This window comes from Athene noctua, chromosome Z, assembly GCF_965140245.1.
Source record: "Athene noctua chromosome Z, bAthNoc1.hap1.1, whole genome shotgun sequence".
NCBI classification, from domain to species: domain Eukaryota; kingdom Metazoa; phylum Chordata; class Aves; order Strigiformes; family Strigidae; genus Athene; species Athene noctua.
In genome coordinates, this window is record NC_134077.1 from 60,472,676 (window position 1) to 60,602,417 (window position 129,742).

Consider the following 129,742-nt stretch of genomic DNA (forward strand, 5'->3'; position numbering starts at 1 on the left):
TGTGTTGAGAGAATAAGGCAATACACAAAATGCTCTGGGAAAGGAGAGATATTTCCTGGGTGTTCCTGCAGGCAGTGAGGATAATACTGCTCACAGTGAGTTCAGTTACAGGATGTACTACATTTACATAATTTCATCATCCTCACAATTCAAACACAGAACATAGGGAGAGTGAAAGAAAACATCATTGGATATAGCAGCAATAAATAAATTATGTTTATTTGTAATTGCAGAAATTATTTGCTTTGCACGTGGTCTTCTGTACAATAACATAAAAAACATTCATCTAATGTAGATATCACAGTGGTTTGCATATTTGTTGGATTCGTTGGATGGAGCTGCTAATTTGTAATCAAAGATACTGCTGTTGAGAAAAATGTATGTGCTTCAAGAAAAGGCTGAGGCCCTTGTTTATGGCTGTACATTGGCAGCAGTAAAGTATGTTCAATATAAAACTGTCTGGACAGAATTTTAAAAAGTCTCTTAGTTTTCAATATTGTGATCACAGCGGTCCCTTATTTGGGCAACAAAAATACAACTGCATTGAAAAACAAACAGGGCCAGATGGTCAACCACAAAGAACAGGAAAGAACAGGCTTTACCTTGAAGACTGTTCCAGATAAAACCAGCTTACATAGATATATATATATATATATATATATATTAAAAAAAAAAAAAAAAAAAAGCACTTATACTTGTCTTGATTAGACACACAGCTTAATAAGTCAAAGTAACTACATTAGGCTGTTGACTTTGGGGATTCAGATTCAGATGCACTACATTTGTGTTTTTTTAATGTGTCACTTCAGTGTCAGAATCAGGCAAAAAAGGTGTTTTGTTGTTAGTAAGAAATGCTAATAGTCATTTAACCCTACAGAGTGTGGACCACACATTCTCATGCAGTAGATGGGGATTTATTCGTGCACTTATTCTTAAAAAGCCACTGAGTAGCATAGCAAGTGAACTAGCCGTGATAGTCTTTGCCTCTTGCGTGACTGCAATGTGACCTCTATTAGGCTACAGGGAGCGGCTCTGTGATTGTACTTGTGGCCACAAATAAAGCACAACCAAACTCTAAACTGTTATCAACACCCAACTAAATCAAATGCATGGGGTATTTTGAGATTTATGCTAATCGCTGTGAGATAATTCCCATGTTAAACTAATTACTCTGGTTGTAGTGAATGGACGGTATAAACAAAATAGTAAGCAGAATATCAACAAAATCCCTTATTTTACAGCTGCACTCTCTGCCTCATCTGATTAACACTAAAGAAAGTTACTTAAAAACTAAACAAACAAAACAAGAAGAAAGAAACCTGAGTATGTATTGTAGAAATGTAGAAGACAAATAAAATATTTTTTCAAATGTAATTACTTTTAATATATGCTTGTGGAAGGTCTGATACTATGTATGCTGTCTCTGTAATTTTTGCTGTAAATAACTTGGGACAGTGAATACACTGATTTTTTCTATGTCTGTTTAAGCATAAGACTTTGTAATGATTTTTTTTAAAGAGGAAAAACATCAAAGAGCAAATTATGTACTTGCTTCCTGTAAGTGTAATGTACTCTTCAGTTTTTATGGAAACTGATTGTAATAGATAAAGCCTTTTGACCAGCCGTTGATGTTTAGTGTATACTTCTGTTTGTAATGGGGAAAAAAAGATGGGACTGTCAATGAAACATGATCCCAGTGAGTCTGTACAGTGAGTATTGTATTAATACCTGCAGACTGCATTTGACTAATATAATTTGAAGAAAGGTTGCTCAAGCAAATAATGTTTCCTTACAGCATATGGCTTTTATGAATTCTTCTGGCATGAATTATATTAATAGAAACATTTCTTTCTTTCCAATGAGCAAAATATTTTTGTATGCCTTTAATTTCTTATTCAAATTTGAGGTCAGGTCACTCATTAGCTGTAATCTGAAGCCATAACTGACCTTCACCAAATACATGTTTTAAAGATCATAATAGAAAAAGAAATAATGTCCAGTTTATCAACAGCTACAATAACACAGGCAGGAGCATAAATAACATGCAAAGTATTTGGATGCTTTTCTGGCATCCCAATATGACTTTAATGGCTAGTATTTTATGAATACCAATTTATAAAAAAGAAAAACATAATTAAAATAGATATTTAGATTTAAATGAAACTTTCTAATATTTTTGAAATATCCCTGAAAATGCCTCCTTGCTTTTAGGATTATGAGAGAAACTGATTTTTCATATACTTCCCACTTTCAAATATCTAATGTTTTTATCCTATTTCCAGTTCATTTTGTTAGAGTGAAACGAGATGTTAAGACCCAGGTCTTCAAGCCCTGAGCTATTTGGTGCTTGGCTGTAGCTATATTGTTGTAAAACAATTTGATTTGAATTTTGGGGGTGTGTTGTTTGCTACTTGATAAGCATGCTTACCACTGTTGGTAACACACAAGAGTTGCATTGCCTGTCAAGAAGTGTGATAAAAAACAATCAAATAAAATATGAATAACACTTAAAATTAATCACTCTCAAAAGCTGAATAAAAATTCCTTTCTAAAATTAAATGCTTCATGGAGTCAACAGTGATTTTTTTTTTTTGTTTATAAGCTTAATTGTATAATAATTATGATGTATCTTAACTGGCTTGTAGATGCAAAATCAAAACCACAAATGAACCATGACATACTGGGTAAAAATCTGGCTCCATTGAAACCAACAGCAAAACCCCTCTCTGATTTCCATGGATCCAGGAGTTCATCCAGCATTTTTACATCTGCAGATTTCTTCTGATCTTTCTCCCTTGTTTAATATAACTGACCTACTTTATGTGTTCGTGAGTAAAAATACAGCCTGATTCATTTAGAAAGTGTCTGTTGAGGGTTTTACTTTTTATCATTAATTTCATAGGACCGGCATCTCTGTCAAATGAAAAGGTTCTATATTACTTTAGAATGTAATAGATTTTTGTCTTATTTTATGTCCTGTAAATTATTAGTTCAATAATGTTAGCATTACATAATAATGCACACATGATTTTTGAATGTTTTCTGTAAATGACAATCAATGTTGATGAAGTTCCTTTCTTTAATGCAAAATTAAAAAAAAAAAAACCTGCATAAGAAAATAAATTCTGTTGTGTGACTTTTTTGCCCCCCACCCTTTAAATTACCTGGATCTGTCAGGAAAATGTATGGTATGTTCATTTCCAAAAGAGAAGGGTAAAGCCAAAAACCCAAACATCAAGAGTCTGTACTTATTTTCACGTTTTCTCTTAACCTATTGAATTAAGCATGTTGCTCCATCAATGCACCAAAAGTGGCTCTGTTTTACAATTTAAATTAGAGCTGCAACTTTTGAATATGCAAATTGTTAGATTTATTCATTTATTTCTCTGTTTATTTTGGGGAAAGCCTCAGCTAGTAGAAAAGCAAAACAACACAAGAAGCACATGAAGGCAAGCTGTGCAGTAATATAACAAAAAGTTATCTTATATAAAGATACTCTATTTAAAATAAATTATAAATATATCAAATATGTTTTGAGTATGTCTAGTAATAATACTGAAGGATGGAACAGAAAATGCTACCTATCGAAGCTGAAGATAGCACCTCCTGAAGATACTATCTTTTCATTTTTAGGACCCTAAATTTAAAGCGGGAGTGAATTTGAAGAGAAATATATAAAGGCCTCCTTTTGCAAAATGTCAAGCACATGATTATAGTGTTGCTGACTTCAGCAGCATTAATCCATACCCTTAGAGCTGGCTAGGTGTTTAAACATTTCTTGCATCACAATGCAAGCAAGCAAGTTTGGATTCTGAGATGCAGAAGGTGCAGTTTAGCATGATTATATTTTCAAGTCCTAGATATTTAAGACTCATTTGGAGATTTCATATCCATCTAAAATAATTTCAGACTAATGTAATAGAGAGTTCATATATAAACATTTATATTTCAGATATCATGAAGCTGAACAGTTTGCTAGCCATATGAAATAAATGGACTGTTGTATTTACACTTTACAAAACAAGAAAACCTGTAAATATGCTGTTGCTATTTCAATATGTATTGTTAGAGTGTGAGAGGTGCTAATTTTACACTAATATGTACTTTTTCAGTTATAAAATCAGAAGCAGTGATTCTAAAAACAATATCAACAGATTTTGTGTAGTTCTTTTCCGTACTGTTTTGTTGTCTTTGTTATTTTAAGACTGCCTTATCTTTCTAGTCTGTCTGGCAAAAAAAGTTTTAGTAAAATATCCACTTCTCCTGAAAGACAGAAAAAAGCTTTCATTGGTTCTGATTGGCAAATAGCACAGTGATCAGCACTTTGTGAGAAGTAGAACATTATTTTGGCACAGTTATATGAAAGTCTTACATGGCATTACTTACTACGCAGTTGTACCAGCTAAATGTCACTGTTAATGTCAGTGTGCCCAGACCCACAATAGATTTACTCCTACATGTATGAACTATCATTTATATTTTGCACATTACAGTTCCTCAAAGACAGATGGATTAATATAAACTTTCAATAAAGACAATGTTGAAATACATTAGACAAAACAACAAGAAATAACAATAGCTGTCAATCCCAGAAGGATTATATTCTTACAGGTGTTCATTTAATTACAAACCCATGCAAATGGAGCCTTCTGGATCATGATGTATCATGGATGTATTCAGCCATAACTTAACGTGCACTTTGAGCAACATCTTCCTAACAGGAACTGTCTCTTGAAATGTGATCAACATCCTAAAAATCGTCCAGCATTTTTACTAGATAAATCAAAACCTGGCTAAGAACTTTTTGTGCCTCTATCCCTTCTTACTCCTCTACTGTTCACCCCACTTCCCATCCCCAAAAGAATTCTTAAAAAAAAAAAATCCTTTGAAAACTGGATTTCAGATTGCTTTGGGAGGACAAAGACAGATTTGTTCTGATTCAGGTGTGAAATGCCTGTCCATTATGGAAGACAGCTGTAATTTTGGTGTTACAGGCCATGCTTCTGTTCCTGGAAAATGTTTGCTTACCTTTTTATTTATGCAGGAGTTTTGTTATAGCTTTAATGGTCTGTGTATATGAAAGAAGTGAGATTTTAGAGAAGACTTAAGAGCTTCAATTAGTCCTGATGAAGGGACTCTGATCCCAGAAGGGTTTTATTCCAATTACATTGAACAGGCTAACAAAAATATTATCTCCCCCTACAGACATGCATTAAAACTCTGTGTGTAGCCATCTGTTAAAAAAACCCGAGCAAATCTATCATCTGGGTGTTCTCCCTGTAAGGGCACAATTCGGTTGGCCAGAGAGGTGTGTTGGGCCACTTTACATTGCTCTTGGGTACCTTGCTTGACCTCTTGCTGCTCCTCAAGGTGTCAGGTCTCTCATAGCTCTCCCCAGTATATGGACATTTTGGATAACCTAGGACAACGCCAATGTAACTATGTGCTGGTGTTCAGGTGTCCATAGAGAGTTTAAGCGTGTAACATGCATACTTCATATGAAAGCTTAGAATTTTGAATTTATGCAAGTAAAGAGATTAGGTTCCATCAGTGTTTTTGAAATAAATCTTATGATCTCCCTTCAAAATCCTCACAACAGTAACTCCAGTACGGAGCTTAAGAGACTACTTCCATGATCAGCAGATTCAGCCCAGTCCTGGTGTGTAAGATGCTTCCATTTCAACTAATTAACCAATAGCAATTATGAGCAAATGCTGAGCTTGCCTGGCATTTCTTCAGATTAATAAAGGCCTTTGTAAGAGGGCTTTAAAATTTGCATTCTCTATCCCTTAGGCTTTTTTTTGTGTTTTGGCATTCGAAAATGCATCCAGTTATAAAGACAGCACCACTAAAATTACAGTAGTGGCTGAAAAGCTTTGTAACACCCCTCTAAATGATTCAGTGACTGACATAGGCAAGGATTAGCATATCTATTGCTTTCTTTTGACAGCTGATGACCAAACACTGTAATGTTTCAATATATGTTGGCATTGCTCTTTTACCAATAAAAATTTTCAGTTGGGTTAGAAGTTAGATTACTCATTTACTAGGCTTACAATTGGCCTCCTAATTTTTTCTTGAGGCAGTGCACTCAGGAATCTCGTGATATCAAATGGGAGGTAAGAGAGCTGGCAGGGAGGTCATGATATTAGGGAACAGCTCATTCTACCTTCATCTTCTTTAAAAGGCCATACTGTCTTAATCAACATGCTCATCTTCTCCCTACAAAAGGAAGGGGAAATTTAATTTTCTTTTTCCAAGTTACAGAACAGTTTTGTCCACAGTGCTTTGTACTACATGTTTCTCCCAGCAGATGTGGAGGGAAATAGAAGATTTCTCCCTTTTGTTCCTCAGCCTGTGTATTTGCCTGCAATGAATGCTGAACTGCCATGACTTGCACTTCAGGGTAATTTAAAAAGGGAAGTATAATACAGGGGCATTTCCCTATTCCTGTCTCTTCTAAAGGTCCTTTGCCATCATTATAATTCATTTTCTTCCCTATTCTCCCTGCCTTATAACAGAGGGAGGTGGAAGGCCATACTTTTGAGGAGTCCCTGAAGAGGCAATGTCATTAGCTTGTGTGTGCATTTTAAGCTCATACCCGATCCAAATAAATCAATACCTCCTCCATGAGCTTAAAGCCAGACATGTGCTTAAATAAGTGTCTGAATATAGCTATCCATGAAGCTTCAGGAAGTGTAGAACATTTTACCAGAAAAGAGCTTTGCAGAAAAGGCTGGAGCCATGGGCTGAGGCCAACTGGAGGAGTTTCCATAAGGGCAAATGCCGGGGGCTGCCCTTGGGCCACAACAACCCCCAGCAGCGCTACAGGCTTGGGGAGGAGTGGCTGGAGAGCTGCCAGTCAGAGAGGGACCTGGGGGTGCTGATTGACAGCCGGCTGAACAGGAGCCAGCAGTGTGCTCAGGGGGCCAAGAAGGCCAATGGCATCCTGGCTTGTGTCAGCAATAGCGTGGCCAGCAGGGACAGGGAAGGGTTCTGACCCCTGTACTGGCACTGGTGAGGCCGCCCCTCGATTCCTGTGTTCAGTTTTGGGCCCCTCACTACAAAAAGGACATTGAATGACTCGAGCGTGTCCAGAGAAGGGCAACGAAGCTGGTGCAGGGTCTGGAGCACAGGTCATACGGGGAGCGGCTGAGGGAACTGGGGGTGTTTAGTCTGGAGAAGAGGAGGCTGAGGGGAGATCTCATCGCCCTCTACAGCTACCTGAAAGGAGGGTGCAGAGAGATGGGGATGAGCCTCCTGAACCAAGTTAGAAGTGATAGGACAAGAGGGAATGGCCTCAAGTTGCATCAGGGAAGGTTTAGATTGGATATTAGGAAGTATTTCTTTACAGAACAGGTTGTTAGATGTTGGAATGGGCTGCCCAGGGCAGTGGTGGAGTCCCCATCCCTGGAGGTGTGTGAGAGTTGCGTTGACATAGGGCTGAGAGATATGGTGTAGTTGGGAACTGTCAGTGTTAGGTTAATGGTTGGATTTCTCCAAGGTCTTTTCCAACCTTGATGATTCTGTGATAAAAATGATGCTTTAAGTAATTAGTATTTTCTGTCCACAAACTAATAAATTATAATACCATTATATAGCTAATTGAGAGGCTTGCCAGAAAATGAAAACAACACCAAGATTAAACACTATGATTTGAGGATGCTGCCTCTGATCATTGACTACTCCTGTCATTTTAAGAAGTGGATGATATGGCATCTGTATATCCATTTATCTATTTCTTGGTACTTATAAGCACTGTCTTCATCTTTACTGTAATGTTTCCAGATGTTATCAAATAAACCCATACTATCTTGGCAGTAACTACTTCATTCTCTTGCTGCCATCTAGGTTACTAATGAAATCCATTCTGCCTCTCTCCAAGGTAAGTTATCATTCCACTGTCTCAGAATTACTTGTTCTGTGCAAGTTAGTCTGAACTGTAACAACATTTTCATCCTTAAAGGAAAATCCTGCAATCCTGTTCTATCACTGAAATAGCATGCTGAGAAGCTGTGACTGTTCGCAAAACAGGATTTAAAGTTATCATTCCTAATCTTCAGTGCTGCACGCTAAAGGATATCCAGCTCTACTGAAATGTGCACTGTTTACAGCTTCTTCAAACACTAGCAAAGCATGGGTACCATGCCTTTTACACATCACTGAAACAAATCAATAGACTTTAAAATCATTATATGAAATAAGAAATCTAGATTTCTTGTTTTTCTTTTAACTTGAAAACATTCAATGAGTACAATCAATATGTGTTTTGCACTTTCAAAGGTGTTGAACCTTTAGCTCCCAGGCAGAGATGTTAACCACCAAAAACTGTTTGAGGGCATTTGTGAGTGATGCTAATAAAGGCATATACAGTCAAAAGAATTTTTTTTAAAAATGAAATTAGTATTAAATCTAGTGTTCTTTCAGTGAAAAACAAAATTCCTTTGTGGGCACAGTTTTCATGTGAGGAACATTGCATTGAAAGATAATAGAAAATTACATAAACCTGATGCATTTTTCATTCCATTTGAAAGAAAATACTATGTCTTTTCATGGTGTTTCATAGAAAGACTAGGAATCAGAACACACACACCACAGAAGACCAACAACAGAAGTTTGGTTTAAACTTTTTCAGTCATTTGATAGCTGTATACAACTCATTATTTATTACCAAATGCAACCAAAAATGTGTCCATTAAGTGTCTGCAACAAAAGCACAGAGAATAACTCTGATTCTTCTACTTTAATTGTACAGATTCTATCCACTTGAGCTAATGGCTGGTCTCCATTAGCTGGGTTTGGGTCATTAAAAGCCAGTGACTTTTTAGGCTGTTTCCCAAGAGCTTCTCTTCCTAATACTGTGTTGAACTTGGACCTCTGTTTGAGCTGCTGTAATGTTCTTTCCAATATGGAGCAGCACTGCAACAGAGTCACTGACATATAACGCTCTGTTGGAAAGATCAACGGATAGTAAAAATATTTCATCCTGTCCCCAGCAAAGAGGTGGCGGCAGGAATGCTTCACATTGGACTGATCTGTTATTTTCCATTAGAAATTGTAGTTTTCCAGCATAAAGTAGACAAAGTACCCATGCAATCATATGCTTCAGGTGCCACCATTGTGTTATTTTTAAATAGAGTTTTTAAAATACTACTAATTTACTACTGGGATACCCCTAGAAAACATTTGAAAGTAAACTGCAGAAAAATAGGAGCACATAAAACAAGGAAAGGTAGACGTATTTGACAGTCAAGAACACTCTTTTTATAGTAATATTAACCCATAGTTACTCTGAAATCAGCAACATTACTTGACAGTGATAGAACTGAGGGCAGAAAATCATCATATGAGTATAACATTTTCATGAATAAATGCATACAGAAAGTACATATTTTTAAGTGTAAAATAAAATAATGGTAGGCTGAAAATGTTTATAACAGTTACCAAACACTCAAGATTTTCTGCATACAATCAGTCTGTTTAATCTAAAAAAAACTCCCACTGAAGTCCAAACTCCAGACATTGGTTGCACAAATCTAGAGAGTGAACAAAAGAACACCTCTGTCTTATGAAGGTTGTTTGCCGAATTTTGTTTCTCATCTGCCTTTGGCTGAACATCTTGCAGATTGAGATGATGCCAAGGAAACATTCAGTGCAGATGGGAAAATTTTTATCTCATTATTTTTCATCATCACGTATGCTGGTCATTTGTTACTGATCTTAGTTATTGAGAACTTTATCTTAAGCAGGAATTTCCAGGCCGTAGGTCAAACACAGGGTGTTCAACATGTTTCTCTGTGTTATTGCCCCTGTGGCAGTGATTTTTGGCCTTGTAAGGGAGCTGTAAACAGAAGGCTCTGAAACAGCATTCACTGAAGCTGGGTTAAATTCTACTCCCTATGAAATTCAGATTACATCACTCAGTAATTTTCATAGTCACCTACCTCTAACTGCAGTTCTCATAGCCCATAAAGATAGGGTTGTATAACACCACTCACCTGAAACTAAAAGAAACGTTAGAACATTTTCTCCATCACATCTGGATGAATACCTCCATGCACATGCTGCAGCCCCAGCAGCTAGGTAGTATAGGTGAATCCCCGTGGAAACATCTGTCTAAGTTCCAAAATTAACACTTCACTCTGAGAAATCAGCAGTTTGAGTGTGACGTATAACTCAGTCAGCTCCAAGCTCAGTTCATCAAAGCCACTGGGAGACTGTGCAACATTCCTGAATAAATCACAACACTGTTCTTTCTTTCCTGTGTTACTCATGTCCTTTTTTGTGTAATCACAACGCTAACCAACTGAATATGGGTGAAACGACTCAGAGGCTGTGTTCCTGCAAAATCTTGTGTGTGACTAAGGTCGTTTCTGTATGCAGAGCTGTCTGGAGAGCTGCTCTGCTGAAATATGTTGAGAAATAGAGGATGCAGTGAAAGTACCAAGTTTCTGTAAAAAATGCTTGATATATGGGGATAGTAAAGTTTAGGGGAACATGGAAGAGGTGAAGCAGTGTGAAGGTGTCAATGACAAACAGGAAGATAATGAAGTTCAGTAAGAAGGTGGAGCCTACACTCTAGTTCAGGTGCTAACAGCAGTCCAATTACTCCAGAAGAGTCCCCCAGTTTCCTCTCTCAGTGAAATCTAGTTTAACTCTCAGTGGTTCTTCTCTTCAATTTGAATTTGAACCTCCCTGAAACAATGAATTCTACCCATTTAACTCCAACGAGAGCAAATAATCATCAAGCACACTGTTGCATCCTCATCGTATTCCCATCCCATCTTCAACTGCCCTGGGGCTCCTTCTGTGAGTGACTCTTATTCATCTGAATAGCTGTCAAGTGGGAGTAGATATAGATGAGTATTTGCAGAGTTGAAGTCCCAGTTGTATTATGAAATGACCTGAAACAAGAATTGCTGTTTAATAAGAGACAGTAGGCTTCTGAGAGACATTATTTGTGTATTCCTGCAACAAAGAGAGGTGTGAGAGGTGAAAATTTTCTGTAGAACTTCCTCCCCCTTTTTCAACATAAGCCACCTACTGCCCATTGACACACTACTCCATGCCACAGTAGATCTCATCATCAGGCAGGACTCCTAACCAGAGCACATGACTTCTCAGAGGGAACAACATCTCTCTCTCCCCCTGTTAAGACTTAGACCTCAGACATGCTTCCCAACATTGTCTTCTCAGTGGGCAAAGATGGACCACTCTTTATGGACCAACACGTCCCAAAGGGTCTTTCATTCATCTCTTTAACTGTAATGTCAGAATTATATCTCTGGTCTTCACCTTCTGGTGAAGACAGCTGCAGGCATTTAAGATCTCACAGGTCACCAGCATCCACTGCCCCTTTGCTGGCTGTTATTGATTGTGTGAATGCAGGTCCCTACACCTTATGGTTCACAGACTGATGCATTAAACAGAGTCCCTGTTGTCTCTCACACTGAGGTTTGCTAGGAAATATCAGTCAGAGCTTTTAGCTTGTAATATGACAAGAAAGGGTCCTCTTAAAGCATATAGAGTCCCTGCAGAAGCCCCAGTGTGCACAGTCGTTCCTGCTCAATAACGTGGGAAATGTTGAAAAGGACTCTCTAGTTCCTGTGGGTCAGAAGAGAGAGTACAACAGCCTCTTCTGACCACAACATCTGCGGAGGAGGCCGATGCCTCTATCAAAAAGCCTTCAGTCTGAGAAGGACCAACTTACCATAAAAACTGTTAAAATGTTGCTCAGTTTTGTCTTCAACCCATCTCCCAGTTCTTTCTGAGTCAGAGAGTCAGAAGCAGATACTACCATGAGAGGGCATGGGAAAATAACTAGGAAAGAAAGTAGGCAACATGGCAACTGGAAAGCTGAGGACTCTGCAGTATGTCCTCCCTGATGTGGAATGGAAAGTTTCACTGACCAGCTCTTAATTCTTTACCTTGCACTGCAAGGAAAAGAAAACTCTCCTCTCACAGCACCTTCATCAGAGAGGAACAATTGCCTCCATTTTTAATGCAGCCCATAATCAAACCAAGTCATCATTGCTCTGCCTGGAGACAGGAGGGTACAACATTTTTAGAGTGGTGTTATTGAGTCTTTAGTAGATATTAAAGAAATTCTCAGGGAAAAAAAAAAAAAATCTAAGGCCATCCTTGTTTAGTAATGAGCTTACAATTAAAAATTAAATAAATACATCCGGGCGCTTCACACCTTCAAAAGACTTGAAAAAAAATAAGCTGCATTCAAAGTGGTATTAATCATGCTCAATCTATTTTCCCTCTCACTGCAAATCAGTGCAGTTTTCAGCTAACAAGAATGGGTGCCCTAGTTGAGCCGGCAAACCCTATTCCCCCTGGTAGGAGAGGCACTTAGCATGGTATTACCATCATTACATCCCAAGGTTAAAGGCAATGAAACTCCAGGAGTGGCAAAGTCAAATCAGTTCAATTGTCTGATTGTTCATACTCATGAAGCAGTGAGGCTGGCAGGGGTCCAGCATAAAACTTAGGGCTTTCCAGAGGAGCTGCTTTAAGGTAATTCATTGCCCTCTGCAGTAGCTTAAATCAGAAGGGCTAGAATGGTCACAGTAAATGTGGCTCCTGACATTTCTTAAGAGCAATATTAGCAGATAGCCAGCTGCTAGGCCAGATGTCAAAGGTGCATTAAGAGCACTTCGTTTTGATCTAACCCCTTCCTGAGAAGTAGAATGCATTTGGCTTTGAGCAATGCAATAAAAAAAGATTGTGATTAATGAAGCAGTACAACTTAATAACGTAAGTTGACTCCTGCTTCCTTCTCTCTGGATTTTCACTGTCCACAAAGCAGTTCTTTTACTTATCAGCAGGGACATGTAAAATGTTAATCATCAATCTGTGGGCCATTAAAGAAGTTGCTTTTCCTTTCTCAACTTGAAAACCAAGGGGGAAGGATAATAGGTTTGGTTAACAGAGCTGTTCAGATAATGGAGAAATTCAAAGAAAAGCTTCATGGAGTCAGCATGGGAGCTCAGTGCCTTAATCCATCCCTCTTACTAACCTGAGTTCAACATCTAGGTAAGGGCTGGAATTCAGGATTGAGATGGAGGAGGAGTCTTTATCTTTACTGAGATGTTTCAGTTCAACATGGCCTAGAACAGCAAGAGAAGATGAGAGGATACTACTCCTTGTGCCTCATCATTTGAGCAGAGAACACACTGCCAGAAATAACCACTTAATGTCTGCATTTTTGGACTTTCTACCAGGTAATGAAGTAAAATGCATGCAATTGAAAATTCAAAAGAGAAAAAACTAAATAGAACACAGTGTCTAATAAACAGTGGATATTTATAATAAGAGTGAGCATACAGAGGTCTCTCTGTACTCATTAGACTGGTACAAAGAGCACCATGCACAAAAAACATTTTTGCGTAAGCTTGAGCTTGGAAAATTGAAGTGACTGACAATATTTAGAACAGGTTTCATGCAGCTCTATAACCCATTTTGCAGTCTGTGGATGAAGACATCAGTTCTGCTCTTCCAAGGAGAGGATGGGGATGTAATTATTCCAAATATCAAGAATTACTGTGAGACAGCTGCAAAACTATGACAGTCATGGGGCCCTGGATTTGCTACCAAAATCAAGAAACCTATCAAAACCTCAGTCCATCTGGGACCTCAGACTGGAATCAAGCCACAGGTCTGTCCTCACAGGGCATCTCAAATTCCTTTACCTACTATGCCTAAATCCTCAACTTCAGGTGTGTTATGAGATGTAGGTCTGAAAAAAGACTTTTCACATTACCAGCTGCTTTTTATAAGCCATTTATTTTTCCTGTGTATTATGTACCACATTTCAGAGCTCGTTAGCCAAGCAATAAGCTTCAACTGCTACAAAAAAACAGTAATCCCATCTTGAGAGTTGCTGCAGTAAATTAATCTGAAAATACAAGTACTCAATTCCTTACACCATTACAGTAATTACATCACCACTTTAGAAGACTTACAGTAGACTTACCATATAGACTTACCATACCCTGAACGAAACAGCAGTTTTACAGAACAAGAAGGGCTTGGGTTTAACTGGATGTAGCTAACTGCAGGGTTGTGCTTCTTAATGTTGTAAGGCTAGAAATAAAAGATCTGTTCCTTTCTTCTTTCCATTCACTTTGCATTCTTATTATTTAATTTATTTCCATATATTTTTGTCTTTTTCTGAATTGGACAGTAAAAAAACATAAGGACTTTTATTTTTGTAGGTTTTGAGGCTTGGGGGGGGCTGGTGGTGTTGGGCTTTTTGCTTGGGGGTATTTTTTAGTAACACAGATGCTTGGTAAAGGAAATGGTAATTTTACAAGTTCTGTCAAATTTTAAATGGAAAGCTGGAGCAGCACTGTCTATAATTTCTTCCACATTGTGGACCCTGCATGCTGCAATTAGATGTCATTGCTGTACCCTCGATTTCAGTTTTCTGAGGAGAAAAGAGGAGGGATCTCTTTAAAAGCCCATATTTCCCTTTTCACAGTTTTTCTACAAGTCCTTGGGGTACACACCCCTTTGCTGTGCTCAGGCAAGTAGATGGACTAATCTGTAAGGAAGGAATTGGCACCCAAAAGCGAATGCCATAAAATACAGGTGTAGATTTTAGTTTACAATCTTATTTCCTAACAGGCATTACAATCTCCAAAATCCCTTGTAACATGATTTTTCTGTTGTTGGTTGTTTGGGGTTTTTTGGTATGACATTGAGTCTGCTTCTTTATAAGAAAAGAATAAAAATCCAGACTCATGCTATTAGAGTAATTGGTTATGTAGTCAGTGCTGGGTGGTGACAAGAAGCTACTGGATATGAGCTTTGCAAAAAAGTGATGTACGTTTCTCATAGTTCAAGTCCAACCTCACGTAAGTAGCAATATTGGGAAGCCAAGTGCAACTGCTGTGCAAGTTATGTGCCTGACCCTAAAAAAAAGATAGAAAAGTTTTGGCACCCAAATAAATACAGAGCAAATCATAAGTTTAATCACTGCCAGATAATAGTACATCCTTCTGTTTGAAAATGTGCTTTTTCTGCCCTCTGTATTATTTCAGCAAACAGGTGGCTGTTTAGTTTCCCTACCCTTAAAGAACAGAGATACTAACAGAAGACCATTTATTAAGTTTATACCATTATAAATGTCTGAGTGTAGGAATTGCCTCCCTCAGCATTCAAATGCAATCTATGGTGAGGAGCACATCAGATTTTTACTAGTTTTAAGCAGGAAAGAAAGAACACTAAGTATTACTCCTGCTTTACATATATGAATAGCCCAGCTTGATTCTCAGTTCTTATTTACAGCAATTTTTGAGTAAGAAAAATGGCAAAGAAAGAAAAAAGCAATGAGATGTAGCAAACAAGCACATGGGAGGATCATAAAAAGACTGATGTATGGGTGCTCCACCGTGTATTATTAGCGTGATGGCTTAACAAATTAAAGCAGATTTTTCTGCAGAGTGAAGGCTACTATCATGCCCTGGAAGGAACTGTGTATGCTGTTCCTTTCAGGTTAAGGGCTTAGACAAACAGAAGGTAATGTAGGCAGATCACCTGTGTTAAGGACTCTGTTTGAGATATACCATTCCATGAAGGACACAGAGAAGATGCTTGGTATCTGCTAAACTGACCCATACATGTGTTGTTAATACATACATGTTAATATTTTGGTCATACCTGGAACACTGAATAGAGGGAATTTGTTTCTTATATTAAATTATTATGTTTCACAGGAGCCAGTGGGTCATTCTGTTACAACACCTGAGAGTTAAGTTTCAGCTTGCTCAAGAAAATAGTAATGAGCTTGTTGTAATGAGAAGATATTGACCAGAAGATAGCGATCCCAATGAAACGGCTGAGAAAAGAAATCTCAAGGGAGGGCCCAGAGAGACAAAGGAAGTCAGGCTGCCTGCTAAGGTTTACATTCCTTTTTCTCAGTCCTGTACAAAATGGTGGCCCATTTCTGGCTACAAAACATTTGGCTTTCTAGAGAAATAGACTGTTGAGAGAAGTTATTAGAGTAGTAAAAAGTTTGAGCTTGCTTCCCAAAAGCACCACAGACACTTTAGCTGATGGATAAAAGTGCACTAGCTTAGACCTCTGTGAAGGGAGAGCAAACAACTTTGTGTTTGCATTCAAACAAATACTATGGAGCAGCAAACACAGTAGCAGCTTGCTCATGTGTTTGTTGTTTTGAGTACGTGTTCCCAAGGTGAGGCAGAAGTTTCCTGCTGTTGCTCCCCTTTGTGGTCAGCCCAAAGCATCACCACTGAGGCCCAAACCTCAGACATTCAGATAGGATCCAGGACTGGATCCCATGGCAGGGAAGTAGCAAGATAAATAAGGGAATTAAAGCTTATGGGAAGAAGTTGAGTGAGGCCACAGTTGCTGAAGTATCTAAAAGGAGAGTGAGGTATGGAAAAGATCGTTAAAAGGAGGCCTTTGGTTAGATCATGCTCCAGAAGATTGAGATAAGAGTGCATGATAGAGAACAGAAGGTGAAGAATGGTAGTATATAAAATGAAGATCATGCGTAAGAGTAATAGTCTGAGACTGAGGTGAAGGAGACAGGTGTTCAATTTCTATGCTTGTTAAGGGATCCTACAGGATAGACACTAGAAGAGGCTTTTATAATATATCTCATTAATGACAAAGTAATGCAAAAATAAGCCTTTTGTTATGAAGGTGCCATGCCCTAAGAAAACTAAGGTCTGATGCCCACCCAATAGCAGCTCAGAGTAGTAAATAAAAATCTTAAGTGTTTCTCCAGTAATTAAAATTAAACTGGTTTACAGTTCTTCCTCCTAGCAATCAAGCACATTTGATGGAGAAAAGTACAAAACTTAAAACTACTCTTATGCTGGTGTCGTCGGTGGTTCCATGGATCTGGACCAACACTGTTACATTTAATGGCCACAAAAAGCACGATTTCATCCTTAGTCACATAAATAATGGTGTTATATTAATTAAATGGAAGCAAGAATGTAGGTAGGTGAAAGTAATTATCTGAAATTTGGTGGAACACAGAGGGTAAACAGCCAGCTGTCTGACTTCTCTCTTGGGATCCCTAAGGTTTCCAATTAGTGTGCACATTTGTGAAGAGGAAAAAGACAGCAAATCCATTCTGTGCTGATACTTAGCCTATCCAATTTGTTTCATAATGATCTATTATGTACTTAAAGGATAGTAATATAAATGTGTCTACAGAAATTTAATTTGAACATCAGAGATCTATGTAGCTCTCCAGAAAGTCTATTAATTTTAGATCAATATCTATTCCACGCTAGAATTTCACTAAATGAAGAAAGCAAGTTTGGCATACTTCCATTCAAACTCCGTCACTATCCACCAAGGGAATGCCAATCTTCTATCTCAGCCCTTACCAAACTCTCCCCTTCACACACTGCCATACATACTAGTGCACAGTAGTAGGCCTCTGTGCACAGGCACATTTATAGTGAGAGTAATTTGATCTATGCCCTATGATTGTAATATTCTTGTTGGAGTGAAGTGCTAAGGCTTGGACAACCGGCCCAAGCCAGAGCTGACCTATAGATTAATCCTGTATATTTTATAACTGAAAACCATTGTGCTAGTAGCTATTGTACTAAGTTATAACAAACCACCTATTCTGACATAAAAAGTGCTAAAGCATTGAAATACTGAAGCCTGAACAACAGGCCCAAAGCCGAAGCTGCTAACTTAGTCTTTAATCATTAACAAAGTATGTAAACTCACTAGTGAAAGATGCAGCTTAGACAAAATAAAATCAGTAATGAGGAGAGAATGTATCCAACTTCCCTTGTTCAAGGCTGAGAACCCAAGTATCTGGCCTTGTTAGAAACTCCCTTGGTTTCCCCCCCTGAGCCCTGGCCAGGCTTTGGGTGGAATCCAACAGGAGAATGAAAACAGAAATTTTCCGCTCAAAAAAAAGGTGCCAGCTATTCTGGCTTGCTGATTTTTGGGTATATAAGGCTGGACCCGCTCACAGCGACTTTGGCAGCCTCACCTACAGGTGGATGCACCGCGTAGGATTTCCCGCTTGCCGGGACAGGCTCTGCAAACCCTCGCTGTGACCAGGGCTGCCCAGCCACTGCGGGTCTGGGTGATGATAATATATGCAAGTGGTGATGGATCTTTCTTAATCTTCATTGTCTCTCTTGTGTAGTAATGATTTAATGCATTACCCTGTATTTTCCTGTTTGTTGCTTTAGGTGCACTATTCTGCTTTTTCTTACTGCATGTTTTCTGTATTACACTGTTACATTTGTTATCACTAGTAAAATACACCTACTCTTTTCACTCTGGTGTCTGAGTTAATCGGTATCCTTAATCAGCAAAACATGGAGTAAAGTAACTACAAGAGTTGATTATGTGGTTGAGGAGGGATAATTAACTTGAGGAGCATCATATTTTTTCCAGTTTTGACCTTAAGTCTTTTCCAGTGGCTACAAATTTATGTTTTATCAAAGTACACTTGAATCATCTAGGAAACACGATTGATGTTCAATAACCTCAAAGTTTATTAAAGCAAAAGGAACATTAAACATCCAAGGAGGAATTAGCCACTTTATACATATGACAGTTTGAGTTTCTAATAGAACTTGAAGTAGAAACTATTCTTCCTGTCTGGACAAAAGCATATCACAGAATGCAAGACATCTGGCAAAGTATTTGTACACTGTGGAATGCAGGAGAGAAAAGCATTTCCATTTCTGATACAAAGCAAGGCAAGAAATACAAGTTAGCATGAAGCTGGGGCTGGTGTTCTTTGAAATATGGAATAGTTTATCATTTTGTATATTGGGATTATATCATTAATGTCCTTTCTGATTGGTATCATGTGTCATTCTTATAGCTGGAACATGTACAGGTTCCTTAGACTAATTTATGAAGGAGTGGCAAAGGACACAATCTTTGCTTGATGCTATCTGAGATTTTCTATGGCTCAGGTCTATTAATGTAAGGCCATTTTTACTCATATAGAGTATGCAGTCAGAAAAGTTTTGTTAGATAAGTTAACCTTGAAATCAAAACAGTCCAGAGAATCAGGTAGGTCCGCACAAACCAAGAGGGTCAGTTTCAGCTGACAAAAGATCACCACTGGCACCCATGCAGGCTGAATCACAAAGACTAGACCAGCTGTGTAATTAAGGGACAAAGAGGTAGACAACTTCAGTGATCCTATCAGAAATACTCTTGTTGTATTTACCTCTGAGGAATCTACCTGACAGAAAGTAATTCAGTGTTCTAAGCAGAAGGCACAGAACTTCATGACAAATGTTTCCATCATTCAAACACTAAGTTAATTTCATGTCTGGCTTGGTACAAAACTAATATGGTATTAATACATTCAGTCTGTATTCTGAAGGGTGTATTAGACAAACTATTAGAGGGGTTTTAAACACCTAAACAACCTTTTATATTGTAGGATGGACAGAATAAGATATGCTGGCTTAAATATTATTGCATCTTCTCTGGGAATTCTTTCTTAACGATGAATGAATTTTGGAACTTCTGATATTACTCAAAAGCTATGGATCCAAGTGGGTCTTAGGGGAGACAAAAACAGCAGGAGAGATTCAGAGAGAGGGTTAGATGGCTAGGTAGACAGACATTTTGCTTGGACACTGAAGTCTGAGTTTAAATCCTGGCTCCACTGAAGTCAATGGCTTCCTTTTGGCCTGCTGTGGGCTTACTTTAGGCCTGCTTTTTACCAAGAATTGGGTAAAAGTGGTCTTTAATGGGCAATGTAAAACTGTGAATGACATTTTGAGAGTCCTCAGTTCAGAAGACTGAAATATTGAGTTTGCAGCTGCAGTGAGACACTAGAAAAGGACAGGGACTCCACCTGCCAATCACCAGACAGCCTGCCACAGAGACGGTAGTGGGTGACCTCAGGAATTGCATACACCCGGCTCAGCTTCCTATTCATGTTTGTTACAAAGTCATTTGCAGACTATATGTCCTAGTCAATAGAAATTTGAAGTTAAGCTCCAACATGCTTTGGTGCTCAAACTCTCCTGAGGTAGCTGCCAGCCTCTGTTTGCCATTTAGATGTCATTAACTTTCAACATGTTGGCCTAATTTAAATCTCAAAATTCAGATGTGAGAGAGGGAGCATTAATTGAGATCATATCCTGCCACCACCTCTTGTAATGAAGTCAAGTGAGGTTAGCTATGGATGCAAACTACAGTTGGGTCACTACTCTGTTTTGCTGCTTAGGATGCAACAGGGTCATTTACTTCTCCAATTCAAAGGACTCATATGAGGTCAATTACTCCCTCAGTTAATTATTCAGGGACAATGTGAAATTAAATACTATTCTATGTCCCACATTTGGGCTCAGGGGTCATGAGTCCAAAGCTCAATTATTGTCGCAATTTGCTACTCAGGAAACACTGGTAAAAATTAATAGTTACACTCAGTTTAGCTGAAATGAACTACAACTGACCATCTTTACAGCGATCACATAAAGTACCACAGACTTTTCTCACTGGACCTTCCAATGTCTTCTGTGTCCAGCACTGAGTAGCTAGAGGTCAATGCCTGACCTACTTTATGGCTCAAAGGTCAATGACTATCAATTGCTGACCCAATTCACTGAAGCAGGTCATGCAAATGTTAACGATACCCAAGAAATATGTGTAGAGCCCAAACAGGGACAATTGCTGCCCTATTTTCATATGTAGACATCCTGTTAAACCCATCTGCCCCAAACTTTCTAATTAGGTCAGCATAATTTAACTATTGTTCCAGACTGATGGTCAGACACAACAGATATCTATCTATATAGTACATATGCTGCTCAGGGATTATCTGAGATCAACTATTGAGCCACAGTTTGGTAGTGGAAGTAAATGAAGTTTAGCAAATGAAAATTTTCATGCTTAAAGATATATTCAGGTCAAATACTATCTCAGCCTAAGGAGATTGGTGGAGATCAAACACTGATGAATTCTGTGATCTGAGGTTCTCTCAAGTAACATACTGACACAGTTCTCCACACAGCTACCAGTAAAGGGCAGCTACTGTGAGATACAGTTTGCTATGTGGAATTAACAGAGATTAGTTCCTGACACATCTGTACACAGAGCAGTTAGCTGCAGTCAAGCACAACTGCGCTGTCTTGAACAAGGACCATGGAAATGAAAAGTCTTTTTTGTATGAAGTGCTTACCTGAGATTGAGTGCAGCCTGGGATTCATGCCCAACATGAGCTCTCTCCTTCTGCTCTCATCTTAAATACAATACACAGAGGAGATCAAATATTACACCAATTTATCTGTCAGAGATTCTTTCAGTTTAAGTGCTGCCCATGTTTTGTTGATCAGAGGTCACTTGAAATAAACTACTGTCCTCAGTTTGATGCACTGTGGTCCTTTGCAGAAAACAACTCTTTTTTTTTTTGTTTGATTGTTTGAAGTCAGCCATAGCTCCACGTTGCCTCGTGTCCACAGGTCCCAGGCCCAGCCACATGGTCTCAGCTCACATCACTGGGGAAACAGGTAAGTTGGAATCAAGAGCTGTTAGGAAGTCTGTCAAAAATTAAGTAAAATTACAGATAGTTAACTAGCATGATTGGACAGAGTATGCTCTTAACAAGTTAATATAGCATAACAAATTGAGATAAGTAGTTGATGCATCAGCTATTTGACAGAGACAGACAGGCTGGAAAACAAGTGGGCCAGCAGGAACATTATGAAGTGTGACAAAAGCAAATGCAAAGTCCTGCACATGGAATGGACTAACTCCATGCAGTTGTACAGGCTGGAGGCCAGCTGGATGAGAAGCAGCTTTACGGAAGAAGACCAGTTGTTTTTAATGAAAAAAAGGATTTGTGATCCTACATTATTAGTGAACAAAAAGTCTAACAGCAATTAATAGAGTGCCTTTCTGGTAAAAAGGGTGTCAGGACCCTCAGTGCACCAGCAGACTTTGTGATCTCTTCACCTCACTTGTAGTAGTTAAGCTGCATCCGCTCTGACACAGTGCAGCTGTAACCTGGGATCAGGTGGCTGTGAAAAAAGTTATGTGACAAAGGGCCTTTTGGGGGACCCTGTCTCTTCCCTTGGGAGATGAGGCCCTCAAGCTTGCCTTTTGCCTGCACCTGCTCTGTGCCTGTCTAGACACCGACCTGCAGCTTCTACTTCATGGCTTGTCTCAGACATGCCTCATTACTGCAGCATTGCCGGGCAATCAGAGCTATTGGCAGCAAGAAACACATTAACAGGCAGAGTGAAGCCAGCAGAAAATGTAGCCAGGGTCTTCTAGAAGTCCCACAGCAAGAGGCACCTTGGTGTGGGCACAAGTTGGAAGAAGGGAAATTACAATTAGATACATGGAAACCTTTATTAAAGAAAAAAAGCAAGAGTGATCAAATACTAGAATAGGTTGCTGAGAAAAGTTGTGAGATCTCCTTTATTGGAAAAAAAGATAAATTTACCTGTGAAAGGGCATGAGCAACATGATCTAATTGTAACTGCTTTGTGCAGAGAGTTGGACTACATAAACTTCAGAGGGCACTTACAAACTGAGCTAATCTACATTTATATGAATTGAGAGCAGTGCTGTCATTTGCTCTAGAGATCATCTGAGATCAATGTGAGATGCAATAATTGCACAGACATCATTCAAGGTCAGCCAGCTCTCATTGCCTAAGCAAGGTGAAAATAGCCCTTGTATTTTGTCCAGGGGCCATCTGAGGTTAACTAGGGATGCAACCAATGGACAAGGGGATCATTTGAGATCAGCAGCCTTGTATGCTGCCTAAGAGTCATGCTTGTAGTAAACCTGCAATCTACTTAGCTCCCTAGAGGACATTTCCAGCCAGATGCGTCTGTTTTTGCAACCTGAGGTCATCTGACATCAAGATGAGAGCCACTTACCTATTTGGGGGTCACTTAAGGCCAATCTTCAGCCCCTATTTCCTTCTTAGGGGTTGCTTGAAATCAACTTGAGATAAAGTTAGAGGCCCTAAATGTCATCTGAGGTGAACATGAGATACAAGTACCTGCTTGGGGTCATTTGAGGTTAAATGAGAGTCATTTAACCTGCCTGTGATCACTGGAGGTCACCACAGCTACTTAGGAAGGTCATCTGAGGTCAGCTTGAGGGCCAATTAATTTGTCAGGGTTGAGGAGTTGGGGAGGGGGGTGTAAGTAGGTGTATCTGACATTGTCATGAGACACAGGTATTTGAGGTCATCTAGGCTCTTCCCTGGAGCCCAGGATCATCTGAGGTCACCTTGACATCCAATTACCTTCACAGGGGTCCTTTAAGGTCAACACTGTTCTCATTTGGAGGAGGGTCAATGATTTAAGGTCAGCCTGAGATGCAACTGAGAAGCCGGGGTTCATCTGATGTCAACCAGAGAGCCTGTTAGGATTCATGTGAGGTCAGTGTAGCATTTGTTCAGAGCCCAGAGATCATTTAAGGTAAACTTGAGGTCCAATTACAGGTTTGGTTTGTCATTTGAGGTTAACCTGGCCCTCGTTTGGTGCCAATGGGTCATTAGAGGTCAAATACAGTCCTTGTTTCCTGTCTAAGGTCATCTGAGTTCAATCTGAGATGCAACTTTCACTGCAGGGTCATCTAAGGTTAACCCTCATGGTTGTGGCACAGGTTAGTTCAGGTAGAGTTCTAATGATTTATGGGCATCACTTGACGTCCAATTGGCCCTTGTGTGAGCTCTATGGGTCATCTGAGGTCAACATGCTAGCATATTAGTTAAACGGGTCACCTGAGGACAACATGATATCCAATGATCTGCTTAAAGGTCATTTAAGGTCAGCGCTGCTCTCATTTGATGCCTGATGTTATTGAAGGTCAGGTTTACACCCAATAAATTTCCCAGGGTCACCCTGGCCCTTGTTTTCATTCCACAAGTGATTTGAAATCAAATTCAGAACAAATTAACCTGCACAGGAGTCATCTGAGATCAACCTTAATTCCATTTAGTTACCACAAATCATCATTTGAGGTCGACCTAGCTTCCCTTGGTGCCAGGAGGTCACTTGAAGTTAATCTGGACCACATTTCCTCAGGATCAATTAAGACCAACCTTAAATACAGTTAGTAGCACAGGGGTAACTTTGTTTGCTGTTATGGATAACTGAAAACTTCCCTTGCTCTCCTTGGTAAATTGCTGTGCAATGAGGACCTCTAAATTCATATCTCTTCTCCCCAATCCCTTAATTTGATGCATAGAAATTATCTGAGTTCCATTTTAGGCCTCTTCTCTCTTCATTATTTTGTGGTCATATTCTGCCTCTATACTCTGCTAATGTTCCTCACAGTTCAACCCCTGCCCTTTTGGTTTTTTTTTTTAATGAAGGTGGTCACAGTCATCTCTTGTTCTGTGTGTTATGACTATTTAATTCAGCTACAGGCCTAATTTGAGGAGGTTGCCACAAGAGTTCAAATCCTTCCCTAGGCAGATGCAGGCTGGGATAATCCGTGGTCATTTTTTACTTTTAAGCTTGTCCAACAGTCAGTTGAGCTCAGTCAGATCCAACACTTCCACTCTGCTGCAGGTTCAGGTGAGATCACCTCCTGGTTTGATTTGGGGCAAACTACATAGCTTCAGTTTAATATCAGCATTTATATTCTGTTTACTGGTCATCTCAGCTGAAACCCATTCTCTGTATTGTGGAAGGTGGTTATGTACTAATCTGAGCTGCTCCGCAGAGTTTAGCTGAAATTGAATATTATTCTCATTTCCTGAGTAGGATCTTACAGTCTGACTGAATTCCACTCTCCTGTGTACTGTGAGGTTAAAGCTCAGTGTTGATTTAATGGACTAGTTTGTCCTAGTTCATGTGACATGACAGTTTGCTGCTCAGACATTTTCAGAGGTCAGATAATGCTTCAAATTTCATAGCAGGGGTCAACTGAGAAGCATCTCTTTTTTTCATCACCGGCTGACACACTTTCCTGTTGAAACCAGGCTGCCTGGGATGCAGGGTACACACAAATGCTCTATGTTTTAGTAGAACCTGCCTCATGCTACAGACCACAGAAAAAACAAGATGTTGGCAGTATCTCCATGGGATGAAAGTTCATTCAAGAAAAACAGCAGGAGGAAGTTCACAAGTCGGAGACTGCTCTCTGCATCTCAACCTCCCCTCCTCTTTCATCTCCTCTTTCACTCTGCCAGCCACGGGTATGCTGGACTGACTGCACAGTGTCAAAACACAAATCATATTTGTTCAATGACAACCTGAGAAATTGAAGGTTTTAACCATCTACCTAAATCCCTGACACAAAGAATGCAGACAGACTTTCTTTAGGCAACAAAGCCACTGCTTTTCTGCAGAACTTTTCTCAGATTTTTCTTCTTTAATCACCAGCACTTTATCACAACTGAACACCAACATCTAGATGGATCCAGGTTATTTTAAAACACTAGTTCATTTGCTCTGTCCCTACAAATAGAACTAATGCCAGGTAGGCAGATGGACAGAGCACTGCAGCTGTTTACACTCTCTTCAATATCAAAGAGGAAAATAACATTTGTTTGAATTTTTTTTTCCCCAGCAATAATTACCATAAATTAAGGGATGGCACTGTCCTCCAGATATAACAAATATGGTAAAGAAAGGCTGAAAAGCAGTAACAGATTTTGCAAAAGGTCTAGCAACAAGGAAAGGACTGACAATGCTGGTGTGATCACAGTTGATGTGAAGGCCCAGGTCACTCCAGACAGGTTTTTCTTTACTTCTGGGATCACTTTTTTCCAGTAAAAAAGTGACTGGCATCAACATTCTAAGAATGGAGAACAGATGTAAAAGGTAGCTGATATAAAATAACACATCTGACAATGAAGTCAATGGAACACCATTCATTTATATCAGCTCCTTGTTTACACTAGTGGCTGTAGAGGCTTCTTACATCACAGATCTAGAATTAGATTAAAAAATAAGACTGTCATATTAAAGTGATTATATTTATTTTTCTTACACCTGCAACAGTGATTTGGTTGACTAAAAATTTTCTGAGAATCGGGCATGCATCTCAACTCAAGAAAAATCCAGAGTGAACATCTATTAAATTATGATCCATAAAACAAAGTGTCTACTTTCTGCTTCTGTAAAAAGAATTTTTTACTTATGGAACAGGTGTAGAAAAAGTCTTGCAAGCATATTGACTACAAGAATAGAAACTAATGTTACTACACCACTGAAACAAAAGGAGAGCTCGAAACCACATGATAAATACAGAATTAATACCTGTTTATTACTTTGAGATGAAAAGTAAAAATAACTGCATTAATTTCTGTATGTTTCCCTAGTGCTTGGCAACATATTATTTCATCCCACACCCATCAACAACAGAAACATTTTGAAAATGTGTTTTATTCTTTTGTAACAGTATGAAATAGATTGACGAAACCACCATAAATACAAATCCATTTTGAGAAAATATAGATGTAATATCCCTTCTGTCTTGATTGCACTAACAATAAATTAATAACCCCAAATACACCACCACTATGAATAAATGAAAAAAAAGCCTTCCTGAGAATGAGGTTTGTAATTTCTGAATATTTTTCATATGTTTAAGCTGCATCTCCAGTGCAGCAGTTTCCAGAAACACATTTTGCTTTGAGTAATCTCAACAGAATTCCTAAGTAAGCTTCTTTTAATCTCATATTAAAATATAAGTACTTTCATTTCAACTTTTTTTCAGAACTTTATTGTCCAACTTATTTGAGCAAGTAAGCAAGACTTTTTTCCTGAGCCCACCAGAAATATAAAATAAATTCCTATATGTGCTTCTAAGCAAAAGCAAACATTGAAACTAATAATCAGAAAGCCCTACAGTTTGAAATGCAGAGGTTTTCTCTTCCACACTAGCTGTCAAGCAGCTAGAGAATAATGCTGTCCTGCATATTTTCATTTCACATGCAACAGAGTTTTAGTGTGGGGCTTATCAATGTTCCTGTTAAAGGCTGCTGGGGGTGGGGGTGGGGGGGGTGAGGTTGGAGTTCATGTTTTCAGTGGGCATGGGCTTCAATATGAGGTCAGTATTTAGACATTGAAAGACAATTTAAAGAATGTACAGAATTTGTAGTAAGAAAGACACCAAGGATTCAAAAGAAATAGAAATAAAATTTTCAAATTATTTTCATTATAATTTATTACTGAACTATGAGAAAGTTGGGGGGGGAAGGGGGGAAGTCTTTAATCAAATACCCAAATGTACACTTTAGAGAAGTTTGAATCAGCCCTCCCCAACAATGCAAAAAGAAAATGGAAGCAAAATTAATTAACTAGCAGAATCACTGGAATTTTTAAACTTAGCATCTCTATGCATGGAAAAAATCAGTGATAGGATACAAGTATATAATGGAACAATTTCAAATGCCTCCTTTTCTTGTTTCATCACCTTAATACTTCACACTGAGCAAAATTAAATATCACACATGTTTTTATGAACTATATTTTAACACAGATTTGTATCTTGCAATGATTCCCGATTTGAGGAGAAGATAGTATGCACCTTGATGGGTACTAACAAGGAGGAGTAAGACGAATCTACACTGAGCTATATACTGTAAGAATTCTCATGAGTATTCCTATGAACGTAAAAGCCACTCACTCTTTAAGGCAACACGAGGGTTGTAAAGAAAAGAGCATCTGAAGTGTGATTTGTGCATACATTCAAAAAGAAACAAAAAGTGTGTGGAGTTTATTTTTTGTGTCTAATATATATGTGTTCAGATTTTATGGCAATAATTGAGGAAAACACTATCAGGGCAGCATTTAAATTGTCCTTGGCTTTAAAGACATATTTATGTGTCATTTAGTTAAACTGAATTTAAAGGCATACTGACAGTTAAGAGATCCTCTAGAGAAAGTTCTTTCTTTAAAGTATGTATGTGTGCATGTAAGCGCATACCTCCATAAAGCCAAATTTTAATTCGATAATCACTGGAAGCAGTGAAGCAGTAGAACTACTACCTTACCAGCAAAGTGATCAAAATCCACCATCATTCTGTAGAGATGTAATTAAACAATCTCTTTCGCAGGCAAGCTAAGCCTTTCAATACATGGAATTCCTTCCAAAAAAGCCAAAGGGAACTACATTTTTTGCAAAATGAATAGTATAATCTAAGAGAAAAGAAGGTGGGACTTTTCCACAAAAATAATCTTATAAAACAATTTCTTTAAATACAAAAAGCAAGAAGAATCTCTTCAGGATGCTCTCAAGAACTGAAGGCATCTCAGCTGAACACAGTGTGGGTGATTACCTCAATGCCATCATCAATATCATAATCAACATAAAAACTGGGAACATATAACTTTCAATTCCTACGTGTACATAGATATATTCCAAATAAACCAAATGACCAATAATAACAACAAATAGCCACCGCGCACATTAAAATTTACTATCACCTACGATGGAAATATGATTTTGTTTCTTATTCAAGTATAGAGTTTTCTGTTGACTTACATTTCAACATCAGGTATTTCTACTTAATACAAAGGTACAAAGTTGCTTTAATGATAGATGTGATCTGTAACACGATACTAGTGGTATTCTAGATACTAGAGATATTTCTGCTGAGCACTTCATTTCAATCTTTATTCTACAAAAATCATATTGCACATAATTGATTTTTGTGTTTTGTGAACTTCTCCTGAGATCAGATGACATCGACAGAAACGGATGCTGATGCTGCAAATGCATACATGTAATTGCACCACTGTTAGTCCTATGTACAGTCTGACACTGACAACAAGAAGTTAAATACCAAATAGAACATATTATTCTTAGTGACTTTTAAAACCTTTGTTGCCAGTTACAACTTTAGAACATTCTGAAACTAAAATATTATAAAGAAAGGCAGGTCCTGGTTAAAAGTTGAATCATGTTCAAGGTGATTCTTTATGTTTATATTAAAGATCATAAATTCATCGATTTCATCAACTCAGAATGAGAAAGGTCAATGATGCTTGTGTGTCCAATAATCTAACCCTTCATTGTTCAACTTGTTCTTGATATGTTAAAAGAATTCAAGGTGGATCTCCCATTAAATTTTTCCACCTACGTGCTATATCAGTGACTATTGTTTAAACCACTAATTCATTACTCATACATTCTTGGTTTGTCTCTGCATCAAAATCAACAATAAAGAGAAAATAACATTTCTGAAATTTCCTGGAGAGCCTCCTATGCCCAGGGAAAAGTGAGCAGGGGCTCTGTCTCTGAAAATTAATGATTTGCATGCATGTAAACACTCAGGTATTTCTTAAAGAGCAGAGAGAAAAACATCAGATCACTACCCCTTGGAAATATGCTTGTCAGGGTAATTTTCCTAAAAAAGCAGAGTTTGGAATGATAATCCACATTAAAAAGTCACTGATGGGACAGTTCATCCAGCTAAGGGGTGACCTGCTCCTGGGAATTCACTGAACTGTATGAGAAAGACCAGCACAAAGAGCATGGAAGGGGAGTAAATAAAAGTATTTTTTTTTTTTTTCATTCCTTGCCTACAGGGTCTGTCAAGGGCAGACATATGCTGCACTCAGACACTTGAGTTTTGTTCTTTTGGCCTCACCCATGGCAGTGTCAAGGGACAGGTTCTTGAGCACATAAACACATGTGTTCTGCTCACAACCACTGCTTCACAGCCGTGTGTCATACTCCAAGGGCTCATCTGCATCATCAGCTCCTCTGATGCTTGTCTCTGTTTCTATTTCGAAGGCTGGACCAACCCTTTCCAGTCCGTAGTCACCTCTTCTCAAATCTATGGCAAGAAAATAAATTCAACAATGCAGCCAAGTAAATATTTGAAAAACACATACACCCCAGGCAGTGTCCAACCCAGTGACTGGTGGTGGTCTGCTAGCTGTTTCCAGGAGGAAGAAAATCTGCAGCAGGGCAAATGAGAGCCAGGGGAATGAAAGCCCTGGGGGGACCCAAAATAGTGTGAGCTGATATGAATGAACCTTCCTTGACTGCACTGATTCAGCTGATTTTCCCCTCCATTATCACTAGCTGCCACAGACACAAGTAATCAAAAACAGTAATACTGCAGTTTCTGTCTCAGACTCAAACAGCAATTATTACTCCATGTAGACATTGAAAGGAAGGAGGCTTCCCCTAGAAAGAAACAGGTGTGTGTAAAATCATCCAGAATAGCAATCTATTTTGGCTTCAAGTCTTTTAAATCTGCTCTGCATCAAACAGAAACATGTTCTATCAAATCTAATATGAACAACAGGCAATCCAACTAAGAAGAATTAAGGGCTGCAGTGTATGGGACCCTATGCCAGGGCCAGGAAAGCTTCAGTAAGTTTTACCCCAGCTAATGCATTGCCAATTTTTAGATTGTTCCTCCTCATTCTAAAAATTATTGCTGATGTTATCTGCAGTGATGACCCTGGAAAAGTGAGCTACCATTTTGAAAAGCGAAGGAAACAATTCAATGGGTTGAAGTTTTCATGCTGAATGCTAACACCAGGTTGACAGGTTCCAACACTTACATGGTTGCTGGGCAAAAGAGCAAGGTAAAAGAGCAATATTCTCATATCTGCCTTTGCACAGAGAATGTGCCTGATGTAATTCTTCAGCTCAAAATAATTTTGGTTCTTATCTTTATAGCATGCCTAGGCCTTTACTTCCTTGCACTTAAGAAGTTATACATAGATTAAAAATTAATCTTTCCTTTGCATACCAGGAAGTTTCAGCCTCCTGCAGCAAGAGTTACAACGATGCTTTGTGATGAAGTTTCTTATTGCACCTTCTCCAAGGTTTGCTGGTCCAAATACCATCTTTCCAGATCTAAAAAAAATGTTATTAAATAGTCAGTGAATTCAAAATAAAGCAATTGTAGGGGAGAGAGATGATGATGGTTTGGATTTTTACAAAATTCAGAGATAAGTTAGCCTTTGTGTAAAGACAATCAAATCTTAGGGTACATCGCAAGTTTCTTACCTCTGGGACAAAGAAACTGCCAGTTCTGGTAAAGTATAACCCCACACAACTTTTCTTTCCTGCTGTATCTCAGAAATGCTCTAAAGGGAGACAGGACAGACCCAAGCAGTTCCCAGCAAAATGCTCAACGGAAATTTGGACACAGTGACATTTAGACAACATACACCAGAATCTGAGTGATTCTGTTGCTGACACCACTCCTTCTCGTCAAGCAAATGGTTTGGTTCTGGTTTTAATAGTAGGCACCCAGGAAAAAAAAGGAGCTAGCAAGGACTTACTTCTATCTTATTTAAGAACAGAAAGCCAAAAGCAAGCAGAACCCTAGTCACATTAATATGCAGCACAGAAAAAAAAACACAGAACACTGCTGACAAGAGAGGCTTTAAAATTTATTGGCTTCTTTCTACGCTCATTTCCATGTGTCTGCACTCTGGCCAATTCAGCAACGTTACTAGGGGATCCATTTGTGGAAGTGTATTGCATATTCTGAATTAAGCTGACACAATTACAAACAGAAGCAAGCTATATCTACACATGTATTAGAAGTACCACATAATTATAACAGATTCTTAATGTAGTCTGAAAGATCAGTGTTCATTAATTTTAATATTGCTCTACCATTATTCTCAAGAATTTAATTGACATTATAGACATCACAGAACACAGCACACAAGAAGCACTTCCAGAGAAACTTTATGAATGCTAGTATTTTATTTTAATGATATGCAGAGTGGAAACAACACATTTTGAAATCTGAAATCAATTACAGCTCTGTGAAGCTATATAAAAAGATTTTAACTCTCTCAAATCTATCTGTAATCCACACTTGCAAAATATATTCTCTCTAAAGAAAGTAGTTTTCAAATATGACACTCTCCCCGTTCACACAGGAGAAAAGCTATGATTAGACAAAACTACTACAGAAAGCTTAGTATCTCTCTAATTTCTGGCAGACTCTAAAGACTACCTGTCTCCTGGATTATCTGAAGGACCCATCTAATCAGCTTTTACTGCAAATTAGTACATGAAACAAGGCAAGAAGTGAAATATAATTTAAGTGCCATATATACACTTCAATGACATGATGTTATATAGCCATTTCCATCCTTGGTATAATTTGGTAAAATGTCAGTAAGAATAGAACATACTTATGTATTTGCTTGAGCAGGCATAGGAAATTGAGAAGACTGCACGAGCCACAGGGGTACGGAACCACTCTGACACTTCCTCTGATTTGTTATTCCATGCAAAGTGCCACAAATAGCACAGGACAGACTGATAATTTTCTTACGCTGTTGTGAGATAAACAGGGATACTGTCTGGTACATATATGAAGTACCTTTCCTCTCTACCCAGCACTGACAATGGTTCAAGAGGAATACTGCATTTAAATTTGGAATAATATGGGATAAAATTTCCAGAAATATGGGAATAAATTGTGAAAATAACAAGAATGACAAGAAGTCTAGAAATCATGACACATATGAATAGATTAGGGGGTAGCCTAAAAAGAAAAAAAAAAAAAAAATTGAAGGAGAAGGTGCTGACTAACTTTGAACTTGTTGAAATTTTTTTGTCTATGTTAACAGTAGACAGGACCAGAAAGAAATGTTTCAAAAAACTTTCAGACAGTAATTATAGTAAACTATTGGAAACAGATGCTCTGGGATGTTCTTAAGGTCATGCTTGGAAGACCTTAAGATTTGTCTGTACAAGATCTGTAAAGCCAAGAATGACCTGGTGCAGAAGAAAGTCCCTTCTAACCCTACAAATGTTTTATAAACAAAGTCACTTTCCTGGTTATTCATGGTCTGATTTCATCTTTAAGGAGAGAAAAATATTGAGCTCAGCTTTCCTATTTCCCAAGCAGGTGCATTAATGTGAGCTAATGGGCTTAAAAAACCAAAACATGTTCCTCCTTTTGTGCAGAACCTTACCTAATAGATACACTCCATAAATACCTACCAGATTGTACCAGACTGGTCCTGGCTGGTAACACAGACTGTGCTGATGCAAACAGCGCTCCTTATAGTGCAGAGCTACAAATGCTCAAAGCAGGCAATAAGAAATGTACAAGGCTATACTGATGGAAGTTAAAGGACTGTTGGGGGCTTCATGGCAAGTAGCACCTTTCCAGGGAGATGCCCAAGTCATGTATTTGGTATGTTTTTGCAGATTTGGCTTCCAGTCCACCTGTTTCAGTTGTGCAGGTTTCTACAGTAGATGTTCAGTTCATACAGATGTTACATCTACTGGCAGCAATTCAGCTGTAAATTGTTTAGCTAGAAGTGCATAGCTTGGTGAAACGCAATAGATTTGTTCTTCAGAACACATGCTAATGAGTAGATACAGAGAACACAGTCTCCACTCCTTACTAAAACCTTCAGCCCATCACTATCTGCCTGAGAGCTTTCAAAAGGAAGAGTAAGAGACCTAGCACCTCTGACGACTCCTTTTCACATGCTTGCAATGAGATTTTTGACTGTCAGCACCCTTTTTCTCACCTCTCTCAGCAGGCCTAATGCATCAGTTCTTTCCAGTTTGAAACTCAGCCCACTACTTTCCTCATCTCTGAATCTGCTCTACAGACACTCTGCACCTAGTGTCTGTGAAAGCTTTACCCCTGTGGACTTTGTTGTGGATTTGACAAGTAGCACACGCATCCAGAGCAACACTGATGAGGCAATTCTTCCCAACATATGTGCGGTACAGGAGTCTGTAGGGACTGCACTGTGTCACAACCTTGCTGTTGTGCCTCAAATATTTCTGTTTTGAAGAGAAATCTTTTTGTGAACATTGAAGTGATAAAATGATGTGGGTGTAAACATCGTATGTGGTGTACTGTGAGAGACGAGAAACCAGGCCTGTGAGAAACTAAGACAAACAACCTGGGAAAGCAAATTTTGAGGCTGATTGAAGAACTGCCTCAAACACTCGCAAGACAAAACTCTGAGTCACAGGGTGCATTCTGTGGAGGCCGAAGCTGATAACGCTGCCTGATGTAGCTGGGGGAGAGAGCCCTGTGGAGACAGGACGGCTCTGCCCTGGGGCACCTGGGCAAATTTCAAGGGCCATGTGTCCGGTGAATGAACTTTGCTTCATTATCCACAAAATGCATACTAATGGTAACCCCCCTCAATATGCTAACGAGGGCTGTCATGATCATGCTAATGACATCATCCCATGGAACACCTTACCCCTCCCCGTACATGGGATACGTAGCTATGTGGGTCAACCTAGGGGACGGACCCAAGGAAAGCAGGTATAAATCACAGGGGGGAAGAAAGGGCTCCCTCTTTCTCTCTGCCTCTCTCCCTGCCTCCCTCTGCACCCCTGGCCATCTGGAGAGAGCAGTGAAGCGAAGAAGATGGATGCCAGTGAAAAAGAGGGCTGCCTCCTAGAATCCTCACCGGGGGGATCAGCGCAGGAACCCAGACCGGTGATCTGTATTCCCCCATTCCCTCTATCTCCCTCTTATCCTTTTTCCATTAACAAATGCAAGGCATATTATATTGCTCACCACAGCTTGCTATGCACTTAGCCAATTATCATGTGTTCAATTAGTATTGTAGGTAGTTAATAAATGCTTGAACTTGGAGACTTGTTGTCTGCTCCAACTGGGGATTTGTGAATCTGAGTCACTTGTCCCCCTCGTCTGAGCGGGACGTAACATGCACAAGACCAGATCTTCAATTGATGCTAAATATCCATGACCTTACACTGAATTACATCAGCTCAGTATTTGTCTGAGATGTCACAGTATCAGGCATACTTTCCAAACAAATCTGTTAATTTTATCATAAAACAAAACCAGAATGCACTATCACAGAGTTAGAGGTCACATTGTGTGATTACAAAGTCCATTTCAAGACAGCATGTAGGATGCATGAACGAAAAGACTCATTACAAGATAATGACATGATCCATTAAATCAGTGAAATTAAAGAAGCAAAACATAAATAATTTAACTATAAGTAGTACTAAAATTTGAATCGGCCCCGACAGTCAGATGCCATCTATCTTTTCCCAGGCTTCTAAGAGAACACGAGCTCAAAGCAACTTTTAGTGCACAGGTTTGGATTAAATATCTTACCTACAAATGAAAACTTAAAACAGATCTTGTTACGGCCAGAAATGTTTCTCTTGTGACCAAATGAATGTTAGAGCAAAGACATTGTTATTGTTATTACTGTTTTAGAAAGTGTTTCTTAGAATTGTGTATTGACTAGCTGCTTAAAGAATCCATCCACAGTTTCACTGACTTATTCCTTTAGATCCCTGAATCAAAACAATATAGTTTCACAACCTGCTGTTCTGAAGATTTCCCTGAACATAATAAAATCAAGCTGGTTTTGATCAATTAATCAACACTTCCTCTTTAACTTAGGACTTGACTGTTTTGCAGATGATAAAAAACAAAACAAGAATTTCTGAAAATAAGACCTGTGTGATCATATTTTAGTATGACAAAATTATTAAATAACAAAAACAATCCAGGACACTAATAAACATATGCTTCAGGATAATGTAGATAAATATTATTCCTATTCTAAAGAGGATAGGCTGAGTTGTCATGTTCAGTACTCTGGTCAATGACCGGCTACAGCCTTCAGTAATAACTATTACAGCTCATGCTACCACTGACAGAAAAAAATTCACTTGAACAGTAACAAATCAGATTTGTATACATCTGTAGCTGTAGCAATACCTTAAAAATGTTTACTAAAATCTTGTGAAAAACTACATGATTGATATCTCTGTCCTAAGCTATCCTTGTGCTTCTGTCACAGTCCTATGACCTACTTAGTGACTTCGGCACTGTGAGGTACTCAATATATTTTTGATGTTGCTTCCAAAATAAATATTATATGGCAAATACACTTATATTCATAATTAAACTTTCATACAACATTAATATAGTCATTTATTACTAAACGTATTAATGAAATATTAACAATGGTCCCATAACTGAGTGCCTGCTTCCAAAATTAACTTGTTCTGAGTTCTAGGCAAGTCATCTAATATTTCTGTAGTTAATTGCCCTTTGTATTAAATCAGACTATTCATACTTATATCTTTCTTCCTTCCAAACATGAGACATCCCTCCAGTCAGATGACATAAGCTGGGTAAGAGTGAGACAAGCTGAGCACAAGACAGTGGGACGGCAAGAATGCCAGGGCACAGCTGCAGAGAACCTCAGCTCCCCAGAGAAAAGGACCCTGCAGGACAGCAACCATCAACACCACTGCTTCTCCTCTTGCTACATTAAATACCAGTAAGAAGCAAGGTTGAATGTCCATGGCTTGATTCTGAAATTTGATGTGTGAAGGCAGACTGCTACTTCTGTGTAGTCTCCCTAGTTTTTTTAACTTTCCACACATGATTTACCATCTCCATATCACCACTAGGGCCTACTAGAAAGACCAGAGGTTCAGAGGCCCCCTCCTAGTCCTCTTAAGCCATTGTGGCCCCATATACTCCATGAAACAGTGCCCCACAAGGCTGGGGAAATTGGTCTGCCACATTTAAGTTGCTGATGATCTCCTTTGGTACAAATCTGTGAAGAGACTTACAGGGTCTTCCGTCTCCCATTCCTCCTCTCCTTGCATAGTCCCAGAAAGTTCCTGTGCATCCCTGTTCAAAGCAGCACAGACTCTCCTCACCTTTGATACACCACTCACCACATGCTGGGAGCTGGGACACTTACAGACCCCCAAGTCCACAGTCCTCCAAAGCACTGCAGAGGATGTAGCCTCTCCATTGACATCATAACTTCATTTAACCCAAACACCATGCATCATGCACCCAAACACCCAAACAAATAAATAAATCTCTCTCACACAAAACACAAGAAATGCTCTAAATATACAGAATGCTGGCAGGACATCTGAAGTGAATTATAATTTCATCAGAAAGAAACCTACTTTTTGTCTTCAGGTTTAATCACAGATGGATCTGTGAGGTTTTCCCCAACACCTACAACAAAATCGACAGTGTGTTACAAATTAGTCACAATTTCATAATCTGGCACTTAACAAAAATATAATTATCCTTTTCTTTGCAGATGATAACGTGTCATAGTTAAACTGGTCATGAGTGAAAAAGAAAATGTTATGAGTACAAAAATCTGTTAAGAACTGGCAAATAGACAGAGTTCTTAGTACAGTCCTGACTTCAGCTGCTTTGAGGTTTTACTTATATGTAGACAGAAGGCTTATGCAAATGCACTACATATTATGCTGAAGCTCAGCTAACTAAGCAAAATGTGACCAACCGTAAGACCGCTATTTAAGTCTGAGTAAAGGTATTAATCAGATGTGGATCTTACTGATATCAATATATCTACTGTCAGATACATGTTCTCTTCAAGGCAACAAACACAACAAGACACAACTTTTGATTTGGTGTTATCCCCTTTTTCTTCTGAGTGGCCATGGAAGTGTATTAAATAAATTCATTATAACACCTGACTGCTGATACCTATGTTGCAGTTTTACCCAAACTGATGACATAGTATCATTTTACCAAAAAGCTCTTTTCCTATATCTGAGAAAATCATTATGCTTTTACAATTTAAAAAAAAAAAAAAAAAAAAAAGTCTATGATCATATGATATGCAATTATTTCTATTTCAGCAGGCCACTGATGGAAAGTTTATATTCTGCAACAAAAACCAGTAAAGATCATGGAAAAAGCATGTTGTGACTGAAATACCCCCAAACTGCAACACTTCAGTGAAGATTATTTCAGCTGATGTAAATTAGACAAGATGTGGTCTATATGTATGTGGAGAGGGCCCTGGTATTATACAGTAAATTGTGATATAGATTAATCCTACTAGAACTCAAAAGGGAGCAGCCCTTGCACTTTTCCTAAACTCCAGATTAGAGAACCACAAGATAAACACGAGGCCAAAACTAGAGCAGATTTCAGTTTGTTAGAGTTGGAAACTGAAGCTCCAGTCTTGATGATTTACATAGATGTTTAAATTCTCCATGTTTGAGCCAATACAGTTGGTCTGGAACTGTTGAGAATTGAATAATAAACCCAAGAAAACTTCAGACAAATTCTAGTAGGCTATGGTGAAGACACACTTACTCTGTATTTTTTTCATGTGCAGCTAAAACCAAATGAAGGCAAGGATGGAATTATAGGTTTATTTTGCATAATAAGCATGTCTTTTTGTAATTCACAGCTTCTGGATGCTGTAAAATGTAAATATGTTAAGTCTCTGTCTACCCATACACATTTTCCTTGACAGAAATGACAAACAACAGTGTTTATACTGTTTGATGGGTGATGTTCATCTTCTGAACATTGTCAACTGTTTTATCTCTCTAAAATATGCCATGTTCCCACTTACACATGTACAGTAAAGCGATCACATGCTCTTTGAAAGAGTCACCAGACTTTGTAAATAGCATTCAGGCTTGCAGCTTATGTAAACTACTTACAGATTTATTAATACAAAAAACAAAAAAAAAATACATATAGCCCTTCTCACTCTTAATAGATATAGACATATATTAGGTGTGCACATATACACTTGAATCCCTGTATTATTTATCTTAATAATATCTTAATAAAAATACCTTAACTGTGGAATATTTTTTTGGAGATGGCTGAAATGTTTCTGCACACTATCTACCTGCTCTTTTGTGCATTCATCCTAGATGTATCTGAAGTCAAATTATTTTCCTATTACACCTACATTAATCTAGAGTGTTTCTGTGGATACTCATTTATCACTGCCACACAACAGAAATCTAGAGGTTTCTTGAGCTTTGCCAGTATGTAAATAAGAAGATAATTTGGCCCGTTTCTCAGTATTAAATTCTCTTTTGAGAGAACAGCTTTTCATTAGGTTTCCAACAGTGACCCCATGCTAGCACTTACCTTGCAAATCCAGGACAAGAAGCTCCCCATGGGTGTACACGTAGGTCCAGTGAGAGAAGGCCAGCATTAGTTCTTCCAGCAAACTGCTGGGAGTAATCTCGTCTCCATTGTTGTTGTTGTATTTCCGAAACTCACCAGTCATATACTTCTCAATGGTCAGCCACTGGTTTGCTGAATGGCAGTAGATGAGGAAAACTTCCAGGAACCTGTACATATAAATGGAGTCTATCAGGAACTGGCAGGGCAATGAACACCCTCGCAGTCAGAGCATGGCATGATGCAAAGAAAATATACCAAAAAGGATGTTACACCTTCCCTAGGTGGAGCATTTTGAACAGCAGGATGTATCAAAGGGTAGACAGTACAAAAGCTTTCTTGGTTTGGTAACTCTCAAAACAAAGCACTTGATCAGAAAGTCTAGTTTATGGACAAACAATCTATTTTACTCCGGTCCACCATAAATGAACTATACGAAATAATTTTATGATAATTGTATAAAAGGCAATTCTTGCTTAAGTCTAAGGAACAGCATTATGAAGAAGACTGCCATCACATATAGCTATAAAGACAAAGTTCAAAGCTGCCTACCTTTCCTCTTAAAAAGTTGATTAACTATCATTAGACTGTCTAAGCAGCAGCTATTTCAACCCACTGTGGAAAGGAGGCTGCACTAGACCTGAGACACAGCTGAGAAAAGAAACCTTTGGCAACCAGTACTTAAAAACAGTGATTTTACCTTGGAGTATAGGGAATAGTATGAGGCTTCACTTGATTGAAGGTATAGATTAATTTCTGGGCAGCCCTTTGCTGTTGTATCTCCTGAAGAAAATAATGTTGTAAACATCACTTTCATTTTCATGAAGAAAAGTGCCATGAATTTGTCAAAACACACACCCCCACTCTTGATTGTATACTGTTTACATATGAGAGATATATCTTATGCAAAACCTTTTTCCTTTCCAAAACGTAATATCAAACCATGTGTCAACCACGCCAAAGACATTCATGTGTCAGCAGCGTAACATTTAAGGCACATCAGGCTAGACCAGTCAGTGTGCATTCAGGTCTGAACTCACCCTCAGGCAGAGATGTAACACCGTGCCATCATGAAAGATCTTTTGCCAAGTCTGAACCACCTCTGGCAGAAAAGACTTCACAATAAATACTTGTCCCAGCTTTAATATATCATTCTCAGACCAAGTACAAATGACCTTCATGGCCCTCCGCAGACCCCCATCCATCTCCTCCTGTGACAAGACTTGGATCATTGCAGCCATACCACGCTGGGACCAGGAAGACATGCTTTTATCAAGGTTCATAGGTGAACTTTCTTCTAATCGATAGACCGTCACTTCCTCTCCAGCTTAAATGAAATGAAGTTTTATTAGCAGAAGTCATATATTGCAAAAACAGAAGAAAATTGCATTTTGATTTTGTGTCTTAAAATAACATACCACTTTACACATCTTCATAAGCCACACTTTAAAAGAGACCTTTTATATCATTAACTGCTCATTTGTATGAAAACTTCCCCAGCCTAAATTTACACTATTTACTACATACTTTCTGCTTAAGATCTACTGTGAAAACGTACATGGTCCAAAGAGCATGTATTAAGCCTCTAAACAGACATGAATTTAAGATATCCTGGACACTTCCACACAAACAAAGCTCATTGATATTCTGGTCTATATAAATCAATCTTATTTGCCACAGTTTTTTGAGTACTATAAGCTGGTTGAGTTTTAGACCTACATAATTTTAAAGGGTTACCGTTATATATCCCATGCATGAACTTTAAGTATCCTGAGTGTGGCTCCATCCATTTATGCACTTACGCGGAAGGGGAATTTTTAGAAAGACTTATGTTAATCAAGATCCATGAAACACATTATTTTCTTTGTAACTGTGTTTAACAACAACAAAAAACAAACAAAGACACACAGCTTATAACAGTTATCAACCATAAAACTGAAGGGCTGGAGAGTGCCACCTTTTGACACAAACAGACAGCCAAGTTGTTTCAAAAGTGGTGATGTGGCCTCAATGAGTCAGGGAAATTAGACTGAAAAAAACCATAACTTTTCTTGGAGAAGGGAATTGTAAAAGAACAAGAAGTTTACAGTTTTGGTGTTTTAAACTAAGATTTGTCTTTTTCCTAGAAATTCCAGTATTAGTTGAACTGTACAAAATTTCAGATGTCCTGCTCCTAGTAATAATGTTTTTCTGAAAGGCGAAAAAAGTGGTAAGTTTTGACACAGTTGCACTCTGCTTCTCTATATAGTTGTTACAGCATTCCTCTCTTGCAGCGTAAGCAAAACACTTTTCTGTTGCTATCATCTGTAAACTAACAGAAAAGTGGACTCATACTTCAAACCTGGCATTCCTTCTTGTAACTCACATTATTTGCAATGTTAATTTGTAAGAAACAGGCTTTCACTGGCAACTGTGTTGAGGTAACTACATCTGCAAAATGGCAAAGAATGACATCAGGAAGAACAAACTGGATTCAGACTACTAGATTTCCACCTCACTCCTGAGCCTACCTTCACCAGTTAGCACAAATGTAGATGCTGTCAAACACCACAATTTGTGCATATTTTGATTTAAAATAAACCAATGGAAAACCCAGTGTCTTACATAAAGGAGAGACACTTGAATAAAGATACCATAACAAGACACATTTTTTAATCTTCTATTAATTCTTCATTTTATTATCTTTTGACAATTTAATACCTAGAAAGGTGCCTCCTGGGAGCTTCAAAGATTAGAGTGTTCAATATGCTCATAGCTATATTAATTATCTGCAGCAATCTGGTCCCAAGAAATCCTATGATGCTACAAGTATCAGCAATTAGTTGCTGTGAGACAAAATATTCTACCCATTGAAAAGAAGGCACCTATAAAGTGTCTAGAGGCAGAGCTTCTACTCCTGTAAGCTAATAGTTCACACTAATTTCAGAACCATTCCAAACAATTTATGTATTATTTTCTACCACTCTTCAGTTACAGCAGTTCTTTTTCCCTTGGTACGCTACAAGTCTTCTGTACCAGACAGAGGAACAGTGCCGTTTCAACCAAAACCTGTTTTTCTTCTTGATGGGATATCATATACTTATATCTACATGTGTGTGTATGTGAGAGAGAGACAGAGACAGAGAGAGAGAGAGACAGAGACAGAGAGAGAGAGAGACAGAGACAGAGAGAGAGAGACAGAGACAGAGAGAGAGAGACAGAGACAGAGAGAGAGAGAGACAGAGACAGAGAGAGAGAGACAGAGACAGAGAGAGAGAGACAGAGACAGAGAGAGAGAGACAGAGACAGAGAGAGAGAGACAGAGACAGAGAGAGAGAGACAGAGACAGAGAGAGAGACAGAGACAGAGAGACAGAGACACAGAGACACAGAGACACAGAGACACAGAGACACAGAGAGACAGACACAGAGAGACAGAGACACAGAGAGACAGAGACACAGAGAGACAGAGACACAGAGAGACAGAGACACAGAGAGACAGAGACACAGAGACAGAGACACAGAGACAGAGAGACACAGAGACAGAGAGACACAGAGACAGAGAGACACAGACACAGAGAGACACAGACACAGAGAGACACAGAGAGACACAGAGAGACACAGAGAGACACAGAGAGACACAGAGAGACACAGAGAGACAGAGGCAGAGAGAGAGACAGAGGCAGAGAGAGAGACAGAGAGAGAGAAACAGAGAGAGAGAAACAGAGAGAGAGAAACGGAGAGAGAGAGAGAAACGGAGAGAGAGAGAGAAACGGAGAGAGAGAGAGAAAAACGGAGAGAGAGAAAAACGGAGAGAGAGAGAAAAACGGAGAGAGAGAGAAAAACGGAGAGAGAGAGAAAAACGGAGAGAGAGAGAAAAACGGAGAGAGAGAGAAAAACGGAGAGAGAGAGAAAAACGGAGAGAGAGAGAAAAACGGAGAGAGAGAGAAAAACGGAGAGAGAGAGAAAAACGGAGAGAGAGAGAAAAACGGAGAGAGAGAGAAAAACGGAGAGAGAGAGAAAAACGGAGAGAGAGAGAAAAACGGAGAGAGAGAGAAAAACGGAGAGAGAGAGAAAAACAGAGAGAGAGAGAAACGGAGAGAGAGAGAAACGGAGAGAGAGAGAGAAACGGAGAGAGAATGCAGGTATTATGGTTAAGGGGAATCTTGCTGTCTTCAGCTATCCTAATGATAGATATAGAGAAGATTAAATTAGACTCATTAGACTCATAGTCTCTGAGATTGACAGGAATGGCAACAGGTGCAAGTTATAGCAAGAGGAACCCCAACAAATACTGGGAAAAATACTAGGTTCACAATTAAGTCAGTCAAACACTAAAAGAGGTTGTACAGCAAAGCTAAGGAATCTCCACTTATATTCAAAATGCAATTGGACAAGCCCTCACCAACATGATGTGAATTGGCTGCAGAGGTAGTTAGACCAGATGACCTCCAAAAGTGCCTAAATTACTGCATGACTACAATTCTATTCTGGTTCATCTCTTTTAGAAAAGAAGAATTGCTGAAATTAATCCAAGGATATTTCTCAAACAAAAATCTTTTCTTTTAAAAGATAATGCACTGACTATAAAGCAAAAAATATAACCATAACTTAGTACTCACCAAAGAGCTGGACAGGTGTGAATGGTATGGTCTGAGCAAGTCTCATTAAGTTGTTTCTTTCAACAGCTGCAAACAACATAGATTTCACTACTATACTGAATAAACAACAAGCTGGCCGAGTTTCAAAAACATCTGGCAGCACTTTACTGTAGTGTATAAACATAAGGATGCTCCAGTGTGATCCTGTGTCAGACCTGATCACCATTCTACCCAGCTAACAACTCCTCTTTACACACCCATGGTACCTCACAAGCGTCAGCTGCCACTCTCCCATTCATTGATTTCCTCCTTCCAAGGAAACAGGCTCTCTGGGACAAACCCCTTGCACCTTGGCTAGAAGGACTGCTTCTGCTAATGCTTCATCCTCCTCCTTTCCTCAAGGGCTGCCACTGTATCCTGCTGTCAGCTCTAACACAGCAACATTCACACTGCGCCAATGAAACATACTGGCCCCAGCTGCCCTCACTGCCTGTCTCATCAGGCTCAGAAGCACCTGGGGAACTAACAAGGCATCACACAAAAATCCAAGCTTGCCCTGCACAGAGCACTGTTTCTTGATCTGGGCTCCTCGACAAACAACATCAGTAACACTACTATATCTCCCTAACTGGCATCTTATTTATCAGGCAAAAACCTTCAAAACTTCAGAGTGCCAACTAAATATTTATGGATTTGTCCGCACAATGACTTAGTTATCAGGAAGGGGGAGAAAAGTATGAAGTAAACCACAAAGAAGGTAAGACTACAACAAAGAGGCATAGGATGCTACAGTGCTGATTGCCTATTTTCTCTATTCAGTGGCTGAAGGCAAATCTAGTGTCCAAAGCAGAGAGCAAAGCACAGCAGAACTGTGTTTCTCTGCAGAGCAACCAAAAAACCCTGATGGCAGACTTCTAGAGGTTGAACATCATCTGTCCTTCTAAGAATACTTCTCTAAACAGATGAGAGATTATTTAGCCCAGAAGGAGAGAGCAAAGTGGACCCATAACTTGTCAACCCATGAATTGGGGTCCTCATTTGAGAAGATCTGCATTTCAGACTACACGTCAAGGCGTGTTTACATATTACAGATTCAACAGGCATTGATTAACATGCCTGAACAGTTTAGAGCATGGACTCAAAATCAAGGTCCTCCCTTGATGCCTCACTAGGAACATGCTCTAGTGATTAAATTAGGGCATAGCAGGGATAAGGATGTGAACACGGGAGCTGCCGGACCCTTGCCAGCTGTCAGACCCTGCCAGAACTCACTCCAGAGCCTCAACAAGGCAACATGAAGCAGGCTTGCATCAGCTGCGATCTTAGTTCAAAACTCAAGTTGTTCTGGGTGTGCAAAGAGGCAGACTATATTTGCCTGCACAACGTGATAGCAAAATTAATGCATGAACAGTGTTTGGTGCAGGATTTTAGTATCAAACTTTTGGGCTTAGTTGGCAAAATTCTATCCCGATCTTCATAAGGAAAGAAAAACTACACTAGAAACCTCTCAAGATGTTTGTTAACTCATAATGGAAATCACTCTCATCTGTGCTAAAAAGTCTTACCTAATCTCAAATAGCATGCCTGTCGAGAGTCAAATAAATCACTACAACAATGCCATGATGTCAGAGAAATTACTCCTGTACACTGATTACAAACCGGGTGGTGTTATTCCCAGTGAAAATCACGCAGTTTTTTGAACTTCAGGAGGCTGCTAATTCTCCTGATCTATCCAAGGCTTCCCTTAAAAGGAGGCCAAATCCTGTGGGCAACAGAGACATCTACTGACGAGCTCTATTCACTTCTCCTCCGGGAAAAAAACAAAATCCAAGCCTCACAGGAATAACGTGTTCATACTCTGTTCAAGAAAAAACAGGACTGCAGGCAATTAGCATTCAGATGATTTATTCCCTGCCAGATTTCCAGGAGTTCATAGGTATATAAACACAGATTAAGTAGTACAAGGCCAATTAACTGAAGAAACCAATTCCAGAAAGTACAAAGGGGGATGTGGGAGGTGTGAGGGGAAGTGACAGCTATAAACAAATGAGTGCCTCTTCTGCCCCCCCAGGAATCAGAGCTCTATTCATTGTTTTCACTCGTATTTTGAAAGTGATTATCTACATTCTGCTCTGGATTTGCCAGATATACCCGGAATGGAGCAATTAGCAGCAAGAAAATAATTCCTAATTTCCTCACTGCAATGTTAGGCTTAAATTAATATAGAACCTTCTTAGCAGTGGGCAATTGTGCAACTCTTGAAAATCACAGAGGATGACAAGGGAAGAACTAATGCTCTTTTTAATTTGTTTTGAGTAATTACTCAGCTATCATCCCAGTGACTCCTGCCTTACCTGAGTAGTGATGATGCAGATCTTGAGATGTTTTCAAGCAGGTGAAGATATCTGAAATAATGTTTAAAGGATCATTACATTAATTATTATAGCAGAAATAAATACATGATTTTTTAATTCCTTCCACCCAGAGTTTGTCATGAAACAGGTTAATCAGAATCACTACCTCAGCATTCTAAAAAGGGGAATTACTAATAGGCTTTAACTATACTATAATGTACAGTATATTGGCATATTTTTGTCACCGATGTAATATAGCCAGATAACTTATTCAGTGAAATGGTGGGAAACTTATTATATTAACCTCAAGGACATGTAGCTTCTCTAGGTCAACTACACCTCTGAGATATTAAAAGCACTTTGGTGTCCATCATGCCTCACAGCATCCCAAAGGCATGATTTTTCCAAATCCATCCTCAGCCATTAAGCATTCCGTTAACTATACTATTACCCAGAAGTTATAATAATACTGTCCCATTAACCCACAGCATCTAAAATGCTATTAAAATATAGATTGACAAACAGTTTCTGTGGCTACATATTTAACAGGCACGGGCAGATAAAATCGAGTTTATTTTACAAACCTTTCTATTATAAAAAAACTTCTTAATAAAACCAAGATTAGTAAACACATTTCCATTAGTTAGATGAAATCGCTTTGTTCTGTTAGAAAACAATCCTTCAAACTGCCAGATTTCAGAAAATACGTATATTGTACTACTATTAAATCTGAAAAGTGAGATAATCAAAACTGAATCTTCAGCAAAATATTTGAACATTACACTCTTCTTCTTGGTGTATTTTATTTGCTTATATTCCCTTTTCTAGCAAAAGAGATGTTAAATAAAAAACATAAATACGAGAAGGGCCAGCATTTCCAAAGTGCCCTTAGTGATTCAGGTCCCCTTTTGCTCTCTTTCTTGCTGGACCCAAATAGTTTTGTTGCATTTTGTATATTGTAAACCAACAAATATGAAAAGGGGAATGGGGACTAAGTCATTCATTTTGAGGATGGTAAAACTGGATTTCAATCAAAGTAATGCTGAGCTCTAGAGAGTAGCTTCATGCTTGCAGCAGTGTGCTTCAGCACTGCAGCATTTTGTGCACAGCCAGACCCAGAAAGAGCAATGCTTGAAGGGAAGGCAAGCCTAAGAACGACTCATTTCTGCATCACAGTTAGCCTCAAAAAGAGACAGATGCCCAGCTGCTCAGCCTCTTACAGCTACATGGCATGTCAGGAAAACTGGAAGACAGACTAAAAGGCAACAAATACAAGTGAAGTTAACTACCACTCTGCTTTTTGTGGAACAAAGTCATTCCTTGCTATAACCTTAAACTTCTTCACTGGCCATTTCATAATAAATTCAATCCACTGATTTCATCATTTCAGGGAAAACACACAAAGAGAGGAATTACACCAAACTGCAACTTGAAAAATCAATCATACTTTAAAAATTTTATATCCTCAGGCATAAATCTTCCTTTAACTCAAGAGATCTCTTAGATTGACAGGGATGAAAGCAGCACTGTCATTTTAAAGAGTTTCTTCCTGCTTGTGTTGGTTTAAGCCCTGCCAGGACAGAGACCACATTGCCATTGTCCCTCCCCCACCCTCGGACACAAGTAGGGCACAAACCCTGGGTTAAATAAGAAGAAATTTAATACAACAGTGTGATAAACAATCTGAACAACAACAGTAGCAATGATAATAAGAATAAACAGTAATAACAGTAAACAAGACAAAAGATATACAGAGAAATACCGCAATGGTTACGGACAGCCTGCCGTGTGCTCCCCATTACCAAAGCCACAAAAGAAAAAGTTCCCGCGCTCCTGCGCCGGACCTGACATCAGGAGATCCCTTCTCCCTCTCTGCTGGGGAAACTTAACCCTATCCTAGCTGAACCAGGACACTGCTGAAAAGGACAACAGTACTGGGCAGACTAGAGTATAAATAGATCTTTTTTCTTTTAAGATTTTGAGCTTATCATGAGAAAAACATGTCCTTACAAAAAAATCTTTCACTTTAAAGTACAAATTAGTAACTAACGTATGAAACAATAGCTGAACATTTTCCTATAACCTTCAACTATAGTAAATTAACTTCCTTTTGGATTTTGTACTTCAGAATTGTCAGATTTGTAGAGAGGAATTAAAATGAGTGACAAGCAACCAAAAACTTACTATCAGTTTCCTCTGAAGCTCTCAACCTGTTTAAAAGCAAACATTTAATATTTTAGTTCAAAATTTCTGTCATTAAGCTAACACTAGTACATATAAAGAGATGTGATCTATGTGAAGGCATACTCACAAAGGTTTGATTAGCAGTCATAAAACAAAATAACCCTCAGTGCAACTTTGTTCATTGCAACAATCAGCAAATAATCTTCAGTTAATGAATACCCACATTTTTCTGCATGTTTCTTTCTCTACTTTATGTTGAGCTGCTCTTACAATTCTGCATTGATGTTCATATCATTTACACTGCAATAACAGTATCAGCTAAAGACCACTTCAATCACATACGCGATTGTTCATTTTTCAATCAATGCTGAGATTAATTCAGAGCTACATACATCATTACCGTTGCTTGCACAAAGACAAAACTTTTTAAACTGATGGTCCTTTGGATTAGTAAGGCTGCAGAAAGACTATAGCATCAGCATTAACATTAAAGCAGTCTTTGTTACAGAAGACAGTAGATATGATTCACGTCACAGACCAGAGAGATCCCACTGAACACAACAAATTAAGTGACAGAATCAGGCCACTCAATGACCTGCAAGTCCTGCTGGTAAGTATGTAGTTTGCCCACTACCTATAAATGACTGGGTTTACAAAAAAAAAAAAAAAAAATCAAAAAAACAACCACAGGATGGGTAAAAACCACAACATATTCCTCCTCCTCACATGGTGTGATCACAGGGGTTGTGAAAGTGTTCTAGTGTCTTTTATTTATTACATCCACAGTGTTACTAATATGTGATATATAAAAGAAACTGATGAACATAAGAAAGAAAAGGAACATAGAGACAGCACTGCATGTGGAAAAAATAACCCCAATATTAAGATAATGATCAATCAAGCAGGAAAAAAATTTTTAAAAATGGAAAAAAAATTGAAACCACTTTTGAAATCAGCATACTCTCACTAAATACAATCAAAGCTTAGTAACTATTGAAAACTATTAAGAAAACCAAGCGAAATATTTTGTAAATGTGCAGACAGTACAAAAGAGATTAATCAGAGAATGAGAGAAGCTTTAAGAAGTTGCTAGTATTTTAATTATTCAAAAGGGAAGCATGCAATTTGTACAGAAAAAGCAAATGCAACTTTGCATGTTCACTAGATCGGAATAATGGCTAGTTAAAGATGCTATAGTGATCTCACTGATTGAATTAGAAAATTGGATTACTGTTAGAAGAGGTGTCTATTCCACCTAAAATTATATAATTGTTGAATCACAGAACAGTTTGGATTGGAAAGGACTTTGAATATGATCTCGTTCCACCCCCCTGCCACGGGCAGGGACACCTTCCACTAGCCCAGGTTGCCCAAAGCCCCGTCCAACCTGGCCTTGAACACTGCCAGGGAGGGGGCAGCCACAGCTTCTCTGGGCAACCTGTGCCAGTGTCTCACCACCCTCATAGGAAAGAATTTCTTTCTCATCTAGTCTAAATCTACTCTCTTTCAGTTTAAAACCATTACCCTTCATTCTATCACTACACTCCCTGATCAAGAGTCCCTCCCCATCTTTTTTGTGGACCCCTTTAAATACTAGAAGGCCACTACAAGGCCTCCCTGGAGCCTTCTCTTCTCTGGGCTGAACAACTCTCTCAGCCTGTCCTCATAAGGGAGGGGCTCCAGCCCCCTGATCATCTCCGTGGCCTTTCTTGGGACCTGCTTCAACAGGTCCGTGTCCTTCTTGTGATGGGGGCCCCAGAGCTGGACACAGTACTGCAGGTGGGGTCTCACCAGAGCAGAGTAGAAGGGGAGAATGCCATCCCTCAACCTGCTGGCCACACTTCTCTTGATGCAGCCCAGGATACAGTTGGCTTTCTGGGCTGCAAGCCACATTGCTGGCTCATACTCAATTTTCCATCCACCAGTACCCCCAAGTCCTTCTCCGCAGGGCTGCTCCCAATCCACTCCTCACCCAGCCTGTATTTGTGCTTGGGATTGCCTTGACCCATGTGCAAGACCTTGCACTTGGCCTTGTTCAACTTCATGAGGTTTGCACTTCAAATTATACACTTCGTTTAAATGAATCTCCATTAACAAGGCTTCATTTAAAGAAACTTAAATATACTGAATTGCCTTAACTCTCTATTTCACATAAATTTCTCATCCTAATTATACTGCAGAATTGAAGTGGAATGCTGCAGAAAGTATAGTAGAATAGATAGTATAGTAATAGAAAGTATAGTAGATAGTAGAATATCACATATTCTTTCTAAAATATGTGATTAATATCTTTATATAACAATAATACATACAAGGTGTTCCTGTTCAGATTACTTTTCTTGGTTCCAAATATGCTATTACTCAAATCCTGTGAAAAAAAAAGAGATACTTTTACGGGTAAAATCTGCATATCACTGTCGTATATACACTACACAAATCAAAAACATACAATCCTGAAAACACTTACTGATATATTTATTGTTAGCATGGATAGTGACACTAACAGGCATGTGAATCACAGCATTGCCACACTTACACTAAAATGGAACTAATTTGCTCATATTACAGTTTTCCATGCTGTTCCCATACATTCGAATAAAGCACTCACATACCTACATATATCTCCATACATTCACAAAAGCGTGTTAAAGGTCTTCTAGGATGGACAGTATTACTCTCTTTATATTGAAAAATTCCAATTTAGGGACAGGCTTTACAGTTGTTGAAAATAAAATGCACCCTAAACCTCTATAACAGAAGGTAATGCACTGAGCAGCTTTCCAGTGATCTTTAGATCACGTATTTTCCAGGTCTTATAGTTAAGTGAGTATTCAAATAGTCTTTTAAACTTTCAGCCATATTAAGGAAAATTGGGCCAGCTAGGTCCTCCTCATGTACTAGTCAGAAATGGGATTATTCTTCTGAATAGTATCCAGGCAAATTTCAATTCTCAAAAGAAACAGTCTCCCCTAAAAAAGTCAAAATTAACTAAAATTCAGCTTTGAATATTAAACTCAGCATTTTTTTATGTCACTCATATTTTCACCTCATGGCTTGCTTTGCAGATGAAAAAATCTTTAACAAAATTAAAACCATCCTACAGACACCCTTGCTTTGATCTCTGCTACCCACCAGGAGGGATTTCTGAACCACTGGTGTCCAATGGGTAAACCTGAGAAGCAGCACTTTAAGAAAAATACATTTTAAAAAAAATATATATCATATTCCAAGCAGAACAGTTGGATGCAGCAGCACTGTTACATCTCAGCAATATATATAAAATCTCATAACCCAGACAGGATTTAAGGAGAGGCATAGCAACTAAGTGGGTACTGGAGACTCTATCTTGAAAGAATAAATAATTTGAAGTTGGTGTTCCAGAAGCGACTAGTTTCAGCCTAACACCAATCCTACTGTAATCAGTGGAATTTTTATAAGAACTTAAAAAACCCCACCCTTGAGTTTTACCCATATTTAAGACATCTTAATATGAGTTTTGAAGCATCAGATTACTAGGTCCCTTCACAAAGTTTTTCCTGACTGTACCTTTATTTTTCTTGTCTGACCCTGTGTTTCACATTTCAAAGATTTATTCATTTAGACTCCAAGCTCAGGTTTTATGAAATACTAAATCAGTAAATTTATTTCTATTTCTCTCTCACTCTCCACTCTTTCATACAAAACCTGCCATTTTTAAAATTTAGATTCAAGCTCCCTTCCCAGTATTTGGGATTCAAATTCTACAGCACTCAGAAAAACGGATCTGAAAATTCCAAGTTTATTTTTATTCCTTAAAAAAAAAAAAAAAAAAAAAAAAGGCAACTGATAGCACTTACAGTGAAAAATAAGGTAGGCTGTTAAAGATCACCATTTTGATAATCAAGAGGGCTGTAAGTAAAACAGGCAAGGAATCGTGCTTTTGAAAAAGGAAGAGGAAGGGATTATTTCACAGTTCCTTAATTTATTCTTTGTTGATTTCCTTTCATACCTCTGAGATAGCCCTATGCAACGTGGTGAAACATTTTCTTCCATTAGCTACACCATTTTAAAACAGACAAAAGTTTCTACAATCCAGATTCCTGCCCTGTCTTCAGGAAATATAAATTGGTCTGGCTCCATCAAAGTCAATGAGCATATGTTGACTTATGTAGGCAGAGGACCTTTACATTATGGAACTGCAAATTAATTCTGATAAATAATAAGATACAGTGTTTATAAGTCAGTGATTAAGAAATCTAAGTTTGGCAATTATTATCAATATTTAACTCTCACTTTGCAAGAAATAACTACCTCTATGTAATTAAGAGCTATGTAGCTAACCTTCCAAAATTTACTTCACTCTGTTAACTAATTCTGTCCACAAGTTCAAGACCAAGCCGTGTGCTCACTCACTGCCTAATGAAATATCAACACACGTCATATCTGACCGACTTCTTCATACTCAGAACAACTCCGTGGTTCAATAATTTAACAACCTACTTCAATAATCTTAATAGAGTGTTAACAGTTGTTAAATTATTCACTTACTCAAGACATGCACTCTGCCAGCAGACAACAGAGTTCCTCACCTCTCAAGAGGTATTTCATGACAAAGAACCTATAGTGGCAAGTCCAGGGACCTCAGTAGATTTACTCTGGGCTCACCCCAGCCAAAACTATGGACTAGGATGTGTAATCTTAGGTCTTACCTCTCGAGAATGCCTCAGGTAATCACAGAATGGTATCGTATGCCTACCGATGTCTTGGTTTTTCATTTTCTGGTGCATGTAACTGAGATGTTCCAAACCTAGCCAAAAGAGCAGGTGTCAGCTATTTCCAGAGTGTAAGTGAACAGCTCTACTGCTACAAACTGAACACCAAAGCAGTGCTATAAAATAAACACCTATATAACATATTGCCCCAGCAAACACATAATGGGCTATAAAAGCAGTAACAGAATTTCACAAGATTAAAACAGACTGTTTCCATTCTCTGTCAGCAGATTTTAGAGAAGCACAGCCCTTCTCAGACCATGCTGTGCTGAGTCACAGCATTCCCTGGTGCTTCTCCCAGCATCTTGGAGGATAAAGCCAGTAAGCAGCTTCATAGCAAAGCTGAAAGATAAGATGAACTATGCAAAGGATTTCTGAAAATGAAAGAGCTCGAGAATTACTAAGAGTAAGAATACCATTCTCTTTTCACTCCAATAGAGACGATACAGAATTCATTTCTTCCCTTTGGAGGATGTGTTTCTGAGCAATGAATAACGCATGCAGAGAATCTGCCAGCAGATACAGTATTGCAGCACTGCCTGTGAGTGTAAATGCCCTGAGAAATTCACAAGGGAGTTTATTTTTGCAATTAGCCATGATGCCACTTTAGAAGACACCTCAGGAGAGGAGACACGGATATCATCCTCCTTGTTTCCCATTTATTCATGAGGATTAGTACTTTGCTATTTTCCAGGAGACAGGAAGCACTCTCAGAAAGATTTAACTGACTTTCCATCCAACCTATGTCCCTTTTGCCTCTGCAGTGATGCAGCAAATAATCAAGTTGTGTGTGCCTGCAACCTAAGTCTAATTCTGTAAAAATTATATCATGAGGCGAAAGTGATGGATGACACTCTGAATCTGTGAATTTTTATTTACTGCTTATTTTTAAAAGCTGTTCTGAATTTCACCATCTGCAAAATATCACATACTTAGCTGACTGAAATTAGACACAGTGAGCCAGTTCTTGCTGTGTTTGTCTTGCTCATCCCAGACATTGATCTCTGCAGGCTCTGAGCTCACTTGGGTGTTCTGAGGACAATCATCCACTCTAATCACCTGGAGAGACACAGACAAAATGACACTCGATTTATAGGATGACTAGCACCTCTGCAGTTCCCCTGACATCCTATGATGTTACCTTTCAGAGAATCACTGAAATACCAATGACTGAACTCACTCTCAACTGAGAAACAGATTTTCCAGTTTTTGTTAGATGTTACAGAAGACACATTCCTTGTGACTAGTAAATACTACTGATGAAAGATCTAGCACTGCAGCTTTTTAAAAGAAAGTTTGAAATACCTTCAGAGATATTAGGTTTCTAAGTTCAAGTCTAGGATGTGTTGCTGACCTGAGTATCTTATGTAAGCAAATCAGTCTACAGCTTTCATCCCACTAAACAGAAACAACCCTTTCCAGCTGACAAAGATCCTAGGAATCTCTTTATAACTTCATAAATAGATTTTTATATATGTACCCACACATATAGTTACAAAAGTTGCCCCATATATATGAGACAATCAATATATTGTCTGCAATGTGCTAAACGTTTGATGGATGCAGATAAAAGACTGTGAGACTCTTGTAGGCAGAAGACTTGCTTGTTCACGGTTGCACACCACCTGGATATGGCTCACCACTCCTTCAGTCTATCCTAGATCATACGAAGCCTCCCCAGGTCTTCCTGCCAGCTAAACTGCAAGAACTGATTCTTTTCTGTGTAAAATCAGTAACACCCCTGGTATACTATCTAGCAAAGTCCATAGACTTCAACACATTAAAAACTGAAATCCCACACATCAGAACAAAACGTAAATTAGACCAAAGCCACACACACAAAAAAGATGCCCAATTTGTGTGCAGCATTTTAAATGTATACATTCTCACTAAGCCACATTGCAGAACTGCTCTTAATGAATGAGAAAGACAACTATGGGACACGTGATACTCTTGCATCTGCACATACCGGCACCTGAAGGGGTTTTTGATTCCTCTTTCCTCTCCCAGACTTTCTGTCTCTGTTTTGCTGGTTTGCTTTTGTTGCCTCACTGCCGTGTAGCTCAGTGGATGGTAAAGACTCTGTGGGAAAGAGTCAAAAAACATCATTATGCTACAGAGTTTTTGTTTACTAAGAGAAGATCTGGTAAGACTGAGAGTTGGCAGATCTCCAATGTAAGCTGAGAAAGACTTGTGACACCCAAAGCTAATACTCATGCAGTTTAGTGCAAAGATGTGCACCATCACAAGATATAAACCAACAAACATTATTCATCATCTCATACTCTTTGTACTTAGAACTGGATATGTTATATTTTAGCTGTTGGTAAGCAAACTTGGTGGTGGACAGGGAGGGTTTTAAACTGGCTATAAAAATGTATACCTCTTCATTCTCCATGCACCCATCTGACCTATGATACTGCTAATGTATCTCTTAGGGATTGTGCAATTTATTTGGGCTCCTGCAACTCTTGCATTGCATCCCCAGTGCAGGAGACTTCCACAGAGCAATCACAGTCCCTCTGTTACCCCAGCTGTGTAATCACATCCATAGGGATCTGGTGAGATGAGAAGAATCAGGGTGGCTGACACACAGGTGTGGTACAGCTTGAATAGCAGGCACACTTCAGAAATTCCCTACAGCAGACAGCACAAAGAAAGTGAAGGAGTAACTCTGGACTCTCTGCTGCTACCTTCAACTGGAGCTAATACATCCTGGGTGCAAAAGAAACATTTTTATAACGTCTTGGGCTCACCAGTAAAAGATACTCTACAGGTGTAACGTTTTATAATTACCCCCTATGGCCTTGAAGCTTTTCCCTCTTCTCTCTTTCTCAGGGGACTGTAAGCTGTTGTTCCTGCAGAAACCCCAGTCCCTCCAGACTGGGCTGACCCAGAAGGAGGTGCTGCGTTTCAGTTTGCTCCGAGAGATGATGCTGCTGTGACGTGACCTGTCAGAGCTGTAGGAGGACTTTGATTCTTCTATATGCACATGCTCAGGAGGACTAACTGTGCAATTGCAGTCACTGTTACTGGTGGAATGTATGCACAGGGACACCTTCCTTGATTCTGAGCCAAAAAGACCTTTTTCATCACCTTCAGAGAATCCCCAGTTGACATAACCACCTTCAGTTTCTTCTCTCTCATTGCAGGAGGATGTTGCACTCTCTTCAATACCTAGCGATGACTGGAGACCAAGAGCAGCCTCTACGGGATTAGTCTTTTGTGATGGCAAATTAATAACAAAGTCTCTCTTCCTCCACTGATAATCTTCTGGCTCATTTCCAACGAGACTGTCATTCCCCAAGTTTTGCTTCACCGCAATGCTACTTTGCAGTTCATCTCTGAACACATTGTCCCTCTTCCTGGCAGGAGTGCTCAAAAAGGACAAATTTAAAGTGACATCCTCAGAGAAAGACCCTCCCTGATGGTCAGGAGGCACCAGCAAAAATTGTCCATATCTAGGTGTTGACTTAGTCTCAGAGGATACTCCCGAAGTGAGTGTGTCACTTTCTATTTCTATTTTTCGAGAGCTGTCTTCTACCACCTTGCTACTCTCGGTCCTCAATACATGGTCTTTGCACTCTGATGGCCACTGACTCCTTACCAAGCTCCGTAAGAGGGAGGGTGGCATGCTGTAATAGTGGTATTTCTTGTCATACAAACACTCCAGGCTGCTCAAGGTCTTGGAATAGAGCACATTGCTCCAGCTATGGGGCAGCTTCTTATCAGTTCGATGTTTTGTGTCAGCCAGTAAGGCTTCTTTCACCTGCAAGGTGTCTACAGCTGAAAGCACTTTCAGGATGTCCACTGTCAAGGCAGACAGGTCTTGCAAATGTCCTAGCTGGCTGTCCAGGGAGAGTAAAGACTCCTTGATACAAAAGACCTTCTCATGTACTTCTTTAAGCTGTAGAAACATTTCCTCCACCCTAGATGGAAAAAGAAAATATAATTAAAATACCAAAACACAGATCTTTACTTCTATTTGCCAGATGATGAAGGAAGCCATTAACACATTTCAAACACTCAGTGTCTCAGACAGCCATTTTGGTTTTTTAATGGTGACTTTCATTCCCATGAATATCTATATTTTACAAAACCCACCCATACTTACAACATGTCATTCAGATTACTGGGCCAACAGCCAGCAACTTCTACAGAAACAGGCTTTTTGCTCAAGGAGTATCTGTTTTAAAAACTGCTGTTTTCCTACTAATGTCTATTCCTTGCCATAGAACTATTAAACCAGGGACAGCAGGACACAGCTTTGGAAATGTTGTATTGGCTATTGCTATAAATGTAAAATACTGTAAAGTATACTTCTTGTCAGCCAGTTATCCTCCATTTCAACATTTCTCTTGCAATCATGAGAAGGACAAGGCTTACACAAACCTAGAGATACTCTTACATTTCTTAAATATTGGAGACTGATGGGAGAAGGGTCTTCTCCAAGGACCTATCTGATCTCTGGGAACAGGTTCTTTATGTCTGATGCCATCAGTTATCTTCAGGTAAAATTCAAACTGTCCAAAAAGCAAAGCCTTTTTTTACAGTCTTCAAATCCCCAGTGAACAGTGCGAGAACTTATCGGCCTGGAATGATATCTTTTTAACAAAATCATTACCTTCATATTTCCTGAGGATACTCTCTCTGATGTCTATCACTAAGACAATGCTAAACTGGCTTCAGGCAATATGGAAGTTGTTCGTTTCTTCTGTCACTGAGTAACTAAAAGATGTAGTATTTAACAAATACCTGAATAAAATCAAAGAGCAGTGTTCCAAAATATTTTATTAATCTAATTTATTGTATTAATGTTATGCAATGCTGTCAAGTGTGTTTCACCTTAGCACTCAGAAAAAAATTCCTTTCCAGATCTGTATTTACCCACTAAAGGAAATCTTGCTGTAATCAATTCTATAGCTTTTGAACAAAGCTACTTATTTTATTTCTTTTACAGGGGACATTCATTTTGCTTGTGTGGGTTTTTTTTTTAGTATGTAGAAAATAAGATTATGAAGAGGCAAAGATTAAGAAGCTATCTTTCTCTAGCCAGAACAAATTTATTAGATGAGATCAGTACTGGCATTCAGTAACACTTCCTATTAAACTTAATGGCACCTTTGCCACTGATTTCAATAGAAAGCTAAATTAGGCCAATACTGAGAGTTTTGAAATCCCTCTGAGAGTTATGTATAGACATTTTTCAAACCAAGACACTACATTTCAGATAATGCTACAATGGTTATATTGTTATTTCTGTAAACAGCAGTTTTACTCAATCACAAGTAACACTCTTACAGCATTCCTACACCACTAAGCCTCTAAAAACGTATGTATTTTATGCTATACTCTGGCATGTTTTTGTGGTGCTACCTGGTCTGCAAAAGCAAAACTGAGCAACACCTTACTGTACCCCTCTAACAACCTGCACATCTCTAGGGATGCAATTCTGCCAGCAAGGCTTCCCAGCCAGGCCTGCCATGCAGTTCAGATATATTACATTTCCATCAAATTATCAAGGCATTGCATGTTATTGTTCCTCATGTTCACAGTGGCCATAATCTGTTGAAAAGCATTAGTTTATCAAAGTCTTTTTATATGACAAACGTATACAAAGAGCACAAATGTGTTGCAAAACAACCTTTCTGTTGTCAGACGGATCCTTTCACTGTCACTGGAACTCAGGCTTTCATTCTTCTCATGAAAATATTTTTCCACACACTGTTCCTCGAAGTCATGGAGCTTCTTTAACTCCTCATCACTCAGGTACAGCTCTGAACAAAGGAGTATAAAGCATGCTGACAAATGCAATTGTTTATACACATCCACGAGAAAAAAGAAAACAGGTCTTCTCCCCCTTCCTTGACAAGAATGAATCACACCTAACTGCATGAATTTGGGCTCCTGTATAAAGACTCAACGTGCCAAATACATCTAAACATGTTTTTTATCTTTCCTTAGACAAGGAGTAAAAACACACTGACAAAGATTCCGGTGCACTCTCTTTTAAAGCCTTAAAATTACATACCCAAGTGGCTGCTCACAAAGACATCTTCTTCCAAATTTCTTCCTGCATTTTGTTATATATCTATGACTCACAAGACTTAGATATAGATATGTTAGATTTACAAAGATTTCATTGTAATTTGGTCCAGGCATTCATTTAGGGCTAGTCACCTGTAACAATTACAGCCCACTCAGGTAGTCAAAGCTATTTTTTTCACTTAATTGCTTCACATGTTCACATGTAAACAACATTAAGCAAGATTACTGGGCAAAAAAGAACACATTCAAAAGTTTAAAGCTCTACATCTTGGGCCAATCATGATGATATTCTTCTAGCACACCAAGACTTCTGAGAGAACAGATCAGTTATAAGTCAGTATGAGGAAATGCATTCAGTGGAAAGCTGCTTCTCTGATCCAAACTCCATATCTTCCAAGCTTCTTTCTCCTTTCTTTTTTACATACCAGAGTCCTCACTGTACTTGCTAGGGGTGTATCTGTGCCAAGTGGCCCAGCAGTACTGCAACACACAGTTCAGCAGGGAAGCCGTCCGCAGTGTTCTGGGGTCCCCCTTTCCAAATGAGACTTGATCACCTCCTAGGCTCTTCCCTCCCCCCAACCCCTAACTCATTTGTTTTCTTGCCTCCCAAGATTTTACTCTGTATCTTGGTATTTTCACTTATTTTCCACAGGGTGGCACTGTACCCTCATTGCTAAAACAAATTAATTATAAGCACATCAAAAGTACAAGATACTTACCAAGCAATGCATAGGCATATAGAAAAGGGACACAAAGGTACATGAACAGAAAAAAGTCTCTTTCTAAGGGAAGTTTAGGCAAGGCATAAGCCTTCTTCTTTCCAAGCCTTTTAGATGTGGTAAGCAGTGTTTCAGTTCTCCTTGTGCCTAATGCACCTTATAAGACTCCATCTATTCTGTGCCAGTGATTTACACTATGCATGCATGTAAAACAAGCAGTGGTATTTCAAAGGCAGGCAGATGTATCCAGTCATGATGGAGAAGCTGAGCCTTGGAGCAGCAGTAAAACAGTCAGAATTGATTAGTTAAGCCCATGTTTAGTAAAAAAAACTCTGTAACCACCTGTAAGCATGCCAGGTATCTTCAAGGATTCATGTTCAGCAGCAAAAATCCTAAGTGAAGCATAACCCAGGCAGGGTTTGTTCACCTCTGTTATTAGGCATCAAGAGGTATGTTGCATCAAAAACGATGAGGCTGTATAATACTATGTGCCAATGTTCCCCAATGTTTTTTTAGATAAAATTACAGCCACCAGTCTCTTCTCCTCCCCATTTCCCTGCCTCACCCCACCAACGACCATCATCCCCATCCCAACATCTTGTGGTGCTCTCCCCACAATGGCTAGGGCTGCTCCTGGCAGAGCTGCAGGAGGTGGCAACAGTGGGACAGGCATCACCTTAAAGAGGCATTAGGATGGACCCTGGGATGGAGAAGCCCAGGTTGGGAGGGATGAAGGAGATGGGACTGAGGGGCAGTGATGAGCCAGTTCACAAAGGAAAGGATGCACCGAGGAGGTGGGAGGCTCCTACGCTCTCTCTCTGCATCTGCCATCACTGGATCTCCTCCGTCCTTGGGCTTTGTGGCTACCTCCTCTGGACAATTAAAAAGGAATTGTTGGCCTTTTCAGGACAAATGTATAGAAATGTATACCTCCAGTATCATTTACTTTCTTTCAAAATAAGGATATACATTCCTACAGAGTAAGTTGCTGTCACTGTATTTCAGCTCAGTGTTGTGGTGTATCTTGACTGATACACAGCAAAAGTCAAACACAAAGCAAAGCATTTCCCTAGTCACTTTTTCCTACACTAGTTCTCAGACAGGCAGGTTAAATTCAGTTTTGCAAATAAAAGCAGCCTCCTACCCAGAGAACCTCTTTTTTTTTTTTTTTTTTTTTTTTTTTGGGGTGGGGGGGGAGGGACAGGGGGACGGGCAAAAGAACTGAGCTACAAAGTGATAGGAGGTTGGCAAAACTTTTCTCATCAGCTTTTTCTTCTGGTCCCCAGCTTAGCTCTGCTTACTTAGTCCAACGTCGCCTTCCTCTTGATCCAGCTCATTTGGAGGCTGATGGTGGAAGATGCGGTTTATCAGAAGTCCAATGTGGCTCAGGAGGATGAAAGGTGGAGGCAGCCATGGCTTCTCATGATAGGTCATAATGTAGCGGTACCGGTTGTACTTCCAGAGCTTGTTCGATATGGCTTTCAAATCATAATAAACATTACTGAGAAGAGAGTAGAGAGAGGAGGATGGTAAAACACTCCTGTGAGGAATACACCAAATACAGCACAATATGCTTGTCTACAGATCTAATTTGACACTGAGAAAAGTCCCATCCCTCCATTGAGGTAAATCAGCTTAGCAACTTTCATTTAACAAAGCAGCAGCATGTGCCTGCACCTAATGCACTGAAAATGAGATCTCCAAAGCTGCCTAACAGATTTGGAGATCCAATTCCCATCCACATTAATGGGAACTGGGCAAAAATTATCCCTGAAGTGGCTTTGAAATCTCAGCCAGGTTATTTAAACTTTAATATATAGTCTAACTGAGAATTCAATATTGTCTGCCTCTTTGGACTGGATTAAATGTAGGAATCAGACTAAAGGAAGAGTGTTGACAAAACAGTTCTGTATACATCCCCTAAACAAAATACTTGCTGCAAGAGGCAGCTATATGAGTGATTCTTCTACAGGGTACTCTTTGCAGCCATGCATTATTAAATGTGACTGTTGTTGCACTGAATAATTTCCCATGTCTACTATCACAGACCCAAGTACAGGAAAGCAACTTTGTGGTTTCTGGCACTGTAATTTCAGTTGCACCATCATACTACACACCCAGCATATAATCACAAAAACATCAGCTTTGCTTCTGGGAGCAAAATTAAATATATTGCTCATACCCATTTTTGGTCCCACTTCTGGAACAATCAAATCACTAGGCAGAAGATTTAACATATCATTATTGCTGAAGGTTTAAATCTAGAAATAATTCAAATTACAATTTCACAGCTGTGCATTAAAAAAAATAAATTGATGCCTTGCCACATTTCAGGGAAGGGATTTCTAATTGGAAGTGGGAATAGAATGAGTTTTGATCATTCCATCTTCTTGAATATTAATCACTACATTTCTTCATTTGAATGTCTTTTAACCTACAGCTGACTTTTTCCTCCTCAGAAATACTAGAACTCTAGGAAAAAATAATTACCTACTTGGATTAGACTGCTCTTTACTAGTATTTTACAGAACTCGATCCACTACAAGGGTTTCTCTTTTAAAACTTGAAAGGTTAGAATTACTATAGACACTGATTAATTACTACAGTATTATTATGAGTTACTATGAAGGCCCTTCATACTCTGGTAGCAGACATTAAAAACATCACAGTTAGATCTCAGTCTAGAACATACCAAATTGCACAAGGAATTTTCAAATTATTACCTAAAAGAAGACCATGCTCCTAAAGTCATTATTCTCTTCCCTTGAATACCTTCTCCACTTACTTGCCAATTTAGATCATGGGCTACCCTGTGATGAATATTATATAGGCTCTCAGCACAACAAATACAACTTTTAGGAACAAAGGACAAATTACTTCAGAGCTGAATTAACGTTGCTTGTTTGCCAACTGGAATTGTCCACTTGCACTGAGTCAGATTCTGTTTAAATGGCAAACAGCTTAGGTGTCTGCTCACCATGCCCTTCCTCCCACCTTCTTACTTCCATCATTCTTTTTTTATTCAGTGGACCTCCATGGAAGATGGGGTAACAGCCACCATCAGCATGCCCCTGATGGGGCATTTTTGGTGAAAAGCTTTTGCGGAAGTGTTGGCAGAACACCAACTAGTTGCTTTTTGCAGCAATATACAATGGTACCTACTTAAAGAAAGCAATAAGCAAATTGACCATGATGATGTACTGCACAAAGAGGTAGACAGCTTGGAGGAATGGCGTGAGGAAGGAGCCAGGAGGACAGTCTTCATTGGTTTCACAGACTGAAAGTGAAAGACATACAGAGCATGGTTAGCATGGAAATCAAGAGAACAGCACAACAATAGCATGTGGTCCTCATTCACCCCTGCATGAAACAGAACAGTTCTCATTACTTTCACAGAGATGCATTACTAAATGTCCAAATAAAAAGTCTACCTCCCTATAAAGAAGATCTGAGGCCTCTTCATGATACTACTGTCCCATAGTTTCAGTTGCAATTCAGAAGCTGTAAACACCATTTCATACACATCAGTTTGTACACCAGCCACCCCAACTTTTTGTTAAGGGGAAAAATGATGCAGCTGAAAAGTATCTGGGAGACGGAACACACTCAAGTACATTGAAATCCAAATCTCTGATCCTTAAAGCAAGTGACAACATTTTCACTGACTCCACTGTGGAAAGAATATAGCACAAAGGCTGCTTTATCACCACTGGAGTGTTATTCCTTTTAGAGTTTCAGTAAGATCACATTAACTCATGTGCAAAAAGATATATGGCTACAAATATTTGTGAGATGAACCAACAAATCATAAAAATTAAGGGATCCCTCTTAATGCTTTTACATTGTCAAAATAAATATTTTTTCAGTCTTTATAATTTTTAATCAAACTTTACACCTTTGAGAAAATTTTAGAATAGATTTATAAGGCAGCAGCCCTAAATTCAGGACATATTCTGCAGCATAAAGAGTCATTAGAGAAATCATAGCTTTATTTAGGAAGTGTCTAATTTCTAAAGGTTTAGCATTAACAATGGATTAAACTGTGAAACATAACAGTTGTTTTCATTAGAAGAATTTTGACTTGTTTAACCAAAATACATTGCTATCACATGACTGTTTCAGCAATAATAACAGATGCAACGTTTTATTTTAATGAATCAGGTCTATGCTGAACTATGTATCTTAAATATCTATATCTATTTGCATACCTACTTTTCTATTTTAGGGACTCTTCTACTTGTACCCATCCCTTAGGAGCATTAGAGTGCCTTCCATCTGTAATGTTGAAATAATTCCTGAAATGCCTGGTTCTCTCTTACAAGAGATATAAGGTCAAACTCATAATCAAGAAATAACATTTTTCCTATTTACATTGATATGTTCTATTTTTCCTACGTTCAACTGTTTTTTCTGTTTAAAAATGACACCAAGTAACACTATAGTGAAAAAATATTTTTCTTTTTTTTTTCCTTGTTTAACTTCCTTTTTTCTTTCTTCTTTAAGACAACTTTATAGTGTTTTCTCCAAGAGATCAGCAGTTTTGGATTCACCTAAATGGAAATTCATTTCACTGCCAGATTCCCTGACCAGAACTAGGTTACTGTTAGTTCCTATGTGATTTGCTCTGAGCTTTGCAATATACTCAACCTGAAATGCTAAATTTGAAGGTTTTAACGCTTAATCTTTATTTTTAACAAAGAAATGAATACTCTCACCTTTATTCATGCAGTATTACTCATTAAGGACATATATATACTGGAATCAAAATTGTTTGAGGTAGAATAGACTCAATATGTAGACAAAACATAGTTTCAGTTACCTGAAGTGAACATGTTTCTGCATGTATTATATTTAAGCTGTGAAAATTACCTACCATCTATTTCTCCAGCATAGACCTCACCAAACATCATCCAGTAAGGCTGAAATACAATATCTCGTGCCAGAGTCCAAGAAGGAGGCTCTTCTGGTGAAAGGATTGCCTTTCGTGACACTCCAAAACTCAACAGGACTATGGCCATCATGACCACAATATAGAACATGTTTGCTGTCTGGGAAGATATGTTTGCATGGAAGAATTAGCTGTTAATCATATGTAAAAGAGACATACATTTTAGGGAAAAGTATCAATCATTGCTTTTACAAATCAGAATATAAAAACAGGTCTAATAATCTAATATGCTGTATGATATAAAAATATTTTATTTCTATGACCTGGACTACCCAAGTATTTTATAGAGGTTAAAGTCATCCAGGATCAAAAAGGCCACAATTCCTACTTGCCTCTCAAGTCCCTCTTAAGACCTTAAGCAAGATTTGAAAAATGCAGAGACCTCATGATGGTTCTTTTCCTCGGTGGTATTTCTTCCAAACTGAGAGCAAGGAATAGCAGTGAAAATGATTTTGCCTTTTAACACTCAATTGAAATTACTATGCAAGACAGAATATAAAGGTATTAATAAGATAGTTCCCAATAACCAAGGGAAATTACAGTGGGAATCTGCAGATGCCCCTCAAGACCAGGCAGCAGTTCAGCAGCAGTTCTTATACCAAAGAGAAAAAAAATTAACTTTGATCTCAGAGAAATTTTGCCTGCTAAAATGGGATATAATTATTTGAATCAAAATGTAAAATAATAATGAGACAGTTTCCAAGAGCTAGGGGAATTATCTATAGTAGTGAGCCCATCTGCAAGAGACAGTGATTTTTCTTTCTCCTGTTATCAAGCTGGATCAGAAACAACTCAGATGCAACCCTCCTCTAAGGAATGAAGCAAAAATGGCTTTTGTGAATAAATTCCAATAATGAATAAATTACAGAGAACTGAAATCTAATTATGGTCAACTCACAAACAAAAAAAATCGCATGGTATTTTCAGGTAATACATTCACCATGAATCATTACATTATATCTCTTTTGACCATCATTCTTTTCTCTCACCTCTGACCTTTACATGTTCCTCAGCACATGCCTTAAAAACAAAGATATTGGTCCAAAGCAAAATACTTACCATTTTCCCAATCATTGTCAGGTATGGGCCAGCATGCTGATTCACAGCAAAAAGATCAAGGAGCCGAGCATACCAAAATATTATATCCAAACAGTAAAGTAGCCTCCCTGCAGTTTGAACAGGGGGATCAGACCAGCGCAAGCCAAAACCAATCATAAACAGGATGATAGCTATAGAATCAGTAAAATTCCAGTATTCATAAATCCACACTTTCACTTTTTGGCAGAATTTTCCAGGTTCTGAGATAAACACCTGAGTAGAATGTGGAAGAAAAAATAACAACAAAACTCCATTAAAATCACAGATACATTCTTTAAACTCTTCTGTTTGAACCATTTCATGATATGTGGGAATGTATCATATTTTTCCTTTTTTATTTTTGCAGGCCCATGTACTGCATATTGCCATTCACCATTAATCGAGGTTTGTACTTAATGTATAAGTGTCATATTGTTCAAGTATGCCACACCAAAGAGGATAGCTCTTCCTAAGGAAAAACAGATTCTGAGCCTAGACCCATTCACTAAAGAGTATGTTCCTCGGCAGAAAAGAGCAACCAGTACAGAACTGTTATACATACATATCCTTAGAAATTAACAAGCATTTTCTAGAGGAATGGCCACAACCTACAACAGCCCTCTGAAAAGCCCCTAAGTCATGGAAAGTACCAGCTTAACCTTGGTGATGGGAAAATAACTAATGCCTTTTACTTCAGACAGAAAATATAAAGAAAGATCCTTGTATTCCACCAAGGACATGCTAAAAAAAGGAGTGCTGGCAACTAGCAAGGTAAAGAATGAAATGTTCACTCCTTGAACTGTGAGGTGCCCCAAAGGGATTTTAAGCTTCACTGAGCAAATGTGTGAAGTGGAATCTTTGGGAGGCCATAAATAAAACCTCTGCACATTGCACTAGTGAGGCCAATTATGCAGTGCTATGTAAGATCACACTGATAAGTACCAAATAAAGGAAAGATTTTGAAATGTTATGCCCTGATCCTGCAAGAATTTACGCATATGAACACATTAATGTAAACAAGTGATCCTAGTCAATTCAGACGGACTAACTCACATGAGGAACTAGTTGCAGGATCAGGGCCTAAGGCTTTAACAATTAGTTGATACAATCTAGAGAAATAGAGGTTTGCAGTTATATATAACAAGGTCCTCAGCAGTTAATTTAGCTGCATGTCTAAGACACAGTGTCCTACAAAGTCTTTGCCAGCAGACCAGAACTAGTACATGGACAAAGAAAATCAAGTAGAAGACATGAATTTCAAAGTCTCCAATGAATGTTTAATGCTAGAAAAAGAGTTCATGTTTCCACTGCCCCACCATCAACATGATGCAACAGCACAACAGTGATTTGAAAAGTGCTGGCTATTTCACACTTTTTTTTTTTTTCTCAATTAGACAGTCCTTGTGTAGATTTTTTCAATTTTATCTCATGCAGCCACAGAACTTGTATGTTTACCCAAGCTTCAATATATTCCCAGCATTTCTGCTGCCCCTTGAAATCATTCACCTCTCTCATACTGATGTTGAAGTCTTCTGAGTGACCTGTTTGTAAAAGCATCCTTCACTCAGAACTATGACTGGTTTTATTCCTCTAAAAGTACAGCATTTCAAATGTTGCATAAAAGACAATTCACACTACTATCATGTACTATGTGCCAATTCTACAGTGAAGATACGTCCAATCAGATACCATAATTTGGGAAATACATAGCTGCATTTATTCCCAACCTCGGGTTTGGAGTGCAAGTTGTGTTCAGAAGCTTGGATCTGATCTACTGCAAATAATTGCAATTAATTTTGATTGGAATATAATTTTTCCATGCTCAACGAATCCAGCATTTAAAGTGGATTGTGGTTTTTTCCCATTTTGTTTATAGAGAGTTAGTTAGACTTGATGGAGAGCCACAGATTATCTGAAAATGTTAATTGAAAAATTAACTGAAAACAATGTCCATCCTTAAAGTAAGTATCTGAAGACAAATTCCATATGTTATAAGAAATCTGATTGTCCGCTCAAAATTTAAGAAACAGATACCTATATTGCAGCTCCAGATTTCAACTCAGCATAATCACTCTCAAGAGACCTGCACATTACCACTGGCTTTATAGAGAAAAATAGAGATTTAAGGACAAACTTTAAGATGCATTTTCAAAGCCCAGTTACTGGTCTTCAAATAAAACACTTCTCAGAAATAAACACCCTGTGTAATTCTTTTCTCTGCTAAATTCTCTACAAAAAGAATTAATGCAGGATTTGGCATTCTTCAGTTTATGGTGTTCTCTGGTTTATAATATATCCCTGTAGATGAGAAGTGTGAATGGAAAAGCCTACCTCCCTGACTTTTTCAACAGCAGTGCTGAAAATATAAATGATAACAAGCCACTCTTGCACACTCGGTCTTGGTTCCATCTTCACCAACACAGTGTAAGTGAAGAGCATGAGAAATGCCATGTATGCCATCTGCAAAACATACAGTATATTATCCATATGCACAAAAATTTGCACCAAATTTCTGCAAATGTAATAACAGATGATTAGCCTGACTATATATATTCAAACTAGTGGGGCATTGTCATATTTTTGAGCCTAAAACCTTTCCTCCAGTTCTTCAGAGTACTTTTTATGGGAATATCCTTAAACATCATTTGCAAATTGGTGTTTTAGTGCTGAAAAAATGAGAGCAGAAGACAAACTATTGCAGCCCACACTCACTTAAGTCTCAAAGCCATATATGAGAGACTATTTTATCTGCACACCATTGCCTGAATGTAAAGGCAGTGATGTGCTTTTATCCTAACATTCTTAGAATCAAGTAACGATTCTCGAAGCTACGTGAATCACTGCTCATTGATCAGTGCCTTCCAAAACACTGAAAAGCACATATTACCACAACGTGTTATAAATATAGCTGAGATAATAGATTAAGAACCTATAAAGCACTTAACAACACCCTGGTAAAGAAGTATCAGTTTATGTACATAGTTGTCTGACCCAACAGGCAGCCTGATCTTAAACAGCCTAAGCTCTGCTGAAACATGATTAGCTACTAATAAATGCATATTTCTCTACAGCAAATTATCTCCTATAGATTAATATTCACTTCTTCAGAAATAGTTCCTAAAGAAAGGGACATGAATATCTGTGAGGTATTTAAGGCATTTAAGGTCAGCTTAAAATCTATCTTTACATGTGCAATTAACCACTGCAGAAAGATGTGCTAGGATTTTTCTTTAATTCCTTATAATTGTTTTTTTGTTCTCTGTTTGTTTGTTTGTTTTTTAATGCAGCTGCATGATTTTAGCAGAAAAACTTTTCACTTAATTGTGAGAGAAATATTCAAATGTCTTCCTATCCATCCAACCACTAAGTGGCTGCAAATCCATGCTACACAAAGTAAAAGCAGCATCAAGTTTGAAGGATCAAAGGAGGGTTTTGGCAATCTGAGTTCTAGAATGATGACCAACCGTGTGAAACCAGAACTTGACAATTGGTGCGTTGTAGAACTCATAGATTTTTCTAGTGCCAGGCAGGTTTCCTTGTCCACCGTCTACTCGGCTTTCATCAGACTTCTGAGCAACCTTCTCCACATCATAATCCTTCTTTAAAAGGAAACAGCATTTTAGAAGTAAGAAAATCATGGTCTATGATTGCAAAGATTGTGTTATGTTAGAGGGAAGAGAGGAACAGATGTTTAAGCTCTGTTCTGAATATACAAACCATTACTGCAGCTTGATTTTGTCTGGTTAAAACCATCTCATTTGCAATAATTAACATGTGCACTTTACCACTATAAATACTCATTTAGAGTTTGCTTTTATGACTACAGGCAGTGGACTGAGAATCAGCACACCTGAATCAACTCCTGTTTCTGCCATATGTTTCTTTAAGTCTTTAAGGAAAGTCACTTAATCACTCTCACTTTCCCCATCTGTGAAATACAGGTAAACAACAACTCCCACTACAACCTAACTGTGTTAGCTAGAACTCCACTGACAACTGTGGCGCATTCTGAAATAAGGGAATGAGCATCACATTTCCACTCGTGTATACAGTTGCACAGAAAATGTCAAGTCAGTGAAATTATAACTATAGAATCTAATTGCTATTTTTGATGTATGCCTGCTTAGAAGATGAGGATGAAATAAGTACTCTCTTACAAAGATCTTCCTACAAAAAATACAGGTAATTTCTTTGTTATCTTAAGAAAAGTAAGAACAAAAAAAACAAAAACAAAAACAAAAACAAAAAAAAAAAAAACCCAAAAAAAAACCAAGCACACTTGATTCTGTATCTAGAGTTTCACACTTGTCTGAGTATCCCTCTGAAAGAACAAATATCTGCTGCTGAATCCCAAGAAGAGCTGCATACCCACAGCAGGGGGCAACTGACAAACCAAAAGGTGCTGAAAGGAGTCTTCAGAGATGAGGGAGAAAGGCCTGGGGGAAATATAAATAGCTAATATCTGGACAAAGCTGAGGGTACCAGCCTTGTTCAGGTTTGTTTCAATGCTGGCCAATTGCCTTGTCTAATATCAATGCTAAAACTTACTGATACTAGACATCTGCAGTATAGCACTTTTTATGTGACATATTTATCCCTACTACACAACATTTCCTTGGGTTATCACGTGAAAACTGATTTTCTTTTATCACATTAGACTCACAAAAGTACTAAACCAGAGAATTTAATACACAGAATCATCCCAATGTGTTAACATCAGATCCTTCAAAGTGAAGGAGAGAACCTGTCCCGTGAAAGAGTGCAATTTCCAGCTGCAGCAGGTCACTGGAATTTATGAATGTGCGTGAAAGATGCTCTGTAGGGCACATGTACACTGTTGAAATTTTCTATGTATTCTTCTATAACATTTCATATCACAGTATTTAAGAAAAAAGAGTCGCTCATCCTTTTGTTTTAAACAACACTCTATATTGGATAAAATCAGAAGTTAAGCTTAATGCTCACGCAGGAAGGAAGTAACTCTGTCTGAGGCAGGTCAGAAAAGTCCTGTTGTCCAACAGTCCAACATTGCTGTGTTGCCTTCTACCAGACTGCAGGGGTGGTCCTGCTGCAAATAATCACAATTGGCCTGTCCTCTGTATCATAGCTGTTACCTAACTCCATAAAAAGCATTTTTGAACTGTGTTAGACTAGCACTGCAGGAGATAATGGCTTAGAGCATTTTTCTACATCAGAGAGAGAAAACGCAAGTGTAGCATTGACAGGTCTATGCTGCTGTGAAAGCCCTCAACGACAATCCACTCTCTTTTATTTTACACAAACTCAAAGTTACCTGAGAAGGTCCCAAGTGATCTACAATGCTTATCTGTTGTATGATAAGCAGAGCAGAGCAAAAAAGATTGCCTGACAACTCTCACTTGACAATCATGTTTTCACTGCTTAGCACCTCACCAACATTTACCCTTTTGGATGAAAATTCTCCATCTTTGCTGTCTACTTCAGACTGAAAACTTTTGGAAATTTTCAGTTCAAGGTATACTTTGTGGGGAGAATGAGAAATAGAAAGGTCAGGCACTTCTGTCTAGCAAAAGTCTGTGGCAATTCAGATCTTAAAAGACAAAGACTTCACCTATGCTGGAGACTCCCCACAGAATGGCCTAAGAAGGACTTTTGCACAACCACAGGTCTCTGTAGAGTGTTTCAGGACTCAATTCAGGTGACTAAACCAAAAGCACAGTGCTTCTCTTGTGCTTTGAATGGCATCTCTGTGAGGCTCAAGCGATGTCGAAGTAGAGATACCCTGTTTTTCAACAAGGAGGCAGGAGTTAGACCTCTGGAAGGACTATGATGTAATTCAGGAAACAAAATCTCAAGGATAGACTAAGAGTGAAGGATGGCCATGGAGAGGGGGAGAGGCTGCAGCTGACATGAGGGGCAGAAACTGCTGGCCAGGCAGAGTAGGAGGAAAGAGTGAGCTGGAGAGGATGGGACCTGGACTGCCTCAATTCTGCTGTTTCCCTGCTTTGGACACCTCAACTGGGCAACCAGAATTGAGTTTTATGGACATGATTTTGTGTATGATATGAAAACATTCTTAGATTATTTCGCATACAAGATTATACAGATCTGCAGCTTGAACAGAATTTGTGCCCTAAAATACCTGTGTAACTGACAGATTATTATAATCTCATTCTACTTCTCTGAGGCTGGGAAGGATTTTCTCATTATAACAAGTACAAAAGTGACACCCAGGACAGATGAAGTGCCTTGTCCAAGGTCATTCCAGTCTGCATTCAAATCAGGGATCAAACCCCTACTTGTTGAGAACTCACTCCTCAGGATTATAGTGTGGTAAACAGACAGACCCTGACATACAAATGACCGATCATTGCAGACTAACCAGAGACAAGGCATCTTTAGAGCTGGTTGGGCTCTCATCACCATGGTACCATGTGAACTGGTGGAAATCTTGAGACTGAGGCACATGAGACATTTCTGCCTTGCTTTTAAACTCCAGCATCAAAATGGTGGGAGGCAGGAGAATACTCACAATGACCTAAAAGAGACACAGAAGATTCAGGAAATTAATTCAACAGTGATAGCCTAGACATGAGGCCATAGTCTGCTATGCATGGTGCAGCACAAACCCAGTGCAATCCCACTGGCACGGAAAAGAATCACTGGTTTGATCTCTGTATCACGCTCCTACAGCCTCCAAAGGAAGCTTGTTGCTCTTGACTGTTTTGTGGCTTTAGAGTGTCATGGTATCTGGGAGTACTTTAGATACTGCTCCCTATGTCCAGGGGGCATTCCACCCATCAGCAGCTCTGCTGCACAACCAGAAATGCCCAGCAGCAAGAGCAGGTGGGGAGGGACTGAAGCGTGCTGAGAGAATGGGAACAGGCAAAAACCTCACGAAATGAATTCTCCTAATGTCATCCCACAGCTGCTTTTGAAAAGAAGTAAAACAGAAGTACTGTCTTCTCTCCTCAAATATCTCTCCCAGATGTGCATATTCCAATCCATGCTTAAGCACATCTGTCTGAAGCTGCATTAGACTTGTTCATAACCACAAAGACATATATAAAGCACCTAAATAGCATGTAAATGCTTGGAAAAAGCTAGAGTGATGTTACCTTAAACCAGGAGTTCTTCCGCATCTTTAGGCGTCCCATCCACATATCAGTCAGCAGCATCTGCGTGCAAGTATGGGATACAAAAGGCCGTAGCCCCACAGACACTGCTAGTTTTAAGCAAGTTGAGTTGCTCCAGTTTTTCAGTTCATAAGTCAGCAACTTCATGGCCATCTGCTCATTTTGTTTGAATGCTTTCTCTAGCACATCTAAGGCAAGCTGCCCAAATTCCCTACAGCAGAAAGGAATTAATATAACAGGGATCAGTCAAAACTCAGAATCACTGCTGCGAAGAGGTTGGTTTGAAAACTCAATTAACTAAATTTCAGCTAACAATCTCAATAAGTATGCCTCCTCCTATTTCTCCCATCGCTTTATCAATGTATCTAGTGAAAAATAATTTGAGGAGTAGATCTAACTATTAAGTCCTAATCACAAGGTTTAAGGTCATCCTGCTTTCTGTTTTTTGATGTGCTGTGTTCTTAACCTGATCAAAATGGACACTGAGAAGTTCTGTGTACTTCCTTCAACAACAGACTCATCGCCACTGTGGGTAAGCATTGCAAGCAGTTGCAAAAGCCTCTTCTTTTAAACTGGCTCTTAAACATCTCTGTAGGGAAGACTCCTCAAGGAAGATACACCTTCCTTTAAATTCAGCTTTGGAACTGCATTCAAAACAAGTCAGCACATCTTACTGTACTCTGAATCTGTGATATGATGTCTACAAAGCAGACAATATGTCATTAATAAGAAAAACTACCAGAAAACACTAAGATGAAACTACAAACTTGAAGATGATTCTTGGTCTACCTCACTTTTTATTCACTCAGTTATTACAACACACATTTTTCTATAGGTCTTACACAGAGCAGGATTAAAGCACTGATTTTAGTTTGCTCATTACCAAACATTACACATTTGAAAAGCACACATACGTGCCATATGGCTTTTTAGAAAGTTGAACTGGAAGGGAGGATGTAAGGGAAGTTTCAGTCTTCCACTTGACCATTTAGCAGACAGTGAGCCTTGCATTACTCACCTATATATTTTAATTTTCAAATATGCAAATAGATAACATGCTAATAGTTTTCCTTTAACTCTCAACCTGACTGCACACCAATACACAGGTCCATTACATAATATAAATAGTGAGCAGCTGAAAGTATTTCTTTTACACTCAGTAGTCCATGGCACCAATAACCTTACAAACTCTTCATGGATTAGGTAAAGATCTAACCATTCTAAGCACTGAAGAACTTTATCAACTGAAGTGAAGGGAGAACTCATACTTTGAGTACTTCTTGAGTTCTTCTGAAGTGTCATCCACCATGTTGCTCTGTTTAGCTTCATGTGCCATCGCCCTGTAGAGTTTACAGGCCACAACAGCTTTGACCATGGCTTCCTCTCCATGCTGCCAGAAGAACATTGCCATCTTCTGCCTTTTCATTAATACTGCCCAAACCAGGAGGTCATTATAGGGGTAGATAAAGCCAGATGACTCATAGTTCTCTGTAAAGTTTATATCCTCTTTTGATTTCTTCTTACACTTATGGAAAGCAGTAGATCTTTCCTATATTTAAAAAAAAAAAAAAAAAAAAAAAAAATCTTAGTAAATGATTGAGGTTCAGATTCATGTAAATAAATCTGAACTGCAAGTAGCAAACTATTTGATTGTTATATACATTTAAGTCATAAAACACAGCTAGGATCACATTCAAATTACCAATGCAAGGCAGCTGGTAACAGTTGTTAAGGTAAGTTGGTAAGTGGAGGAAATACACTCTATGCTCTGTACACATGCCATTTATAGCCTCCCCTTCCACAGTGTTGGGCAATCTCCAAACCCCATGACACTGAGACCTTACTTTCATTCTTTTCTTGTACTTGTGTCATGACAGGAGAAAAAGCAATAAGTAGACTGAAACATACACCATGGACTTGTGATACTTAAAGATTATTTTTACTGTCTGCCACACTTGTAATGTAAACTTGATATACATTCATGTCTGGATATCTCTCCATTAAAGGCAAAGAAAAAAGTCTTACTGGTACAAGTGATGTTGTCGCAATGATATAATGGGTTCATTTTGGCTCAGACTAATTCCAATAAAGCCATTTAAATTCATTCTATTTTATGTTTTGTTTGTCAGATGCAGGTATGTGGCAACCTTTGTTCTTTTATCATTCTTTCTTTGAAAGAAAATACTCTGTCATCATTTTCCAGATATCAGAACTGCACCTCTTCTTTGCAGGCTTACTGTAGCTACTTTAATAAGCAATCATGAGAAAACACCAGGAAAGTCAGAGAATTCCTACTGTTGTTTCCAAATAAGAACAGTTTTTCACTCTGCTTGATGTTCAGAAATTTGGTGATGCTACATTTCAGTGAACAAAAACCCTTAGCAACAAATGGATGGAAGTTAAAAAGTATCAAAGGAGAAGTCTAAGTCTGATTTCAACATTAAAATTGCAAGACTTTTACTTCATGAACAGTGATCAGGAAAACATTCCACTGGAATTTAATTAGAATTATGGTAACTAACAACCTGACCAATGTATGTCTAAAATATCTCAATAAAATGATTAGCAGCCTAGTATGTCTTAAGCAAAGTCTAGAATAAACAATTGTATTACCTTGTACTTGTAAGGCTGTGCTGTTCTGAAGAACTGAGAATGCAAAGTACTTTCAGCAGATCCCATTTTGCTACCTGTCTGATTACTCTGATGAAGGGAATGAGACAAGCTCTGAGAAAAGCTGGAGAGCACTCTCTAGATCCAAAAGGATACCATAAAACACAAGGAGAGAAATACAAATTAGATGAAGTTTGCCTGTACTTATGTCTGATTGCAATGGTGTCTGTAGAAACTGTTAGTATCCAGAGACTACTGAGTCAGCAATCACTGTAAATATCACTGGAGCTTATATCATCACGGAAAAAAATAGCCTGTTTACATCTAATTTTAAAAATACATATTTTTCTGAATCTCTGAATTCAGAATACTGATTTCCCCAATAGTATCCACCAATTACAACAACAGGGCTTGAATCAGATTGGAATCACCCAACCCAGAAGCTGTTCAGAGTGCCTACCTTTATAAAAATACCATAAGCCCTTTAAAAGACAGAAATTCTCTAAACTTTTTGCTGATAGTTTCCTCTGAAGGATGGAATTTCTAGCACCCCTGGGCATTTTGTTCGGTGTTGCCTGAGAGGAAAAAATGTTGCCAGTCGAATCACTAAAGCTCTTCCCTGCAGTTTCTAGTTACATAACCATGTGGTTTCACCCATCCCTTAAGGTTGTATTTCATGAGGATACAGTGAAGAGTGTTATAACTGCTCAGTTGCTTCTTGTACTAAGCCAGTGACACACAAGAAGCTCTGTCTCTGTGTTTCTATTCAATCCAAGTAACAGTTTCAACTATTTCTTCTCATTTTTCTCTGATCACCCTAAGGTTCCTCTATTAGTCATGAAAGCAGTACCTGGGCATGAGAGGTTTTGTTGTTTGCTTTTTAACATACGGAAATCCTTCTACTCGGAAAACCAGAGAGAACTCATGTGGTAAATCTGCTCCTTCCATGATGTAGTGAATGATATTCAGCTAATTTATTGAGAAGTTTAGGCTTTTTTCAAGTTACTAGTTTTGGAAAGTCAATGGAAAAAAGGAAAGTGCTAGTATGTTTGAACACTGTTGTACTGAGGCAGTTTGTTTGTTTGTTTCCAGAGGTGATGCTACTGATATGCAGACATGGCATAATGTTATGCCATACAGTGAAACCATACAGTGAAGCATCTAAAAGGTGAAGAACAGTCCAGGCACAACCTCTGCCTGCACAAAGCCATTGCACCATGGGTGCAGCCTGCCACATCCAGCATAAGACTTCCCCTGAGATGACCACTGCATCATGGAAAAAGCTCTGCCAGGCAAACACAGCTCATTGGCCTGGGCAGCAAGGTGCACAATTAGTACTGATGTGCTTCTGAAAGGTAAGACATTTGGTCAGAACTTGGGTCAGGGATCTCCATGTTACTTTTCACTATGCCATGCTGACATGTTCTAAGTTTAGTTCAGTGCCTGTTGAATGCAGTATTTCTGTGATGTGGTTCAACTTGCAAGAGCAGAAACATGCAACTGCTTCACAGAGGGCAAATGGTGGTTGGTACAGCCTTGGCCATCTCTATCAATGGATGAAAGACAAAGAACACAACCCAGCTACTGGACACTAAGGTAGATTTACTGAAATAATAGTTAATTTAACAGCTGTTGGTGGTGTTGGGTGGGATTAGTTCATGGAGGGATTTTACTATTTTATGTGCAACCTCTCCACAGTTGACAAAGAGATTCATAAACCAGGTAAGTATAGCATAGATTTATCTGATGCTCTACAGACAAACCACAATGACTCTATTCAGGTGTCACATTTTGGCTTTTCTTGGTGACTAGTGGTAGCCATATCACAGAAGTTACCTTGTGTTTTCTGTAGAGATCATTGTAGAGAATTCGGAAGTGCTTCCTTGTGTAGCTGCTTCGATAAGCTCCACCAAGGAGGTACTCTATCACCAGCCCAATATCAATCAGTGATATCTTGTAATCCAAGGAAAGGGTGTTCTGAAACACAGAATGTCACAAGCATTTCATGATGCTATTATATGCAACACTCGACCATGTCAGAGCCCTACTACTATGAGAGGAGTCTGGAAGAAGGTGCATCTGAGAGCTCCTGCATCTGTCAGGGAAGTATACACCTTCATTAGGTGTATGAAATTTCCCTAGGAGGGAGAACACAGGCACATGTACATTTTCAGCCTGAGAAGTGTCACGTCCTGCAGCCCACTGCACCCACATCACATAGGGACATATATTGCAATGTTCACAAGACCAGATGCATTAATGACGAGGGTAATGGTTCTTCATGCTGATCACCAACAGCCAGAGAGACTGATAAAAATGTTTTTCTTATAACAAGAGAAAACTAGCATGGTATGATTTGCTCACTAAACTAGTTCATTAATTAAAAATGAAGAAGTGGATGAAGCATGTATTTAAATTTTAGAGTAATTACTGGAGACTGGTGATCTCTTGTAGATGCTCAAGACTGTCATGACAACTAGGACAGCAGCTGCACATGCATTAGCTGTACCTTCTGAGTCTCTCACCACTTCTGTTTAAAGCATCACTGCTTCCTGGTTTACCTCCACTGTCCTTCCAAGGCACAATGTCTTTGACAAATTATATGAAGAACAGATTATCTTCCATGCAGATTTTAAAGATGATTGGTAAAACCTTAAACCACAACTCCTGAAAGTGAGAAGTGGGCCTGTACATAGATGGGATCAGAAGCATTAGGTATTCCTAGCGGTGTACACCTTTCAGACTGTGAAAAGTCATTTCTTCATTAAACTGAGGGATTTTTTAATAGACTTCAGTGGCAAGACTCAGTACAGCCAGCTAAGGCTACCCAGCCCTGGGGAACAGAATGCACCAACATGCTGGGCACTCCGCATGTTTTGCATGGGCAAAAGCACATCTCATAGAATAGAGTTTGTCAGCTCTGTCACTGAGGTAGACAAGTATCTCTGATCACCTGTAGATACTCTTTGCCACTAAAAAGCATATTTTATGCTACCTGGGCAGTCTGCAATGTATCTCCATTCGAATGTAGCAGCAGCAAAGCTGGTCACACTAATGGAAAAAATATTCTGAAATCCATGGTCACATCACTCTGGTGACTGTCCTAGCTACCATGTTACCATATTTAATAAGACTGCAACTGCACAACCCATTCACAGAGCACTTACGCATACTTATAGAACCTTGGGTGAAAAAGGCTTTTCAGCGTTTAGACTAGTTTGCAGGTGCCAAATGAGTTTAGTTTACCAAACAGCATAGAAAGTTTTGAAATTGTACTGCCATTTACTACCTAAATTCCACAATTCCACCTCAAATACCAAAAGCTTCCCTTTAGATCACACCGTGAGTTTTCCCAGAGTGTCCTGAGATGTAACCAGGACATGGGTTTTAGAAGAGGGATCACAATCACTTCAAAATCAGTGAGAAAGACAGATTTCTCAACCTGGAAAAGTCCAATGTATTCTCATCACTGAGATCTTCCAGATCTAGAACATAAATTAGTCCTCAAATATGTCCACCAATATGGGAAAACAGAGAAAATAGCTTGCTATGGCGGCCAGAATACACTACAGAACCACCACTGGGACTGACATGAAAGTCACCCACAATAAGAAAACCATACCAGAAATCCCACTGCTTGAGACCACAGAACTGTGCAAAGTCAGACTTGACATTTTATTTTATTTTAGCATTCATACCCTGTAAAGAATTAGCCAATTAATCTAGTTTTGGATCTATACATCTCCAGCAGTGGTGACCAGATGCAGGAGGAACAGCTCAACCCTTCCTGGTTAAGCAGTGCTGTGAGGTACAATATATAACAGAAACAAGAAATAAATTAACTGTGTAGCTAAATAACAAGGCGGCCACTAAACTACAGACAGAGCCAATGCTTGATGCAGTAATCATCCACTGCCACCTTCTGTTCTCCTAGGTGATGCAGCACATTAAAATAATATCTTGTCACAGTATCTTTTTGTTACTGTTCAACAAGTAAAGACTTTTTTAGCTTTGGGGAAAAAAAAAAAAAAAAGCCAACAAACAACTTAAAGCAATGAGAATGATTACTGTACTAAGTCACTAAGTCTTTTTAACAGTCACCTCATAATGTCACTTTAGTAACTTTACAAAGAGAGTCTGATTTACACAAACTGCTCGACTTTAAAATTAAGGTACAGGACCCTTAGGAGCATTTAGTAGTAGTATGCTAGTTAATTGCTCAGGGGAATCAGTGGGATGAAGATAAAACCATCTGGTAGATAGAGGAATGCAATAATGAACACCCATCACTGACTACTCCTAAAATTCTCCCGATAGCATTACCTGACAGCGGTGTGTCAGTGGACACTGAAGTTCTAAGCTACCGTTTTTGGTCCCCAGACTTTCCCATGTCTATTACCTGTTTCACATCTCGAACTAGGTGATGCAAAAGTAGATTTGATGGTCCTTGTTTCTGTGGTGGGAAAAGACAGTAAAAAAACATGTCACTTGACATTAGAAAATCAATACAGTAAAAGAAAGCAGCTAAAAGATCTTCAGGATAAACTCCTGGGATTCAAAATCTCCCCACAAACCACTTAAAAAACATTCCAACAGCAATCTGCAACATCTCTATCTTAAATCTTGACATATTCTAGAACAAAACCGGTATCACTTTGGTTAAACAACATATCATTTTCAGCAAGATAAGCATGTATCATATACCAGATTAAAATCAGAACATATTTCTCATGAGCTTCAGGTGACTATTCAGTCTGGTTCATGTCAATGACTCAAAAATAAAAAGCTGGGACACCAATCCAAAAATCCAACATTACAATCAAAAATTATCAAAACCTGTTAAATTTCAATTACTTTTTCAAAAATCTTTCATAAAAATGTGGCCTAATTATCAAATCTCTTATGCAAAACAGTATTCTTTCTAGGTGTTCTTATACAAAGTTGTAAACTGGAATTTCAAATACTCACTGTATTGTAGAGTTCTTCTAAACGAGATATGGTAAGAAAACGGTGCATGTTCACTCCATGCTCTATTAACAGCTTCACAAAATCTACACGGTCCATCACTAAAGCATCCAGCATTGCCTCTTCCAAGGCACCAACCTCCAGAAGGACAGAGATGAAGGAAAAGCTTAGAAAATTGTTATCATATTTTGGGAATAAATAAAACATTCCTGAGCAGCTAGGGATCTCTTTATCACAATGATGTGCCTTTAAAAATTTAACATGCACAGTACAAAAGAAAAATATGCTGGAGGAAACATCTGTGTAAAAAATCCAACAGAAAGGGAGGAAAACCAAGTATTTTTAAACCCAATGTCTATAGAGACTTCCACAAATCTAACTTTATAACCAGACTCTGATAATACATTTCCTACTCTTTAATTGCCTTCAGAAGCTAATGTATGATAATGCAGGGGGCGGAAGGAAGCCTTTCTTTTTTGACATATGTGAAAAGCCATTTCAAGGTACTACATTTCAAGATGTCTCTATAGAACCTGAAGTTCTTTAAAGCAGACTTCTTTTCAAATATGAGAGAGAATCTGTGTTAAGATAAACTCTCTCAAAGACACGACAAAGCAGAGCTCTACCTACAACAGTGTCTGAACAGCAAAAGCACTCTACTCATGGCACATGCACAGAGCTCAGCAGGATTTCTACATGCAAAGTAGCGAAGGACATACAAGGTTCATATAAATCCATATAAAGAATTTCTACGTATGCACAGAAAACTCAGTGGGGTGAGCAGAATGATGATGCTGGCACACAAATGGAGCAGGTTCTAATGCTAACTTGGCACATGAAGTTAGTCCTTTCCTTGTTATCTATTTACATTTGGCAGAAGTGATATTAAAAGATAACCATTAAATGTTACAGAATTGTCACATGTGAGAAGAAAACTTGTGCACTATTCCTGAATTATTGGTGTTTCTTCCAGAAATATCTCAAAATTACCTTTAAATTTCCTCAAGCAATCATTTCTTGTGCTGGCAGTGAATCTAAAGAAGTTTAGACAGCTATCCAGTAGCTACTAGAATGACATTGTTCATTGTAAAGTCCACTGGAGGCTGAGGTGACTTTTAAGCAGAAACATAGTTACCACTGGTTACATTCTTTACCTTCTGAACTTTTAGGACCAGAGATCTAAAAAGAAATGGCCACAATCTGTGCATAATTGTGCATGTTTCCTTAAAACACTTAAATAGACAGAAAAATACTAAGACTGCATGGACAATCACCTAAAAACTGCAGCTTAAATATCTAATCTAAATTTGAACACATAACCACAATAACCATGCACAAAGTGCAGACCCTGACATTTGCAGGTATGGTAGACCCTGACAGTTCAAGGGGTACTCCTTTTTAATTAAGAAAGGAACTAAGGCAAAAGCAAACTTTAAAACTGTGCTTGTACATTTTATTTATTTTTTACTTCTTCTTTATAATGAATGAAGAAAATATTGTTATTTAAGATTTTTTTCCTGTTTAGTTGAAAGAGAAACTTGCAGGAATATACATCATTCTAATTTTCACTTGGAGAAGCCGCAAGAGATGCAAGACTTGTTTATTACAAAGTCTTTAGTCTTACTTGAAGGGGAGAACATACTCATTATTTGACAATGACTTTTCATTCAAATGTTGCTGAACAATTGCACTGAAATAGATATGAACAGGTACATGGATCTTTTTCAAACATATCAGAAGCAGAGGAGTGGGAGTAGGGAGACTTACAGTGGATCTGTAAGACCAGAGGATGATCAAGATATAAAAGAAACATTCAAGGAGTTAAGGCTATTTCAGAAATGGTAAATTAATTCATTGCCTTACTTCCCACTACAGAACATGTTAGGAAAGGTCCTACATCAAAGCTGTTCTTTATGGCTGACAAATCTGAGGAACTGTGTCAAAATGAAGTGTCAGTAAAAAAGATTATAGAAGTCATTCGCAAAGTTGTAGCAAATTGTGTGACCAGGTGATATTCACCTGAGTTCCAAGGGAACTGAAGTATAGTTGAAATCAGCCTCTCTAACAGCAGAATGGAAGACAGTAGAGAATATGCCAATTGCTAAAAAAGACAAAGGAGTGTACAAGTTGTCAAAATATGTCATATAAATGACAAATACAGTTAGAACTTTGTAAGGACAAATATAATGAAACTACAATAAGGAATAGCAATAATAGCAACATGAGTAAATACAGTAGAGTAAGAGGAAGCAAGACATTTATTTTGTAGAATGAAATCAGAACTCTACCATAATTTTGTCAGGGACAACGAGGATAAGGCTGTCAGATTAATACGATAAATTCATATCCCCACAAAAGGTTTTGATGATGGCTTTCTTTAAGGACTTCTGAAAAAATTACGCTGTCACAATGCAAAAGGTCATCCAGTAGCTTAATAACTGATCAGATGTCAGGGAAAAAGATTCTTAATAGTGGTGGGAAATCGAGAAAATACTACATATCTATTTGACAATACTTGCTGATGATACAAAAATATTCATCATAATAAAACTGACTGGGAAGAGGTGCAGAAAAATTTCACAATAAGGGCTAACCAGCTGAAAAAGCAGATGAAATTCAATATTGGTAAATGTGAAATAATGTGCATTTGGGAAACAACCCTACCTGCACATCAGTCTTGAAATAACTCAGAAAAAATGTTAGTAGATCTATCTTCCAAAAGCATGAATATAAGTTGGAAACAAGTCAAAAAGGCATATGGACTATTAGGATTTATACTTATATGAATACAGAATAATCTACAAAATACTGGTATTTCACTAAATATCTCAGTGAAGAATCCTGTCTCTTGAATACTGGGTACAATGCTGGTCTGGCTGTCCCAAAAGATGATTTTAAGACCTGAAAAAATGTGTAGAAGAGCAGAGAAGATTCTCAGAAATATGGAAAAACTGAACAGATAAACACCTTGGGAAAGACAGGAGTGAATGTGGAGGGTGGGCTATGCAATAGTTCTCTAGAATCTGTCAAAGAGGTGGGGACTAGGAAAATGTTATTCATTATTTCCAATACACATAGAATCATTTATGTTGGAAAAGACCTCTAAGATCATCAAGTCCAACCATAAGCCTAACACTGCCAAATCCCACTAAAACATGTCCCTAAGTGCCACATCCAACATCCAGCACATTGGTGCTGGACTACATCCAGAGGGCAAGGAAGTTGGTGAAGGGTCTAGAGTACAAGTTTTACAAGAAGCAGCTGAGGGAACCTAGGGGTGTTTAACCTGAAGAAAGGGAGGCTGAGGGTAGACCTTATTGCTCTCTACAACTACCAGAAATGAGGTTGTAGTGCAGTGGGTGTCAGTCTCTTCTCCCAATTAACAAGCGATAGAATGAAAAGGCCTCAAATTGCACCAGGGGAGATTTAGATGGGATATTAGGGAAAATTTCTTCACTGAAAAGGTTATCAAGCATTGGAACTGGCTGCCCAGGGAAGTGGTTGACTGACCATCCCTGGAGGTATTTTTAAAAAGTGTAGATGTGGCATTTAGGGACATGGTTTAGTGGAGGACTTGGCAGTGTTAGGTTTACATTGGACTCAATGACACTAGAGGTCTTTTCCAACCTAAACGATTTTATTTTATGATTCTATCAGTAATTCATTCATACTAATTCACCAGTCAAAGCATGTTTCACCTGCCACACTTTTTATGTAAATACAAAGAAATGATGCAGACTGACAGGCGTTGCTAACATATATCTTCAATGACAAAAATGGCAAAAGTGTAATGCTTCTCTCTTACACCAACGGTATAGAATTTAAAGCAGTAAAATAGATGGTGGCCCCCTTTCTTTAGTATCTTACACAGAAGTCCTTCAATAAAACTTATGAACAGTTGACAACAGAGTTGCTGGCAGCAGAAAACTAAATAAACACAAATTTCAAACAAGCTATAAAGCAATGAAAGAAGACATTGGGGAAAAAATACATTTTCTTTGTAAGAGTAAAAATGTAACAGGGTATCATAAAAAAAAACCTCATAAAGACAAAAATACGTATATACTGTGTATACACAAATCTTTTCCATATTCCATAAAAACAAAAGTCTGTTGGACTGAAATACTGTTAAGGCTATGTAGTCAAATACTCAAAAGTCAGCAGATAATTCATCACCATGAATAATGGTACAGCTATTCATTGGTCAATCATATACTATGTCTCCCTATAGGCTTAGTCTCATTCAGTTCACGGAGTGAATGATGCTCCCTTAGCAGGTAGCTATTCAACATTTTGTTCTAAATGTATTGTTCCAGGCTTAGAACATCACCTTATTATTCACATACTGTCCAAATCCTAAAAATTAAACCAGCAATTTCCTTCTTTGCATTTCAGTGGACACTTGACACCATTTTACCAGGTTTTGTGCAAGAACATGATGAGATCATCTTCATTTCACATGTAGCAAACTGACCCCAAAGAGGTAACAACAACAAAATTTTTTAATTCATGGATACCCAACTGTAGATATTTCAGGCATAGGCCTCCATGTATTCAGCCTTATATACCACAGGAAACCACAAACTGGTGATAAATAAATGCAGCGCTCTTGTGTCAAACAATGAACTACAGTCACTCAGAAAAAATATACCCACTGCCATTTTCCAAATTTATACTGTAACAAAGAAAAGGCTCTCAGGACGAGAAAAAATCAACCTTGTAAATCTTAGAAGGGAAAACTTAGGAAGTACTTCCAGGAGTATCAGAGATAACTTCTTTAAGAAAATATTTACTCTTAAAACAAATGGAAAAAGCATCGATTGAGGCACATACAGTTTTATACTTATCACCTATAAAAATCACATTATGTACATAAAAACTCAGGAAGGGTTATATTTAAATACTGGATTACATCTGAAAACTTGAAAACCACAATTTATAGGACTGATTCAATTGCTACTGTATGTTCTTTCACATATATATAGTTAATATAGGTCTAATAATCACTTGCCTTGATTGCAGCTACTCCTAACAGTATCTGAAACATTGTCATGATACCCTGTTACTACAGTTAATTCTAATATTTTTTTATACCAGTAACACCATAAAGGACCATGATTTCTGTATTTCTGTCTATAGCTAGTAAAATAGAGGCAACAGTCCTTTGGAGTATACTGCTTTGGAGAAGAGAGTACTCTGGGATACAATGAAATATCCTTACCATCAATGATTGTCAACACAGGCTTGAGGAATACATATCCAGAAGGACCACTTGAAACTATCTGGAAAAGCTAGAGGCGAAAACCTTAGGAATTTTAGATACCATCTCTTCTCTGGTGAAACAAATGTGTTTGATTTTTGATCTGATGCATTCTGCTGTCCAATACTTTTCAATTTAAAAAACAATGCCTCTTCAAAATAAAAGATGATTACTCCAGAAGACTTACTCCAAGTATCAACATATTCCTTAATTAAAGCTTGATAAATGCAAATCATGGAAAATTAGTCACCATAATGAAGTGTAAAACCACTGTGATAATTAAAAGGTAACAGTACCTTCCAGTGCTGTCCATAAACTAGTATGTGTTTCTTGGCAATATCTAGCTGGTTCCAGGCCAATGCCAAATCTAGCTGATCTGAAGCAGGCATACTTGTACCTAGGAAACACGTTTTCATACATTTATGTTACTCCTTTGCTTTAAAAAGGTAAGCCAATATGACTGTATGTCATATGAAAGCAGATCATATTTTCAGATAGGTACCTTTCAAGAGTGCGGTCAGAATTGTCAAATCAATGTCCTGCTGATCTTCTGACTCCGCATCAAATATGGTTATCTGTTAGAATTGCAGAAGTATACTATTTGAGGTGAGGCAGAGAATTCTGTTGTTAGTTCTTCTTGGTAGGGGTTGTGGCAGTCTAAATCTTACACATTTAAACACAAACAATGGCAAAGGCCCAGTCATGGTTTTCCTTTGTTTCAGACCAAAAAAGTACTATTTTGCTTTCTAATGCAATGGCATCCCAGGCAAACTGGAATCAACATACTGCATAACAACATGAGTCTATTTCTTTTTGATTAGCCTTTAAATCTGAGAAATGTAGAAATGACAAGTGGTTGATATCTACTGAGTTTCCAACTAGAAAACAGACACTCAAATAAAGTAAACCAAAAAATAATAAAAACATACAGAGCAGTTTCCATTTTAGTGATCAGTGCTACAATTGTCATTACTCCTGTAACAAATGGGACTCTGTCATATTTGAAAAGTCATGGCAGACTGGTGAAGTTCCCAGTGACTGAAAAAGGGGAAATACAACGCCCACTTTTACAAAGGCTAAAAAGGAAGACCCAGGGAACAGGCCAGTCAGTTTCACCCCTCTGCCCAGCAAGATCATGTAGCAGATCCTCCAGGAAACTATGCCAGGGCACATGGAAAACAGAGAGGTGACTGGCGACAGCCAATGTGGTTTCACTAAGGGCAAATCATGCCTTACAAATTCAGTGGCCTTCTACAAAAAGGCTACAGCATTAGTGTAGGAAACAGCAACTGACATCATCTACCTGGACTTATTCAAAGCATTTGACACTGTCCTGCACAACATCCTTGTCTTTAAAATGGAGAGACATGGATTTGATGGGTGGACCACTTGGTGGATAAGGAATTGGCTGGACAGTCACACAGAAAGAGTTACGGTCAACACGTTGATGTCCAGGTGGAGATCAGTGATGAGTGGTGCCCCTCAGGGGTCCAAATTGGGACCAGGATTATTTAACACGTGATTACTAACTCACTAACAGAGACATGGACAGTGGGATGGAGTGCACCCTCATAAAGTCTGTGGACAACACCAAGCTGTGTGGTGCAGCTGATACTCTAGAGGGAAGGGATGTGCCATCCAGAGGGACCTTGAGAAGCTCGAGAGGTGGGCCTGTGCAAACCTCATGAAGTTGAACAAGGCCAAGTGCAAGGTCCTGCACATGGGTCAAGGCAATCCCAAGCACAAATACAGGCTGGGTGAGGAGTGGATTGAAAGCAGCCCTGAGGAGAAGGACTTGTGGGTATTGGTGGATGGAAAACTGACTGTGTGCCAGCAATGTGAGCTCACAGACCAGAAAGCCAACTGTATCCTGGGCTGCATCAAGAGAAGTGTGGCCAGCAGGTTGAGGGATGGCATTCTCCCCTTCTACTCTGCTCTGGTGAGACCCCACCTGCAGTACTGTGTCCAGCTCTGGTGCCCCCCACATAAGAAGGACACCAACCTGCTCGAGCAAGTCCAGGGGAGGGTCACAAAGATGATCAGGGGTCTGGAGCCCCTCCCTTATGAGGACAAGCTAAGAAGGTTGGATCTGTTCAGCCTAGAGAAGATATGGCTCCAGAGAGATCATATAGCAGGCTTCTAGTACTTAAAGAGGGCCCACAGGAAAGATGGGGAGGGACTCTATCAGGGAGTGTAGTGATGGGACAAGGGGTAATGGTTTTAAACTGAAAGAGGGTAGACTTAGACTACATATTTCCTCATATCTTTCCTGTGAGGTTGGTGAGACACTGGCACAGGTTGCCCAGAGAAGCTGTGGCTGCCCCCTCCCTCCCTGGCAGTGTTCAAGGCCAGGCTGGACTGGGCTTTGAGCAACCGGATCTAGTGGAAGGTGTCCCTGCCCATGGCAGGGGAATTGGAACTAGATGATCTTTAAGGTCATTTCCAACCTTAAACTTTCTATGGTTCAATGATTCTACTCTCAAAGGAGCATCTGAGCCATTAAACATGCCAGCACATTTCAAAAGTACATTTCAAAAGTCAGAGACAAGTTTTAGCATGATTATGACTAGAAAAACATTTCTAAATTACAAATAAGACACTACTAGAGAAGAAAATACTTGATCTCTTGTGTGAAAGGAAAGATATCTGTCCTTTCACTAAAATCAGAAAGGCTGTCATTTCACAAGCAGCCACTGAGACTTAGGAAGTTAACTGAACAGGCTCTGTGGAGCCACTCAATATATAAATTAGCACAGGCACCTCTGTGTTATCTTTATATTAGAAATAACACCATTACTTCTACAACTGCTATGCTCATGCCAACCCACCACAGAAAGAGCAAAAAGGGTAACGGCATATAAAGACATCCTAAAGTCAGAGTGTGAACCCCACTCACAGACTCTCTGTGCTCCATGCATTCCATCAAAACATGAAATAGATGACTGGACTGTTTCTGTCCCAAGCTAAATGTGTTTTGAATCATCACTAAGACTTCCTCCTTCACTTGAGGTTGCAGCACCCTGAAAAACAGATACATAAGCAAGAATATTTTTTGGAACTTCTTACCAGCCCAAATGACACTTCAGCAAAAGACAAAACTTGTGCTAAGCAGAGACATAGGAGCGATCTCTTTTATTTCTACTTCTCTGTTGACTTATTTCTGCCTTCTTTCAACAAAACTAGGCAAAGGCATCACATAACATAAATTATTATTCACACAGGCATTAGTTCTGACCATACATACATACTATTGGAAACAGAACAAATGAAAAAGTTAATCTTCAAAGGATTTTCTGTGAATATAGAGCTAAAAATCACTAAAGTTTAGCAAACTTTTTCTTTCTTTCAATCATCATATAGGGATAAAATTAAATTTCTCATTATGTGTTCACTAGGCTTCATACCTCTCCCATCCTTTTTACCATCATTTATCTTTGTTAACCTTTCTATCCATATTTCATTTTCTTTAGAAATGGCAGGATTTTTTTTTTTTTTAAATATCAAAAATATGGAACAGAAAACAAATGAAGAAAAAGTTTTCAATACAACACACTAGGGAAAAATATCACCCCCCAAAAAGAATATTTAGAAAGACAATAAATAAAAATTTAGGATATAAAATTTATAGTAATTTTCATTTTTTTAATTGGAACCAACCCACTTCACCTTTTAAAAGATTTATTTTCCATTAAAAAGCCTTCTTGATTTTGAAAAACTTTCACAAAATTATTAATTGGCTATACACATATATATTTATTTCCAGTTTGGGCATATAATTTTCATCAAGGTGGGTTTAATAGAGTCTGCACCTGAGGCTGCACTGGAGGTAACTTATTTCCAGTTTGGGCATATAATTTTCATCAAGGTGGGTTTAATAGAGTCTGCACCTGAGGCTGCACTGGAGGTAACATGAAGAGTTACAGCTAGATGAGGATGACAGATCTGGGTTACCACTGGGTAAACCAAAGCCAAAGCCAAAGAATCTGAGTCCTCCTCCTACTCCAGACTGAGGCTCCTACATCAGCTAATCCCAGCCCTAGTCTCAAAAGCTTTGTGCAGCCCAAGTCCAAGGCCACTTACAGAATACTGATAGCAGGAGAAAGGTTTGAGTCAAAACCCAAACAGGCACTCTGGCTTCACTCAGAAGTGTTCCTTGCCAAAGTTGAGAAACATAGTAACTCAAAATAGCTAGATGCCATTTCTTTTTCTTCTTCAAAAAAGCCATACTAAATTTGGTAGAATAATTCTTTCCGCACTAGTTTGAGGCAAGGAAGGAAGAAACTCTGTTCTCACTTCACATAAATAAAAGCCAGCAAAATACCATGGCGGGGTCATTACTAAAAGCATTAGAAATTATCTCAGCAGTTTTGAGACAGGTTTTTTCGGGCCCCTTGCAAGACCAAGGAGGAGGAACATTATGCCACTACTCACCCTGTATCACCCGTGTGTTTGTGGGTAAAAGCCAGAATATCTGCAGCTCTGCCAGTGCCGTCATAGACCACCACAGGGACAGCTGGGCTGGCCCTCACGTACTCCCACACCATTAGGATCACATTGGGGCCTCCTTCCACCACCAACCCAACTACAGGTACACCTTGGCCCATTCCTGTTTCAAAACACACCTAACCCGTTACAAACAGGTCTCAGCCACACAGAAAGATCAGAGCATCTGGTAAATAAAACTCATGAAGAAGTCTCATACATGGTTCAGTGGTGGAAAACATGTCTTCACCATCTCTAATTTGACTTACACTTTTTAAGACTTTCACAGAACTTCTGCAACCAGATCAATAAGGCCATGAAAACCTCCTGATAAAATTGTGCATTGCAAAGAAAAAACATCCTTCAGAATATCCCTCTGCTCTTTACAACAGATCTTACATGCACGGACACTGACGGTGTTTGAAGTGTGGTCAGTAACCATTTGTTTACCTACATACATAGAAAAGTAATCAGGCACTTACTCAAGTTTTACATCAGCAGGGCAGGGTTTTTTTAATAAACAAAAATAAATTTCAAATAAGATACAATAGAAATTAAAAACAACAGAAAGCCTGACTTGCAAAAACTCATAGTGAAGAAAGATCTAAGAGGCAGAGTAAGAAGCTCTATATATGAACACATTGAAAATTGGGTAAATTTCTATATTTGAAAATACTATAATGTAAGCAGATAAATGAAACAAGGATTCAACACCATAACTCTGCATTATGATTCAACATCATAGCTCAAGATTTAAATCACTAGGTAAGAGTGAACTTCCACAGATAATTTATACAATCTAGTGCATAAAAAGAAATATTTGTCTAAGCAATAAATATTTCATTCATGATTTCTATGCCATAACTTGGTTACTGTATAGGCAAACAATGAAAGTTACACAATTTAAAAAACATTAGCTGACAGCACTCTGTTCCCAACTAGTCTTTGTTTCTGTACCAAAGGAGGTCCCAGGCTTGCAATATAGAAGAGTGATGAGGATAAAATAATGAAGAGGGGAAAAATAATTTGAATTACATTTAATGTGACATTTTTTTCACCTAGAAAAATGCTAGAAAACTATCTAGTGCTGATACAAAGACCATGCAAAACTGCAAAGTGAGCAAATGCTCTATACTTAGTAAATAATCTGAGTCATTTAGGTGTGGCTACAACTGAAAAAACAAAATGTGAGTTAGCCCAAAGGCATAATGCTTTATAAAAATGCTGTCCTTTTCATTTTCCTCATATTCAGTGTTCAAGACACATGCAATTAATAACTTTTAACCTAAGGAAATCTATGGCAAATGAAGATGTACAACATGTAACAGGAAATTTCAAGTAGTTCCACAACTTTTAGGATAGGTTTTTCTGTCATAAAGCTGACCACAGCAGTACTCACTTGTGTGTATTTTCTGAAGTGATATGTACTTCTCCAAATTCCTCCTGAGCATCATTTCATTCCCATACTTGCCTACTGTCCCATCATCTGCCATTAGAAAATGAGAATGCATGCTGTTGAGGGTACTTAGCTTGCTGAGTGGATTACCAAGAGTCTGGTACAGGCAAACTACCTAAGAAAACCAAAATAAAAACATCTTCAAAGAAACCAACAAATTATCACCATTTATGTTGCCTGTCTTGTATGTATTTATTATATTGTGATCTTCTGAGAGCCTCATCATGCTTTTTGAGTTTCGGTCTTCATTTGATTCTTAACAGCAACAAAACCACAATTAATACCACCGAAAACATTAGTGATTAGGCTTGCAGTCTTTAGTCAGAGTCACCGCCTGCCTTTGTTTGCAACAGTTGAAACACATTGCCCTATTTTTCCTCAGTGTATTCCCATTAAAAACATGTGAGCTACTTTATCAGGAATGATTTCACCTTACTTGTCAAGTGTTTCTAGACAGTCATGTAGATTGTACCCTCACACTAGCACCCACATGAATTTCTAGTTTATAAATAAAATTTATGCATATTAATATCCTTTTTGAATATACCGTTAACCTGATTGCTCATCCTGAATCACATGATAATAGAAATATATCATTTGCAGCCACAAGAGAATTGCCTAATCAGTTACAAAATTTCAAAAAGTAATGGCAATTTCCTGTAAGAAAACAAATATTTCAGAACTATTCTTTTGCATACAAAAAGCAAAATACAGTGCCTGAACATGCCAAAAAATTCTACTGCTGGGCAAAATCCAAGCCTTCATTACTGAGAAAAAATACCAGACCAGTGAAATGAAGCAGGCAGACAATAAAGTATGCAAGAAAGCTATAACATCCCCTGAATATGAAGGTTTCTATTATTTAAATGTGTCCAACTCACATCTTTTCCAATGAGATCCCTCTGGTTTTCAATGATACCCCATGGAGGAATCCCAACAGCACAGATCTTTCTCAGGTGTGGTGAGGCACGGCCTTTCAGTGCATCGCCCACATGCCTGGACACTCCTAAACAGATAATTAAATCATAATTTTTCTTCTACTTTTGGAGACCTGCTACAGGACACCAGCGAAAGGGTTTTCCATCATTTAGTTTATTCTACAGTTATGTTTTAACCAGAAACAAACCATCCCGCCCAACTTGTATATTTGATGTGCACCACAGGAATTGTAAGGCTTAAACGTAATGCATCAATGCTTCAAACTCAACATATATTTCTAATTAATTTCTAATTAATAATACTCATATACGTTGCTAATTTGTACTTCATAAAACTTTATTATTTACATAAATGCACAGAACAGTTCTCCTGTAAGGGCACCAGACTGATAAAAGCTAAACTTTCAGTTCTGTGGCTTACTGACCCCCTCAGTTTTTGAGAGTAGTCTAAAGGGAGTTTCAGATACTAACACACTAATTAATGGATTCTCCAGATTCAAAACTTTCTTAATTATAAAACCCGTTAAACTGAGATTTGAAAACTATTTCAAAACCACAAATCACAGTGCTCAGAACCTAAATATTTTAATGAAACAGATAAAACTGACTGCAAATAAGTTCTGGTTATCTCCTATCAGTGTCTCTTATTAGATGCATAATACTCTGCTCTTTGAATTAAAAAAAAAATACCCACAAAACAAAAAAAAAAACAAAAAAAACAAAAAAAAAAAACCAGAATGCCTGTAAACAGCAGAACATATGTTACTCTTCAAATTATGCATTGTTCCTTTAAAAAGCTTCATTTTGTAATAAAATACCACAATTTATCAAACAATCTCATTATATTTGCCCTAAATGTATATGCTTGTATGGCAGAGAAAGAAAACCAGAGGAAAACTGAAACAAAGAAAAATAATTACACTACCGCTGTTGATGCCTTCTGTAATTATCCATGCTCCTGTAGTCTCAGCAGCCTTTACCAATCCCTTGCTGAAAACCTGCTTGACCTTTGAGGGAAGCTTGAAATTTTGAATGCCTCCATGAACAGAGATCACTAGCTTTGGCAACTCCATCTGCCATTCTTTAACCATGAGGTGCAACAGCTGATCCAAATTACTATCATATGAAAGTCTAATATACTGGAAGAAATAATAATGGATAAAATAAACATCCTTGAATTACTCCCAGAGAAAAAGAGTTCTCATCATTAATGTCTTAAAGATTTTGTGAAAGATTAGAACTTCCACACTACTGCTAACATGACAGCACAAAAATACATCAGTGAGCAATACAGACAGCAACACAGACTATGCTTAATCACAGTGAAGTTCAACATAAAAATATCATACACACACTCTAACCTGACTTACTTTTAGATTCCCCTGCCTTTCTTATGCTGAAGTTATAAAAATAAGTTGGACATATAAACCCAGCACCTCTTACCTTGGCATGGTAAGTGTGATCTCCATCTTGAAAATTGATTGTACCAAATGCATCTGTTGGACTCGTCTTTGTGTGTTTTTGCACAGACCATTCTCCAGAATCTTTCTGTGGGGCAGACTGATAAACAGGCCAGCTGCAGTCTACTCCTGGGTGATCTCCAATCAGCCGTCCACAGCAACATCTCACACGAAAAAATAAATAAATTATTTTATATCAGACACACTTGCAATGCAACTCCAGGATCTTCCTCAGAATAGCACCAATAACTTTTCTGCAAAGAAGGATATAGTAGCTTTCTTAATAAAAATTAACTCAGCTGAAAAAAATCTCAACAATGACAAAATGACATTGAATTAAATCATAAATATATTTTGTTGGATACAGAATTTGTTCTCTACCTGAGGAAGCAGTTGGGAGATTGGACTAAACAATCTTCAAAGGTACCTACCAACCCAAACCATGCTGTGATTCTGTGTGATTCTGTAACAGTTTGAGAGTCCTGTATAGCAATTCTGACCAGAGCAATGCAGCTCAGATTTATTGGTATCAAATGTGACATTTCAGAGGAATATCTTACGACACCAAGGTTTTCCATGTTTCTTAGGTTATTCTAGGTACTGATGAAAGATCTAAGAGCTACCATCATTAATTAGGGGGAGAGGAGCTACAGGGAGCTCCTCTCCCTGTAGAGAGAAGTAAGAGAGAACTTCAGGGTGATCTTTATACTAACCCTTGGATGCCAGCAAAGTGAATATACCAAATGCAATGTTAAGTGAAATTTAGCAGAAGCTCAGTTAGCATTAAAGATTTGCAACTGCATGAATAATCCAGATTCCAAATTCAATCAGTATTACTGTCATACAGGCCTCAACAGGCTCCAGTCTCCTCTCCAGGATTAACTTCAATGTAATTTATAGTGACATCTGACAGTCCAGTTTTCCTTTAGAGATTTCAGAGGTCAATATACCCTGGGAAATGGAGACAAATTCTTCCCTTTTACTCTTTTAAGATAAAAAACATCCTTCAACAACCCAAACTCAATGACTGCCTCAGGACTCAGATGTATTATTTGTGGATCGCAGGGTAGGTTAGTTGTAAACATCTGCAAAACCCTAAAAAGGTACATTCAGAAAGAGAGTTTTCTGTGGATATGAGCGTGAACTAACTGATGAAAGATAAATAGATTTAAAATAACAAACAAACAAAAACAAATCCCAAAACAACCCTAAGCAAACTAAACAAGTAAATTTCTTTAGAAAGGCACTTTTTGAAACCATGAAACTATGTTTGCACTCCAGTTTTTCAACACAGGCAAATTGCATTTGATTGATTCAATGCTCTGAAAAGCGGACTGGAGAAGGAAGCCTACCACACTCTTAATAACTCAATTAAACATTCTTATTCACTGGAGAATTAAAGAGATGCAGAAGCCTAGCACTGCAGAAAAGACCTGAGCTCTACTGTCACACGTATGATGTATGATGATGGCTAGCTAGAAGTCAGAAGACAACAGGGACTACCAAAAATGCTCAAATTTTTGTCAAGCTACTTCAAAATGGCTTAGCTAACCTGGACCACCTACACCTTCTCCCTAGATGAGATAAATAGTAGGATATCACAGAAATCTAGGGACTTGCCAAAAAGAAGTCAGGCATGTGCTTACAACTGAATCCTGAAAAAATAAGAGGAAATAATCTAGCAGGGGAGGGGAAAACACACAGAGGGGTTTTTACTGCAAAGTTACGCTAACCAGAAGTATTGTCCAGTCTGGCTCACTGCATGACTCCACAACCATCTGCACTGTGGTAGTGGCAGAAAGAAACCCAGGGATTAGCAGGGGGAGCACAGGATCTGCTGAAACAAACTATTGATCTAGGGACCTCATTTTGATGACCTGAAAAGCAAAACCCATTGTAATTTTGCCTCCTCACAGGCAACCTAAGACAAACAAGGTCAAGGCTGATGAACTAAACAAAAAGTATCCAAGCTGGAACTTGGAGAATCAAACGGTCACACCAAGTCACATATATACAATGACATTATTATTTCAGAAGACTGTGTACGATAACACAGATGGAAGATCATTATTGACATCATGATGTTAAATAACACGTAGACTCAAAATCCACACTCAGAGTCACTGATAGAGAGATATCTAAACAGAAAGTGTTTCAGAGCAATGTAGCAGCAAAGCAGATAGCACCAGGGACACAGATTTGGATAAAATCAGCCCGCAAAGAGCACAAGGCCAATGACTGTATTTGTTTATGACTCTCCCTACATACCTCAAAGGAAGGACCAGAAGAAAGAGGTAGTTTTGATTTTATCATTAGTCTTTAGAGGACAAATTTCTCCACAGCTGAGCTATTATCCTCCTTGCTCCATTTTTTTCTGCTTACTTTTTGGGGAGAAATAAGAGGGTAAGAGACAGCAAATGTCAGGAAAAAAATTATCTTTAGGTGAAAGATTATAAAAAACGTAGATAACCTATTGTCCTTTAGTCCTGAAAATACCTTGTGGTCACTGTATGCTCATAGAGTGGTCTCACATCAGCAAGACCTTTTATCCAGGAGTCATTCCAAAAGACAGAGAACCAACAGCAATCCCAACTAAATACTACATTACCTTACATGGCTCACTTAGATACCACATTATACATTCTGAGTCAGCAAATACCAGCACTTGGAATGACAGCACTGAAAAGCAATCAAGCTCATCATCAGTGGATTACATTTTCTAAAATATTAAATAAATTCAGCCCATCATCAAAGTATGAGAACAGAATGACTTATCTGTCTCATACAATACTGTTCCATACAGGGTTACATTAGCAGTCCCTTCTAGAGCAGCAAGAGTCAGAGCAACCTGCCTTTTCAAAGCAGAGATTCTGTGGAAAGGAACTAACCATCTCACAATACAAATCAGTGCGGGAACCTTGAAGCTGAGAGGTCCAGTGAACACTGAACTTTTTAGTAATTAAAATCACTTGCACTACATACTTAATGTTTACTTGTAAGTGCACCCAGAGGTGAGTTGCACCCAGAACAGCTGTTATACTGAGTAGGCAGTGGAAGAACTGTACATAAACCTAACACACAGATGTTGCAGGGTACATGCAGCTGCTTTTACCTTAGAGATTACCACAGCAAGAGGTATGAATGTAAAAGGACCAGTATATCCCAAACAGCTCATGCTCTGCTCCAAGCTGGCACTCTTGCTCTCTCTAGTCATCTAGCAGGAAGGGACAAGGTGCTATGGACTCCTGAGCTACCCGAGACGTCAAATGCCAAGACAAAGAGGCTCTCAGGAAGGCTGAGGAAACCAAAGCAGAACATCACCTACATCTGTTTGGGTTTTTTTCTGTAAAGTTCTGTGCTGTGTTCATAGTGACAGGGCTCAAGAAGGAGAGGAAGTACCAGACAGGGATAATGGTTGAGTCATGATTGCTCGAGAGCATTTGACACACACATGTCCCTTGGACCTTTCAGGTTGCACCCCAAAGTGCTGAGGAAACTCAGCGCTCAAAGATCACAGAGATCAGGAAGGTCTCCAACAACTGGAGAAAGACAAATGTCACACCTGCCTTCAAAAAAGGTCAAAAGCCAACCTGAGAAACCGCAGGCCAGCCACTCTTCTGCCAGTCCCAAGTAAAATCAAGAAGCAAGACATCCTGACGCCCATGTCTGAGCACAGCAGGGAGAAGACAGACAGGGACAAGTTCACAAGCATTTACCATAGGTAGATCATGCCTGACCCACTAAACTGCCTTCTGTGTCAAAATCATGGTACAAGAGGAGAGCAGAAAATGCAACCTACCCTTGCTCTAGCCAGGCTTTTGGCACTGTCTCCCCAGTATTCTTGTACCTGGGCTGGGACATTACAACCTGGGAGGGAGGACAGATTGATGGGTGAGAACCTGGTTGGATGGTGGGCTCACAGGGTTGTTCAGTCAGATGCTGCCTAGAGGCCAGTGTCAGGCGGGGTCCCGCAGAGTCTGTGCGGGGCCTGTTTGGTTCAGCATCTCCACTGGTGATCTGGAGGAGGGGATGGAGGGCAGATGCTGCCCCAGAGCAGGGGCAGCTCTGGGGCATGGCTCTGGGTGCCGGTGGGCAGCAAGCTGCCCTGGGGCCACCTGTGTGCCCACGCAGCAATGAGGGCCAGTGGTGCCTGGGGTGGGGTGAGCAGGACATGGCCCCGAGAGACAGAGGAAGGCAGGGACTGTGGCCTCTACTTGGTGCTTGTCAGTTTGGGTCCCCAGCACAGAAGAGACACCAGCAAACCAGAGGGACTTCAGGGGAGAGTGACCATCCTGGTGACAGACAGTGGGGCTGCAGCCCTTCACTTCCAAGAAGAGGCTGCAGGATTAGGAATGGTTCAGCTGGGAGGAGAGATGGTTTCTGGGCCATCCAACAGCATCCCCAGCACTGATAGGAGGGGATGAAGGACTTGCATTCAGGCTTTTCACAGTGGTGTGTGGCAGGAGGGTGAGAGGCAGCAGCACAAGGTGACACAGGGGAGGCTCAGGCTGAAGATAAGGAGAAGCCTCTTCCCCAGGAGGACAACCCAGCAGTGGAGCTGAGACCTGACAAGGGTGGACTCTCTCTGGCCTTGGGGATTTCATGCCCTGACTGGGTGAAGTCCTGAGCAGCCCAGCCTGACTCTGCTCTGGGCAGGGGCTGGGACTGGAGACCTTCCCAGGTCCCTGCCAGCCTGATACATCTCGTGAGCCTATGGATATATCATATGCATTGATGCAAAGCATCTTTGCAATGACTTTACCTTCTTTGCCTCAAAGGATCACTAAGCTACTAGTAAAGGAGGAGCAACATCAGTAACACAAAAGCAGACTTCTGGAAAAATCACAATTTGAGTGGTAAGGGGCCTGGAGGGTCAACACTAAGGCAAAAGTAACTGCAGTAGCCAGATTACAAAATCCAGTGGCCTAGCAGGCAGCACTTTAGAGACTGTGTCCAAAATATATGCCTAAAAGGTCAGATATAGATGTTGGATGTAAAAAGTTGCAGAAGGTCAGCACCACATTCCTGAGTATTCATGCAGTGAGATCAGTCTAGGTGCTGTCTGGGATGTGTTTGTGAGCACTGTACTGAAGAGTAGATAGAAGCCATTTCAACACACCAAGGAAGCATGGACAAAGGTGCCAGTAAGTTACTCAGATTTGATTGGCAGCTACTAAATGGAGTTATTCTACTTAGTATTAGCAAATAGTTGTATAACCCACTCATAAACTGTTTGCAAACCTTGGAAGGTCTCTGCAAGTAAGAAATCATTAACAGATTTCATTTGCCCACAATATATTATAGTAGACATCAAGTATATTCCCATGATTTTTTGACTGTTGTGGAAAATCACAGATCTCAGGAGGCCCAAAATCTGTTTCATTGCTAATAAACACATTTCATTGCTAATAAATACAATATAACCAGTTATAACACTCATGGAAAATTATTTCCCATTGTTAGGATCAGAAAAATATTCCTAGAACAAAGCTCTGTGTACATATTAAGATATACAAGAAGACAAGAACAGTTAACATTTGGGAAAATGTACTTGCAAGGTAGTGGCTGACTGAAACTAATATCAGACATGCGCACACATTCTGCATATACAGCAGACTGACAAATAGGATTCACATGAATTTAAACAGCATGAAAATGCTCAACAAAAAGTGAAAGAAAAAACTACAGGATAAAAAACCCACAAAATTATGGGATATCTTTACAGAGAAAGGTGAAAGAAAAAAAAACAAACCCAACCCTGTGGGGTGCACATTTCCAGTTTCTCTTCCTCCCTCTTCCACTGCACATTCATGAAATTAAACCATGTTTTGTTAGAAGGCTGATTTGCTGGAAAGCTAATCTTGGTTTGGTTTCCACCCTCACAGGTTAATTTTCATAACAATGAGCTGCCCAGATCAAGTAAGAACACAGTCATTCTGCAGTGGGAAGTTGGAGGACTGCAGAACTGTAGTCTCTATTCAGACAGGATTAAACCACTATATTTTGAATCACAAATTAACTTCATCTTGGATACCCACCTGAGTATCTGAAGGTTATCAAGAAGCATTAAAATGCTCCTTGCATTTCTAATTGCAGAACACTTGCAAATATCTTTGAATCTCTATTCTTCCACTCTAAAGCAAAATATACACATGACCACTCCCTGAGAGGGAGTTGACCCTTTCTGAACAGATGCAATGCAGATCATTTGCCTTACTTACAATGCCAACACCATTACATATACTTTCTTTTACAGCAATGTGATTTCAAGAAGTAATTTATTTGCTTTTTGGAAAATGTGACTCTTGTTTCACTTAAATCTTAGAAGCAAAATAAAATGTGAAATATGATTAAGAGCAAATGATCATGCTCATGCAAGTGACAGGACTAGATAGCACCAGGTTGCTAGTCATCAGTTAATCAGAAACTCATTATTTTCTGTTGCTTCAGCCTTCAGAGGTCTTTAACACAAAACAAATATCAAGGAAAATTACAATTTTTGTTCCAACAACTCATCATTTATTACAGTATCAAAACCTGTTTGGAAAACAAGCTGAATGACAAATGCTGGAATGAAAACAACTAATTAATACAAGCCACAAAATATTAGGTGTCTGAAAAACCCACAGATGAGTTAAATTTTTGTTGCTTGCCTTTCCGAAAGGAGGGACTCAGAATGATCACTGCAGAGAAGATAATAAAACTTCAGAAAACCTATCATACGGGAAGTTTCTATTACCCTCTTTTATAGAATGACACAATCACAGAATCATTTAGGTTGGAAAAGATTTTTAAGATCATCAAGCCCAAACCTAAATCTAAGATGGCCAAGTCCACCACTAAACTATATCCCTAAGTGCAACATCTACACATCTTTTAAATACCTCCAAGGATGGTCACTCAACCACTTCTTTGGGCAGTACGTTCCAATGCCTGACAACCCTTTCGGTGAAGAAATTTTTCCTAATAACCAGTCTAAACCTTCCCTGGTGCAACCTGAAGCCATTTCCTCTCGTCCTATTGCTTGGTACATGGGAGAAGAGACTGACATCCACCTCACTATAACCTCCTTCCAGGTAGTTTTAGAGAGTGATAAAGTCTCCCCTGAGTCTCCTTCTCTCCAGACTGAATAACCCCAGTTCCCTCAGCTGCTCCATGTAAGACTTGTGCTCCAGACCCTTCACCGGCCTCGTCACCCTTCTTTGGATGCACCCCAGCACCTCAGTATCTTTCTTCTAGTGAGGGGACCAAAACTGAAAACCGTAATCAAGATGCAGCCTCACCAGTGCCAAGTACAGGGGAACAATCACTTCGCTAGTCCTGATGGCCACTCTATTTCCGATACAGACCAGGATGCCATTGGCCTTCTTGGCCACCTGGCCACGCTGCTGGCTCATATTCAGCCGGCTGTCAACCAACACCCTCTGGTTCTTTTCCCACCAGGCAGCTTTCCAGCCACTCTTCCCCAAGCCTGTAGTATTGCATGGGGTTGTTGTAACTCAAGTGCGGGACCGGGCACGCAGCCTTGTTGAACCTCATATAGTTGGCCTCGGTCTATCAATCCAGCCTGTCCAGATCCCTCTGTAGAGCCTTCTTTCTCTCAATCAGATCAACACTCCCAGCCAACTTGGTGTCATCTGCAAACTTACTGAGGGTGCACTCGATCCCCTCATCCAGATCATTGATAAAGAGATTAAACAGAACTGGCCTCAATAGCGATCCCATGAGAACACACCTGTGACCAGCCACCAACTGGATTTAACTCTGTTCACCACAACCCTTTGGGCCCGGCCATCCAGTTTTTTATCCAGCAAAGCGTGTGCCCATCCAAGCCATGAGCAGCCAGTTTTGTCAGGAGAATGCTGTGGAAATTATGTCAACGGCCTTACTAAAGTCTAGGTAGGCAGTATCCACAGCCTGTCCCTTATTTACTAGGTGTGTCATCTTGTCCTAGGAGATCAGGTTTGTCAAGTAGGACCTGCCTTTCATAAACCCATGCTGACTGGGCGTCATCACCTGGTTGTCCTGTACATGCCGCATGACACACACAAGATGATCTGCTCCATAACTTTCCCCTGCATCAAGGTCAGACTGAGAGTCCTTTAGTTCCCCAGATACTCCTTCCAGCCCTTCTTGTAGATGGGTGTCACATTTTCTCACCTCCAGTCAACTGGGACATCACCAGTTAACCAGGAATGCTGAGAAATTATTGTCTTGGTGAGCACTTCCACCAGCTCCCTCAGTACTGGATCCCATCTGGTCCCACAAACTTGTGTATGTCTAAGTGGTGTAGCAAGTCAACTAACCATTTCCCTTGGATTATAGGGGCTTCATTCTGCTCCTCTTCCCTGTCTTCCAACTCAGGGGCCTGGGTATCCTGAGAACAACTGGTCTTACTGTTAAAAACTGAGGCAAAAAAGGCATTAAGTACCTCAAGCCTTTTCCTCATCCTTTGCCACTATGTTTCCCCCCACATCCAATAAAGGATGAAGATATTCCTTAGCCCTCCTTTTGTTGTTAATGTATTTATAGAAAAAAAAATTATTGTCTTTTACAGCAGTACCCAGATTAAGTTCTAGCTGGGTTTTGGCCCTTCTAATTTTCTCCCAGTGTAACCTCACAACATCCTTGCACTCCTCTTGAGTGGCCTGCTCCTTCTTCCAAAGGTCATAAACTCTGGGTTTTTTCCTGAGTTCCAGCCAAAGCTCTCTGTTAAGCCAGGAAGGTCTTCCCCACCAGCTCATCTTTCAGCACATGAGGACAGTCTGCTCTTGAGCCTTTAAGATTTCCTTTTTGAAGAATGTCCAATCTTCCTGTTCCCCTTTGCCCTTCAGGACTGCCTCCCATGGGACTCTGTCAACTAGTCTCCTAAACAGGCCAAAATCTGCCCTCTGGAAGTCCAAGGTAACAGTTCTCCTGACCATCTTACTTCTCTGAGAATCAAAACCTCTATCATTTCCTGACTGCTATGCCCAAGATGGCCTCCATCCATCACATCACTCACAAGTGCTTCTCTGTTCACAAACAGCAGGTCCAGTGGGGTACCTTATCTAGTTGGATCACTCACCAGCTGTGTCAGGAAATTGTCTTCCACACACTTCAGGAACCTCCCAGACTGTTTCCTCTCTGCTGCACTGTATTTCCAGCAGACATCTGGTAAGTTGAAGTTCCCCACAAGAACAAGGGCTAAAGATCTGGATAGACTGGAGCAATGGGCTGAGGCCAACTGCATGAGCTCCAATAAGGCCAAATGCCGGGGGCTGCCCTTGGGCCACAACAACCCCCAGCAGCGCTACAGGCTTGGGGAGGAGTGGCTGGAGAGCTGCCAGTCAGAGAGGGACCTGGGGGGGTTGATTGATAGCCGGCTGAACAGGAGCCAGCAGTGTGCCCAGGGGGCCAAGAAGGCCAATGGCATCCTGGCTTGTGTCAGCAATAGCGTGGCCAGCAGGGACAGGGAAGGGATCTTACCCCTGTACTCAGCACTGGTGAGGCCGCTCCTCGATTCCTGTGTTCAGTTTTGGGCCCCTCACTCCAAAAAGGACATTGAATGACTCGAGTGTGTCCAGAGAAGGGCAACGAAGCTGGTGCAGGGTCTGGAACACAGGTCCTACAAGGAGCGGCTGAGGGAACTGGGGGTGTTTAGTCTGGAGAAGAGGAGGCTGAGGGGAGACCTCATCGCCCTCTACAGCTACCTGAAAGGAAGCTTCAGAGAGCTGGGGATGAGCCTCTTTAGCCTAGTAGAAAGCGACAGGACAAGAAGGAATGTCCTCAAGTTGCACCAGGGAAAGTTCAGACTAGATATTAGGAAGCATTTCTCTACAGAAGGGGTTGTTGGGCGTTGGAATGGGCTGCCCAGGGAGGTGGTGGAGTCCCCATCCCTGGAGGTGTTCAAGAGTAGGGTCGATTTAGAGCTTAAGGATATGCTGTAGGTGGAAACTGTGCTAGGTGAACGGTTGGACTAGATGATCTCCAGGGTCCTTTCCAACCTAGATGATTCTGTGATATTCTGTGATCATGAGACTTCTCCCACCTCCTTACAGAGTATTTCCTCTGCCTCTTCATCCTGGTTGGGTGGCCTATAACAGACTCCTACCATGATCTCTGCCTTGTTGGCCTTTCTCTTGATTCTTACCCATAAACACTCAACCCTATTGCCCTATTGCTTATTGTCAATAAGCTCTAGACAATCAAAATACTCCACAACATAAAGGGCTACCCCACCGCCTCTCTCTTCTTCCCTACACCTTCTGAAGAGCTTCTAGCCATCCACTGCAGCACTCTAGTTTTGTGAGTAATCCCACCATGTTTCTGTGACAGTAACCATATCAGTTTTCCAGCTGCGCAATGGCTTCCAACTTCTGTTTGTTGCCCATGCTGTGTGCATTTGTGTAGATGCACTTCAAGTGGGCTACTGATCCCACCACCTTTTTTGGGGCAGAAGTCCTAATTCCTATGTAACCATTCTCAGGTGCTTCCATGGTTTCTAACACATCAATAACCCTTGCATCTTTTGCTGTTGCATGAATCTCCATCCCCTACCTCCACTGAGATAATAGACTGAAGGACCTCACTAGCACACTATTGGCATGCTGTCCCTAGGCTTACCTCTCGCAAGCCTGGTTTTATACCTTTCCCCCTTCAAATCTAGTTTAAAGTTCTTTCAATGAGCCTGCTAACTCCTGTGCAAAGATCCTTTTCCCCCTTTAAGATGTGTCCCATCTGTTGCCAGCAGGCCCGATGTCACATAAACTGACCCATGATCAAAAAATCCCAAATCCTGCCAGTGACACCAGGTTCAGAGCCAAGTATTGATCTGCTGGCTCTTCTTGTTTCTTTCCTCATCATTCCCTGCCACCAGAAGGATATGGGAGAACACTGCTAGTGCTCCTGATCCCTTAATCAGTTGTCCCAAGGTCCTGAAGTCTCTCTCGATTGCCCTTGGACTTCTTGTAGCAATGCCATTGCTGCCTACCTGAAAAATCACTAATGGATAATAATTCAAGGGCCATACCAGGGTAGCTTTCTCTTCACATCTTTAACCCAGGCCCCAGGGATCCAGCAGAATTCCCTAAGAAGTGGGTCCAGTCTGCATATTGGGCCTTCTGTTCCCTTCAGAAGGGAACATCTTTTTTTCTTTATGGAAGCAGTTTTGACACAGGACATAGCTCAATTTAACCTTGGTGACACCTCCAAGCTAGATGAACCACCATCCTTGTTATTGTTCAGTTCCACTTGCAGAGCCTCATACCTATTATGGCACCTGGGAAGGTGGGAGGCACGCCTGCTGCGCCGGACAGGAACTTGTCACCATTTCCCCCACCCCTTAAGTCACTGGGGCCAACCAGGTGGAGAGAGGACACGGAATACTCCTTATCATGTGTCTTGTCTTCCTGTCAGGCCTGTCCCAGGGAAGGTGAGGTATGATTGTAGCAGTGTCTCTCACACTCCCTGGCACTCCTCACCCTATCCACCCCCGTCTCCTGGAGCTCCGTCCCTACGTCCCTACAAAGAGGAGCTCCTCTCCCCAGGCACACCCCCCACAGCGGTGCTCACTGCTGACATCAGCACAGGCCCTACCCTGCAGCCTGGCAACAGGGTGCCAGCATCTTCCCATTGCTGCTCTGTCATGGCAGGTGCAGAGCTCAAAGCAGCCATTGCCTTCTGCCCAGTGGAAACCATCACTCCATGATCAAGCTGGCAGAGCTTCAGTGCCCTTCCCGCTCACACTCTCTGAGGGCTTCTCTTACACATGTGGGGGGCTTGGCCACCATTGCTCCTGCCCCAGCCAGGTCCCACCAGCCACTGTGGAGGCTCTCCCAGCTCCCTAGAGCTTCCCCTGATTCAGGAAACCCCCTGTGCACCACGCTGGAGTGCTCCGCCATGAGTCCTGCTGGTGCCAGCCACCAAGTGCAACTTCGATTACACCACATTCTTCTCCCTTCATTTTTGTTCTTCCTCTTTCCATAATTCTTATTGTTCTCCACTGCTTTCATCTCACTCTTCTTCACCCATGATACAGCTGGAATTGTCTCCCATTTAAGGCACACTTCCTCTTTTCATTCCTCAGCAGAAGATTAAGACAAACTCATCCACACAAGAAGATATTTGGATAAAATTTTCTACTGCAAGTAAATTAAATGCTATCATACAATTTCTTTTATCCAGATTTATGCTAAACATTCTCCAGCACACCACCAGAAATGCAGGTCTGACAATATATGAGGAAGGATATTTTGATGTCTTTACTTCTTTGACTAGGAATGACTATCACTAACTTTAGTTCATTATAAAAATCATAGATACATATTTATGCACTCTTACCTGATTAAATTCTGGCACACCTGGCATCCTGCAGGACACCTGTGATACAAGATGGATAATTAATATGTGTTTGTATAAAAGAAAACATCCATAATAGTATTCATACAGTGTTGATTCACCTGTGAAAAAAAATCTCATCAACAGCATTAAAGGCTTTGTTCTTCTGCACTCACCTCTGGAAGATGTACTGGGTAACTTCAGTGATTTGTCTGGCATTTTACATCTTAGACCGTAAGTCAAATCTGCATTTCACAGATGAGTTATCTATCTTATTTACTCTACACTATCCATGTGTTCAAATCAATATGTTCAAAATTACAAGTTTACATCCTCCGAATCTGATCTCACTAAGTTTATTTAGGCAACACCATCCACTAGATACACAATCTGCAATGCCTAATTGTTTGCTTTCTCAGGTCCTAAAACACAAGTTGAGGATATGATCTTTTCACACTCCACACAGTCTGAGTAGAAACCTCTATCTCAGAAGACTCAGCAACAGGCATTATTCTGAGGAAAGGAAAAAACGGTGGTACAGTATTAAGAATCCCTGTGCTACAATAACTCCATGTAACTCAAACTCTCACCTGGATGGCATCCGACACTTTTGGTTACTGGACTGAGAGCAACACATCTAAAAAGCCTAGGAAGGCCAATTATTGCCAATTTCTAATTCAAAAGAATAGTATCATTTAAAATGTACTGGTGACATCCATGAAAACATCTATGAAAGCATCTATGAAAACCCATAAACACCAGCAATCACCAACTGGGACACTGCAGAACTGCAAAGAATTTCAAGCTACAGACAAGACCCATAAAAAAGTATTCCGATTCCTTCTAAATTTAACAGAAAGAAAGTAAAATTCATTGTTTTACCTGTGAGGATCTTTGGAACTAGGAATGATGTGTGCACATTCTCTTTTACTGAAGACCTCTTCAATCCAAGATTTGGGGGACTGAAAAGACATTTCAAACATCATTGTATTCCTGAACTTATAAGAACATTATGCCAAAAATTGCACTATAATGTCTACATGGCTGTTTACACATAACACGTAACTCAGAATGAATCCCATCATGATGTTAGACAAAACCAAACACTGTAAGCTGAAGCTACAGCTCTGAACAGTCCTAGCTCTTCATGCCCAAGCTTCACACAGCTCCACAGAAAGATCAATATTAAAATTTATTCCCACCCCTCACTAATAAACATGAAAATTATTTAGAAGATCTGTCAAACACATGGAATAGAGGGAATGGTAAGGCGGAATCAGAACTTCTTAAAGGACTGCACTTCCCTTCTGCCAGAAGACTAGCAAACTGCAATCTTACTAAAGCTGTAAATGTCAAAAAGGGGAATATTTTATTTTTATGTCAAAGAGACAGTTGATTCCTTCATTTATTATTCTTAACAGAGTTAAGGATAGATTCATCCTGGTTGTGTGTTTGCTGAACTAGGAATACAGTGAAATGCAAAAGCAGGGAGCAAAGACTTAGACCTAGTATTACAAGTGCATGTCAGGTGGGTTTTATCCACTAGCCTCCTGGGGCACTGTGAAAACTGTGTCAGTGAAGCCTGTTGCAGCCAAGAAAACTGAACAGTCACTGTGGTACACAGATTTTTTTTCAAAGAATCTTACTGGGAGTCTTTGAACCTTTTCTCTTCAGTTTTATCAGGATGAAACTCCCTGAAAAGAATGATAGGTTTTGGATGCTGAAGTTCTAAATGTCTGGGACTGAGATTAGTAAACACTGGAAGCAAAGGATTTTTTTTGTCATCAAAGGGAACTACGCCATAATGAAACATATGCAGTGGACAGATATTTTATTACAAACAGTAAATACAATTATACCAATACTGATCATTATTATCTCACTGTTTCTCATGTTCATCTCACTCTCTATCTACTGTTGTCTACATTACACATAGACAGCAAGCTCCCTAGGACAGGGCACAGTAGGGTCCTGGTTTAAGATTAGGCATACAAAGCAAAGAGTAATCAAATAATATACATTGACTCCTTATCCGTTCCTTATGGTTGTCTGCAAAGTATCTACTTTGTAGAAGAATACTCATGGTAAGTACTTGTTATACTTGTTTGCAAAACATGTCTTTCATACAATGACTTAGAAAATAATTCAATTCTTAAGAATGACGGTAATTCAACTTATTAAGAGTACTGCTGGAAGCATTTTATGGATGGAGTTCAGCAATAATGCTTACGAAAGAGAATACCTCTCTTTTATCTCCTGAATGGAATTATGATCCTTAATAAAGGAGGCCCATTTGAGGTATTTTTACTTCAGCTTCACATCCCTAAACACCCCTGCATAATCTCCCAGCTAGTCATAGAGTTATGGAGGGCCGTGAGCTCCCTGAGTGAACTACCCAGCTTCCACCAAGACTAATGGGAGGCTTACCTTTGGTTTTAATGTACTCTGAAACAGCACCTACCCACCCACCCCTTCCCCCTGACAAAGATGAAAGAGATCACTAAAAAGCAATTTGCTGGTATTGGGGTGTGTGTGTGTTCTTCTGGGAGCAACTAATTGAACTGTGTCTGGTTGAGCTTTGAATGAAGGAGTAACAGCGTGGAGGATCCTCAGGGCTGGACAGAGCACAGGCATGCAAGAAAATTAATTATCGTAGAAAGAGACCTACAGAAGACAAAGCGCAAACATTAAATCCAGACAAAAGCCTTGGAAACAGTGAAGCTAATTTCATTACCTGAAGGCAGGCACACACTGCTCTCAAAAACCTTTTGGCTGTATTCTCGTTAGTAATCATTACTGTTTCATACTTCCTAAACCATTTTATTCCACTTGTTTGAGCTACCAAGCAAAACAGTGAAATGTTTGTAATATAAAAATACCCTGGGACTTTGATTTTTCTGAAACCCAGTAATATTTCTGGTAATTGGTTTTCAATCAGAACTAGGGAACAAAGAATCTTCTTATGTTATGGGGTGCCCTGGATAAAAACGAACTTTACTGAAGTTTTCCTTAACAGGAAAGGGTGTGACAGAATCACCAAGTGGTTGACAAGCCTTACAGCATTTGCTAAGGCGACATGCTCAGCCTTGTGAGAGAAGAACACCAACTACTGTCACTTTAATTTAGTAAGAGCACTAGTAGTTCAAAGTAATTTTCAAAGAATCACAGAATCATCTAGGTTGGAAAAGACCTTGAAGATCATCTAGTCCAACCATTAACCTAACACTGGCCATTCTCAACTACACCATATTGCTCAGCTCAGCACTAAGTTGCCCCAGCTCTTAAACACCTCCAGGGATGGGGACTCCACCACCTCCCTGGGCAGCCCATCCTAATGCCTAACAACCCATTCCGTAAAGAAATGCTTCCTAATATCCAGTCTAAACAGAATCACAGAATCATTTAGGTTGGAAAAGACCTTGAAGATCAAATTTTGAGCAAGCTGTTGGCATCACACAGTCTCAGGTAGCTTGCCTTAAGCTATTTCACCTCAAGCATGGCATATTCTGGAAATCAAGCGTTACCCAGGTATCTATCCAGATATACAGCCCAGTGTAACAGAGAAGCCTTGCATCAGTCTAGGCACCAGCAGCAAAACATGCTTGCCAACCGAGCAAGGCACTGGCACTCAGCCAATCCCTATGTGAATACACTTGAAAAGGGGCATTGAAGCTTTTAGCTGCAAAGCTCAGTGTTCCTCATCATAAAACAACACAATACAAGATAAAACACAGAACAATAATTTTGAAGGGAGGAGAGATCATCTGGTACACAACAGCTCTTGGGTGTGCTTATTTAAAACCAAAATATAACTTACAGTCCACATTGATGGAATATACTGTGTAAATTGAAGTAACAACATTTAATACAGAAGATGAAAAGACATTCTCTACTATCACCTTTTTGAACATCTAAGCTGTCTCCTAAAAAACATACCTTGTTTTAGAAAATTATCTTTTTTTAGATTTTGAAGGGTGGTTGGGAGTTAAGACAAAAATATCAGGACTTATAATTCTTGATGGTTTGTACATCCTTTTCCAACCCAGTCAAAAGCAACTGTGTTTTTCTGCAACTGAGGCAGTAAGGGCAGTGACTGACACATGACAGCTGATCAGGCTGCTCAAGTCATAACAGGTCAGGCTCAAAGTCCAGCAAAGACAATGGAAAAAAAATGCTATAGCTTCGGGTCACGTGCCATGAATCTAACCTTGCTACTGTAGAGGTCATTGACAAAATTCCTTTTTTTTTTTTTTCAGATGAACAAGATCACTATGAAAATTATTTGACCTTTGAATCTCAGAGCACCAGGGATGCACCCCACCCACTGACACAGACTCCCGCAGCACAACACTCCTATCAGTTAACTCCACTTCAGCATTCTCAGTAAACAGGGCTGAAAACAACATTTCAAAGTGCAATTGATACAATAATGAGAGTTTTTACCCTGGCCAGTATAGTATCTTCCCATACAGATATTTCAACATTAATCTTTACTTATTTACATAAAGAGTTTGACAGTGTTGCCTATGCTGCACTTTCACCGCCTTGCTTTCTGTAACTTTTACACTTCAAAAAGCATAGCACAGATAGCACATCATCTGTGTAAGATCCTGATGAAGCCTGTAACTTTATTTTCATCTCAAATGATAAACACATGAGTATAGCAAAAAAAGTGTTTGCAAAGTCCACTCTTTTTTTCTTTAATTAAGTTCCTGAAACAGATGGTACTACTTAAAAATATATGGATTGAAATTCCAATCAGCCATAGAAAAAAATGAAACACATGACTATATCACTATATTTCATCTTGTAAAGCATAAATTTCAAAACTGAAACGTTGTGAGACACAACAAATTTAGCATTATTAATTTCACATAAGGTGAAATCTTCAATTAATATGTAAAATTTATACCATAATGATAACAATAATTTCATAATTCAAACCTTTACTTAAGGTTTCTAAGCTAACTGTATAATTAGGAAAATGGTTTTTGATTACAGTCATTCACGACATCAGGGCTGGGCAAGTGAAAATAGAAAGAGGAGACCTCTGGAGGGCTGTTTGTTTGTCCTTGGTCCTAGCTTTGTAAAAGAGCTCTGTAACATATATATCTCCTTTCATAAAACTCTGGCTAACATTTTGAAACTGTCATCATTTAATTAAACTTCAACAACAAATAAAAATTGCTCTCATCAACACAATGAGGTGCATACACCTCAGACACATCAACCCATATCCTTTCTACCCCCAAACCCTAAAGGAGCCAAAAATACACCAACAGGTTTGCTCTGACCGACAAACTTCTGTTCTGATATACAGAGGACCTGAAGCCAAGTTTAGATGGCAATTTTCCTTCCAGAAAGTCCTGAGACCTTTGTTTGTGAGTTTTGCCTTCTCATTTCTCACCAGTCTGAGGATTAGGATCGCTGCTTAAACTTCCCTGCCAAAGAAGAGGTTTTGGAGATTTCTAGACTGATTTAGTCAATGGAGTGGCAAGAGTTTTGCTCTGAAATTTAAGGCACATGAGTAGTTTTTAGAAAATTGATTTTAATCACTTCTGCAGTATCTTTAATGTCTAAGATTCTTGCATAGTATGGTATTACAGGGTCACTGTCAGGTCAAATTTGGTTAAACAGGAGTAATGTTCAAAATTAAGGTTTCCAGGAGGAAAGAAAGAGATGACAGCATAAAATTTAGAGAAACACCTGCACCACTCATTTCTTTCAAATCATTGCTGACAGGGAGTGAGAGAAGACAAAACCTAAAACCTAGCCTCGCCCAGAAGTAATCTGTACTCCAAAATCCAGGGGTGTCATCAGCAAGGCGAGTGACCATGCCACCATCCTGAGGGGGTCACCGAGCAGGTATGCAAGCGCTTGGCTCACCAGTCTCAGAGGATGGGGCAATGCAACCCTGTGATCGCCTGCTGTACTGGTGCCTGCACTGATTTCACCACCCATCCATCCTGTGCAAATGGGTGAATGCTTCCATTTTTGCTGCTGCTTTCTTCTGCCCCAACCCACCCCACCATCTCATAAAGGATTTCACAGAGTCAAAGTCTTTAGGTGCACTGCACTAACTAAGCACTGATGGAAGCAGGGGCTAACATGCATTTGTCTTGCTCTGGAATTAGCTTTATTAAACCAAGATCCACAAGAAACATTTAGCCCCCTCAAGACCAGACAATAAGCACTGTTCATTGGTTGAGTACCGAACTCAGGAAAACTAGGTTACACTGCCAATACCAACCAAAATTTTAGTACCATTAGTTGTACTTATGTCTCCTTTGGGGTGAAAGGCACAGATACACATATTTTCTAACAAAACAGCATGCAGCTCTGGACACTGTTCAATTCGCTGCAAAAGGAAGTTAAAAGGCACACATCTCTCAAAATGGTGAAAGCAAATACTCATTAAATAGCAACAGATAATTCTGAGACTAATAGATTTGTCTCAGAACTCCAGTATACTTATGCAGTACCTATAGAGACCCTTTACTGCTGATGGCAAGGATTAGAAATATCCGCAAGATCCAAAACTGCAAAGGAGGGAGACACAATTTTCAGGTGAAAGCATACCTGTGAAAAGACTGTGTAGTGCAGCACATGACCAACCCTTATTCAAATACACAATGAGAGAGGGAAAGAACTTCACCTTACTACAAACACTGCAAGCATCCAGCCTCCCTATTCAGTAGTGTCCTAAAATATCTTAAACCTTTTTAAAAATTAACTACGCATAGAGCAAGTCACTTGCAGGAACACTAGATACGTGAAATGAAGCTGGAGTTCTTTTAAGCTAACACTCCTGACTATTTCACAAGAGTCCAGCCTACAAGCAGATTTGTACTTCTTGAACCCTTGCCCCTGGAAACTCTTTCTGAGCTATAAAAGCTAAGGTAAACTTTCAGGTATCATCATGTTATGCATAATATTTCTTAAGTGAAAAACAGGACTTCAGCAGTATTTCTGCATCCCATGGCAACTGGTAAATTACTGCCAGCATTAAAGAGATTTCCAGCTTAACAGGTTGTCTTGCATAAGCTTTCCAGGACAGGAACTTTCTGGTTCGGCATCCATTATATGCATGCTTATGATATGAAGAAATGTAACAATTGCAACAAAGAACACCACTTTGGATCACATAGGGTAGAGGTACATTGTAAAACTCCAGGGTCATGCGCAATAAAATATGAACCCAATGTGAGGTTTTCAAGAAACTGTCAGGTGTCCTAGAACTTCCGTGTGTTCAGGCCACTCTGTCAGAGGACAAGAGCCTGGCTTTGTAACACAGACATGCTGTGGTTCCCCTCACCTCCATCACTACAGTAGATCAGTCCATCTGTTACTAACTAGCATCTTTTGCTTTTCCAATCTTTCTTAACTACTCCTTCGCCCAAGCGTTCAGGGCTCTGCACATCTATGGGAATACTGCATTATATGTAATTTAATTTGCAAGAAAATTTTCATCACTACATTTCAAAAAGACCTACAAAAATATTGTGTGAATAATTTGATTTGAATGCTTCCACTGTTGTTCATCAGTTCGCCATGTCCAATTATAAAACAACTATCAGTTAATCCCAAACTGCCTTTGCAGGCAGACTGCAGTTTCAGTAGCACTGAAAAGTTTCTGTATTTTCCTCTTTTAAAGATAACATATCATTTTAGGTCACAGCAGAATTTCTGTGATTATTTCCTAGTAATTAATTCAAACACATCCACTGTAAACATATTCTCAGACCTTCACAGACACACTTACCTGCTCTAACAGAAAAGAAGTCACCTATACTAGCAGGGTAAATGCAGACACAATAAGAGAGAAATAATAAAACTTGTTAAAAATTCTCAGTCATACTGAAGAAGGATTTTAGATTATTTTCCTTAGCACAAATGGAGCATCTCAGTTTCTCAGAAATCTATAAATTCAGTCTTCAATCAACAGCATGCTATGGCATTTTCTTTCACATTTAATCAACTGCACTTAAAAGCTAACGTATGCCTAAGTGCTTTTCTGGACTGGGGCCTTACATCAAAGGCTTATGAAAATGTTTCTGATATTTTGATCCCAAACTCAGCCAATAAAAGAAGAACTCTTTGACTTTAGTGGGCTTTCCAACATGTTGCTTCTGACTTCGGAGTAGACCAGTTGAAAGAATACTTCTGAATGCAAGTAGTAGTGGGGTGATGACAACAAAATGCAGGAAACAGTAAATGCAAAACTCACTCATCAAAAAAACTCCAGCTTGACCACTGGAGCACAGAGCTAGCCAATCAATGGAAAGCTTAGACCAGACTGAAAGACTAGGCCTTTAATTAATTTATCACTTTTTACTTTTTGAGTTTATTAATGAGTCAAGCCTTTCTGCTATCTCTGAACACACAATGTTTTGGAAAACCACAACAATTTTGTTGCAGGTCCTTTTAAATAAGTGAAAATCGAGGCAGCCATATAAAAACGATGCTTCAGGTGTGTTATTCAGAGGGCCAGTGCTTCAAGTCTTGCTCAGATTTCCACTTGGGGATCAGTGGAAGCCAGTGCTTCCTCTTTGTTCAGCACTTGATGTTAGCAAAGAGCTAATCAACTTGCTATTTTTGAAACTGGGTTTCACCTAGTTGGCACTGAGAGATCATAAAGGTCAACCACCCACTGCTGTTACAAACACATTCCACCATGAAAGGATTCAAAACTGTACAGCAGAAAGCTCTTCCAGGTTTAAACCAGAAGGAGGAAAAGAAGAAAATTATCTGTTGGTAAATTTCAGAGCTTTCTTTTCTTGTTTTATATTTTCACAACAGGGATTAATATTGACTGGATACATGGCTCTCTGAAGACAGGATATATCTAAAGCATCTGAAGTGGAAAACAAATGCAGTTTGCAAAATTCAGCTGGAGGATGCTTGAAGGGCCCCAGTAAGACACAGTTTGATAGCAATCTGTATTAACCTGTAATCTATGAAGTTTAAAGGATGTGAACAACCCACACAGCTCACCTCTGAAGCCACACAACTGATCACTGTCACTCCTGTCAACAATGCTCTTTTGCTCCATTGCTTGTTGCACACAGTAATAAAATCATGGGCTCGACAACTGTGCATAGAGCAGCCCTCGCACATGCTGCAAGACAGGCAGACTGTCACAGGACTCAAATTCCGTTTTCCAAAGAGAGAGGAAGCACAGCTTGGATGATTTCTGAGGAGGCTGAAGGTGTGGTCCCACCTCTGAGTTTCCCACCAGCCACCACTCACCACTCTTCCCAGCTCTGCCCACACCACCAACATGCAAAAAAAAAAACCCAAAAACAACCCCCCAAAAAAACCCAGCTTCCCTTTTCGGTGTTGTCTGTCTTTTAAATGTTAAGTCACACAGCGAACACACCAAACACCACAGACCCACAGCCACCTCAACCTTGCTGGAAGAAGAACCAGTCACAGCCTGGGAGCAGCTGCCAGGGAATGCAGGAACTGAAACATCCTCCTGTGCCTTTGCCACAGAGGCCATCCAAACACACCCTTGGGCTCTCCAATTGGTCTTTCCACACCTTCGGCCTCATATGCCAAGACACATTCTGCGATGCCTGCTTTACCACCTGGTTTGTTCCACTGGAGGTTGCAACAGCAGCCAAAGGGACCCCCAAAGGCTTAGGTTTCCCTGGGGCCAGGCAGTGAGGAGCAGCTGCGGTTGCTGTTCCTGCCAGGATGCACAGGATGACCTGGAGGCCACTGCTATTGCCCTACTGCTGTGGCTCCTGGTCCCCATCACACCAGGCCACACTCCCAGGCACTCCTTCTCCTCCATCCTGCTGTCAACTCCCCTCCCTTGGGTGGCAGCCCCAAGGCCAAACCACCCTCGTAGGAGCACTCCTTGCTCACCAGACTGCCTGGCTGCATTTGCATTTGAACAGTCTTGTAAGCTGCACTGGCATGAGGGTTGAGGGAAGGGCCAGAGCAGAGGCTAGGAGGACGCTGCAAGGAGCAGGGACAGAGTGAACTTGCTGAGAGGGCTGATGCACAACAACTCCAGCACCCAGCCTTTCCAAAATGCTGGTGAGGCAGGGGGTAGAGGAACAGATGTATTTCATAAGCACTTGGGATGTAGAAGCTCCTCTACCCCTCTTTGGGGGTTAAATTGCACCAATATAACGTAAACAAGTGCAGTAGTTTATAGCAGTAGGACTGTGATCAAACTTGGGACTGTCCCACCCCAGTCAGGCTGTTAAAAACTTTATAACCTCAGTCTAACCTCAGCAATGTAGCCTAACCCAACTGACACTTCAGCCACAATAGGCGACCAACCCTTTATGGATGTGACCAAGTCCCTCATCACTTCTGTGTAAACCCTAGCCACTACATGGCAGTAGGAAACCACTTTTACAATGAAAACCTGGTATTTTTTGACACCATGGGGCTGGCACCAAGGCACAGCCATGGCTGTTTACCAAGTTCCAGACCATTACACCTAAAACCATGGAAGGCTGGGAAGCATGCATCTGCCCCATCACAGCTTCTGTGCAGTTTCATCAGTACTGACAACACTGAAGAGGGCTGAACTCAATTCTCATCACTGAGACCTAATAATTAGGAAAAAACAGAAGCACCCATTTCATCAGCAATCCAAGGACATTCAATCTGGAAACTGTGACAAGAAGATGTCACACTACCAATGGTTTTTAAAAACTGCCTTTTCTGACTTGCATTTATTAGTGTGCAGCACAACAGTGCCCAGCTTCTGTCCCAGTGAAAAGAATAGCAAGAAAAACACAGAAACTGTTTTTAGACACCTCCTTCTGTTCCCAAGGAGGGAACAGAGGGAACTGGAGAACTCAGAACAGCATGTACCAGCAACTGTACTACAGCAGAGATGCAAAGCAAGGAAAGGATGAAGACAAGGCAGAATGTAAGAGATGAGAACGTAAAGCAAAAGAACGGTAATTCAAAGCATACAGAGTGGATCACAAGGGTTCACCTAGTATGCATGTCACACAGGAACGTTTACGTATTACAAGAAACAGGGAAGCTTTACACAACTGATAGAGCCAGTCTGAAAACAGCACCAATGGAAGATCAAAACTTGCTAAATCATGGTCACCTCAGGTTCCTTTTGTGCTGCAAACTGCCTGAAGAATATCAAACTCATTAGCACAAATCTCAAAAAATTGGATTACCCAGCTTGGACCTAGCACCTCCCCAGATAGCCTATAGAACAGCTTACTGGGGGACACATGTGGGCGGATGTACCTCTTCAGCTGACATGGTGCTACTGAGTGAAAAATAAATTTAAGACTAACTGAACCATGAAAAGGCAGGATGACTTATTTAGGAAAAGAAGTAGAAAAGAGCATCACACTTAGTTCACACAGATTTTCCTCCTGAGAAGGTTTTGTTCAACTTCAAGCAGATGTAATCACATTAGATTCACCCTGAAGGACACTGTACATGGGATACAACTATCCAGCACGGTCCATGCTATCCTATCTGTAACACCTAACACTAGTCATGTTCAAAGTTGTGCTGATAGCAACATAAAGGGATTGACCTTTTCTCCTTACTGCTCTAGCCTTCCCTGGACATACTATCCTTTACCGCAACCCCACTTTAAAGACAATACTATAAATCGAGAACAGTTCTGGCCCTGTGACCATTAAAACTTGTTTTCTATTATGTCTGGGCACCTCCCGCTGTGGTTCAGCAGAGGTGAACAAGAACTCCTTGAAATGACAGAGAACTGACATGCTGCAGCAGCCTGGCCCCTGAGGCTCTCCAGAAGCAAAGAGGCCACAACATACACAAAGTTTCACGGGTTCCAGAGGGACCTACGCTCTTATGTGCCAACAACATTTTTCTAAAACTGTGACCTAGGTACATACATCACTGAGATGTCTTTGAAAAGCTACCTGCGGAGTACTATGCATACTGCACAACTGCATGTGTGCATGCATGGACAGGCAGACATTTACTAATACCTCATTTTCCATTACGAGCTGTAGAAATTTTAAACTTGCCTACCTTCTGCTCTTTTAAAACTACTACATGACTTTCTGTCTTCCAATTATGTGGTCACAAATGGGGGAAAAACAAAACAAAATAAAAAAGGTAGAATTATCTTATCTGCTCCCTGTCCCTATAATATTTATTAAAAAAAAAAAAAAAAAAGAAAAAGAAGGCGTTGCTCAGAAACAAACTTCATTCTCTGGTACGGTTCTGTACAATTCTTCTGTTTGTTTCCTGATACTGCTTACTTCCAGGGACAACGCACTTCAGCACATTCACTATTGGGTAATTTCTGTGCCCCTGACCTTGCAACAGCCAAGAAAGCTTCAGCATTTGACCCTTATCAAGCCATAAAGCAATTAAGAAAACTTAGGTTCAAACATAACCTAACCTATTTGCTGCTTATCATGTTTTTTTAATACTCCTATATAAACCTGTTACTACTTTAAATAAGGTTGCTGTGGTATAATATAAACTCATCAAAGAAAAGTCTGTAAACTGATTTCACAACTTCAGAGCAACATCACAACAATGATGATGCTTCCTTAAACTCATTTTAGCCTCATACCAGTATGAGTTTATTCTTCTAGGTAACACTGCAATTCCCCTGGGAGGTCTAAAATATGCTAAATTTCAAAAACTGGCCACTCAGTTTTGGTATCAAGAAAAGGAGTTCGTAGTTTAACTTCAGGTGTTCACAACTTAAAACGCTAGTTGATTTCTTCTGTGTACAAGCAGATAGTGCAACAGAAATACACAGAATATTCCACTGTAAACATACTTCTGATATCAGTAAGTATATCAGAAGTGGATACATTAGATATGTTGCTACGGCATGATCTGTGTGAAATACCATCCAGTCTCACAATTTTATCTGTAGTAGCAGAACTCTGTTGCTAAAACACCAACATCTGAACCACCATACGCTTCATCTTTAAGAAAAAAAGGCTTCAGTCAGCATAACGGTAAAAAGAAGTGAAAATTTACTAGAGCCAGAGGCACTTTCCTTACACATAACTGTTATAAACCTTAGGGCATTCAAGAGGCACTACCACAAAATCACTGTGTGACATCCTGCTTGTAGCACGGGCAATCCTTTTTGCTGGAAGCCTTTCAAGGCTACTAGAAGAGAAGCAGATGTGTGTGTATAAATAAAATCACTCAAGTCCACATCCGCAGAAGCGCAGGGGGGTAATCAGCACCGACACCAGAACATTGAGTCACTGGCAAAACGGCCCCCTACAGCCTGAGGCTTCCTCTTGGCCATCAGTCCAACAGATCTGTTCTCTCCGCCAGCGGCCGGGACTTTGGGATGAAGTCTGACGCCGTTTACCGACGTGCTCAAATGCCACTCGTGACACGGCGAGAGCAACGTATGTCCCTGGAAGACGAAGAGCGGCAGCTCGATGCCGTGCCCCGCCGAGCTGGCCGCCCCTCCGCGGGGAGATGCCCCGCTCTCTCAGGCCGAGGGGACTCCGGCCCGGACGCGGACGAAGAGGATCAGGTCTGAGAACTTCTGCTCCCGCGGCAGCCGCCCCCCGCGGGGGCTCGCAGCCCCTCCCTGGGCGGAGAGCAGCGAGACCCCCGGCCACGCCACCGCCCGCGCCCCCTCACCTGCGGGGCCGCCGGTTCGCGGCCGCCCCGGCGGGGCTGGCGCGGGGGGTGCCGCGGTCGCCGCTCTTCGGCCTCCGCGCAGCGCTCGCGGGGCGGGTGCCGCCAGCCGCCCCCCCGCCAGTCCCGGCCGCCGCGGCAGACTGAGCCCAGCTGCGAGAAGAGCAGGTCCCGCCACTCCGCCATGCCCGCCGACGCCGGCGATCCTTGTCCCGCGGCGGCGGGGCGGGCGGGCGGCGCCTCCGCGGGGCGCGGCAGCTCCCGGGGCGCTGTCCTTCACCCCCGGCTTTGTAGTTGAGGTACGCGCTTGGTGGGTTGTTTTGTTTTTTTCTTCCCCAGTATCGGAAGGCGAGGCAGCAAGCGAGGTTTTCCTGTGTGGGGCAGCCTGGTACGGGCTCTGCCTTCTCTGCCGCGGTCCCGCGGAGCCCCACAAGCCAGGCGGAGCGCCCGCTCCGCAGCCCCCCGCGGGCCCGCTCCACCCCGGGCCCAGCGGCCCTTTGCTTCGGCCCTGCCAAGTCCTTCACGACGTCGATCACTAGTATCCCAGACTTCAGCATATAGGGTTTGGCTCCAGTTTGTCTGCATCTCAGCTCCCCCTCCAAAGCCTGAGATTTTTCCCTGGTCATTTTCTAGGGTGTTGTGAAAATAAATTCATGGTGTAAGTTAAGGTTAAACAGCACTCACAATAAACCTAATGGGAAGGTCCAAAAGGAAACCAACAATTCTTTTTTGAATTATGAAGACTTGAATCATCCGAAATCCCATTATTGAAAAGCAAAAGGTGAAAAAGAAACAATGACTGTATTGCAGGTCATAATAATGAAAACTCAACCAGTGTAGAAGAAAAACAGTATGTGACCACTGGATCAATTAAAATCCTCATAAAGTAGTGAAACTTGGATATAAACCCAAACTTTTGAAGATTCAGGTTCTTGGTCTTCCCAGTCTTCCTCAGATACCTTTTGTATCACTTTTTCCCCACTGACAAAGAAAACTCAAAAGAGGAACATCAAACACCCCATCAGCAGTTACCACCTGTCTCCTGCAGGGTTGGAGTCTTCCAAAGTGCTGAGGACCACAGCCATCAGAAATTACAGCCAGTTGTACCTAATGCAGACTAACACAGCAGGCATATGCCATTCTCTATTTATTCTGCGTTACATTTTGTTTCCAGCCTTCTGTTTTTCCTCCAACTTGTCTCCCAAACATTTTCTTTCCATCTCCATTTTCTTTTGTCCCGAACTTACCCTCTTCCTATAATCAATCCCAGCCTCCAGTTCTTTGGTTTCTCTGCCCTGCCCTCTCATCTGCTTTTTGCCTACTGTTCCTTTTATTTTGTGGGTTTCAGTTGTGCTACCATGTTGGCTGTGAGCTGCAGTGTCCACCTCCCTGTGGATTTTATCAGTATTTTCCATCCACTTACTCTTTCTAGATGTTTTTCCCATTTTACGGTCTCTCCGTTTCTAATTTTCCTGCACAGCCAAGCCTCATCTTCCACCTTGGTGCCCAGCTCTCCCTCATCCTCCTCCTACTTCTCCCCTACAGCAGAACCCTGCCTCCAGACCACACTGTCTCAGTGCAGGAGCCCAGTTAGCAGAGCCTCGGAGAGCACCACGGACAAGGCACACCCACTGTCAGGTCAAGCACACAGGCTCAGCAAAACCCTGAAAAACAGAACCAAAAAGCCTGCTCAGGCCTGGGGCATTTTGAAATGGGGCTTTTTGGTCATTAGCTCAGGGCTTTTTGAAACATTAGCTGTTAAATTTAGCAGTGGTTTCACATAAACTATTCTTTCAAAGACAAGGAGTATAAGAAAACTGCTTCCAGCCCCTGCCAGACAAGTTTCTGCTTCTTACACTGCTTCTATTTTGTCTTTAGACTTCACTTCGTACTTCTTACACAGTGGCCCTTAAAAAAGCATTACAGCTTTCAATAACAGAGTGCCCTGCTAAAAATCTTAGCAGGTGATGAACAGCATGTTTATTCTTTTCCCAGATATGCATTCTAAGATATGATTTTCAATTAAATTTTCTCAAGCAAGTTGTCCTGAGACAGCATAGAAACTTTCAGCTCAATTTGCTAGTTTTGCCAATGTTTATAAATGAATAAATGGTTTTTAATAGACATATCAGTCACTGTTACCAGACCCACTCTTCATATCAATCTAAACCCTGTAAGAAACCTGAAACACATGTATCCCAGCACACGCAGATGCTCTGGATTTTGTCTGGGACACAGCTAGGTGTACATATTCCTCTAACTGCAAGCATTTTCTTAATTCAAAATTTCTGCCGTTTCCTTCTAAGTTGTGCATCTCCTTTCAGACATGAGAAATTCTCAGCCTTCCTTGACATCAAGGCTTGCCATTTGTAATCTAATATGAAGACCTAAAAATCTGTTCTGCAAAGCCATACAAACCAATTCTTAGGCTGCAAATTGTCACACTGAATTCCCAGCACTTCACTGATAGGAAAACACATGTGGTATGTTTTATAACAGACATTTTAATAGTTCAAAGTCCACATAACTGTCATGGACTTTTCATCCCGTTATCTCTAGAAATCAGAACAGCTGAGATGTTTTCTCCTGCAGTCCTACTGCAGAATATCAATCCTATTTCTACAGGCTTACCTTATGATCAGCGCTATCTTGCTTGTCCATCCTTCATGCTTTTTTCATAAGTTCTGTATTCCCACCGTCTATGCTGTCACATCAACAGCAGTGCGGCCAGGTCGGTTCTTGAATGCCTGTTAGGAACAATTCATCACACCTCCTCCTTTTTATGTCCTAAGTAAGTGAAATGCAGACCCGTCAAAGTATGACTGCATCAATCCACATATTTCATTGCTTCAAAGTCCAAAAATCTCCTACCAAAAAGAGATCTTAAAGGAAGATAACATGCTTAACATTTTACCAAAACATTAATAGCTTTGTTTCTGTTGTTTCCGTAGGGTGCCTGTAAGGGCACAAACATCCAGATACCCACTCTGTTCACTATGTTCTGTTAGGTCATGCCTCCTATCCAGCAAGTATATTAAAATGTTTTTTCTATCAACTGTGTTTAATCAGGCAGGATCTACTAAAGGTGTGTCCAGATTTTGGAATGAAAAAGCCAAAACTAATCTACATCTTATGCACAAACCTGCTTCAGGGGGAACTCCCAGTTTCATTATTTCATCATCTCCAAACACAGTGAAGACACCAAGTTTCGTAAGACTATCCACAAAATTTTTACCTTTGCCTTAGTGCCCTAGCAGACCTTCAAGAATTGATGAAGCAGCAAAGAGAAGAGCAAGGAAAGAAACTAGTAAAGGCTGCTTCTAGATTTCTCCCTATCCCATATTGTCACCAACAAATCAGACTGCCACTAGGCTTATTTACCTTTATCTTCCAACATAAGTAAAGAATTCTTGTAAGTTAGTCCAACACCAAAGACTGGCAGCAGATACACTGAACACACATTAGATGATGACTGTTCCAGCTACTGCTTTAGCATGCTATGGAAAGGCACTGTGACTGATTGTTTTTCTCTACAGTGCAAAAATTAAATCTTGTTTTACCAGGCAGATTCTGGACAACAATAGAATCTTATATTCTCCTTTAACTTACAGTGTGCAGAGGCACCTTCTTGCGTGAGTTTAAGCCATGCTTTGGCGCTTATTTCATAGTACACAAATATGTATTGCATATTCCAGGTCTGACTGTAGTAAATCTTCCCTCCTGCTGAACATTGCTATTAGCCACTGATCTCCCAACAAATGCTTGTCCAAGAAGGAGAACATGACTTCCCTCATCATAAATAAACTGATTTTTTGATTGAAGGATGACAGAACCCAGGCAGGCATATAAATGTCCATCAGCTACTGGTTCACATGATAGATGTGCTTCAACAGGAGGCAAGAGCCAGGACAGTCTTGAATTATATGCAGCCAGGATGCCACCTGTTCTTTTGGTGTTTTTTTAATCAGATCATTCAGCTGTTGCAACAAGTAGTTACTGGTATGTGAACATGGCTCAAAATCCTTCAAGATAGTTCAGGTGTTGTATTTGCATGAAGAACTATTTGAAGTCAACAGGACTGTCTGCAGAATTTCTTCTAGGAGAAAAATTGGCTTTTTAAAAGTTTTTATTAGTTTGTAAGTTGCCAGGAATGTAGTGGGGTAGGTCTTGTCAGCTTGAGAGTCACAGTCACAAATATCCAGCCATCAATTCTCCCAAAATACCTTTGAAGTCTGTACAGACCCCAAAACCAAAATGTGACAGTATAGTTCAGTCTCGTTATAATCATGAATAGTTTCTGTGCTTCTAGTGATTGTCCCATGGAAACAACCATACTGCTTCCTAAAGAAGGATAACACAGCCCAGAGTTGAGAAATAACCTTTCAGATAGTGTCATTGGTCTCTGTTACTCAATTTTCTTAACAGACTTAGGAAAATGATTGAAAAAAGTTTAAGGACTCGGCACAGGAGTGTGTTCAGCAGCTTTACGATGTAGCGGTCTCTACCTCTTGAGAATAAATCCTCCACAGTGATGGAGAAGCACAATGTACTTTTGTAGGGTAACAATCACGGAGACAGACAAGAGGAAGATGCAGGATCAAAGGATAACCACTTCAGTTGCTATTCTTACCTCAGTATTAGATGACTCCTCAGGTAGTATGTGGAGCTAAACAGTAATACCTTAAAAATTTTCTAAGTTTCTTAAGAGCTTTCTTGAGTGTTGACACAGTCCCTGCTTCTAAGAGTAAGAAGTCTTAAAGGTTTTGTAGAATAGTCTCAGGGAACACTGCCTGTCTTCAGTTTTCTCTGTGAAGAGACAGTTTTCTCTGTCATTCCTTGTATTCCTCAGATTGGTTAACAGATTTTTCAAACATGTCATCTTTCAGAGTACTCCCAAAAGATGTGAACTCTGACTTGTCAGCTCCCTGGCCTCGGTCAAATGACGCTTACGTGTTCTTCAGTGAGACTTTCTCCAGATGTGACCCCAGAGGTTTCAAATCCTCATTTTAAAACAATTTTCAGAATCTGTTTTCTTTCCCACTTTTTCTCTTACCAGATACAACACATCCTTCTCACTGGGACTATACAGAAAGTAGAATTGGGATGATGGAGGTTTCTGTTACTATTCTCACTCAAAGACAATGCCAAAGCAAATGTTTCAAGCTTTAGAGAAAAGGAAACAAACAAAAACTTCCTGCTTGAGACTGATGAAAACCGAACCTTATCCACATGACCTCTTTATTTGAAACTAACCTAAAATGGGTTAAACAGCAATGAATGTACAGGGAGCGCAATGCTTCACAAAAGAAGAAGGAAGTCTGTCCTTTAGTGACCCATGGCTTGAGGAAAGAGAAAAACCTGAAGACACTTACTAGGGTGTCAGTCAAGCACATGAGCAAATATGCTCTCAGAGTGAAATACATCTGTGCAGAAGACTTAAAGCAACACCAGACTATCCAGTGTAAGATGGGCTGAGTCACAGAGAATAGTCTTACCCATGACAGTCTTCCAAAAGCTGGGGGCAGCTGAAGGCACATCCATGTTCATGTGACACTGTGCTTTTAAGATACAATTGCTGGCTGCTCTGCAGGCAAGTCCAAAACACTTGGCTGTTGGGCTTCACAGGCTGTCCTAGCAATTGTGGGGTTTGGTCAAGGGCTCTTTGCATCAGGCACAGCCTGATGGCAAGGTCACAGCACAAGAGGCAAGTGACTCGACAGATTCACCCTATATATGGATAGATTCATCCTATATGGATCTGGTCTGTAGAACATCACTTTGACCACTCCCTGCTGAACGCAGCAGGCAGTCAACTGCAGGCAGAAGTCCCACGTAAAAATACTGAGATGCCAGTGTCAGCTATGCAGGGTGCTGTTATGATTATTATTGCCTTCAGGCTGTGTCTTGAGGAGCTACCACATACTGCATGACAGCAATACACCTTATCACGAACCGTCAAACTGATTAACTTGGCTGTTTGTTGCTGGCTGCTTAAGTTTCACCTTTAAGTGATTTGTAAGATTTCTAAGAAGAAAGTAAATTTAAGCTTACTTCTATTCAGCAGACTAAGAAGTTTATTTTGTATTTCTTCTCTGTACCAATCAACCCTTTCTAAAACAATTCCTCTATGTTTTTAAATGGTAGTTTTTAACATCACAAATCAGTACTGGCAACTGAAATCCTTCTCTTAAATACTTACTTCATATGAAAACACCTTATCTATTTTCTATTTCTCAACAAAAACTGACCAGCCTAGGAGAGGAAATGAGTTTTGTTCCATCCTTGGCTCAAAGTGGTGATTATTTTCTTGAAATATGTGATCAGATTGACCTTCATTTTTTTAAGAAAACACACTAAAAATACTGTTGTTTCCTTGACTACTCGAGACTTAAGATAAAAACCAAGGACCTGTTCTTGTAAATGCTAACAAGTTCCTTCTCATGTGAGTTGTCTGAAAGCACAAAGCTTCTATACACTACATTTAGAGAACTGTACATCAGAATACTACATCTCAAAAAAACAAATTCTACTACTTTAACCTGTAGTAATGCAGTACCACTGAAATAGAGACCTTCAAAATAGTATCTTTAAAAGGCAAAGTGTTTCTAATTTTCCTTACTGAAAATCTAATAATGCACTTTTATCACTCTTTTAAGTCAATAATAGACACTGGTAATCAGCATACAGTGTGGTCTAAGGAATCTGAGTGTTTTGATTGCTAAACTCATTATTGAAATTACTGGTCTTCATAAATTAGCAGTTCTGGCCTCACAATAATTCAAGACCACCCACACAAATATAAAAGAAAAATCTCAAAATTATTTGAGACTGGTGTAGTTACCGCTGACAAATCCAGGATATTTACAGATAAGATGCACAACAGAGAAGAAAGGAATGCACTGAAATGCAGGTACCAGAAACTGTCTCACAGCTCAAAATAAGGAGAAAGATAACAGGGAGCCTATTCTACCTTTTATGCTATTTGCGGACATAAAAACAAATAGGCACTTCCAGTACCTATTTGTTGACTCAAAGGGTCTCCACTGACCAAGCTGTATGTGTAAAGCACCTTGGGCATACATGCATTGTATGTAGGGACTCTAAGGAAAAAAAAACCACCACACATCAGACATCAAAACCATCCTAATTGCTCCCTGAAGCCTTCCCATGTCATAGAAATTAAGGCATTTTGATATTTACATTGCAGGTTTGATATTGCTACTAATGTCCAAAGTATAAACATTTTTTTGCTTGTTAGCCATACCTTTCCCTCTCATACCGTATTTCAAAATCAGGCTTTAGAATTATTTTTATGTGTTCAGTTTAAACAATAAAAAGCTGTCTTTAGTGTCTCTGTATTTGCACGTTACACATTTGGAAATACAGAGGTTTGTCTGAAATATATTTTCCTCTTTCCAATCAGAGGTTTCTCCAATATCTAAAAGGTAAAAATTAGAAAAACTATTACGGGATACACAGATGCAACATTTTGTGATTATATGATAAAAAACCACTGCCGTTTACAACTGACAATCACAAAACCACAGGATTTTGGTAGCTTACATTATGCCACAGTAGTTATTACAAAATAATTGCTTTTTATGCAATCAGTAGCAAATAATTTTTTTAAAATGACAGGTAGTAAAAGAAACTGAAAGCAAATGTTATATTCTTCAAGTTGAAGCATCAGAAGGAAATATCCACTAGTAACAGCCTTCAGAAAGAGGACATTTGACACTTAGGATAGATCCAATGGAATTAATTATTGTGTGTTGAATTTAACTAGAAGAGCACTGTGCACTGCTGAAAGGACATTACAAAATTCACCTGTACAAGAGAACAGTAAGTAGATGTGGCTTGTTTCCATTCATAGCTCTGCATGAAAAAAACCTTCTTCTGGCTTACACTTCATTGAAGATAGTACAATGCTATTTTTGTTTACTTTTCTTAATCTCAAGTGCCTTGGTAGGGCACTTATTTCATCACATTCCAATCCAAACATGAACCCCGGGTATTCATATAAGAAAAGTATGGGAAAAAATGTAATGTTTAGCCAGTCCATATCCCTTCTTTCAAAAATTCACTATCATAAAAGAAGACAAAACAAAACCAGGAAAACTACCATCCACCACAATGATTCTTAGAAGCAAAAGAAAATCGCAAACAAAAATTGATATTGCCTCCATCCTTGTTTCACATTTTTTTCCCCTCAGAATGGTAACATACCAGTAATAAGAAAACTATTTTTTCCTTCAGTAGTGAAAAAAAAAGAGCTATGATCTGTATAGATTTAAGAGAAGAAAGAACAATGATTTTTAAGTCCTTGGAAGTGACTAAGTCATGAATACTGTTTTTTTGACCAAGAGCATTTAAAACATAATTACTGAATTCACTTACAAATGAAATATCATTAAAATATACTGTTTTCTGTATCAACACAAAATTCTCTAATACAAGTCTGAAAAAATAATTTTAAATAAGCCTTTTAGTAAGACTACTTCATGCATTCCAAATATGTTATTTATATGCCAACATTTAAACACTACTTCATGACTTAAGTTTCTTAGGAATTAGCACTTACCTTTTTCCTCATATTTAACATGTACATTTCAAGTAGCCTTCAGCCACCGACCAAGGTTACCATCCAACACACAGATAAAGCTTGTTTTCCAGTTCTAACTAATAGAAACAGTGTTAAAAAGTAGTGACAAAGTGGCAACAAATTCCCATGTGTTAAAGTGCTAGGGGCTGGGGGGGGGCAGAGGGGCATGGAGAGAGAAACAAGAGATGAACTGAAAAGTCTTGGCAAAACGTTTTTACTCAATTACGCTGAAGATCCTTATAATCAGGAACTTGTGACTTGATCTGCTTTTATTTATGTATCATGGTAAGGAAATGATTAACATTCATGATGTCACTGCTCGAATTTTCGGTAGCAGTTCAGAATAAAAGCATACCCAAAACCTTTTCCAGATTCACTGTATTTACTGTGTATGTGTATTGCCACCTAGAGTCAAGGTTGTAACTGCAGGCATGGAAATAATCAAGCCAACCCAAGCATACTAGCTATTTTGAAATGCTTTTTTGAACGTAAGCTTTGCTATACCAAACAATGAGTCCGTGCAGTCTAACATCTCTTATTGCAGCTGTCATCAGATGCTTTCACAAAAATACACATGAATTCCCCACAACCAATCTGCCATAACCAGAACTAGCTGTCAAATGCTGGACAGTAATTATCTTTGATGCCACCCCACCTGGAAACATACATTTGCACACTCCTATTTTCTACATGGAAGGATCCTGTGGATTTTTCAACTACCCATATACACAGGCATGTAGTTGTTTAATTAATATCCATTAAATTTTTGGCCTTGCCAACAGGAAAAAGCATCAAGCAGAAACTGTCAAAACAGTGAGAAACATAATAAATTTCCTGTTGATCACTACATGCAAATTACTGTAGATGTTGCTATGTTGAAGGAGGAGCCAATGCTGACAATATTACTTCACGTCATTGCTCTGCTCGTCAACTATGCCTGAACTCATTTGCTGTGCTACTTTTACATCATCACCTGTCTTCCATTCCCCACTTTTTTTTTTTTTCTTTCTTTCTACCAGTCTACTTACCCAAGACATGGTCATCAATGCTGCCTGTTTTTCATAGTAGTTCTTTACTTTCCTGATTTGAACCGAGCTTTTAAGTTTCACCTGGAGGTTTATCTATCTTGGGAACTATAAATATAGTGTAGGCCTTCAATAAACACAAATCAGACCATCTAAACAGGCCTTCAGTTTGAAACAAGGCAGAAAATTTATGAAGGCAGACATACTGGTAATACTACTTTGCTGTTTAAATCTGCTCTGAAACATACTTAACTCCAACATTTCACTTCTCATTAGTATGCCCATACCCTTACTGTGCTACTTCCAGATGCAACACCCATGTCAACTTGGGTAGTATCTAGATGATCTCTGAGGTTACACTGTACATCTTCTTACTC

At 39.6% G+C, this 129,742-nt stretch overlaps 1 protein-coding gene across 1 annotated transcript; it reads right to left on the reverse strand.

Annotated features, from left to right (window-relative positions):
* Positions 1-29,627: 29,627 nt before the first annotated feature.
* TRPM6 (transient receptor potential cation channel subfamily M member 6) lies at positions 29,628-107,119 on the reverse strand. The gene is made up of 38 exons (XM_074932712.1): positions 107,019-107,119; positions 106,140-106,178; positions 93,802-93,982; positions 93,284-93,497; positions 92,302-92,426; positions 91,364-91,535; positions 89,914-90,088; positions 88,379-88,502; positions 85,985-86,057; positions 85,779-85,879; positions 80,226-80,360; positions 79,657-79,710; positions 77,094-77,234; positions 75,261-75,371; positions 73,916-74,196; positions 72,630-72,858; positions 71,894-72,049; positions 68,997-69,131; positions 67,864-67,992; positions 65,515-65,766; positions 64,381-64,555; positions 62,670-62,784; positions 60,809-61,008; positions 58,385-58,517; positions 55,537-56,669; positions 54,710-54,822; positions 53,673-53,799; positions 52,678-52,775; positions 50,302-50,357; positions 47,990-48,015; positions 45,806-45,856; positions 43,473-43,538; positions 39,913-40,199; positions 39,573-39,655; positions 38,837-39,042; positions 36,865-36,916; positions 30,680-30,786; positions 29,628-29,749 (listed from the first exon to the last, which is right to left on the reverse strand). The coding sequence occupies exons 1-38, from the start codon at positions 107,117-107,119 to the stop codon at positions 29,628-29,630; spliced, it is 6,078 nt and encodes a 2,025-aa protein (XP_074788813.1).
* Positions 107,120-129,742: the final 22,623 nt, after the last annotated feature.

Bases quoted from the DNA above. Each gene is read 5' to 3' on its own strand.
- TRPM6 (XM_074932712.1), bottom strand. From the start codon at position 107,119: ATGTTTGAAATGTCTTTTCAGTCCCCCAAATCTTGGATTGAAGAGGTC. The intron at 72,859-73,915 runs GTATGAGTTCTC...TTTCTGCTGTAG, and splicing joins GAACTCAAGAAGTACTCAAA to GGAATTTGGGCAGCTTGCCT. The intron at 58,518-60,808 runs GTAAGCAGAGCT...TCCTTTGTTCAG, and splicing joins GGAAGGCGACGTTGGACTAA to AGCTGTACCTGAGTGATGAG.